The 132,350-nt window shown below is 45.5% G+C and overlaps 5 protein-coding genes, 1 long non-coding RNA gene and 1 pseudogene across 12 annotated transcripts; 3 read left to right on the top strand and 4 right to left on the bottom strand.

The window, feature by feature from the left end:
- Nucleotides 1–11,486: 11,486 nt before the first annotated feature.
- LOC109877646 (venom factor) lies at nucleotides 11,487–53,312 on the bottom strand. 4 transcript variants are annotated; one of them, XM_031799085.1, is made up of 45 exons: nucleotides 53,202–53,312; nucleotides 52,932–52,961; nucleotides 52,696–52,737; nucleotides 52,565–52,600; nucleotides 52,136–52,328; nucleotides 51,300–51,474; nucleotides 51,107–51,177; nucleotides 50,889–50,980; nucleotides 50,516–50,598; nucleotides 50,298–50,385; nucleotides 49,447–49,549; nucleotides 49,185–49,299; nucleotides 48,794–48,909; nucleotides 48,355–48,498; nucleotides 47,711–47,926; nucleotides 44,788–44,988; nucleotides 44,380–44,538; nucleotides 43,845–43,974; nucleotides 38,424–38,492; nucleotides 38,145–38,274; nucleotides 37,808–37,968; nucleotides 35,394–35,589; nucleotides 34,294–34,379; nucleotides 33,754–33,893; nucleotides 33,376–33,431; nucleotides 33,098–33,251; nucleotides 32,889–32,955; nucleotides 32,696–32,782; nucleotides 31,831–32,110; nucleotides 31,152–31,311; nucleotides 30,744–30,860; nucleotides 28,086–28,239; nucleotides 27,750–27,913; nucleotides 27,418–27,570; nucleotides 27,197–27,256; nucleotides 26,969–27,059; nucleotides 26,826–26,877; nucleotides 26,565–26,652; nucleotides 25,812–25,901; nucleotides 20,885–20,990; nucleotides 17,987–18,076; nucleotides 17,800–17,883; nucleotides 12,912–12,992; nucleotides 12,515–12,662; nucleotides 11,487–12,376 (listed from the first exon to the last, which is right to left on the bottom strand). In XM_031799085.1, the coding sequence occupies exons 1-45, from the start codon at nucleotides 53,288–53,290 to the stop codon at nucleotides 12,229–12,231; spliced, it is 5,295 nt and encodes a 1,764-aa protein (XP_031654945.1). In that variant the 5' UTR covers nucleotides 53,291–53,312; the 3' UTR covers nucleotides 11,487–12,228. The 4 variants fall into 4 exon arrangements, with proteins under 4 accessions (XP_031654945.1, XP_031654943.1, XP_031654946.1 ...); XM_031799083.1 differs by having other exon boundaries at nucleotides 52,565–52,603; nucleotides 53,202–53,311; XM_031799086.1 differs by lacking the exon at nucleotides 33,376–33,431 and having other exon boundaries at nucleotides 33,098–33,307.
- LOC116355403 (uncharacterized) lies at nucleotides 19,224–20,834 on the bottom strand. Its single transcript, XR_004204425.1, has 3 exons — nucleotides 20,635–20,834; nucleotides 19,692–19,722; nucleotides 19,224–19,587 (listed from the first exon to the last, which is right to left on the bottom strand). It is a non-coding gene; the product is annotated as an uncharacterized LOC116355403 (long non-coding RNA).
- A 380-nt stretch (nucleotides 53,313–53,692) lies between the features above and the next one.
- LOC109876034 (coiled-coil domain-containing protein 130 homolog) lies at nucleotides 53,693–59,147 on the bottom strand. The gene is given in 14 exon segments (XM_031799130.1): nucleotides 53,693–54,905; nucleotides 55,273–55,465; nucleotides 55,623–55,761; nucleotides 56,460–56,626; nucleotides 57,015–57,157; nucleotides 57,258–57,288; nucleotides 57,291–57,317; nucleotides 57,427–57,482; nucleotides 57,560–57,642; nucleotides 57,798–57,852; nucleotides 58,250–58,404; nucleotides 58,466–58,581; nucleotides 58,705–58,731; nucleotides 59,063–59,147. Coding segments are annotated over 14 exon segments (1,656 nt in total). The 3' UTR covers nucleotides 53,693–54,526.
- An 840-nt stretch (nucleotides 59,148–59,987) lies between these two features.
- Nucleotides 59,988–65,925, top strand: LOC116355426 (glutamate receptor ionotropic, kainate 2-like; annotated as a pseudogene).
- Nucleotides 65,926–73,399: 7,474 nt separating this feature from the next.
- Nucleotides 73,400–74,306, top strand: LOC109876036 (persephin-like). The gene is made up of 2 exons (XM_020468516.1): nucleotides 73,400–73,478; nucleotides 73,828–74,306. The coding sequence occupies exons 1-2, from the start codon at nucleotides 73,400–73,402 to the stop codon at nucleotides 74,304–74,306; spliced, it is 558 nt and encodes a 185-aa protein (XP_020324105.1).
- A 554-nt stretch (nucleotides 74,307–74,860) lies between these two features.
- Nucleotides 74,861–79,576, bottom strand: LOC116355491 (WD repeat domain-containing protein 83). 4 transcript variants are annotated; one of them, XM_031799650.1, is made up of 9 exons: nucleotides 78,800–79,576; nucleotides 78,554–78,669; nucleotides 78,279–78,399; nucleotides 76,657–76,762; nucleotides 76,365–76,413; nucleotides 76,037–76,163; nucleotides 75,876–75,943; nucleotides 75,543–75,766; nucleotides 74,861–75,323 (listed from the first exon to the last, which is right to left on the bottom strand). In XM_031799650.1, exons 2-9 carry the CDS (start codon nucleotides 78,654–78,656, stop codon nucleotides 75,153–75,155), a joined length of 969 nt encoding a protein of 322 aa, XP_031655510.1. In that variant the 5' UTR covers nucleotides 78,657–78,669; nucleotides 78,800–79,576; the 3' UTR covers nucleotides 74,861–75,152. The 4 variants fall into 4 exon arrangements, with proteins under 4 accessions (XP_031655510.1, XP_031655511.1, XP_031655509.1 ...); XM_031799651.1 differs by having other exon boundaries at nucleotides 78,809–78,972; XM_031799649.1 differs by having other exon boundaries at nucleotides 76,037–76,413; nucleotides 78,809–78,979.
- On the top strand, nucleotides 79,119–82,161 carry LOC116355492 (protein Asterix). The gene is made up of 4 exons (XM_031799652.1): nucleotides 79,119–79,249; nucleotides 79,486–79,591; nucleotides 80,569–80,666; nucleotides 81,752–82,161. The coding sequence occupies exons 1-4, from the start codon at nucleotides 79,200–79,202 to the stop codon at nucleotides 81,816–81,818; spliced, it is 321 nt and encodes a 106-aa protein (XP_031655512.1). The 5' UTR covers nucleotides 79,119–79,199; the 3' UTR covers nucleotides 81,819–82,161.
- Nucleotides 82,162–132,350: the final 50,189 nt, after the last annotated feature.

The raw sequence follows: 132,350 nt of genomic DNA, 5'->3' as shown, positions 1-132,350 counted from the left end.
ATACCTGTTGATAAGAATCAGGGGGTTGAGTCAGCAGGTAACTTTTGAACTGATCTCACCCTGTTGAAAGAATGCAGGTAGGGTGGTATTACAGAAGGGGGAGTTGGTGTCATTTGCTGTTTAATCTACTGAGTTGTGATGTACGATAAGTTGTAAAGCATTGTAACTAGGAAACACAGACAGACTTGCCACAACTGAAAGGGCTCTTAGTATAGGGGATCATCTACTAGTATTGCAGCCATGGGAACCACTGTTCCTGGATCGGAATGTTTAATTACAAATCATTTGTAGAGTGCAAAATTGACGCGGGCAGAGGCCACAAAAAGATATAATATTTGACTAAACAATCATTTCAAACCTTGCGTTCATTCGTTTGATTATCACATATCTATCTATTATGCGTGGGAATACTTTGGAACAGATTTACAAAATTAAAATCACTTGGAGCTGATTTGCAGTTTTTTTCATGTCCAAAAGTCTTTTGGTCCGAAAAATAGGGATGGGGGGGGGGGAAATAAAATCACCCCCAGGCCGCTAGTTGGGGAACCCTGCTGCAGTAGTATAGTAATGTCTAAACAGTAGCAGGATGAAAGGCANGTGTGTGTGTGGTGTGTGTGTGTGTGTGTGTGTGTGTGTGTGTGTGTGTGTGTGTTGTGTGTGTTCAAGACAACAGGGTTACAAACAGAGGAGCTGGCTTTCACAGATTGTCATGACAATACAATGACCTTTCAACCAACTTTGCCCACTGTTTACCATACTGCTCAACACTCGTGTAGTGGAGTTACACAGCTGGTACTGTCCAATGGAAAGGTGAGGGATACCTATGGAACATGTGATGATTGGTCCATAAAGGAGAGGGGACTGTCTGTCATAACCACACACAGACAGACACACACACACACACACACACACACACACACACACACACACACACACACACACACACCTTTAATATAGGATCAAACAAGGCACTCAGGGTAGCGAACTCTGTCTTGGCAGATGTTTAAGGATGTGATTGTGTACATGCTTGTGTGTGTGTTGTGTGTCTGTGTTAATGAGACAGTTATTATTGCTGTACACAGGCCAACTGTCTAGCAGGTGATGGTGGAAAACAGGGAACCAGAAACAGTCATGTGTTGGGACTTGAAACCTGGCAGCATCATATATTTCCAATGCCGCATTTATGCATAGTATCTCTTCTGAGAACTCATGAACAGTTATGAATAAAGACACACACACACACACACACACACACACACACACACACACACACACACACACACACACACACACACACACACACACACACACACACACACACACACACACACACACACACACACAACTGAGACTATACAGACTGTACAAGTCTCAGCGAGACAGAAAGTGAACTTGAATGAGAGTGGATGATAATGATGAAAGAAGAGAGAAGCATGAGATGCCAATAGAGTTCTCCTTCACTATGATGCTATATTGAATCTGTCCATCTGCCTGGCACAGCTTGACCATCAGGTGTGTTTGTTTGGCATGATGTTACTTTATCAAAGAAAAGGATAAATCAAGTGTGTTTAGCAGAAGTGCACACTAAGACGGTACAGTATGAGTGAAGTCAATTCATTTAAAATAACTTTATTTATACATTTAGGGCAATTCCAAAATGATGTTGGCATGTGTTTTTCTATACCTTGGATGCGTGGGAGTTAGTTAGTCCGTTATGTGCAATATTAAAACATCTTATGTCACTAACTTATGATTAAAGGTTTACCTTGAGATGTTGACTATAATTGATGAACTGCAGATAGGTTGTGTGTGTGGAATTAGTCATACAGAGGAGGCTGGTGGTATGAGCTTTAGGAGGATGGGCTCATTGTAATGGTTGGAATGGAATTAATGGAATGGAGTCAAACGTTGTGTTTGATGTGTTTTGTACCATTCCAGTTGATTTTATTCCAGCCACTACAATGAGCCCGCCCTCCTATAGTTCCTCCCACCAGCCTCCTCTAAGTCAGAGCACTCATACACTAAGATAAAACTCAAGACAAGTGTGTTATGGCCTTGACATTGGCAAAGTCAAGCTTATCTCGAGTCGAACACAAACAGCCACCTACCCAAATTGCACACACTGTATATAGACATTTTTTTATTTTATTGTGTTGACTGTACAGTTGTTTATTCTATGTAACTCTGTGTGGTTGTTTGTGTAACTCTGTTTTGCTTTATCTTGGCCAGGTCGCAGTTGTAAAGGAGAACTTGTTCTCAACTATCTTACCTGGTTAAATAAAGGTGAAATAAAAAGAAAATAAAAATGATTCAAATGGTACTGCATTAGTTAGGTATGGTTTGAACTGATCTCACACCTGTTGATAAGAATGCAGGGGGTTGGGTCAGCAGGTAGGTTTGAACTGATCTCACACCTGTTGATAAGAATGCAGGGGGTTGGGTCAGCAGGTAGGTTTGAACTGATCTCACACCTGTTGATAAGAATGCAGGGGGTTGGGTCAGCAGGTAGGTTTGAACTGATCTCACACCTGTTGATAAGAATGCAGGGGGTTGGGTCAGCAGGTAGGTTTGAACTGATCTCATACCTGTTGATAAGAATGCAGGGGGTTGAGTCAGCAGGTAGGTTTGAACTGATCTCACACCTGTTGATAAGAATGCAGGTAGGTGGGTATTACAGAAGGGGGAGTTGGTGTCATTTGCTGTTTAATCTACTGAGTTGTGATGTACGATAAGTTGTAAAGCATTGTAACTAGGAAACAACAGACAGACTTGCCACAACTGAAAGGCTCTAGTATAGGGATCATCTACTAGATTCAGCCATGGGACAACTGTTTCCTGATCGGATGTTTAATTACAAATCATTTGTAGAGTGCAAATTGACCGCAAGAGGCCCAAAAAGATATAATATTTGACTAAAACAATCATTTCAAACCTTGCTTTCATTCGTTTATGATCACATATATATCTATTATGCGTGGGAATACTTTGGAACAGATTTACAAAATTAAAATCACTTGGAGCTGATTTGCAGTTTTTTTTTTACAGTCTTTCATGTCCAAAAGTCTTTAGGTCCGAAAACTTAGGGATGGGGGGGGGGAAATAAAATCACCCCCAGGCCGCTAGTTGGGGAACCCTGCTGCAGTAGTATAGTAATGTCTAAACAGTAGCAGGATGAAAGGCAGTATTAGTAGAGTAATGTCTAAACAGTAGCAGGATGAAAGGCAGTATTAGTAGAGTAATGTCTAAACAGTAGCAGGATGAAAGGCAGTAGTAGTATAGTATAGTCTAACCGGGAGCAGACTGAAAGGCAGTAGTAGTATAGTATAGTCTAAACAGTAGCAGGATGAAAGGCAGTAGTAGTATAGTTTAGTCTAAACAGTAGCAGGATGAAAGGCAGTAGTGGTATAGTATAGTCTAAACAGTAGCAGGATGAAAGGCAGTAGTAGTATAGTTTAGTCTAAACAGTAGCAGGATGAAAGGCAGTAGTAGTATAGTATAGTCTAAATAGTAGCAGGATGAAAGGCAGTAGTGGTAGTGTAATGTCTAAACAGTAGCAGGATGAAAGGCAGTAGTGGTATAGTATAGTCTAAACAGTAGCAGGATGAAAGGCAGTAGTAGTGTAGTATAGTATAGTCTAAACAGTGGCAGACTGAAAGGCTGTAGTAGTATAGTCTAAACAGTAGCAGGCTGAAAGGCACTAGTAGTAGCGTAATGTCTAAACAGTAGCAGGATGAAAGGCAGTAGTAGTATAGTCTAAACAGTAGCAGACTGAAAGGCAGTAGTGGTATAGTATAGTCTAAACAGTAGCAGGATGATAGGCAGTAGTGGTATAGTATAGTCTAAACAGTAGCAGACTGAAAGGCAGTAGTGGTATAGTATAGTCTAAACAGTAGCAGGATGATAGGCAGTAGTGGTATAGTATAGTCTAAACAGTAGCAGGATGAAAGACAGTAGTGGTAGTGTAATGTCTAAACAATAGCAGGATGAAAGGCATTAGTTGTATAGTATAGTCTAAACAGTAGCAGACTGAAAGGCAGTAGTGGTATAGTAATGTCTAAACAATAGCAGGATGAAAGGCAGTAGTGGTATAGTTAGTCTAAACAGTAGCAGGATGAAAGGCAGTAGTGGTAGCGTAATGTCTAAACAGTAGCAGGCTTAGCACAATAAAACATATACCATTCCAGCTGATATAGCACTAATCTTCTTAAAAGCTCCAGTTCTATGCTTCCCATCCCTCTCTCTCACACACATACTGTGGCCTTGGTTCTCTCTGTGTGAGCTTTGCATTACTGTTTCCTCACTGTGTTATTATGACTGGGCCTCAGGCTCCCAGGGTTCTTTTCCCACAGTCCCCCTCCCTCAGTGTCAGCCCCGGTCGGTCCCAGGGCTCTTTTCCCACAGTCCCCCTCCCTCAGTGTCAGCCCCGGTCGGTTCCAGGGTTCTTTTCCCACAGTCCCCCTCCCTCAGTGTCAGCCCCGGTCGGTCCCAGGGTTCTTTTCCCACAGTCCCCCTCCCTCAGTGTCAGCCCCGGTCGGTTCCAGGGTTCTTTTCCCACAGTTCCCCTCCCTCAGTGTCAGCCCCGGTCGGTTCCTGGGTTCTTTTCCCACAGTCCCCCTCCCTCAGTGTCAGCCCTGGTCAGTCCCAGGGCTCTTTTCCCACTGTCCCCCTCCCTCAGTGTCAGCCCCGGTCGGTTCCTGGGTTCTTTTCCCACAGTCCCCCTCCTTCAGTGTCAGCCCTGGTCGGTCCCAGGGCTCTTTTCCCACAGTCCCCCTCCCTCAGTGTCAGCCCCGGTCGGTTCCTGGGTTCTTTTCCCACAGTCCCCCTCCCTCAGTGTCAGCCCTGGTCGGTTCCAGGGTTCTTTTCCCACAGTCCCCCTCCCTCAGTGTCAGCCCCGGTCGGTACCATGGCTCTTTTCCCACAGTCCCCCTCCCTCAGTGTCAGCCCCGGTCGGTTCCTGGGTTCTTTTCCCACAGTCCCCCTCCCTCAGTGTCAGCCCCGGTCGGTCCCAGGGTTCTTTTCCCACAGTCCCCCTCCCTCAGTGTCAGCCCCGGTCGGTTCCAGGGTTCTTTTCCCACAGTCCCCCTCCCTCAGTGTCAGCCCCGGTCGGTCCCAGGGTTCTTTTCCCACAGTCCCCCTCCCTCAGTGTCAGCCCCGGTCGGTTCCAGGGTTCTTTTCCCACAGTCCCCCTCCCTCAGTGTCAGCCCCGGTCGGTTCCAGGGTTCTTTTCCCACAGTCCCCCTCCCTCAGTGTCAGCCCCGGTCGGTCCCAGGGTTCTTTTCCCACAGTCCCCCTCCCTCAGTGTCAGCCCCGGTCGGTTCCAGGGTTCTTTTCCCATAGTCCCCCTCCCACAGTGTCAGCCCCGGTCGGTTCCAGGCAACCAACCCTCTCTCTCATACACACACACTCTGCACCTGCCATGGGCGTCAGCGTTCATCTCACATCTTCTCTTTCCACATTAATCAACAGTCAGAAATGAAAACAAGAGGATCAAGTGGACTATACGGTTGCTCCCCAAATGGCACTCTGCTCCCTATAGTGAACTACTTTTGCCCAGGGTCCACAGGGCTCTGGTCAAAAGTAGTGCACTATTTAGGAAATAGGTATGCCATTTAATACACAGCCTAGCTCTGACTGAAGCACTTCCCTTGTCTTAATGTACAGTTGAAGTCGGAAGTTTACATACACTCAGGTTGGAGTCATTAAAACTCATTTTTCAACCACTCCACAAATTTCTTGTTAACAAACTATAGTTTTCGGGCAGGACATCTACTTTGTGCATGACACAAGTCATTTTTCATACAATTGTTTACAGACAGATTATTTCACATATAATTCACTGTTATAATTCACTATATCACAATTCCAGAGGGTCAGAAGTTTACATACACTAAGTTCAAATCAAATCAAATGTATTTATATAGCCCTTCGTACATCAGCTGATATCTCAAAGTGCTGTACAGAAACCCAGCCTAAAACCCCAAACAGCAAGCAATGCAGGTGGTGTAGAAGCACGGTGGCTAGGAAAAACTCCCTAGAAAGGCCAAAACCTAGGAAGAAACCTAGAGAGGAACCAGGCTATGTGGGGTGGCCAGTCCTCTTCTGGCTGTGCCGGGTGGAGATTATAACAGAACATGGCCAAGATGTTCAAATGTTCATAAATGACCAGCATGGTCAAATAATAATAATCACAGGCAGAACAGTTGAAACTGGAGCAGCAGCACAGCCAGGTGGACTGGGGACAGCAGGAGTCATCATGTCAGGTAGTGTAAGGGTTTTCTAGGTGTGAAGGAGAGTCGGACCAAAATGCAGCATGTAGATTGCGATCCATGTTTAATGAACAAATGTAACACGAATCTAAACACAAAACCTACAAAACAATAAACGTAACGAAAACCGAAACAGCCTAATACTGGTGCACATACACACAGAACAAGGAACAAAGACACTAAGGACAATCACCCACAAAACCCAACACAAAACAGGCTACCTAAATATGGTTCCCAATCAGAGACAATGACTAACACCTGCCTCTGATTGAGAACCATATCAGGCCAAACATAGAAATAGACAAACCAGACACACAACATAGAATGCCCGCCCAGCTCACGTCCTGACCAACACTAAAACAAAGAAAACACATATGAATGATGGTCAGAACGTGACAGGTAGTCCTGATGCATGGTCCTAAGGCTCAGGTCCTCCGAGAGAGAGAAAGAAAGAGAGAAAGAGAATTAGAGAGAGCATACTTAAATTCACAGGGGACCGGATAGGACAGGAGAAGTACTCCAGATATAACAAACTGACCCTAGCCCCCCGACACATAAACTACTGCAGCATAAATACTGGAGGCTGAGACAGGAGGGGTCAGAAGACACTGTGACTCCATCTGAGGACCGTTGACTGCCTTTAAGCAGGTTGGAAAATACCAGAAAATTATGTCATGGCTTTAGAAGCTTCTGATAGGCTAATTTACATCATTTGAGTAAATTGGAGGTGTACAATTGGATGTATTTCAAGGCCTACCTTCAAACTCAGTGCCTCTTTGCTTGACATCATGGGAAAATCCCAAGAAATCAGCCAAGACCTCAGAAAACAATTGTAGACGTCCACAAGTCTGGTTCATCCTTGGGAGCAATTTCCAAACGCCTGAAGGTACCACGTTCATCTGTACAAACACGCAAGTATAAACACTATGGGACCACACAGCCGTCATACCGCTCAGGAAAGAGACGCATTCTGTCTCCTAGAGATGAATGTACTTTGGAGTTAAAAGTGCAAATCAATCCCAGAACAACAGCAAAGGACCTTGAAGATTCTGGAGGAAACAGGTACAAAAGTATCAATATCCACAATACAACGAGTCCAAAATCAACATAACCTGAAAGGCCCCTCAGCAAGGAAGAAGCAACTGATACAAAACCGCCATAAAAAGCCAGACTACAGTTTGCAACTGCACATTGGGACAAAGATCGTACTTTTTGGAGAAATGTCCTCTGGTCTGATGAAACAAAAATAGAACTGTTTGGCCATAATGAACATTGTTATGTTTGGAGGAAAAGGGAGAGGCTTCAAGCCAAAGAACACCATCCCAATCGTGAAGCATGGGGGTGGCAGCATCATGTTGTGGGGTTGCTTTGCTGCAGGAGGGACTGGTGCACTTCACAAAATAGATCGCCTCATGAGAAAGGAAAATTATGTGGATATATTGGAGCAACATCTCAAGACATCAGTCAGGAAGTTAAAGCTTGGTCGCAAATGGGTCTTCCAAATGGACAATGACTCCAAGCATACTTGTTGTGGCAACAACGTCAAGGTATGGGAGTGGCCGTCACAAAGACCTGACCTCAATCTTATAGAACATTTGTGGGCAGAACTGAAAAAGCGTGTGCAAGCAAGGAGGCTTACAAACCGGATTCCGTTACACCAGCTCTGTCAGGAGGAATGGGCCAAAATTCACCCAACTTATTGTGGGAAGCTTGCGGAAGGCTCCCCGAAATGTTTGACCCAAGTTAAACAATTTAAAGGCAATGCTACCAAATACTAATTGAGTGTATGCAAACTTCTGACCCACTGGGAATGTGATGAAAGAAATAAAAGCTGAAATAAATAATTATCTCTACTATTATTCTGACATTTCACAGTGTTAAAATAAAGTGGTGATCCTAACTGACCTCAGACAGGGAATTTTTACTAGGATTAAATGTCAGGAATAGTGAAAAACTGGATTTGGCTGAGGTGTATGTAAACTTCTGACTTCAACTGTAGTTTCCCACTGGAGACTGCAGACAGTGTTATCCAGATAACAGATCCTGTTTCTGGGCTCCGTCATGCCTTCAACACACATACTGCGCCCCCTATAAATGATGATATAGAAGCACGGACAGTATAGAGATTAGGAAAAAAGGAGAGACTGTCTCAAGATTGTCATCTTGTGTATTTCATGTCACAACACAGGAAATTAAGTCAGGATGTTGTGTGTGACGTCTTGTGTGTGTGCGTCTTCAAGATTTACTAGAGAGAGTGGAGGTTTGTGTGTGAATACCCATGATGCCGATCCTCTTCATTTCCTGGGCCACATCTGTTCCCCTGGGTGTTGTCTCAAGGAGAATGGAGCACTGATTGGCTGGCTTATGTTCTAAAACCTACATGGTCAGAATTCAGGCAGTGTTCCATGCTTTTTACTTTGGGCTAAAAGGAGCAGCACACACACACACACACACAGACAGAGGCCAAAGCATAGGTGAACTAGTCTGGCTCCAAAACAACTTGTTCCCATAACAATCCCTCTCAGGATTCTGCTTCGTAAGGCTTTTGATTTGGAGGGTTTTGTCCTTCTCCGTTATCATACACTTGAAGATCTCACCGACAGAATTTGAAATGTTATCAACACTGACATTTCAAACTCTTATCGAACATAAATGTTTCACTATTAAATCATGTTGATTTACAAATATGTCTGTTTCACCACATGTATAATACTAAGATGAGGGTAATAGCTCAAGACAAAGGAGAGAGTGTGACTTCCTCTTGTGTGTGAGAGAGATACGAAACAACTGCTGTGTCAGTAAGTCTCAAATTCCTCATGTTCCTCTCTCCTCACTTCAGTAGGAACAATCAAGGATTGGAGAAGAAGGAACCTAGGGTCTTGTCCTCCAACACTCTCCACGCTTTCCTGTGCCGTTTTGAGAAGGAGAAGAGAGGACACGAGGAATCTGCCGTTGCACCCAGAAGCTGAGTTCTGATTCTTTACCCTTCACCCAGAGTTGTGCTTTCGATCACTCCCCCTTATGCATTTAAAAGCATTGGAAAGGTGCAAGCATGGCTAGTGTGAGTTCCCTTACACCAGTCCATTCTTTTTAAAATCATGACAGGGAGTATAAGCGCACACACTTCAGGAGAAGAAACTGTCCCACAGTAGCTGCTGTTCTGTGATCTCCAGTATCAGTGCAGAGCAGGAAGTTAGCGTGCTAATGTAGCCTACAGTAACTAAGCAGTAACTAAACTCTGTTTGGCCCGAGGATTAAGAGACAAATTTGCTTATCTTTATCTCATTGTATTTATCTCTCTCCATCTCATTTTATTTCCCTATCTCTCCCTTTGTATTTCTCTCATTGTATTTCTCTCCATCTCTCTCATTGTATTTCTCTCCATCTCTCTCATTGTATTTCTCTCCATCTCTCTCATTGTATTTCTCTCCATCTCTCTCATTGTATTTCTCTCCATCTCTCTCATTGTATTTCTCTCTCCCTTTGTATTTCTCTCTCATTGTATTTCTCTCCATCTCTCTCATTGTATTTCTCTCCATCTCTCTCATTGTATTTCTCTCCATCTCTCTCATTGTATTTCTCTCCATCTCTCTCATTGTATTTCTCTCTCCCTTTGTATTTCTCTCTCATTGTATTTCTCTCCATCTCTCTCATTGTATTTCTCTCCATCTCTCTCATTGTATTTCTCTCTCCCTTTGTATTTCTCTCCATCTCTCTCATTGTATTTCTCTCCATCTCTCTCATTGTATTTCTCTCCATCTCTCTTATTGTATTTCTCTCCATCTCTCTCATTGTATTTCTCTCCTATTGTATTTCTCTCCATCTCTCTCATTGTATTTCTCTCCATCTCTCTTATTGTATTTCTCTCTCCCTTTGTATTTCTCTCTCATTGTATTTCTCTCTTATTGTATTTCTCTCCATCTCTCTCATTGTATTTCTCTCATTATATTTCTCTCCATCTCTCTCATTGTATTTCTCTCCATCTCTCTTATTGTATTTCTCTCCATCTCTCTCATTGTATTTCTCTCATTGTATTTCTCTCCATCTCTCTCATTGTATTTCTCTCCATCTCTCTCATTGTATTTCTCTCCATCTCTCTCATTGTATTTCTCTCAATCTCTCTCATTGTATTTCTCTCCATCTCTCTCATTGTATTTCTCTCCATCTCTCTCATTGTATTTATCACTCTCCATCTCCCTTATTGTATTTCTCTCCATCTCTCTTTGTATTTCTCTCCATCTCTCTTTGTATTTCTCTCCATCTCTCTCATTGTATTTCTCTCCATCTCTCTCATTGTATTTCTCTCCATCTCTCTCATTGTATTTCTCTCCATCTCTCTCATTGTATTTCTCTCCATCTCTCTCATTGTATTTCTCTCCATCTCTCTCATTGTATTTCTCTCCATCTCTCTCATTGTATTTCTCTCCATCTCTCTCATTGTATTTCTCTCCATCTCTCTCATTGTATTTATCACTCTCCATCTCCCTTATTGTATTTCTCTCCATCTCTCTCATTGTATTTCTCTCCATCTCTCTCATTGTATTTCTCTCCATCTCTCTCATTGTATTTCTCTCCATCTCTCTCATTGTATTTCTCTCAATCTCTCTCATTGTATTTCTCTCAATCTCTCTCATTGTATTTCTCTCAATCTCTCTCATTGTATTTCTCTCCATCTCTCTCATTGTATTTCTCACAATCTCTCTCATTGTATTTATCACTCTCCATCTCTCTCTCTCCAATTGTAGGCCTTTTTCTCTCCCTTTCTCAATGCAGGACTACATCCCATTATCTATTACAGAAGCAGTGAAATATCCCCCTGAGCAAATGCTACTGTGTGTAAGTCACTCTGTGTGTACCCACTACGCATGCAATGCCAGTGTGTGTGCGTGTGTGTACACTACCAACGCTATACCAACATTTGTGACCAGCTGTGTGACCAGCTGCCCATTACCAGACCTTCCTCTTTAGATTATGTAGGGCACACACACATTTTAGAGGCAGCAGAAAATCCCATGGAAATCATGAGTCATTGCTATGGCGATAACATTTCAAAAGTAGACTGATATTCTGTTATTTGAAGTTAGTTTACATACTGTTGGCCTACCTATATGTCATTGATATTAGTACTTGACCTGCATGTGTTCCTGTGTGTGAGAGAGAGTGAGTGTGTGAGAGTGCAAGAACTATAGCAGCATTATTTACAATATAATACCCCAAGAATACTTCAATCAACCCAACCACAACACATCCATTTATTTTCTTAGAGCAGAATATGGGTTGATCATTATGTTTGCAAATCTGTGGCAACGATGGGAATAAAGTACTGCAATCTACAACATGGGCAAGTAATCAAACTGAATGAGAAAGAGACGGCTGTGAATAATCACAACTCAATACAGGGTTTGTACTGAGAATCTCCCTGGTGTTCTGTATTCTGTTATTGTACTGAGAATCTCCCTGGTGTTCTGTATTCTGTTATTGTACTGAGAATCTCCCTGGTGTTCTGTATTCTGTTATTCTCTCTATGTGGAACACTAATGCATTCTACACAGTAGTGAGACAATATTCCACTGCACCAAGTGCCACCTGAGTGAGTTCCCATCGTGTGAGTGTGTGTGTTGTGATTGTATGCCATATCAAGTAGCCCTGGCTGTGACGAATCGCTGAGCTCCCAGTAACACAATCCTAGACCCACCCAGGCTTAACACCAGTCTGTCATGTTTTTACGCTTTCTAATTCTAATGTCCATTTTCCTCTAATGGTTACCATGGTGATTATACAACAGAGTAGTATATGTCGACTGCATGGCTCAAATGGTGACAGTTTCTGCTGAACCAGTGCATCCAGGTATAAAGCTACATGGCAGCTCATAGGCAAAGTGTGAGTGAGTGAGTGAGTGAGTGACTGAGTGAGTGAGTGAGTGAGTGAGTGAGTGAGTGAGTGAATGAGTGAGTGAGTGAGTCTATTTAAACCGACATCCCTTCTCTGAGAGGTCCTTGCTGAAGTTGTCCAGCTCTGTGCACCTGGCCTTGAGTTTGGCATCACTAGCACACTCTGTTGAGGTGGGCCAACGCTCTACCCAGGCATCCTTGCCCAGCATGTATGTGGCACTGAGAGAGAGAAAGAAGAGGGAAAGAAGAGAGAAAATAACCCCTTTAGGCAGATATTAACATGAACTTTATTGCTCTGACTTGCTTTGTCTTGTCAGTACTATAAGTGCATTATAACATGTCACTGCCTCTCCCCACCTGTTGGTGGAGCTGTCCTTGTACCAGAGGTCAGTTTTTGGCCCCGTGATGAGGTAGTCTGTACCCTCCTTCAGGTCCAGATCTCCTCTACAGCCAGCATGGGACAGGAAGACCTTAGTGTCACCCACACTGACCCCCTCCTCCACTCCTAGAGAGGGAGGGAGGGAGGGAGGGAGGGAGGGAGGGAGGGAGGGAGGGAGGGAGGGAGGGAGGGAGGGAGGGAGGGAGGGAGGGAGGGAGGGAGGGAGGGAGGGAGGGAGGGAGGGAGGGAGGGAGGGAGGGAGGGAGAAACAGAGTTAACCATGTTTGAACTAACTCAGCATCACATTCTGAAACAAAGAGGGTAAGGAGAGATGGGTAGAGGACAGAGAAGGACTAGATGACATAAGATGCTTACCTATTTTTATAACCTGTGTGATCTTCATCTCATATCTGTCGTACTGACTCTGGCTGACACTCAGGACCTTGGCCTTGTACACTGGAGGACAGACGCGTGAGAAGCATCAGAAAACAGCAAAATACACTCGACTCAATCAATGATATGATACACTTGACTGTCCCCAAGGAACAATTTGACAGACAATTAAAGAAGCGTTAGATGATAGTTTTACCTCTGACGGACAACATTCATTTATAGCTGTACCATATACTGTACATGGTATAGTATTGTCTCAGTGTGACAGATTTACACATCTATAATGCCTATAACATTTATAGCTGTACCATATACTGTACATGGTATAGTATTGTCTCAGTGTGACAGATTTACACATCTATAATGCCTATAACATTTATAGCTGTACCATATACTGTACATGGTATAGCATTGTCTCAGTGTGACAGATTTACATGTCTATAATGCCTATATGTCTATAATGCCTATATGTCTATAATCTCTATAGCATGCCTATGTGTCTATAATGCCTATAACATGTCTATAATCTCTATAACATGCCTATATCTCTATAATGCCTATAACACGCCTATGTCTATAATGCCTATAACATGTCTATAATCTCTATAGCATGCCTATATGTCTATAATGCCTATAACATGTCTATAATCTCTATAGCATGCCTATGTCTATAACACGCCTATATGTCTATAATGCCTATATGTCTATAATGCCTATATTTCTATAATGCCTATATGTCTATAATCTCTATAGCATGCCTATATGTCTATAATGCCTATAACATGTCTATAATCTCTATAGCATGCCTAAATGTCTATAATGCCTATAACATGTCTATTGCCTATAACATGTCTATTGTCTATAACATGTCTAATGCCTATAACATGTCTAATGCCTATAACATGTCTATGCCTATAACATGTCTATTATCTCTATAACATGTCTAATGCCTATAACATGTATATTATCTCTATAACATGCCAATATGTCTATAATGCCTATAACATGTCTCTAACGTGCCTATAACATGTCTATAATCTCTATAGCATGCCTATGTGTCTATAATGCCTATAACATGTCTATAATCTCTATAACATGCCTATATGTCTATAATGCCTATAACACGCCTATATGTCTATAATGCCTATAACATGCCTATATGTCTATAATGCCTATAACATGTATATAATCTCTATAACATGCCTATATGTCCATAATGCCTATAGCATGCCTATATGTCTATAATGCCTATATGTCTATAATCTCTATAGCATGCCTATATGTCTATAATGCCTATAACATGTCTATAATCTCTATAACATGCCTATATGTCTATAATGCCTATATGTCTATAATGCCTATATGTCTATAATGGCTATAACATGTCTATAATCTCTATAACATGCCTATATGTCTATAATGCCTATAACATGTCTATAATCTCTATAACATGCCTATATGTCTATAATGCCTATAACATGTCTATAATCTCTATAACATGCCTGTGTCTATAATGCCTATAATGTCTATAACATGCATATTACATGTCTATAATGCCTATGTCTATAACATGCCTATTACATGTCTATAATGCCTATGTCTATAACATGCCTATTACATGTCTATAATGCTTATAACATGTCTATAAGATGTATATAGTGCCTATAACATGTCTATAAATGCTTATAACATGTCTGTCTATAAGATGTATACAGTGCCTATAACATGTCTATAATTTATATAGCCTGTCTATAACATTCAGAACATAGCTATAACGTCTATAACATGTCTATAACATGCATACAATGCATATAACACGTCTATAACATGTCTATAATCTTCAGAACATATCTATAACATGTCTATAATGCCTATAACACGTCTAAAATGTTTATAATGCCTATAACATATCTATAATGCCTATAACATGTCTATGTCTATAACATGTCTATAATGCCTATAACATGTCTATAATGCCTATAACATGTCTATAATGCCTATAACATGTCTATAATCTCTATAGCATGCCTAAATGTCTATAATGCCTATAACATGTCTATGTCTATAACATGTCTAATGCCTATAACATGTCTATGCCTATAACATGTCTATTATCTCTATAACATGTCTATTATCTCTATAACATGTCTAATGCCTATAACATGTATATTATCTCTATAACATGCCAATATGTCTATAATGCCTATAACATGTCTCTAACGTGCCTATAACATGTCTATAATCTCTATAGCATGCCTGTGTCTATAATGCCTATAACATGTCTATAATCTCTATAACATGCCTATATGTCTATAATGCCTATAACACGCCTATATGTCTATAATGCCTATAACATGCCTATATGTCTATAATGCCTATAACATGTATATAATCTCTATAACATGCCTATATGTCCATAATGCCTATAGCATGCCTATATGTCTATAATGCCTATATGTCTATAATCTCTATAGCATGCCTATATGTCTATAATGCCTATAACATGTCTATAATCTCTATAACATGCCTATATGTCTATAATGCCTATATGTCTATAATGCCTATATGTCTATAATGGCTATAACATGTCTATAATCTCTATAACATGCCTATATGTCTATAATGCCTATAACATGTATATTATCTCTATAACATGCCAATATGTCTATAATGCCTATAACATGTCTCTAACGTGCCTATAACATGTCTATAATCTCTATAGCATGCCTATGTGTCTATAATGCCTATAACATGTCTATAATCTCTATAACATGCCTATATGTCTATAATGCCTATAACACGCCTATATGTCTATAATGCCTATAACATGCCTATATGTCTATAATGCCTATAACATGTATATAATCTCTATAACATGCCTATATGTCCATAATGCCTATAGCATGCCTATATGTCTATAATGCCTATAACATGTCTATAATCTCTATAACATGCCTATATGTCTATAATGCCTATATGTCTATAATGCCTATATGTCTATAATGGCTATAACATGTCTATAATTTCTATAACATGCCTATATGTCTATAATGCCTATAACATGTCTATAATCTCTATAACATGCCTATATGTCTATAATGCCTATAACATGTCTATAATCTCTATAACATGCCTGTGTCTATAATGCCTATAATGTCTATAACATGCATATTACATGTCTATAATGCCTATGTCTATAACATGCCTATTACATGTCTATAATGCCTATAACATGCCTATTACATGTCTATAATGCTTATAACATGTCTATAAGATGTATATAGTGCCTATAACATGTCTATAAATGCTTATAACATGTCTGTCTATAAGATGTATACAGTGCCTATAACATGTCTATAATTTATATAGCCTGTCTATAACATTCAGAACATAGCTATAACGTCTATAACATGTCTATAACATGCATACAATGCATATAACACGTCTATAACATGTCTATAATCTTCAGAACATATCTATAACATGTCTATAATGCCTATAACACGTCTAAAATGTTTATAATGCCTATAACATATCTATAATGCCTATAACATGTCTATGTCTATAACATGTCTATAATGCCTATAACATGTCTATAATGCCTATAACATGTCTATAATGCCTATAACATATCTATAATGCCTATAACATGTCTATAATGCCTATAACATGTCTATAATGCCTATAACATGTCTATAATGCCTATAACATGTCTATAATGCCTATAACATGTCTATAATGCCTATGACATGTCTATAATGCCTATAACATATCTATAATGCCCATAACATGTCTATAATGCCTATGACATGTCTATAATGTATATAACATGTCTATGTCTATAACACATCTATAACATGTCTATAATGCTTATAACATGTCTAAAGTTTCTAGCATGTCTATAAAGCCTATAACATGTCTATAATCTCTTACATGCATATAACATGTCTATGCCTATAACGTGTCTACAATGACTATAACATGTCTATAAGGTCTATACCATGCATACAATGCCTATAACACATCTATAACATGTCTATAATGCCTATGACATGTCTATAATGTATATAACATGTCTATAACATGTCTAATGCCTATAACATGTCTATAACGTATATAACATGTCTATGTATATAACACATCTATAACATGTCTATAATGCCTATAACATGTCTATAACGTATATAACATGTCTATGTCTATAACATGTCTATAACGTATATAACATGTCTATGTATATAACACATCTATAACATGTCTATAATGCCTATAATATTCCTATAAGATGTCTATAAATGTCTATAACAGGTCTATAATGCCTATAACATGTCTATAATGTATATAACATGTCTATGTATATAACACATCTATAACATGTCTATAATGCCTATAACATGTCTGTAATGCCTATGACATGTCTATAACGTATATAACATGTCTATGTATATAACACATCTATAACATGTCTATAATGCCTATAACATGTCTATAATGCCTATAACATGCCAATAACATGTCTATAATGCCTCTAACATGCCTATAACATGTCTATAATGCCTATAACATGCCTATAACATGTCTATAATGCCTATAATATCCCTATAACATGTCTATAACATGTCTATAATCTCTATAACATGTCTATAATGCCTATAACATGCCTATAATGCCTATAACATGTCTATAATCTTTATAACATGTCTATAATGCCTATAACATGTCTATAATGCCTATAACATTCATATAACATGTTTATAACATGCCTATAACATGTACATAATGCATATAACATGCCTATAATATCTACAACATGTATATAATGTCAATAACATGTGTGTTATATTCTATAGTGAAAACAGATATAGCATACCGTGGTATAATCCTTTGCATGCGTGGTCCTCTCGTGCTCCATAGGGGACTGGATCGGTTAGGGACTTAGACACACAGCAATCACCTAATAGGAGAGAGACACACATCATCACACACACTCATGTATGGCACACACATAAACACACACACACACAACCACACACAGATACACACAAACACACACTCACCCTGTGTACAGCGACATATATTGTTCCTGCAGATCTGTGAGAGTTCGTCCTTGTCCTCTTTGGGGCTGTAGAAGCGACTGCAGCGGTGGTCTGATAGAGAGACACGCTATGTTAACATTTCTCCACCAGACAGAGAGAAATGATCAACTGCAATGTTTACAATAGCTTCTCTTGTTCGAGGGCATATGAAATATGGTCAAAACAAACCATAGTCCTACCTGGGTTGTAGTACTCATAGACAGTGACAGTATCTACCTGGGTTGTATTACTCATAGACAGTGACAGTAGCTACCTGGGTTGTAGTACTCATAGACAGTGACAGTATCTACCTGGGTTGTAGTACTCATAGACAGTGACAGTATCTACCTGGGTTGTAGTACTCATAGACAGTAGCAGTACCTACCTGGGTTGTAGTACTCATAGACAGTAGCATTATCTACCTGGGTTGTATTACTCATAGACAGTGACAGTATCTACCTGGGTTGTAGTACTCATAGACAGTAGCAGTATCTACCTGGGTTGTAGTACTCATAGACAGTGACAGTATCTACCTGGGTTGTAGTACTCATAGACAGTGACAGTATCTACCTGGGTTGTAGTACTCATAGACAGTAGCAGTATCTACCTGGGTTGTAGTACTCATAGACAGTAGCAGTACCTACCTGGGTTGTAGTACTCATAGACAGTAGCATTATCTACCTGGGTTGTATTACTCATAGACAGTGACAGTATCTACCTGGGTTGTAGTACTCATAGACAGTAGCAGTATCTACCTGGGTTGTAGTACTCATAGACAGTGACAGTATCTACCTGGGTTGTAGTACTCATAGACAGTAGCAGTATCTACCTGGGTTGTAGTACTCATAGACAGTAGCAGTATCTACCTGGGTTGCAGTACTCATAGACAGTAGCAGTATCTACCTGGGTTGCAGTACTCATAGACAGTAGCAGTATCTACCTGGGTTGTAGTACTCGTTGACAGTATCTACCTGGGTTGTAGTCCTCGTAGACAGTATCTACCTGGGTTGTAGTATTCGTAGACAGTGACAGTATCTACCTGGGTTGTAGTACTCGTAGACAGTATCTACCTGGGTTGTAGTATTCGTAGACAGTATCTACCTGGTTGTAGTACTCGTAGACAGTGACAGTATCTACCTGGGTTGTAGTACTTGTAGACAGTATCTACCTGGTTGTAGTACTCGTAGACAGTGACAGTATCTACCTGGTTGTAGTACTCGTAGACAGTGACAGTATCTACCTGGGTTGTAGTATTCGTAGACAGTAACAGTATCTACCTGGTTGTAGTACTCATAGACAGTATCTACCTGGGTTGTAGTACTTGTAGACAGTATCTACCTGGCTTGTAGTACTCGTACACAGTGACAGTATCTACCTGGTTGTAGTACTCGTAGACAGTGACAGTATCTGCCTGGGTTGTAGTACTTGTAGACAGTATCTACCTGGGTTGTAGTACTCGTACACAGTGACAGTATCTACCTGGGTTGTAGTACTCATAGACAGTATCTACCTGGGTTGTAGTATTCGTAGACAGTAACAGTATCTACCTGGTTGTAGTACTCGTAGACAGTGACAGTATCTACCTGGGTTGCAGTATTCGTAGACAGTAACAGTATCTACCTGGTTGTAGTACTCATAGACAGTATCTAACTGGGTTGTAGTACTCGTAGACAGTGACAGTATCTACCTGGGTTGTAGTACTCGTAGACAGTATCTACCTGGGTTGTAGTATTCGTAGACAGTATCTACCTGGTTGTAGTACTCGTAGACAGTGACAGTATCTACCTGGGTTGTAGTACTTGTAGACAGTATCTACCTGGGTTGTAGTACTCGTACACAGTGACAGTATCTACCTGGGTTGTAGTACTCATAGACAGTATCTACTTGGGTTGTAGTATTCGTAGACAGTAACAGTATCTACCTGGTTGTAGTACTCGTAGACAGTAACAGTATCTACCTGGTTGTAGTATTCGTAGACAGTAACAGTATCTACCTGGTTTTAGTACTCATAGACAGTGACAGTATCTACCTGGGTTGTAGTACTCATAGACATAGCAGAATCTACCTGGGTTGTAGTACTCATAGACAGTAGCAGTATCTACCTGGGTTGTAGTACTCATAGACAGTAGCAGTATCTACCTGGGTTGTAGTACTCGTTGACAGTGAGAGTATCTACCTGGGTTGTAGTACTTCGTAGACAGTGACAGTATCTACCTGGGTTGTAGTACTCGTAGACAGTATCTACCTGGGTTGTAGTACTCGTAGACAATGATAGTATCTACCTGGGTTGTAGTATTCGTAGACAGTAACCGTATCTACCTGGTTGTAGTACTCGTAGACAGTGACAGTATCTACCTGGGTTGTAGTACTCGTAGACAGTATCTACCTGGGTTATAGTACTCGTAGACAGTAACAGTATTTACCTGGTTGTAGTACTCGTAGACAGTGACAGTATCTACCTGGGTTGTAGTACTCGTAGACAGTATCTACCTGGGTTGTAGTATTCGTAGACAGTAACAGTATCTACCTGGTTGTAGTACTCGTAGACAGTAACAGTATCTACCTGGTTGTAGTACTCGTAGACAGTGACAGTATCTACCTGGGTTGTAGTACTCGTAGACAGTATCTACCTGGGTTGTAGTATTCGTAGACAGTAACAGTATCTACCTGGTTGTAGTACTCGTAGACAGTAACACTATCTACCTGGTTGTAGTACTCGTAGACAGTGACAGTATCTACCTGGGTTGTAGTACTCGTAGACAGTATCTACCTGGGTTGTAGTACTCGTAGACAGTAACAGTATCTACCTGGTTGTAGTACTCGTAGACAGTGACAGTATCTATCTGGGTTGTAGTACTCATAGACAGTAACAGTATCTACCTGGGTTGTAGTACTCATAGACAGTGACAGATGAAGGTTGGAGGAGTCCCACTTTGAACGTCTGCTGCAGTCGGAAGATGATGGTCTCAGTCTCCTTGTTGGACACCTGGTAGCACAGGTAGACCACAGAAGAGCACAATGAAGCTACTTCCGGACACTGATCTAAGGCCAGTTTTGAGTTAATAGTTTGCCTTTTACCTTTAAGATTTGGGGAGGGAAAGCTGATCCAAGATCTGTGCCTACAGGCCACAGGCAACCTCAACCCAGACAGAGCGAAAAAAAAAGTATGACCAATCAACTTCTAGGGTTGACATGGTAACGCTGGTCTCTCTACGTTCAGGTCATAGAATTATATTTTTTATTTTTTTATATTTTTTTATTTTTTTTTCACCTTTATTTAACCAGGTAGGCTAGTTGAGAACAAGTTCTCATTTGCAACTGCGACCTGGCCAAGATAAAGCATAGCAGTGTGAGCATACAACAAAGAGTTACACATGGAGTAAACAATTAACAAGTCAATAACACAGTAGAAAACAAAGGGGGGGTCTATATACAATGTGTGCAAAAGGCATGAGGAGGTAGGCAAATAATTACAATTTTGCAGATTAACACTGGAGTGATAAATGATCAGATGGTCATGTACAGGTAGACATATTGGTGTGCAGAAGAGCAGAAAAGTAAATAAATAAAAACAGTATGGGGATGAGGTAGGTGAAAAGGGTGGGCTATTTACCAATAGACTATGTACAGCTGCAGCGATCGGTTAGCTGCTCAGATAGCTGATGTTTGAAGTTGGTGAGGGAGATAAAAGTCTCCAACTTCAGCGATTTTTGCAATTCGTTCCAGTCACAGGCAGCAGAGTACTGGAACGAAAGGCGGCCAAATGAGGTGTTGGCTTTAGGGATGATCAGTGAGATACACCTGCTGGAGCGCGTGCTACGGATGGGTGTTGCCATCGTGACCAGTGAGCTGAGATAAGGCGGAGCTTTACCTAGCATAGACTTGTAGATGACCTGGAGCCAGTGGGTCTGGCGACGAATATGTAGCGAGGGCCAGCCGACTAGAGCATACAAGTCGCAGTGGTGGGTGGTATAAGGTGCTTTAGTGACAAAACGGATGGCACTGTGATAGACTGCATCCAGTTTGCTGAGTAGAGTGTTGGAAGCCATTTTGTAGATGACATCGCCGAAGTCGAGGATCGGTAGGATAGTCAGTTTTACTAGGGTAAGCTTGGCGGCGTGAGTGAAGGAGGCTTTGTTGCGGAATAGAAAGCCGACTCTTGATTTGATTTTCGATTGGAGATGTTTGATATGAGTCTGGAAGGAGAGTTTGCAGTCTAGCCAGACACCTAGGTACTTATAGACGTCCACATATTCTAGGTCGGAACCATCCAGGGTGGTGATGCTAGTCGGGCATGCAGGTGCAGGCAGCGACCGGTTGAAAAGCATGCATTTGGTTTTACTAGCGTTTAAGAGCAGTTGGAGGCCACGGAAGGAGTGTTGTATGGCATTGAAGCTTGTTTGGAGGTTAGATAGCACAGTGTCCAGAGACGGGCCGAAAGTATATAGAATGGTGTCGTCTGCGTAGAGGTGGATCAGGGAATCGCCCGCAGCAAGAGCAACATCATTGATATACACAGAGAAAAGAGTCGGCCCGAGAATTGAACCCTGTGGCACCCCCATAGAGACTGCCAGAGGACCGGACAGCATGCCCTCCGATTTGACACACTGAACTCTGTCTGCAAAGTAATTGGTGAACCAGGCAAGGCAGTCATCTGAAAAACCGAGGCTACTGAGTCTGCCGATAAGAATATGGTGATTGACAGAGTCGAAAGCCTTGGCAAGGTCGATGAAGACGGCTGCACAGTACTGTCTTTTATCGATGGCGGTTATGATATCGTTTAGTACCTTGAGTGTGGCTGAGGTGCACCCATGACCGGCTCGGAAACCAGATTGCACAGCGGAGAAGGTACGGTGGGATTCGAGATGGTCAGTGACCTGTTTGTTGACTTGGCTTTCGAAGACCTTAGATAGGCAGGGCAGGATGGATATAGGTCTGTAACAGTTTGGGTCCAGGGTGTCTCCCCCTTTGAAGAGGGGGATGACTGCGGCAGCTTTCCAATCCTTGGGGATCTCAGACGAGATGAAAGAGAGGTTGAACAGGCTGGTAATAGGGGTTGCGACAATGGTGGCAGATAGTTTCAGAAATAGAGGGTCCAGATTGTCAAGCCCAGCTGATTTGTACGGGTCCAGGTTTTGCAGCTCTTTCAGAACATCTGCTATCTGGATTTGGGTAAAGGAGAACCTGGAGAGGCTTGGGCGAGGAGCTGCGGGGGGGGCGGAGCTGTTGGCCGAGGTTGAAGTAGCCAGGCGGAAGGCATGGCCAGCCGTTGAGAAATGCTTATTGAAGTTTTCGATAATCATGGATTTATCAGTGGTGACCGTGTTACCTAGCCTCAGTGCAGTGGGCAGCTGGGAGGAGGTGCTCTTGTTCTCCATGGACTTCACAGTGTCCCAGAACTTTTTGGAGTTGGAGCTACAGGATGCAAACTTCTGCCTGAAGAAGCTGGCCTTAGCTTTCCTGACTGACTGCGTGTATTGGTTCCGGACTTCCCTGAACAGTTGCATATCACGGGGACTATTCGATGCTATTGCAGTCCGCCACAGGATGTTTTTGTGCTGGTCGAGGGCAGTCAGGTCTGGGGTGAACCAAGGGCTGTATCTGTTCTTAGTTCTGCATTTTTTGAACGGAGCATGCTTATCTAAAATGGTGGGGAAGTTACTTTTAAAGAATGACCAGGCATCCTCAACTGACGGGATGAGGTCAATGTCCTTCCAGGATACCCGGGCCAGGTCGATTAGAAAGGCCTGCTCACAGAAGTGTTTTAGGGAGCGTTTGACAGTGATGAGGGGTGGTCGTTTGACTGCGGCTCCGTAGCGGATACAGGCAATGAGGCAGTGATCGCTGAGATCCTGGTTGAAGACAGCGGAGGTGTATTTGGAGGGCCAGTTGGTCAGGATGACGTCTATGAGGGTGCCCTTGTTTACAGAGTTAGGGTTGTACCTGGTGGGTTCCTTGATGATTTGTGTGAGATTGAGGGCATCTAGCTTAGATTGTAGGACTGGCGGGGTGTTAAGCATATCCCAGTTTAGGTCACCTAACAGAACAAACTCTGAAGCTAGATGGGGGGCGATCAATTCACAAATGGTGTCCAGGGCACAGCTGGGAGCTGAGGGGGGTCGGTAGCAGGCGGCAACCGTGAGAGACTTATTTCTGGAGAGAGTAATTTTCAAAATTAGTAGTTCGAACTGTTTGGGTATGGACCTGGAAAGTATGACATTACTTTGCAGGCTATCTCTGCAGTAAACTGCAACTCCTCCCCCTTTGGCAGTTCTATCTTGACGGAAGATGTTATAGTTGGGTATGGAAATCTCTGAATTTTTGGTGGCCTTCCTGAGCCAGGATTCAGACACAGCAAGGACATCAGGGTTAGCAGAGTGTGCTAAAGCAGTGAGTAAGACAAACTTAGGGAGGATGCTTCTGATGTTGACATGCATGAAACCAAGGCTTTTTCGATCACAGAAGTCAACAAATGAGGGTGCCTGGGGACATGCAGGGCCTGGGTTTACCTCCACATCACCCGCGGAACAGAGAAGGAGTAGTATGAGGGTGCGGCTAAAGGCTATCAAAACTGGTCGCCTAGAGCGTTGGGGACAGAGAATAAGAGGAGCAGGTTTCTGGGCATGGTAGAATATATTCAGGGCATAATGCGCAGACAGGGGTATGGTGGGGTGCGGGTACAGCGGAGGTAAGCCCAGGCACTGGGTGATGATGAGAGAGGTTGTATCTCTGGACATGCTGGTAGTAATGGGTGAGGTCACCGCATGTGTGGGAGGTGGGACAAAGGAGTTATCAGGGGTATGAAGAGTGGAACTAGGGGCTCCATTGTGAACTAAAACAATGATAACTAACCTGAACAACAGTATACAAGGCATATTGACATTTGAGAGAGACATACAGCGAGGCATACAGTAATCACAGGTGTTGAATTGGGAAAGCTAGCTAAAACAGTAGGTGAGACAACAGCTAATCAGCTAGCACAACAACAGCAGGTAAAATGGCGTAGACTAGGCAACGGGGCCAACAGATAAAACAAACAAGCAGAATGGAGTACCGTGATTAATGGACAGTCCAGCGTGCATCAGCTATGTAGCCAAGAGATCAGTGTCCAGGGGGCAGCGGTGGATGGGGCAGGGAAGCTGGACTGGCGAGTGTTATCCAGGTTTTAAAAAACTAACAATGACTAAATAGCTTGTAGCTAGTTAGCTGGTTAGCTTCTGGAGGTTCTTGAGTGTGTTCTAAAAATAAATAAAAAATAATAGCGATTCCGTATCACATTGGGTGAGGCAGGTTTCCGGAAGGTATAAACAAATTAAAAGTCAAAAGAGATAGAAAGTAAATATGGGTCCGGTGGGCGTTTGGGACGCGGCGATTCAGGCAGTTAGCAGGCCTGTGCTAACAAGCTAACAGTTTGTAGGCCCGGGCTAGACAAGGTAGCAGTTAGCGGACCGGAGCTGGACAAGCTAGCAGTTAGCAGGCCGAATTAGCAAGCAGGGAGATAGCGAGGGCTAGAGAGTTAGCCTTTGGGGGACGTCGCGATGGGGTGAGTCTGTTTATTCCTCTTCATGCGGTGACATCGATAGACCGGTCGTGGGCCCGGGTATTGTAGCTCAGGAGTATGCTACGGTGGTAGCGCAGGCCGGGCTAGCTTCAAGCTAAGATTCTATTGAGATTATATTTCTATGGTTCCAGTATCTTGAACAGGTGAATGATGAAAAGCAAGTTACCCCTTGACACTGATCTAAGATCCCACCTAAAAAGTTAGGATTTCTGGGAGGATAAGCTGATCCTGGATCTGTTCTGGTACCTTGAAGAGGTGGATGATGAGGGAGCCTCTGTCACTCAGGTTGTCCACTATCTGGAAGTTGTTGATGTAACGGTCCACTGAGTTGGTCAGCTGGAGGCAAACAAACACAAAAACAAACAAACATTTTCAATATGCAACACGGTCACAATAAGCTACACTTAAACACACGCAGTCGAAATCAAGTTGGACATGGAGTCAAAGACCAGACATGTAGTTAGACAGCCATCTAGTGGAGACAGATGAACATTACAAGTTGATTAAAGGGATAATTCTCCTTAGTTACATATCTGTTTCCTTACCCTGTAAGCAGTCTATGGACAAGGTATGACAGCAATCCATGCTTTGATTTAGTTTCCCTGACATTGTTTCCAAATGCATATGTGGCACAAATCCCATTTAACGTTTAGCATTTGTGGCGCAAATCTCATTAAAGTAATGGGTCCGATATTAGCAATTTTGGGCATCTTGTTCAAATCATCTGTAAGTGACTTTGTTGAGCTTCACAATAAGTGTTAGATACTTTCCGATGATTTGGATACGATGTGCAAAACAAATAAAACATATCGGTCCCATGACTTGAATTGGACTTGTGCTACACCTGCTAAAACGTTAGCATCTGGAAACAGTGCCAGGGAAATAAAACCAAAGCATGATTGCTGTCATAACTTGTCCATAGACGGCTGACAGGGTAAGGAAACCAAGGTGTAACTTAGTAATTGGGGTGAACTGTCCCTTTAACGCGGGTTCCAGTACCATCTCCAGGTCTTCATTCTCTGGCACGAACCCAGTAGGAAGACTGATGTCCAGAACAACCATCCTGACCTCCCTTAGTCCCAGTGCCCTGGAGGAAGGAAAGAGAAAGAGAGAATAGTAGAATGAAGAAGAAGATGGAATGAAAAAGTAGAGTGTTATCCAATAGCAGTAAGTCCCCTAGTGTATTTCAGAGAGGGGACCAAAGGAGAGTATGAAAAGACAGGTAGCCTAGACATTCAACATAGTACTGTATAATCTCACCTGACATTAATAGTGATCCTGTAGGACTTCTCTGCATCTGGTGGAGGCTTTTCTGTCAACGGGGTTAAAAAAGACTGGGATTGAGACTAAGATTGAGATTAAGATTAAGATACAAATGGAGATTGAGAGCTGGATTAACCTACCACTAGATTCTGCGATGGTCACGTCCAAATCAAAGTTCTTGCAGCTGCTCTTCTCATGCACCTCAGGGAGCTCGTTGTAGTAGGTCACCACCTAGGTCAGAGGTCATTAGACCAGGAAGTGACAACACAAACAAATATGACGTCATACATCAATGTGACAAGATGATCATAGACAAGCTCTACTATCATGCATCGACTAATGGCCATAGACATGTGTTGTGGTCATACCTCTAGTATACCTTGCCCCTTCCCTTTGGCCTCCACTCTGAATCCCTGGTCTATAGGAGCCTGAGTGAAAACCCCACAGAAGAGGGGAGATGGTGAAAGAGGAACATGATACATCATGGTTCCTAAACCTAGGCCACATATTTGACATAAGATACAGGTAGGTTGGGAGAGAAGAAATGGTGAAAGAGAGAGAGAGGAAGAGAGAACAGCATCCCTCCTACCCTGGAGGAGCGTGCCACGTAGGAGGTCCTGGGGTCGAAGTGGTAGCGCTGGTCGCTGCGGCCCTGGATGCTCAGGTCCACCTGGAGACTCAGGTCATTGGGAGGTTTCTTCATCAGGTACCCAGACAGACCCTGCAGAACAACCATGGTGGGCTGGGGGAGAGAGAGGAAGCAGAGAGATTATTATAAAATATGTACTGGATTGTGTGGAGATCCAAATGACGGAGGGCAACAAACTGGACTGGTTAGTGACAACCTGCAATAACACTGTTGACATAAACTCAGCTCACTGACATCATGCAATACTCGTTTCCAATGATGTCACTCAGTACCTGGGTGGATCCGTAGCCCCCGCCCCTGCGGCGCTGCTCATTGAGCCACTCGAAAGGTGCGGCGGCTTCAGTCATGTGATGACTCTTCACCAGGGCTAGCAGGGCGTAGCCCGTCGCTTCCAGAGTGAACAGGCGGTTCTCACTGTCTGGCCAATGGGTACCGTCTGGAGGAGGGGAGAGAGGGAGGAAGGAGGGAGGGAGGAGAGGGAGAGAGGGAGGAAGGGAGAGAGGGAGGAAGGAGAGAGGGAGGAGAGGGGGAGAGAATAACAGTGAAGCACAGCAGAGAATAGAGAGGGGGAGAGAGAGAGAAACAGAGATAGACAGACATTTCCCTACCTGGAGAGGCAGCTTTGAGTAGCAGGGTTTTTAAGAACAGTGAAGGTGTCTCATCAACCAGAGACAGAGCGTAGGCAGAGATGGCCAGAGAGTAGGGCCTCTTCAGACTACCATACGTGCTCCTCAGATAGTTGGCAGCATTCTGGATCCCATTCTAATACAATACAGTAGAATACATCTTCACTGTCTATCCATTAGTTTGGTGGCTTATTAATTCCATTCTTATATGAGCAGAGGGATAAAGAATAAACCTGAATTTGAACACAAAAGAGTCGGCAGAAAAGCCCCATTTCCCAACACCGCCATTTACACCGGTTGGATTAATGGTCAGCCATGGCGCATGCAAACGCAGCGTGATAACAGGTCGGACAACAAAATCCAAGATTCACCAGGGGAGGCAGGTAAAAAGGCATCCTACTCACAGATGACTAACTTACTTCTAACTGGGGCATCAGGTAGCCTAGTGGTTAGAGTGTTGGGCCAGTAACCCAAAGGTTGCTAGATCGAATCCCCCAGCTGACAAGGTCATTTTGCCCCTGAACAACAATTTGGTCTTAGGGCCTCCCGGGTGGCCCAGTGGTTAAGGGCGCTGTACTGCAGCGCCAGCTGTGCCACCAGAGACTCTGGGTTCGCGCACAATTGGCCTAGCGTCGTCCAAGTTAGGGAGGGTTTGGCCGGTAGGGATATCCTTGTCACGCACCAGCGACTCCTGTGGCGGGACTGGTGCAGTGCACGCTAACCAAGGTTGCCAAGTGCACTGTGTTTCCTCCGACACATTGGTGCGGGTGGCTTCCGGGTTGGATGCACGCTGTGTTAAGAAGCAGTGCGGCTTGGTTGGGTTGTGTATCGGAGGACGCATGACTCTCTCCCAAGCCCGTATGGGAGTTGTAGCGATGAGACAAGATAGTAGCTACTAAACAATTGGATACCACGAAATTGGGGAGAAAAAGGGGTAAAAAGTCAACAACAAAAAACAAAACAAATATCGGTCGTTTTGCCCCTGAACAACCCACATTGTAAATAAGAATTTGTTCTTATTTGACTTGCCTAGTTAAATAAAGGTTAAATAAATAAAAATAAATAACTGACTTATCTCCCGTCCCAATATAAGAGTTTCTGCTGGTTCTGTGACCGGCTTACCTTGATGGTGTGGCCGGCTTACCTTGATGGTGTGGCCGGCTTACCTTGATGGTGTGGCCGGCTTACCTTGATGGTGTGGCCGGCTTACCTTGATGGTGTGGCCGGCTTACCTTGATGGTGTGGCCTGCTTACCTTGATGGTGTGGCCGGCTTACCTTGATGGTGTGACCGGCTTACCTTGATGGTGTGACCGGCTTACCTTGATGGTGTGGCCGGCTTACCTTGATGGTGTGACCGGGTTACCTTGATGGTGTGGCCAGCTTACCTTGATGGTGTGGCCAGCTTACCTTGATGGTGTGGCCAGCTTACCTTGATGGTGTGGCCAGCTTACCTTGATGGTGTGGCCAGCTTACCTTGATGGTGTGACCGGCTTACCTTGATGGTGTGGCCGGCTTACCTTGATGGTGTGGCCAGCTTACCTTGATGGTGTGACCGGCTTACCTTGATGGTGTGGCCTGCTTACCTTGATGGTGTGACCGGCTTACCTTGATGGTGTGACCGGCTTACCTTGATGGTGTGGCCGGCTTACCTTGATGGTGTGACCGGGTTACCTTGATGGTGTGGCCAGCTTACCTTGATGGTGTGGCCAGCTTACCTTGATGGTGTGGCCAGCTTACCTTGATGGTGTGGCCAGCTTACCTTGATGGTGTGGCCGGCTTACCTTGATGGTGTGGCCGGCTTACCTTGATGGTGTGACCGGCTTACCTTGATGGTGTGGCCGGCTTACCTTGATGGTGTGGCCGGCTTACCTTGATGGTGTGACCGGCTTACCTTGATGGTGTGGCCTGCTTACCTTGATGGTGTGACCGGCTTACCTTGATGGTGTGACCGGCTTACCTTGATGGTGTGGCCGGCTTACCTTGATGGTGTGGCCGGCTTACCTTGATGGTGTGACCGGGTTACCTTGATGGTGTGGCCAGCTTACCTTGATGGTGTGGCCAGCTTACCTTGATGGTGTGGCCAGCTTACCTTGATGGTGTGGCCAGCTTACCTTGATGGTGTGGCCAGCTTACCTTGATGGTGTGGCCGGCTTACCTTGATGGTGTGACCGGCTTACCTTGATGGTGTGGCCTGCTTACCTTGATGGTGTGACCGGCTTACCTTGATGGTGTGACCGGCTTACCTTGATGGTGTGGCCGGCTTACCTTGATGGTGTGGCCGGCTTACCTTGATGGTGTGACCGGGTTACCTTGATGGTGTGGCCAGCTTACCTTGATGGTGTGGCCAGCTTACCTTGATGGTGTGGCCAGCTTACCTTGATGGTGTGGCCAGCTTACCTTGATGGTGTGGCCAGCTTACCTTGATGGTGTGACCGGCTTACCTTGATGGTGTGGCCGGCTTACCTTGATGGTGTGGCCAGCTTACCTTGATGGTGTGGCCAGCTTACCTTGATGGTGTGGCCAGCTTACCTTGATGGTGTGGCCAGCTTACCTTGATGGTGTGGCCAGCTTACCTTGATGGTGTGGCCAGCTTACCTTGATGGTGTGGCCGGCTTACCTTGATGGTGTGGCCAGCTTACCTTGATGGTGTGGCCAGCTCCATTGCAGTTGAGTTCTGTACCCTTGGTGGCTTCAGTCATGGCTATCAGGACAAAGGCTGTGAGAGTGGACTGAGACTCTGCACCTTGTACTCCACCCTGGAGAAGAGAGAAGCTGTTATAAGTCCCTGTCTGTCAGAGTGGACTGAGACTCTGCACCTTGTACTCCACCCTGGAGAAGAGAGAAGCTGTTATAAGTCCCTGTCTGTCAGAGTGGACTGAGACTGCACCTTGTACTCCACCCTGGAGAAGAGAGAAGCTGTTATAAGACTCCAGTCCCAGATCTCTCCCTGTCTGTTAGAGTGTGAATGTGTGCACACATCAGTCCATGTGTGTATTTGTGCGCACGTGCTTCTGCATCCACCCGTGTGTGTGTGTGTCTCTTCTTACTGTCATAGTAGTAGTGTAGACAGGGTTGTCCTCTCTGAAAGATCCAGTGGTCTGCTGTTTGTTGTTGAGCAGGTAGAGGAGAGGACCACACACGTCCTGTTCACTCACTCCTACCAGCTGACGAGCCATAGAGAACACCTTCACTACATACGCTGTGATCCTATAATGGATAGGGGAGAGAGGGGGAGAAAGAGATGGTGGGCAGGGAGAGGGAGAGAATGAGGGTGGTGGGGAAGGGGGAGGGGGAGAAAGAGAGGGTGGGGGGAAGGGAGAGGGGTGGAGGGAGAGGGTAGAAAGAGAGGGTGGGGGGAAGGGAGAGAGGTGGAGGGAGAGGGGGAGAAAGAGAGGGTGGGGGAAGGGAGAGAGGTGGAGAGAGAGGGGGAGAAAGAGAGGGCGGGCAGGGAGAGAATGAGGGTTGGGGGAAGGGAGAGAGGTGGAGGGAGAGGTAGGAGAGGGTGGAGGAAGGGGGCGAGGGAGAGGTCGAGGCGGGGAAATAGAAGGTAGAGGGGAAGGGAGGGAGGTGCAGGGGGAGGGAGAGGAGAGGGAGACAGAAAGAGAGAGAGAAAAGGGGAGAGGTAGAGAGAGAGGCTGTGAGGGTTACAAATACAATCCATTGTATTATTTAGATTACTCTGTGATTGATACATTCTTCTTCTTCTTCTATGTATTTGAACAATACCATGTGCTTGTGCCTTCATTCCTGTAGGGGGGGTAAGAGTCATCTTTCTTCTTATACACCAGCTGCTTCTGGTAGCCTTTCTGTATGTAGTTCATGGCCTCCACCCTGCGTTGCACCCCTACAGCCTCCCAGTCGTTGGAATGGTCCAGGTAGACAGTGGCTATAAGAGGCAGGGTGATGCTGGCTAGGTTCTGTTCCACACAGCCACCAGGCATACGGATCAAAGAGGCCAGAGAGTCACCGCTGATACTGTTGTCTATGGTATCAGCCAACAGGTTACCTGGTGGGAGGAGCAGAGCAGAGTAGAGCAGAGCAGAGTAGAGCAGAGTAGAGTAGAGCAGAGCAGAGCAGAGTAGAGCAGAGCAGAGCAGAGTAGAGTAGAGTAGAGTAGAGTAGAGTAGAGTAGAGTAGAGTAGAGTAGAGTAGAGTAGAGAGTGGAGAGAGCAGAATAGAGTAGAGTAGAGCAGAGTAGAGAGTGGAGAGAGCAGAATAGAGTAGAGCAGAGTAGAGCAGAGTAGAGTAGAGCAGAGTAGAGCAGAGCAGAGCAGAGTAGAGTAGAGAGTGGAGAGAGCAGAGTAGAGTAGAGTAGAGTAGAGCAGAGCAGAGTAGAGTAGAGAGTGGAGAGAGCAGAGTAGAGTAGAGTAGAGCAGAGCAGAGTAGAGTAGAGAGTGGAGAGAGCAGAATAGAGTAGAGAGTGGAGAGAGCAGAATAGAGAATAGAATGGAAGGAATGGAATAGAATAGGTTATATGTCCACACAGCTGCTTAGGCTTCACAATGCCCATAACCAACCCAAAGGCTTAGAGGCACCCGCCAGCCACCATTTCTGTCTAATAACGTAAACCTCGTTTCTCAGTTAGGCCTACCCCTGATGTTGATGAATGTCTCTGGTTGAGAGTTTGGAACCAGGGAGCCCAGCTCCACTTTGTTCACCTCCACTACCTGCCTCCCATCTGGGGGGAAACATAGTAAGAAGCCTTAGTAAAGGTTGTTTCTAAAGGGGACATGGTAATGGTAAGCATTAGGGTTAGAGATGATGAGTGTCTTAGTTCTGCTCACCGTTCCCTCCCTTGGCAGAAGGATTCAATACAAAACTCTGCACTTTAGTCTTCTGCACTCCTTCCACCTGTTACAGGGTTTTGAAAACAGCTTTGAGTTACCGGTCCTCTTATCTTAGGTAAGGACACTGATTCACAGTCGCTATATATATATTATTTTATTATTATTATTATTTTTTTTTTCAACTAACATCTGAAATAGTCACCCACCACAACGCGTAGCTTCTTCTTGACCCCGTCGCTACCCATAAACCCTTTGGCCATGGCAAGGACCTCCAGTAGCATCTCTCCGGCCTTGAGCGGTATGATGGTGTAGGGAACCACCAGGGACGAGCTGGCCTTCAACCTCACCTCCTGGGTGTGTTTCCCATTGAACGCCACACTGCACATGTCCTCTGTCTTCAGTAGCACCACCTTAACCTGGGTTAAGTAGAGGTGGAAACGGAGACACAAAATGGCTGAGAGGAAGTGAGCAGAACTGGGTGCATTTCTCATTGAACGCCACACTGCACATGTCCTCTGTCTTCAGTAGCACCACCTTAACCTGGGTTAAGTAGAGGAGGAAACAGAGACACAAAATGGCTGAGAGGAAGTGAGCAGAACTGGGTGGATTTCTCATTGAACGCCACACAGCACGTCCTCCGTCTTCAGTAGCACCATTGATTCTAGGTAAGCTGAAATGAGGAGGAAACTGGGACGGTCAAGACACAAAATGGCTGACAGTAATGGGAGGGTTAGGAGGGGGGAGCTAGCAGGTGGGAGTAGAGGGAGTAGTAGGTAGATAGAGGTTTCCTCAGATATTAATTCATCAGCCTGATGGTTAAGGTAAGGCTTGAGAATTAGATAGAGGCCAGAGGTGAGCTTGCCTCCATGTCCTCGTCGCCATAGTTATGGAGCACAGCTTTGATCTCCACGTGTTCGTTCCTCGCCACTGAGTACGGCAGCTTCAGGTCCACGAAGAAACGCTTCCACGCACGCACGTTCCATGGCTCGGCTACGCAGAAACCTGGAATAAAAACAAAATGATTCAAATAAACAAACAACAGCAGGTGGTTGAGGACTTCATGCTTTAGTTAGAATGCTAGAATTGTACAGCAATATGTTGTATTCCTCATATGGCACCAGTATCCCCACTAGCATACTACCTGGACTCCTCCTGGGAAATGACTGAATATGGGTACAGTGAGAGGAAGCCAATTTAGACCACTGAGAATTAGGCCCAATCCCAAATAGACCCCTTAAATCCTAAACCCTATGCACATGTGGTGATCTGATTGGACATGACAGGTGTTAGTGATATGGTAACAGTTCCACCTTGCCCTCTGATTGGGGTTTCACCTTGCCAACAAGGGCGTGGCACTTAGGGACTGGGACCATGGCTACCCCAGGGGAAGGGAAGGGTCTACCTGTTACAGGTGAGGAGCTGATGGCTAGTACCCCCCACTGGGTGATAGTGTCTGGGAAGATGGATTCCACATGCAGCGTTGCCAACCTGTAAGGAACAGACCCAAACTAATGAATCCCATTGAGTTGACCTCTTGTAAACTCAGCTTGTGGCATGAGCACAGTAAAACATTATCTTGAAGATAAATAGAGAGAGAGACTGGTGGATTGTGATCGATTGATGACGTTGCCTAATGCAATGCTAACAGTGACACGCACGTGCACAAATACACACACACACACACACACACATAAATATCCCTGGGACAGTACATGATGGTGCAACAGTGTTTATTTTTTGGGGGGAATGAAAAAAGGCCAGGCTGTTTCTGATCAGCCAGTCTCAATGTGACCTCCAGTCCACTGTGGTGCAACTCTGGGGATTTACAGAGTAGGTTGTTTCATTTCAAAGGGATACTGCGAGATTCTGTCAATTTGCCCTTTTCTACTTCTCCAGAGTCTAATGAACTCGTGGATACCATTTCTGTGTCTCTATGTGCAGTATGAAGGAAGTTATAGGTGGCTACCAGAGCGGCAGGTAGCCTAGTGGTTAGAGCGTTGGACTAGTAACCGAAAGCTAGATCAAATCCCCGAGCTGACACAAGGCAGTTAACCCACTGTTCCCACTGTGGCCGTCATTGAAAATAAGAATTTGTTCTTAACTGACTTGCCTAGTTAAATAAAGGTCAAATAAAAAAAATAATAGATACAAATAAATAGGTTTATACAAATAAATAGGTATTTTAGCAAGCCAATGATGACTGTAAGTCTACAGGTACACTAGCTTAATTGCCAGAACCTTGCAGTATCCCTTTAAGGGTGAGAGGGGTGTGGCTTGGCCTATTCCCCTTTCGACTGGGATCACAAAACTGATCAACCCCTCATAGAAAGAGTTTTCCCTGGACAGGTCATGTGGTTAGGAAAAACCCCTGGCCCTACTCATAGGAAGTAGCCTGTAGTACGCACAGTTCAGCACAGTTTCAAACCAAGTCTTAGCCTATGAGCAGGGCAACTGCTGTCCCTTTCTATAAGGGGGTGAGAGGACAGACACACATTCACTCACCCGTCTCTGCTGTCCTCAGGCACACTGGGCAGCGGCAGGTCTTTCCACAGCCATGACTCATAGAACTTAGACCTTACTATCACCTCACTCTCCTCCATAAAGTCATCCTCCTCTTCCTCCTCCTCCTCTTCCTCAGCAAAAGACCCTCTCTGTCCTTCCAGAACAGGCATCACTGGAAGTCTCAAACTTTCTTCACCTAATGCCAAAAAATAAACATGTTTCAACTCTGTTTGATGGATGGGTGGATGAATCGATTAATTGAGCAATCAACCATTTTGAGCTCAGTTCTCTGCTGTAACATACAGGGGCCACTTGGACGGAAGTTAGATCTGGTTAGAATGAAATTAGACTCAACAGACTCAACTCAACTTAATTAACAAGACCTACAGTGTTGTTTTCAAGACCACCTAAAGCGAGACCGATTCGAGACCAAGACCGGGAGGGGGGCGAGGGGTTCAAGACTAAGACCGGGAGGGAGGTGAGGGGTCCAAGACTAAGACCCGGAAAATGCAAATCCACCATAATAGTTGAAAATGAGTTGAAAATGTCCAGTATTTATGTGTTCAGATTTCAGAAGGACATTCTTTAGACATTCAGAATGGTGATAAATGCTGAGGACAAAAGTTATCACTAATCCAAACAGGTCCATAAGAAGACAAGTTTACCCTAGTCTCCCCTTACTAATCGTTAGCATACAACTGTCAAGCAATTTCCCACACTAGTTCCTACCAGCAAATCAAGGAAATCCTGCTGAGCACTGAAAAATATCCTCAAACCTTGTTGTGAAAGTAATGGACAGTCATTTTACAAGTAAAGTAGGAACCCCAGGTTTCAATAGGGGATCAGATATTCATGTGTCATGAAAGGAGTGTGGATATTTGGCCTGGCGAAGCTGTTTTACGTGCTGACTGGTGATGTGCAGTTTGCGAACAATTCATTATTTTTGAACGACTCTTTTGACTGACTCGAGAGTCATGATTCGTTCATTTTAGTCGTTTGTTTGACCTGCTAATGTTGGCCGCAATGAACCCTACAGCAGGGTTAAGACACACTCTTCAGGCTCGGTGGCTCCAGAGAAGTGCTTTGACCTCCAACTGTCTGTCATATGGTGCAGAAAAATAGATCATGAGCATAGAGAACAAAAATACATGATTAGAACTGATAATGAATCACATGGTGATGATAATGAATCACATGGTGATGATAATGAATCACACGGTGATGATAATGAATCACATGGTGTAAGAATAAGTGCAATTCATTGATTATTGAATGTTATGGATGCAGCTTTGTAGAATCAAAACACACAGACTCTGCTCAACAAACTCAAACTCGAGAACGAATCTTTTGGGTGCTGCAGTTTGCAAACGACTGCGCTTATCACCCCCATGGTAGTCACGCAATGCATTCCGCCAAGAGTCGTTCACAATCTAGTCCAGGACGGTCACAACTAGATCTCAAATGTACCAATAAAATCATCTGATTTGTATGCCTAGCAATCAACAAATGTACATTGCTTAAAGCACACGTTTACAAGTCTTTCACAAATGTCAGCTCCAATAAGCCCCCTTTGGTGAATGAAATGGGGCAGCAGATAGCCTAGCAGTTAAGAACATTGGGCCAGGAACAAAGGTCACCTGTTTGAATCCCCAAGCCGACTAGGTGAAACTAACGTGGCTATCATAAGGAACTACACATGCCATGATGATCTGGACAAGACTGACGAAACGAGGCAAAGGTTAGAATCTCTGGATTAGCTAAATGTAGTAATTAATAAATTGATAATGTTAGCAAAGGTGTCAGCTAGAGATGGCTTGCAGGGATTTGAAGTTTTGCTAATTTGATGCCAATTAGCTGTAAAGTAAATAGAGCCGAATACATTGATAAAAGTCACCTTGTCCGAGAGAGATCTACATGGTTATCAAAACATTAAATCAGGGTAAGACTACAGGAAACGCAGCCCTTATTTGAAGTGTTTCTGAAATCCCCTGTGGGGAAAATGAATGATGGAAAAACGATTGGAACCATTTCCATTTTTGTCAGCTAGGTTTTATGGGTATTATGACACCGCCACTGTGAGGCTCTAACAGTGACGCAAATGAACAAAATTAGTAGAAAGATTAATTATTTTTGACTGAATGAGTCGGAAAGATCAGAGTCAGTAAAAAGAGTCGAACGTCCCACCACGAGCGCTACCACTGCTGACAATTATTCCTTTTGTTACTCCGCTGGTTTCAGCTGGTCTCGGGAAGAAATGATGAGTCCTCATTGTTTCTGAGTAAAAATGTACCTGACACCGAGACAAGACTGATACACTCACTATGTATCTCGAGACCGGATTCGAGTACTACAACACTGCTGCCACAAACACCTAACAATTCATTAACCAGCTAGTCCATCATCATCAATGTTACCTCTTGAAATCCCATAATTGACAAATGATTCGCTATGCATCTCGGGGAAAATGTGTCTGTCCAGGGTCAGCCTGAGTAGATCTGTGGTGGTAGGTGGTATGGTGGTGGTAGGGGGTAGTCTGGTGTCAAACTCCTCTCCCCTGTACTTGGAGCAGCAGTATCTGAAAGTGCCAAACAATTCTGTTCAGTGCACTTCACTTCACTTCAATTCAGCTCAACAACTCAATTGAAGTCAACTCAGCTCAGCTCAATTGAAGTCAACTCAACAACTCAATTGAAGTCAGCTCAGCTCAATTGAAGTGAACTCAGCTCAGCTCAATTGAAGTGAAGTCAGTACCTGAAGGCCTTGATGCATTCCCATCCCTCAGTGATGTAGAGGGAGCGTCGGGTGCAGGAGTAAGGCATGGGGATCTCTCTCAGGCCATCCTTACAACACTGACGCAACAGCTTCTCTCTGTAGTGGTTCTCTGTGGGGAGAGAGAGCTCAGAACCATCAATGTATCTATCAATCAATCAATCCATCCACCTTTCCGTCAATAAATCAGTCCCCCACTCAATCAATGAATCATTCCATACATCAACCAAAAATGAACATAGCACTTTTTCTGTCACTGACCCAGTAGAGTTCTGCGTTGCAACATCTCAGCAGAGCGCCTCCTTCTGGACCTCCCTGGGCACTGCATGCCTGCAGAAGAGATGGAGGGGAGGGAACCACAGGAATGGCAAACAATGAAATGAAACTGTTCTACAAACCAAGAAACACAGATGTCTATACAAGCCCACTGGTCTGTCTTACTCAAACTCATGATTGGGCGACTCTGGAATGTTTTGCTTTAACTAATCTTCTCTGCAAGCTCACAGTAAACAAACAGAACATTGCAAACATGGCCTTTGGATGCCTGCAAAGGCCATGTAACCTTAATTTAACTAGGCAAGTCAGTTAAGAACAAATTCTTATTTACAATGACGGCCTACCAAAAGGCAAAAGGCCTCCTGTGGGAGCGGGGATTAAAATTAAATGAATTAAATAAAAATATAGGACAAAACACACATCACGACAAGAGAGACAACACAACACTACATAAAGAGAGACAACATATCACTACATAAAGAGAGACAACACAACACTACATAAAGAGAGACAACATATCACTACATAAAGAGAGACAACACAACACTACATAAAGAGAGACAACACAACACTACATAAAGAGAGACAACATAACACTACATAAAGAGAGACAACACAACACTACATAAAGAGAGACAACATAACACTACATAAAGAGAGACAACACAACACTACATAAAGAGAGACAACACTACATAAAGAGAGACAACACTACATAAAGAGAGACAACACAACACTACATAAAGAGAGACAACATAACACTACATAAAGAGAGACAACACAACACTACATAAAGAGAGACAACATAACACTACATAAAGAGAGACAACACAACACTACATAAGAGACAACACTACATAAAGAGAGACAACATAACACTACATAAAGAGAGACAACACAACACTACATAAAGAGAGACAACACTACATAAAGAGAGACAACACTACATAAAGAGAGACAACACAACACTACATAAAGAGAGACAACATAACACTACATAAAGAGAGACAACACAACACTACATAAAGAGAGACAACATAACACTACATAAAGAGAGACAACACAACACTACATAAAGAGAGACAACACAACACTACATAAAGAGAGACAACACTACATAAAGAGAGACAACACAACACTACATAAAGAGAGACCTAAGGCAGCAACACATGACAACACAACACTACATAAAGAGAGACAACATAACACTACATAAAGAGAGACAACATAACACTACATAAAGAGAGACAACATAACACTACATAAAGAGAGACAACATAACACTACATAAAGAGAGACAACACAACACTACATAAAGAGAGACAACACAACACTACATAAAGAGAGACAACATAACACTACATAAAGAGAGACAACATAACACTGCATAAGAGACAACACTACATAAAGAGAGACAACATAACACTACATAAAGAGAGACAACACAACACTACATAAAGAGAGACAACACTACATAAAGAGAGACAACACTACATAAAGAGAGACAACACAACACTACATAAAGAGAGACAACATAACACTACATAAAGAGAGACAACACAACACTACATAAAGAGAGACAACATAACACTACATAAAGAGAGACAACACAACACTACATAAAGAGAGACAACACAACACTACATAAAGAGAGACAACACTACATAAAGAGAGACAACACAACACTACATAAAGAGAGACCTAAGGCAGCAACACATGACAACACAACACTACATAAAGAGAGACAACATAACACTACATAAGAGACAACATAACACTACATAAAGAGAGACAACATAACACTACATAAAGAGAGACAACATAACACTACATAAAGAGAGACAACACAACACTACATAAAGAGAGACAACATAACACTACATAAAGAGAGACAACACAACACTACATAAAGAGAGACAACACAACACTACATAAAGAGAGACAACACTACATAAAGAGAGACAACACTACATAAAGAGAGACAACACAACACTACATAAAGAGAGACAACATAACACTACATAAAGAGAGACAACACAACACTACATAAAGAGAGACAACATAACACTACATAAAGAGAGACAACACAACACTACATAAAGAGAGACAACACAACACTACATAAAGAGAGACAACACTACATAAAGAGAGACAACACAACACTACATAAAGAGAGACCTAAGGCAGCAACACATGACAACACAACACTACATAAAGAGAGACAACATAACACTACATAAAGAGAGACAACATAACACTACATAAAGAGAGACAACACTACATAAAGAGAGACAACATAACACTACATAAAGAGAGACAACATAACACTACATAAAGAGAGACACCACAACACTACATAAAGAGAGACAACACTACATAAAGAGAGACAACACAACACTACATAAAGAGAGACAACACAACACTACATAAAGAGAGACAACATAACACTACATAAAGAGAGACAACACTACATAAAGAGAGACAACATAACACTACATAAAGAGAGACAACACAACACTACATAAAGAGAGACAACACTACATAAAGAGAGACAACATAACACTACATAAAGAGAGACAACATAACACTACATAAAGAGAGACAACACAACACTACATAAAGAGAGACAACACTACATAAAGAGAGACAACACTACATAAAGAGAGACAACACAACACTACATAAAGAGAGACAACACAACACTACATAAAGAGACAACACAACACTACATAAAGAGAGACAACACAACACTACATAAAGAGAGACAACACAACACTACATAAAGAGAGACAACATAACACTACATAAAGAGAGACAACACTACATAAAGAGAGACAACACAACACTACATAAAGAGAGACAACACAACACTACATAAAGAGAGACAACACAACACTACATAAAGAGAGACAACACAACACTACATAAAGAGAGACAACATAACACTACATAAAGAGAGACCTAAGACAACAACCATTAGAGGACTGATGTTACCCTCTTTCCTCATATTAACCATCAGAGGACTGATGTTACCCTCTTTCCTCATATTAACCATCAGAGGACTGATGTTACCCTCTTTCATCGTATTAACCATCAGAGGACTGATGTTACCCTCTTTCATCGTATTAACCATCAGAGGACTGATGTTACCCTCTTTCATCGTATTAATCAAAAGAAGGTGGCTCTTCGCCTGCCTGCCTGCCTGCCTGCCTGCCTGCCTGCCTGCCTGCCTGCCTGCCTGATGTCTGTCTGTCTGTCTGCTACCTTGTCTAGAAGAGTTGGCTCTGTCTGTCTGTCTGTCTGTTACCTTGTCTAGAAGAGGTGGCTCTGTCTGTCTGTCTGTTACCTTGTCTAGAAGAGGTGGCTCTGTCTGTCTGTCTGTCTGTCTGTCTGTCTGTCTGTCTGCTACCTTGTCTAGAAGAGTTGGCTCTGTCTGTCTGTCTGTCTGTTACCTTGTCTAGAAGAGGTGGCTCTGTCTGTCTGTCTGTTACCTTGTCTAGAAGAGGTGGCTCTGTCTGTCTGTCTGTCTGTCTGTTACCTTGTCTAGAAGAGGTGGCTCTGTCTGTCTGTCTGTCTGTGTGTCTAAGCAAACAGCTGGAGGCAGGGCTTTCTCCTATAGAGCTCCATTTTTATGGAACGGTCTGCCTACCCATGTCAGAGACGCAAACTCGGTCTCAACCTTTAAGTCTTTACTGAAGACTCATCTCTTCAGTGGGTCATATGATTGAGTGTAGTCTGGCCCAGGAGTGGGAAGGTGAACGGAAAGGCTCTGGAGCAACGAACCGCCCTTGCTGTCTCTGCCTGGCCGGTTCCCCTCTTTCCACTGGGATTCTCTGCCTCTAACCCTATTACAGGGGCTGAGTCACTGGCTTGCTGGGGCTCTCTCATGCCGTCCCTGGAGGGGCTGCGTCACCTGAGTGGGTTGATTCACTGTTGTGGTCATCCTGTCTGGGTTGGCGCCCCCCCCCTTGGGTTGTGCCGTGGCGGAGATCTTTGTGGGCTATACTCAGCCTTGTCTCAGGATGGTAAGTTGGTGGTTGAAGATATCCCTCTAGTGGTGTGGGGGCTGTGCTTTGGCAAAGTGGGTGGGGTTATATCCTTCCTGTTTGGCCCTGTCCGGGGGTGTCCTCTGATGGGGCCACAGTGTCTCCTGACCCCTCCTGTCTCAGCCTCCAGTATTTATGCTGCAGTAGTTTATGTGTCGGGGGGCTGGGGTCAGTTTGTTATATCTGGAGTACTTCTCCTGTCCTATTCGGTGTCCTGTGTGAATCTAAGTGTGCGTTCTCTAATTCTCTCCTTCTCTCTTTCTTTCTCTCTCTCTCTGAGGACCTGAGCCCTAGGACCATGCCCCAGGACTACCTGACATGATGACTCCTTGCTGTCCCCAGTCCACCTGGCCATGCTGCTGTTCCAGTTTCAACTGACCTGAGCCCTAGGACCATGCCCCAGGACTACCTGACATGATGACTCCTTGCTGTCCCCAGTCCACCTGGCCATGCTGCTGCTCCAGTTTCAACTTCCACCTGACTGTGCTGCTGCTCCAGTTTCAACTGTTCTGCCTTATTATTATTCGACCATGCTGGTCATTTATGAACATTTGAACATCTTGGCCATGTTCTGTTATAATCTCCACCCGGCACAGCCAGAAGAGGACTGGACACCCCACATAGCCTGGTTCCTCTCTAGGTTTCTTCCTAGGTATTGGCCTTTCTAGGGAGTTTTTCCTAGCCACCGTGCTTCTACACCTGCATTGCTTGCTGTTTGGGGTTTTAGGCTGGGTTTCTGTACAGCACTTTGAGATATCAGCTGATGTACGAAGGGCTATATAAATAAATTTGATTTGATTTGTCTGTCTGTCTGTCTGTTACCTTGTCTAGAAGAGGTGGCTCTGTCTGTCTGTGTGCTAACTTGTCTAGAAGAGGTGGCTCTGTCTGTCTGTCTGTCTGTCTGTCTGTCTGTCTGCTACCTTGTCTAGAAGAGTTGGCTCTGTCTGTCTGTCTGTCTGTTACCTTGTCTAGAAGAGGTGGCTCTGTCTGTCTGTCTGTTACCTTGTCTAGAAGAGGTGGCTCTGTCTGTCTGTCTGTTACCTTGTCTAGAAGAGGTGGCTCTGTCTGTCTGTCTGTCTGTTACCTTGTCTAGAAGAGGTGGCTCTGTCTGTCTGTCTGTCTGTCTGTTACCTTGTCTAGAAGAGGTGGCTCTGTCTGTCTGTCTGTCTGTCTGTCTGTTACCTTGTCTAGAAGAGGTGGCTCTGTCTGTCTGTCTGTCTGTCTGTCTGTTACCTTGTCTAGAAGACGTGGCTCTGTCTGTCTGTCTGTCTGTTACCTTGTCTAGAAGAGGTGGCTCCACCAGTGTCTGTCTGTGTGTTACCTTGTCTAGAAGAGGTGGCTCTGTTCTTCTGTCTGTTACCTTGTCTAGAAGAGGTGGCTCCACCAGTGTTGGAGTAAAACAGTAGTCCAGCGTCAGTGAAGACACCCATGCTGTTGCTGCCCCCACCGTGGGTACAGCCTATGTCCCCCCCCTCCACCACCTGCCAGATCTGATGGGGGCACAGAGGAGTCAGAGGAGAAGAGTCAGAGGAGAGGGGTCAGAGGAGTCAGAGAAGAGGGGTCAGAGGAGTCAGAGAAGAGGGGTCAGAGGAGAAGAGTCAGAGGAGAGGGGTCAGAGGAGAGGGGTCAGGGGAGTCAGAGAAGAGGGGTCAGAAGAGTCAGAGAAGAGGGGTCAGAGGAGTCAGAGAAAGAGGGGTCAGAGGAGAGGGGTCAGAAGAGAGGAGTCAGAGGAGAGGAGTCAGAGGAGAGGAGTCAGAGGAGAGGAGTCAGAGGTGTGTTATCCAGATGGTGGCTTCAGATGATAGGCTGATCGACTGACCCCTCTACTGTCCCCATTACTCTCCTCTCTGTGTCTCTGTCTATTGATTTCCACAGACCCACACAGTCTCCCTCACCTTCCTCTGTGTGAGCCTCTGTCTGTTGAGCAGGAACACAGCGTTGTCCACCACCACCAGACTGACCATGGCTCCTGGGTCTCCTCTCACCTGGAAGTTGAACCCTCTCCCTGGGTGGTAGTACTCTAAGGGCCTGGAGCCAGCTGGACCAACACTCAACTGGGGGGGGGATGATATTTGAATTGTCTTTATTCATTTGGAACTTCTGTGAGTGTAATGTTTACTGTTAATTTGTATTGTTTATTTCACTTTTGTTTGTTATCTACATCACTTGCTTTGGCAATGTTGACATATGTTTCCCATGCCAATAAAGCCCTTACATTGAATTGAATTGAAATGAGAGGAAAGAGAGTGGAAGATGAGAAGCTGGTAGTTGAACCCTTTCCCTGGGTTGTCCAGTCCACTCACCGCCCCAACACAGGCATCCTCCACATCCACCCACACAGAATCAGCCACCACCTCCGAAGTCCCCGCCCACGGCAGCATGTAGAATGCCACAACGCGAAATGAGGGCATCATCTCCTTGGTAACGGTCAACAGAACGTTGGTCATGTCCTGACCTCCGACCTCTAGTCTCTTGGCAACGATGATTTTGCCCTTGTTCAACACCTGTAGGAGGAGTTTGAGACACACTTCATTTGTTCACTAAATATTTCCTTTGGGGACAGACAAAGGTACATTTTGAAGACAGAGCTACAACTACAGTGGGGAGAACAAGTATTTGATACACTGCCGATTTTGCAGGTTTTCCTACTTACAAAGCATGTAGAGGTCTGTAATTTTTATCCTAGGTAAACTTCAACTGTGAGAGACGGAATCTAAAACAACAATCCAGAAAATCACATTGTATGATTTTTAAGTAATTAATTAGCATTTTATTGCATGACATAAGTATTTGATACATCAGAAAAGCAGAACTTAATATTTGGTACAGAAACCTTTGTTTGCAATTACAGAGATCATACACGTCCTGTAGTTCTTGACCAGGTTTGCACACACTGCAGCAGGGATTTTGGCCCACTCCTCCATACAGACCTTCTCCAGATCCTTCAGGTTTCGGGGCTGTCGCTGGGCAATACGGACTTTCAGCTCCCTCCAAAGATGTTCTATTGGGTTCAGGTCTGGAGACTGGCTGTTCTATTGGGTTCAGGTCTGGAGACTGGCTGTGTGTTTCGGGTCGTTGTCATGCTGGAAGACCCAGCCACAACCCATCTTCAATGCTCTTACTGAGGGAAGGAGGTTGTTGGCCAAGATCTCGCGATACATGGCCCCATACATCCTCCCCTCAATACGGTGCAGTCGTCCTGTCCATTTTGCAGAAAAGCATCCCCAAAGAATGATGTTTCCACCTCCATGCTTAACGGTTGGGATGGTGTCCTTGGGGTTGTACTCATCCTTCTACTTCCTCCAAACACAGCGAGTGGAGTTTAGACCAAAAAGCTCTATTTTTGTCTCATCAGACCACATGACCTTCTCCCATTCCTCCTCTGGATCATCCAGATGGTCATTGGCAAACTTCAGACGGGCCTGGACATGCGCTGGCTTGAGGAGGGGGACCTTGCGTGCGCTGCAGGATTTTAATCCATGACGGCGTAGTGTGTTACTAATGGTTTTCTTTGAGACTGTGGTCCCAGCTCTCTTCAGGTCATTGACCAGGTCCTGCCGTGTGGTTCTGGGCTGATCCCTCACCTTCCTCATCATCATTGATGCCCCACGAGGTGAGATCTTGCATGGAGCCCCAGACCGAGGGTGATTGACCTTCATCTTGAAATGTTTCCATTTTCTAATAATTGCTCCAACAGTTGTTGCCTTCTCACCAAGCTGCTTGCCTATTGTCCTGTAGCCCATCCCAGCCTTGTGCAGGTCTACAATTTTATCCCTGATGTCCTTACACAGCTCCCTGGTCTTGGCCATTGTGGAGAGGTTGGAGTCTGTTTGATTGAGTGTGTGGACAGGTGTCTTTTATACAGGTAACGAGTTCAAACAGGTGCAGTTAATACAGGTAATGAGTGGAGAACAGGAGGGCTTCTTAAAGAAAAACGAACAGGTCTGTGAGAGCCGGAATTCTTACTGGTTGGTAGGTGATCAAATACTTATGTCATGCAATAAAATGCAAATGAATTACTTAAAAATCATACAATGTAATTTTCTGGATTGTTGAAGTGTACCTATGATAAGAAATGACAGACCTCTACATGCTTTGTAAGCAGGAAAACCTGCTAAATCGGCAGTGTATCAAATACTTGTTCTCCCCACTGTATGTAAATGTTTAAGATATATACGGTACCAACATATGGTTGAAAATATAAATATACAGGAGTAACTTGAAAAGACTTGATTTTGGATTGTAAAAAATCTGGTCCATTTCAGTTTGCACTCACCAGCTGTTCCATTCAATTATATGCTACTCCATTCCACTATATCCACTCACCAGCTGTTCCATTCAATTATATGCTACTCCATTCCACTATATCCACTCACCAGCTGTTCCATTCAATTATATGCTACTCCATTCCACTATATCCACTCACCAGCTGTTCCATTCAATTATATGCTACTCCATTCCACTATATCCACTCACCAGCTGTTCCATTCAATTATATGCTACTCCATTCCACTATATCCACTCACCAGCTGTTACATTCAATTATATGCTACTCCATTCCACTATATCCACTCACCAGCTGTTCCATTCAATTATATGCTACTCCATTCCACTATATCCACTCACCAGCTGTTCCATTCAATTATATGCTACTCCATTCCACTATATCCACTCACCAGCTGTTCCATTCAATTATATGCTACTCCATTCCACTATATCCACTCACCAGCTGTTCCATTCAATTATATGCTACTCCATTCCACTATATCCACTCACCAGCTGTTCCATTCAATTATATGCTACTCCATTCCACTATATCCACTCACCAGCTGTTCCATTCAATTATATGCTACTCCATTCCACTATATCCACTCACCAGCTGTTCCATTCAATTATATGCTACTCCATTCCACTATATCCACTCACCAGCTGTTCCATTCAATTGTATGCTACTCCATTCCACTATATCCACTCACCAGCTGTTCCATTCAATTATATGCTACTCCATTCCACTATATCCACTCACCAGCTGTTCCATTCAATTGTATGCTACTCCATTCCACTATATCCACTCACCAGCTGTTCCATTCAATTATATGCTACTCCATTCTACTATATCCACTCACCAGCTGTTCCATTCAATTATATGCTACTCCATTCGACTATATCCACTCACCAGCTGTTCCATTCAATTGTATGCTACTCCATTCCACTATATCCACTCACCAGGTATGTGAGGTGAGTGATGAGTTCCCTGTGGGCCTTGTCGGCAGTGTTGATGTGTAGACTGAGGCCAAGGCTCTGCCCCAGAGAGACTGTGGTGGTCCCAGTGGAGATATACAGGTAGTTCTGTCTCTGTCGGTCAAAGGGTGTGTAGGGGTGAAGGGTCATCTGCTGTCTGGCCTGCTGCTCTGGCTGTAGGCCCGTCTGTTTGGTCTCAGCCTGTGTGTTTAGGATTTACAGGACACACACATGAAAACCAAGACACACACACACACACACGCTCGCACAGCCATACACAGATACACACACGTACACAGAAACAGACAGGCAAAGTTTTGCTTATGAACACTAAGAACCAATAGTTGTTATAACTGCTTAGGGCATTACTGAGGGTGGATATAGCTGGTTATACTTGATTATAAGCACCATTCGCTCTATTGAGTTTGATTATAGAAGGTTATAGCAGGTTATAGCTGGTTATAAGCTCTGTTAGGGGTACTTACAGTGATGGTCTGCGGGTGTATCTCAGTAAGCATGTTATTATAACTGGTTATAAGCACTTATAGCTGGTTATAAGCACCATTAGCTCTATTGAGGGTGGTTATAGCAGGTTATAGCTGGTTATAAGCCCTGTTAGCGGTACTCACAGTGATGATCTGAGGGCCTAGCTCAGCAGGCATGTTGATGGCGGTCCTGATGGTGCCACGGTGGCTGGTGATTGGGTTGGCCAGGAGGCTCACCTGGACCGGGACGTTATGAGCCGGGGAACCATCCTGGAAACTCACCTGGATCTGAAGAACACCGTTAGAACCCGTTAGAAGGTAACCTGATCCACCATCCTGACCACTGCGCTCTGGTTTCTTTTAACAGAATGTAAGCTTGTGAGATGAGGATGGTAGAACGAGGCTAGTTAGAAGAACCTGTTAGAGATATAAAACACTTTATACCTGGATCTGAACCAGACTCTCTTATCTCAGAATGATATTATTATATTGCATCTCTATGGCTCTTATCTCCAACGACTTATAATTCATTCCCATAAGGTGGATCCTTTCTGTCTATCAGGCGTTGATGTTGTGAGTTTACCATGATGTCGAAGGGCAAGCCAGGCTTGTAGTACTTTGGTGTTTCTATGAAGGAGAGGACGTAAGGGGACTTCACTATCTTAATACCAGACTTCTCTGCCTCCACCAGATCACTGCCTATAGAGGAGTAGAAAGATACAACACTGTGTTAGCCCGCTGAGTCAAAGTTTAGGCATTAGCTTGGGGAGCTACCACAAGTCTTTAGGTCTCAAGCAAGGTTTCAAATCAATCCTACCATGGTTTGATCGACTGGGTTCTAACCTAGGCATTAGCTTGGGAAGCTAACGTAAGTCATCAGGTTTTGGATAGCATGCATCTGACCTTTTTCATTCGAAGGTCCATTGTAATTGAATTAAACTCAACTTAATTCTATAAAACTTGATTGACCTTACCTGATTTGGTCAGCACTGAGGCCTTGACGTAAATAGAGCTTCCAACCAGGGAGCTGAGGTCGGGGTAGGCCTTCCTGATCTCCGCCATGGTCAATGTAGCGGTGCCATGCTGCAGCTGAAATGAAGGAAGGAAAATGGCAGTTGTTGTTGTATGTTTACACTTCACGCTGAATTGATCTTCCTTTGATGTGTGAGGTGTGTATGACTTTAAGTTGTGGAAAGGGTCTAGCACTTCATAATGTAGTGTACTACCAGTACTCACATTGGTGACCTGCTTGATCGATGGTAACCTCCTCTTCTCCTTGTTCACCTCCACCCCAAACATCACGTAGGCCGTTCCCTGGACATCTTCACCATACAGGTATCTGTGATCATAGAAATACAATTACTAGAACAGCCTCACCATACAGGTAGCTGTGACCATAGAAATACAATTACTAGAACGGCCTCACCATACAGGTAGCTGTGACCATAGAAATACAATTACTAGAACGGACTCACCATACAGGTAGCTGTGACCATAGAAATACAATTACTATAACGGCCTCACCATACAGGTAGCTGTGACCATAGAAATACAATTACTAGAAGAGCCTCACCATACAGGTAGCTGTGACCATAGAAATACAATTACTAGAAGAGCCTCACCATACAGGTAGCTGTGACCATAGAAATACAATTACTAGAACGGCCTCACCAAACAGGCAGCTGTTACCATAGAGCTAGAATTACTGGAACAGACATTTCCATTCAAGTCAACAGTCGTTCTATGATGGGTGAGCTATTTTTGTGACAATTATCCATTATCACAACTATTATTACAGTGTTAATGTCGCTTTCACGTCCTGTCGGGAAACTGATATTTCCGACTTGCTTACTCATTGTAGAACGATGATATCAGAGTTTCCCACTTGGGAAGTATCAGAATCAACCAACAGGAAGCTCTCCGCAAATAACTTAGGTTAATTTGAACTCTTGAGGTGCTGAGTATCTGAAATGTCATGAACCCGGCATTAGTAACACTTTGTCTGAAGGGGACCTACATAAGGGTTTCATAACCCATACATAACACATTAATAAGCAATACAGTAGGACTACTTTAGTGTTACTAACCTGGCTGTGATCTCCACCACCAGCTCAGTATCATCCAGACGGAGGAAGGGTTTCTTGGGAGTCAGTGTGACATTGAAAGCAGGCAGCACTGCAACAGAGCATTGTGTTAGCTCCCCAAGCTTCTGCCCAGGCTTTAGCTCAACGAGTAATAATATGGAGAGGGAACCATGTTGACATACAGGCACGTGCACACATATTTACAAAGCTCTTCCACCTACCGTATTTCTTCACCTCAAACTCACTACTGAACTTGTTCTGTTGCCAGTTGTCAAATTTTGCAATGATCTTCCACGTTCCCTCACTATGACAGACACACACAAACACACACACACACGTATTAGCATTAGTAAATGGCAGTAGGATAGTGGTAACACTTTGTATGGACATCCTCTTCATACAGTATTCCAAGCACATTTATAACGGCATATGAGTTATAACTGCTCATAACGACTACATTCATAGAGCATTATGACCAGGCGGCATAATGATTTATAAAGCAAAGTGTTACATATTTGAAAACCAGGCTAGAATCCTCATATCAGGCTAGAATCCTCATACCAGTCTAGAAACGTCATGATGTTCCTGACTTACTTGACTATGTCAGGTAGAACGTGAGTATCAGCAAAGATTCCATTGTTAGCTCTGGTCCTGGAGGTCTGTTTCACTACGACGCCGTCTGAATTCTGACACACACACACACACACACCTTAAATCGTATGAAATATTTGTATTTCTAAAACATAATGAAGTGTTACTTTCTATAATTTAAGACATGTAGGCTAAAGGGCATGTGATGAACTTTTAGCCACCTGGAATTCAATGGTGATGGAGCTGTTGAAGGCCTGGAAGGTAGGTGTAGACACAAAGGCCCTGCATAGTACTGCAGAGAGAGAGAGAGAGGGAGAGAGAGAGATCAGACAGACAAAGAGAGAGACGCCATTCATCATTCACATGAACCTAACATGTCATTGAGAACATCCCTCTCTCCCTCATCCCCCTCACCAGTGTCTCCAGGTTTGTAGAGGGGCTTGTCTGTCTGGATGAAGATGTATCCAGAGTGGAAGGAGACCATAACAACCTGTTCAGCTTCGTGGTAGCCCCCAAACTCTGCTTTCACATACACATACTGGTTCCTGGAGGACTCCTCATTCCCCTTGTCCAGACGCTCTGAGGGGAGCTGGGAGGGGAAGAAGAAGTATTTTATAAGCAGATATTAGCATTTATAATGTCTTGGAGGTTCAGTCAAAATGGCAGTTATTTATTCTGGATCATAAAGACAGTATAATAAGGCATTATACGGGGGACATACATACTCATGACAAGTCTTAATCACCTGTATGGTCTAGTCTTGAGGGTGAGGTGAATTGAACTGAATCTAATGGAATCACCTGTATGATCTTGAGGGTGAGGTGAATTGAACTGAATCTAATGGAATCACCTGTATGGTCTTGAGGGTGTGGTGAATTGAACTGAATCTAATGGAATCACCTGTATGATCTTGAGGGTGAGGTGAATTGAACTGAATCTAATGGAATCACCTGTATGGTCTTGAGGGTGAGGTGAATTGAACTGAATCTAATGGAATCACCTGTATGGTCTTGAGGGTGTGGTGAATTGAACTGAATCTAATGGAATCACCTGTATGATCTTGAGGGTGAGGTGAATTGAACTGAATCTAATGGAATCACCTGTATGGTCTTGAGGGTGAGGTGAATTGAACTGAATCTAATGGAATCACCTGTATGGTCTTGAGGGTGTGGTGAATTGAACTGAATCTAATGGAATCACCTGTATGATCTTGAGGTTGTGGTGTATTGAACTGAATCTAATGGAATCACCTTTATGATCTTGAGGGTGTGGTAGCTGTTCGCCGGGCCGAGTGTGACGGTGTCCTGCAGGAGCTGGTACCTCCTCTCCGGGTAGTTATGGACTGTTATGGTGACGGTGACAGGGCTGTTAAGGCCATGGGATTCTAAATAGATTGACTCCTCACTGTCTGTTCTCAGAATGTTAGGGGCTAGGAGGATGAACCTGGGGTGAGGGGGACAAGAGAGGAGGCGAGGGTGGAGGTACAAGAGAGAGGAGAAGGGATGAGTGGGAGAACAGGGAGAGGATTAAGGAGGGAGAGGAAGAGAGAGTGAGAAGATCACTTTATTTTAGAATCTTACCCATTTGGCAAACTTTGACATGCATACAGTAGAGTAGTATTTTAGTAACCGAAAGGATTGCCTTTTGTGTTTATAAAGATACTTTTGGGAGCACTGTACCTTGGTTCCAGACTGGTGTGGTCTTTTGGATTTCTTCTACTGTAAATAAATGAAGCATTGTTTTTTCCTTTAATGCCAACATTTGGTAGTGCGACATGAGGGTTCAACAAGGTAGAAGATTCTGTACTCACTCATGAAGATCAAAATAAATGTCAAGGTCCATATGTTCAAATCTGAATGGGCACATTGAGTGTTGTATACATTTCAGAGAACTGCATTGTTCTTAGACTGATATTACTAATAATACATTATTGATCATTATGATTACATATTGCAGTTACGTGTTATTGGGAATTAGGAATATAGGGAATATTTAGATTTGGTCTGAATTAGAATAAATAGAAGAGATACTAATCATAGACCATACCGGCGGCGACTCCATGGACTCAGTCGCATCCTAAAAAGTTGAGAAATACATCTGTTAAAAATGTGACAGTCAGGGAGTACAGTTTAAAACAGCCCAGAAACAAGTAAAAAATAACTATTTTAGTATTTTGATTAGCCCACTGTGTAATATACAACCCCAAGAAATCGCACCTGTCAGCAGTCAAGTTTAAGAAATAGCGCTTTTAGTAGAGAGCCAAAACGTAGTACGTTCTACGGCAGCAAAATGAAAAGTTGAGAAAGGAAAACTTACCGTTCTCGGTCTGGGTTGTTGAATATTTGGGCGCAACAGCTACAGAAAACACAAAGCAACAAAATGTGGAGCAGTGTTCCCCCTGCCATTCTGACAGTGTATGGAACTAAACTCTCACGACACTGGGGACAGAACTCTTTCACACAGAGACAACACCCCCCCCCCCAGAGCCCAGCCCCCAAAGAGTGTGATATTTTGGCAGACTATATTCAAGCAATACCTATCCCTTTTTTAATTGGTGACCAAATGCAGCTTAGCTTCAAATATGCTAAGAGGTCAGTTGCTTTTGTAATCATGTAACATACCCCAAATAGTGTGCCTCCTCTGCGTGTGTGTGTGTGTGTGTGTGTGTGTGCGTGTGTGTAGCAAAGACAGAACATTTGATATTCCCAATATGAATCATACATCACTGGGATCCATGGCTGTGCATTATGTTCTAAATTATCTTGATCATGGCTTATAGTTTCTATAAATAAAATACAAAAACGACATTGATATACAGGGAGAGCCGCAAAGGCCCGGATATTTATCAGATTAAATGAAATGTACATGCATTACCAAGAGCAATGTGGACATACACTGCATATCAAAGGACAACTGTTTTCAATGACATTCGTATCATCACTCCACTGTATAATACACGACTTCTACACAAATCAATACAACTGGAAAACAACCTCTCATCCATGGTTATTTAGGGTGAAAAGATCCCGTTGTCAAACACATACTGTACCTTCAGTCCCAGTCTCTCACACACACACAAACATTTTGGCCATAGAGCAAACTGTCTCGTAGCCGGTTTACACCAGACTGAATGCAGCGCTCACCATTGTTTCAATACACATAGAAAGTGGATGCACATCACAATGATAAAATGTAAACCAAACAGGAGACAACTTAGTCATTTGAATACATTCTATTGACACAGAAGCGCTACTGTACCTAGCAAAATAGTGTCGCAGTGACTAAACCATTTTAGCAGGCTAGCTTATCATTTTGGCTAACTATGGGGCAAAACAATTCGCAAATGTACTGTTAATTAGCCACCGCAAAATCTCTTTTGCTAGCAAACACTGCGGCGGGTTCTATGACATCTCTAATTTCCAAGCATATTGAGCTCAGCATTCAGTCTGTTTTAACCAGGCTAAAGGTCTGGTTTGTCTAACACAAAGTCAACAGTCCATCCTCATACTCCTAGGTCTGGCTTCAGGGTGATGTTTACCATAGCTACAGATCTAGGATCAGATTCCCCTCCCCCAACCGTAACTATTTAGTGGAGGAAAGTCAAAACTGACTCAAGATCAGCATCTAGGGGAAACTTCACCCTACACCCCGGGGTCGGAGTCGGAGGAGTCACTGTAGTCTGCAACCAGTGACGTCCTCAACACCCCAGAGCAACCACTGTCATGGTCCTCCAGTACTGTCCCACAATCCTCTCCTTTCGATCGTCCTCTGTCCTCTTCTTCTGTGGTGGTGTTAAGAATCTGCATCTCCAGAGATCTCATGTGAGTTTCAACCATTTCCTGTCTCTGCTCAGGCTGTGCAACTCCCAAATCTGTCCCCCCAGTCCTTTGTGTTTGTGCAACCTGTAACTCCTTCCCCTCCGGCAGGAGACTGTTTCCCAGATCATTGGTTCCTGGGTCTGATTTCCTGCGTGTGACTGTAGCGTAGGCCTCTGGTTTGTTCCCAGAGCCCTCGGTCCTCCTGTGGATAACCACACACACACACACACTATCAATCAACTGTGTAGCAAATATGGTGAACCAACTGCAACAGGTTAGCACAACAAAAAGGTGGCTTAGGTTACATGAACATTACTGGGCCTGTTTTCACAAAGCGTTTCAGAGTAGAAGTACTGATCTAGGGTCAGCTCCCTCCTGTCCATGTAATCTTATTCATTATGATCTAGAAGGGAAAACTGATTCATACATAATAATGTTGATAGATCCACTAACATTCATGTAAATTGTAAAGTCTTTTGACTAGTTGTGTGTTGGGCCCAAGGAAGATTATCTGTCGTCATTGGCATCAGCAAATAGGGAAATTCTAATTCACCCATTCATTGACCTACCTCCTTATGAGACTGTGTGGGTTAGGGGAGGAGACTTGGGGACCCAGGGCTTTGGCCACAGCAGCACCTTTCCCCTGTAGGCCCAGCTTCTGAAGTAGGCTGCCTGCAGCGCTACCTGGTGGCAGAGTGGGGGAACTGAACCAGGAGCGGCTAGAGATCTCCTTCCGCTTGTAGTTCTGCCTGTCATCGTAGGCTAGAGGAAGGGGATGAGGAGAGGATGGTGTTCTTTTATGAAAAAGTAGTGTGTGCGCGCTTGCCTGTGATATAGTGTGTATGAACAGTGTGTGATTGAGAGAGTCTGGTTTAGAGTGCATTATTATTCTCTGTGTGTGTTGTACATGCCCACTTACAGTCAGGAGCTGTGTAGGTGAGCAGTGCTGCTAGTTTCTTGTCCTCCTCTTTCTCAGGCAGCAGAGGGATGGACAGATTTGTCCTCTTTCTCACGGCGTTGTCTCTCTCCTCCTCCTCCGCCATCACTTTCTTCTCAGTCTGCGTATTAGATCAGTGAAGATGAACAGTTAAGTCAGCAGACCTACACCTATCCACCCTTTTTACACAACGTCCCATTGAGATACATCTCCTTTACAAGGGGCTTCTCGCATCCTCGCCGCCTTTTGAACCATACTGTAGGAAAAACTCCCAAGGTCCCTCCACACTGACCTACTTCTCCACTGCGTTTTAAGGAGGCAAGGACATAGGATACGAGGAATCAAGGAAAAACTATTTGACAAAGAGTCCAAGTAATTCCATGGGCGAATCCCAATCCTCTCTCTTTCCTCCTGAAGTGTGCACTCGTTCACTACTCCCCACGAATGTAAAAGCATTGGATTGGTGTAGGCATGGCTAGACTAGAGGGAGGCGAACAAGTGTACACTTCAGGAGAAGGGTAGAGAATCTAAATGTGGCCTCGAGTGCATTGTAAATTGTAATTACTTCGCAACTATGGCCTATTTATTGCCCTACCACCTAATGCCATTTGCACACACTGTATATAGACTTCCTTTTTTTTCTATTGTGTTATTGACTGTGCGCTTGTTTATCCCATGTGTAACTCTGTGTTGTCTGTTCACACTGCTATGCTTTATCTTGGCCAGGTCGCAGTGGTAAATGAGAACTTGTACTCAACTAGCCTACCTGGTTAAATAAAGGTGAAATAAACAGTTATGATCTGAATCCAGTGCATTTACCCTGAACTTCCTGCGGAGCTTGCTGTTGAGTATGAAGTCGTCCTTCCATCCAGCCTGATGATCCTGTAGCTCAGATAGAGAGGGAAGAGCCTTCCTCAGTTTCTCCTTGTCCTTACCACCATGGTCCAGCTTATACATGGGGTCTGTCTCTAACTTCTCCTTCTCAACTACGCTCTGGGGAGACACACAGAGGGAGCAGGACAGGAAAGGAGGGGAGGGTATTGGCGGGTGGTAGAGAGAGGGAAATAAGTGGGGTAGGTGAGAAAAAGAAGAGAGCACATGAGAGATAAAGGGAAGACAAGGAGGCCTAAGAAATGAGCAGATAAGACACAGAAATTGAGGAATAAAGGAACTGATATCAATAGTGCCATTATTGGAAGAAAATCGGAGTCAATTCTGTTTTGGGGTTTGACGTATTAAAGAATAAGAGGTCGGGACTAAAAGGTGGCTGAGAGGCCAAATGTCAGGGATGAGGATGTTCGTTGTCGGCCATATCCCATCCTTCCTCTCACACACCTAACAGAATGTAAAGGTCAACGAGGAGAAATGAGTTACCTGTAGTGAGGATCTGTTCATTGTCAGCCATGTCCCATCTCTCCTCCTTCCGCTGCGCGCCGCACACGATGACGTAATCACAGGTGGCCGGGTCTGTCTGCATCTCAATGTAGTTCACACACAGGTGACACTTCATCCGGAACCTGAAGAGGAGCACACAGGTAAACCAACACAGATGTATGTATTGGCCTTCAGTGTGTGTGTGTGTGTGTGTGTGTGAGATTGAGATGTGTCTGGTCTCACCTGTAGATTGGCGTGGTGTAGTAGTTCCCACTTTCTTCTTCTCAGCGTTATAACGTACACCTGAGTGACACAAATGTATGATAAGAAATGGCCGTTATTGATTATGTTTCTGAAAAAGGAAAACGTATAGCAACTTGCTGGAAAACTGAGAATGGAAGAGAGAGCTTACCCATGCCGATGTGATTCTTGCAGCCATCACACCAGATATTATAGGGCATCTCAAACCTGTGAAAATACATAGACAAGAGTCAGTTTCCTGTAACCCTCCTGTAACCACTGAATTTGATGTTTGTGTTACTGACCGGATGATGAGGATACCCTGGGACAGTTTCCTGGCCCTCTCTCGTAGAGCATGGGTTCCATGGTAACCATTGAGGGAGCCATGCTAGAGAGAGGGAGGGGGAGAAATGGAAAGGGGGAAAAGAGAAAAGAGTCAGAGTGAGAACAGGTTAAAAGAGGCTCACGTGTAGACTGATTACTTAAACCCATTAACCTATCGCGCATCTATTATATGTGATGATGGTCAGTAGTCATATTTACCTTCTGTGGGTCGAAGTCCGGAGGGTAGTAATGGTTTTGTCCTATTCCTCTCACCCTGAGAAAGGAGACATGGAAAAGGGAGATGTGAAAGTGTGGAACACCTAGTCCAGGTTATTCATCACACTAGTAGTTAACAGTGTCTTCTTTGGTCCCAGCTGGTGGCACCAGATCCTCTCTACATGGATAAGGGGAAGGGGAATAACTAGTCAAGTTGGTACAACTCCCGCATTTAACCAACCTTTCTGAATCAGATAGGTACTGCCTTTAAATCAACATCCTCGTCACGGGACCCGGTGAGCAGTTGTTGTTGGGGGTTAGCTGCCTTTGCTCAAGGGCAGAACGGCAGATTTTTCCACCTTACCGGCTCGGCGATTCGAAACAGCGACCTTTCGGTTGCTGGGCCCAACGCTCTAACCGCAAGGCTACCTGCCGCTCCAGTGGGGCTTCCTCACCGAGGAAACCTGGTGCCCAACCAGTGGGGCTTCCTCACCGAGGAAACCTGGTGCCACCAGTGGGGCTTCCTCACCGAGGAAACCTGGTGCCACCAGTGGGGCTTCCTCACCGAGGAAACCTGGTGCCACCAGTGGGGCTTCCTCACCGAGGAAACCTGGTGCCACAGTGGGGCTTCCTCACCGAGGAAACCTGGTGCCACCAGTGGGCTTCCTCACCGAGGAAACCTGGTGCCACCAGTGGGGCTTCTTCGCCGAGGAAACCTGGTGCCACCAGAGGGCTTCCTCACCGAGGAAACCTGGTGCCACCAGTGGGGCTTCTTCGCCGAGGAAACCTGGTGCCACCAGCGGTGGACAAATACTAAAAGAGCTCATTTACAAGGACACTAATGTTCGCTACTAGTGTGTTGAACACATTTTGATGTGGCCTGGCAACTTACCATGTTGTTAGCTTGTACAGCGCACTAGAAGATAGCCGTTGTCACCTAGGGGAGAAAACACAGGGTCATAGCTTCGTTTTTGTGTTTACAAATGTTTGCACAGCTTCAAGTTAGCCATCTAACTTAGACGTTCGAAATAAGATTGCTTATTTACAAGCACAACCGCTAGCATAGCTAACTAGCTCACGCTACCATCTTGAATAATAAGCCAAACAACCGTTTTAGGAATGTAACAGGAGATGTGGGCCCATAATTAACACGAACAGTAACCAAAACATAACTGATTTCGAAGAAAAACAACTGAGATATCACAAAGTAGCGTGCTGAAAATGTCAGTGAAGACCCTTGCCAGTTGGTCCGCGCATGCTTTGAGTACACGTCCTGGGAGTCCGTCCGGCTCCACGGCTTTGTTGAATGTTGACCTGTTTAAAGGTCTTGCTCACATCGGCTACCGGGAGCATTGTCACACAGTCATCCAGACAGCTGGTGCTCCATACATGCTTCAGTGTTGCTTGCCTCGAAGCGAGTATAAAGCACATTTATTTAGCTTGTCTGGCAGGCTCGTGTCACTGGGCAACTCGCGTCACTGGGTTTCCCTTTGTAGTCTGTAATGTTTTTATGCCCTGTCACATCCGACGAGCATCAGAGCCGGTGTAGTAGGATTCCATCTTAATCCTGTATTGACTCTTTGCCTGTGATGGTTCATCTGAGGGCATAGCGTGATTTCTTATTAGCGTCCGGATTAGTCTCCCGCTCCTTGAATGCGGCAGCTCTAGACTTTAGCTCGATGCAGATGTTGCTTGTAAATCCATTTCTGGTTGGAATATGTTCGTACGGTCACTGTGGGGATGACGACGTCGATGCAAAAAAGAAAGACGCACCTCTCGTATTACTAGACGTAGTTTAGAGAAACCTCACAGAGAAACCTCACGCACACAATCGTTCCTTTCACACACAGTTTCACACTGTCACACAATGTCACACACCGCACTACAGGGGACATTGAGCAGCGCATGGTCTCTGGCGTTTAGAAGTAGACAGAGCTCATTGACATTCCGGACAATCAGGCGGCCCGATGGGGCCGAGGAAGTCCAGGGAAATGATTCCCATGTGGAGTGTATATGGAGAAGCAGTAAAGAAAAGGCTAAATTATCCACATCCCAAATATAGTGCACTACTTTTGAACATGAAGCTCTGGTCAAAAGTTGTGCACTATTTAGGGAACATGGTTCCATTTGGAATGCATCCACATACCAAACTGGTTTTTAAGTAAATAGCCCGCAATTCATCCTCTGTAACGGATGTCGTCTGGAGACCAAAGTGCAGCGTGGTAAGTGTTCATGATGATTTTAATAAAAGAAAGCACTGAACACTGAATCAAAACAATAAACGATGACGTGAAATACAAAACTGAAACAGTACCGTGTGGCCCAAACACTCACACGGGAAACAAACACCCACAAACCAAAAGTGAAACCCAGGCTACCTAAGTATGATTCTCAATCAGGGACAACAATTGACCGCTGCCTCTGAGAACCATACTAGGCCAAACTCAAAAACCAACATAGAAAAAAAACAGACTGCCCACCCCAACTCACGCCCTGACCATACTAAAACAAAGACAAAAACAAAGGAACTAAGGTCAGAACGTGACATCCTCTTTGTGTAATAAACTTTTTTTTTATACAGAGAACCATAAACACTTGGCAAAGTAATTCTGATTACAGTTTCAAATGTATGCTAATAAGGGATGTAGTGGTAAACACAAAGGTTGGTAAATGCTCAACAACATTAATCCAAACAACACTAACTTGGTGTAAAAGGTGCATAAACTATTTTTTACATGCATTTACCCTCCGTTACTTCCCTGATCCTATTCATGGAAGCAAACAGCATAGTCTAGTATATATCAATGTCAAACATCAGTTACTACTAGGAATTTATTCTGAAACAATGAGCAGAACATTAAACCTGGGCTGTGTTCCAATGTCTATACTGTCATACCACTTAGAGTACATTGATTCTAGAGGTAGTATGGAGATTGGAATAAAGCCCTGATGTTTTTTTCAAATCCCCAGCCCCATGGGTGTCTATAGCTCTCTGTATGTTTGATGTTGTGTAGGTGACGATTGCCACTATCACGTTTAAGGTAAGACCCAGGTGCAGACAGTGTCAAAATAACAAAAGTTTATTTTTCGAACAGGGGTGGCCAAAAGGACAGGTCAAGGGCAGGCAGAGGTCACTAATCCAGATAGGTGGGGCAAAGATACAGGACAGCAGGCAGGGTCAGGTCAGGCAGAGGTCAGTAATCCAGATAGGTGGGGCAAAGATACAGGACAGCAGGCAGGCTCAGGATCAGGCAGAGGTCAGTAATCCAGATAGATGGGGCAAAGATACAGGACGGCAGGCAGGCTCAGGATCAGGGCGGGCAGTCAGCAGGCAGGAATGGTCAAAACCGGGAAACAAGAAAACAGGAACTATAGCAAAGACAGGAGCAAGGGAAAAACCGCTGGTAGGCTTGACGAACAAAACAAACTGGCAATAGACAAACAGAGAAACACCGGTATAAATACACAGGGGTTATTGGGGAAGATGGGCGACACTGGAGGGGGTGGAGACAATCACAAAGACAGGTGAAACAGATCAGGGTGTGACAGTCACCCTATTCGCATCTGCCCCCAAAATTATACAAATATGAGCCGGGTGCTCTGCTCTTCCCTCCAATCCTCTAGCACAAACTCCATCAGGTTTGGTGATACAGCTACAAACCATCACACAGCAGACTGGTATATCAGGTTCTGATGCTTAATGCTAACCCAATTGCCCACTGCTAATGTGACTCCACTCTCACTTAAGATATTAAATGAGGAATATCCCTCATCACCCTTAGGGGGCACAGAAGCAAGAAGGGAGAGAGGGAGGGAGGCAGTGATGGGGAGGAAAAGGGGAGAGGTGTGAGTCAGGCAATGGAGGGGGAGGAGGATTAGACATGCACAAGGAAGTCTATGGATGGAAGAAGGCATATTGGCTGAATTGGGGAGGGGGGGTGATGGGGTCTCAAACCACCAGGGGGGAATCAGAATCAGAAAGGATCCTCCAGTCGATAAAACTCAATGTCCAAAGATGATCAGGGATGGGGACGTTCTCTCCAGTGACAATGTTATTCCACTCCATCGATTGGGCCTCTCACAACAAACTGAAAGCATTTGAATACGTCAATATGTTGTTGGGAAATGATTTGTGTTTGTTCTCGAGAGGAGCGAGGGACCCAGAGGGCATAGTAGAGGATCATAGGAGCTGTTTTGGTCGCCTTACAATAACACGATTTTCACGTTTTTTAAAGTTTTTTTAGGGAAGCTTGAACATTGTTCGTTTTTTAATGTAAAGGTATTGTGTGTGTGTTCTATTGGACAGATTGTTGAAGGAGATGGTGTGTGTCAAAAGCAGTCGGCCGGATTTGAACCCATGCCGACACCGACAGATGTGTAGGCACTAACCACTAGACCATCCTGGCCATTAATGTTATTTTGTTTGATTGATTTTAGTGTCTTGTTTGCTCTCTCCACCACAGGTTCAGCCCGTACGAGTGGTACAACCCCCATCCGTGCAACCCAGACTCGGACGTGGTGGAAAACAATTTTACGTTGCTCAATAGTTTCTGGTTCGGCGTCGGGGCTCTCATGCAGCAAGGTAGTTGCCTCAGCCTGCTGGTGCTGTGGCTATCTCCGTGTCCACTCTCTCTGGGGTCCAAGGTTTTAGGCCAGGCTCCGGGCGACACAGGGCCTCTGGGTGTGTGCTGCATGGTGGAAAAGTTATGAAGCATCTATATAAGGCTTAGAAAGGGTTTAGGAAGGCACCATTTAACCTTAAAAGTTGTAGTTGGGTTAGAGTGGGAACAAGAATAATGTTGCTACCTCGTTTTCCGATCGAAATGAATGTACAGAGGAAGCTGGAGAGGAAAATATACCGAACAAAAAAATAAATGCAACATGTCAAGTGTTGGTCCCATGTTTCATGCGCGGAAATAAAAGATCCCAGAAATGTTCCATACACAAAAAAGCTTAATTCTCTCAAATGTGCTCAAATTGGTTATATCCCTGTTGGTGAGCATTTCTCCTATCCCAAGATAGGCTAATTCACATTATTTGAGTCAATTGGAGGTGTACCTGTGGATTGAAGGCCTACCTTCAAACTCAATGCCTCTTTGCTTGACATCATGGGAAAATCTAAAGAAATCAGCCAAGACCTCAGAAAAACAATTGTAGACCTCCACAAGTCTGGTTCATCCTTGGGAGCAATTTCCATAATGCCTGAAGGTACCACGTTCATCTGTACAAACAATAATACGCAAGTATATACACCATGGGACCACACAGCCGTCATACTGCTCAGGAAGGAGACACGTTCTGTCTTCGAGAGATGAACGTACTTTGGTGCGAAAAGTGTAAATCAATCACAGAATAACAGCAAAGGACCTTGTGAAGATGCTGCAGGAAAGTACATAAGTATCTATATCCACAATAAAACAAGTCCTATAATGACATAACCTGAAAGGACGCTCAGCCAGGAAGAAGCCACTGCTCCAACCCGCCATAATAAAGTGGAAAAAAATAGTTCTGTTTGGCCATAATGACCATCGTTATCTTTGGAGAAAAATGGGGAGGTGTGCAAGCTGAAGAACACCATCCCAACCGTGAAACACGGGGGTGGCAGCATCATGTTGTGGGGGTGATTTGCTGCAGGAGGGACTGGTGCACTTCTCAAAATAGATGGCATCATGAGGCAGGAAAATTATGTGGATATATTGAAGCAACATCAAGACATTAGTCAGGAAGTTGGTCGCAAATGGGTCTACCAAATGGACAATGACCTCAAGCATACTTCCAAAGTTGTGGCAAAATGGCTTAAGGACAACAAAGTCAAGGTATTGGAGTGGCCATCACAAAGCCCTGACCTCAATCCTATAGAAAATTTGTGGGGAGAACTGAAAAGCGTGTGTGAGCAAGAAGGCCTCTAAACCTGACTCCGTTATACCAGCTCTTTCAGGTGTGCATGGAGGAATGGGCCAAAATTCACCCAACTTATTGTGGGATGCTTGTGGAAGGCTACCCAAAATGTTTGACCCGATTTAAACAATTTAAATGCAATGCTACCAACTTCCGACTTCAACTGTATATAGATTAAGTGGGGTTGCATTGCAACCCTCCCCCAGTAGTATAAAACAAAATTATAATAATTGATAAGGGTCTCAGTGTAACAGATACCCTTTTCATATGACTGAGCAGAGTCTGTGCTGGCCTGGTTACGCATCCAACAAATTTGCTGGAACCTGAAAAGGACAAAGTGATAGTTTCCTATCAAAACATGTTTGGGTGAGCATGAAAAGGACGAACCAGTGAACTATCCTTTAGGTATGACTTATCTCTTACCAACTAGCCATGCTGCACTTATTCAACAAGAACAGTTTGTGTCAGGTGCCACTACCCAGAGTCCTCTCCCCATTGCCCGCAACAAATCAGTGCCCATAGTGGGTAGTGGGACGTGGGGTCAGGATGTGAGGTTGCCTTGGGTACATGACAGTCAGACCCAACCAGGTTGTCAGTTTCCACTAAAGTTTTTATTTTGAAATGTAAACGTGTAACTTAAAGAAGTGACTGATCTGTGTTGACGGACGGTAAGTTAATTGAGTATACTTTTTAGGACCAGTTTCCTAGACCCAGATAAATCCTATTTTAAGGATGTGTAAAACGCTCTGTCAATGGATATTCACCATTCAACATGCTTTAGTTCAGGAGTAGTAGTTGAATCTGGGTCCGTGAAACCAACCCCCTACTGTCCAACTCCCAATACATAATGGTGCGGCTTAAGTACAACACATAGCAACCTTCTTACTAATCGACGGACAGTCCCAGTGGCCTGGATTCAAGTCCCAATCAGGCTACTCCGGATGATCCACAGAGCACAATATCACCCCTCACTAAGTCCTTTGTGGATGCTGCCTATGTAGACATCTTCTCCATACACCCTTGCTGTAACTTCTGGAATTCTATCTCTCCACCCCCTACACCCCTCCCCTCTGTACCCAGGCTCAGAGCTCATGCCTAAGGCCCTGTCCACCGGATCGTGGGGGGCATCTGGTGGTTCTTCACCCTCATTATCATCTCCTCCTACACGGCCAACCTGGCTGCCTTCCTCACCGTGGAGCGAATGGAGTCACCCATTGACTCGGCCGATGACCTGGCCAAACAGACCAAGATCCTGTACGGAGTGGTGGAGGATGGATCTACCATGACCTTTTTCAAGGTAGCTAGCAAACCATTGGGCTCACTGGGATAAGTGGTCATCTGCGGTGTTGTGGGTTTCACTCAAATAGCGACCTGCTGTAGGGAAAGACAGCAAGAAAATATAATAAACCCCTCTGTTCAAGGTACTTAAAAAGTATTGGCCATGTATAATCTCCACCGGGCACAGCCAAAAAAGGACTGGCTACCCCTCTGATTCTGGTTTCTTCCGAGGCTCCTGCCTTTCTAGGGAGTATTTCCTAGCCACCGTGCTTCTACATCTGCATTGCTTGCTCTTTTGGGTGTTAGGCTGACTTTCTGTATAAGCACTTTGTGACATCTGATGTAAAAATGGCTTTATAAATCAATTTTATTGATTGATTGACAGTGGAAAAGCCAATTCTTATTAGAAGAGGTGGATTTCATTCATCTTCCTTTTCTTCCTCCGGTGGTTTGACAGAAGACGAAGATCTCCACTTACGACAAGATGTGGGAGTTCATGAACAGCCGGCGAACATCTGTGATTGTGAAAAACATAGACACGGGCATCCAGCGCGTGCTCACCTCCGACTACGCTTTCCTCATGGAGTCCACAACCATTGAGTTTGTCACCCAGCGCAACTGCAACCTTACCCAGATAGGGGGCCTCATCGACTCCAAGGCCTACGGAGTGGGAACACCCATGGGTAACGCATATTGTCCTTATAGTCTGTATCGTCTATATCGCTATTATCACCTATATCGCTTATTGTCTACACCATTCATATCTCCTGAATCACCCATATCTCCTATATTGCCCATGTTGACCATATCGCCCATCACCCATTTCACGTTCTACCTGTCAATGACCATGTATATCAGGGCAAGCAGATAAAGGTTGGAGTTTGGAGGTTTGAGACAGATATGGATAATGTAATGTACTGTATGCATACTTGAAAGGGTAGAAAAATGAATTGTTATGACTGAGTTTTTAGAGCTAAGGTTCAAGTGAAGGGGAAATGGACAATAATATTTATAGGAATTCTACACAGAATCTAGTATTTCCCCACACTTTAAGACAATTGTACAGATTGACATTTGAAAATACCATGCCTGACATAGATAGCTGCAGGATCACAAATCAGTTTTTTCTCTGGCATTTCAGTTGGTATGTGTAAACACTGTTCCACTTGACACATACAGTGCATCATAATACACCAGACATACCCAGCCTTTTGTGTTGGGGCAACATTTTTGCCTGGCACATAAAGATTATGTACCACAGAGGAGGTTCTGGTTCCGTATTCCTGGAGCATCTCAGAGTATGATTGCTGATCTAAGATCAGTTTTAACTTTTGGAAAGTAATGAACAAGATCACATGGAAAGGGGGTACCAAATTCTAGATCAGCACCTACTCTGTCGCTTTATATGTACGGCCCATAATGTACAGTGCCTTTGGAAATTATTCAGACCCCTTGACTTTTTCCACATTTTGTTACGTTACCACCTTATTCTAAAAATGTATTAAATATAGATATTTTTCTCAGCAATCTTCACACAATACCCAATAATGACAAAGGGAAAACAGTTTTGCAGAAATGTTTGTGAATTTATTGCAAATAAAAAAACTGAAATACTTTATTCAGATGCTTCGCAATGAAACTCTAATTTGCTCAGGTGCATCCTGGTTCCATTGATCATCCTTGATGTTTCTACAACTTGATTGGTGTCCACCTATGGTAAATTCAATTGATTGGAAATTTTTTTGGAAAGGCACAGGGGTGGCAGGGTAGCCTAGTGGTTAGAGTGTTGGACTAGTAACCGGAAGGTTGCAAGTTCAAACCCCTGAGCTGACAAGGTAAAAATCTGTCGTTCTGCCCCTGGACAGGCAGTTAACCCACTGTTCCTAGGCCGTCATTGAAAATAAGAATTTGTTCTTAACAGACTTGCCTTGTTAAATGAAGGTAAAATAAACATACAGTTGAAGTTGGAAGTTTAAATACACTTAGGTTGGAGTCATTAAACTTGTTTCTCAACCACTCCAGAAATGTCTTGTTAACAACTATAGTTTTGGCAAGTCGGTTAGGACATCTTCTTTGTGCATGACACAAGTATTTTTTCCAAAAATGGTTTACAGACACATTATTTCATTTATAATTCACTGTATCACAATTCCAGTGGGTCAGAAGTTTACATACACTAAGTTGACTGTGCCTTTAAACAGTTTTGAAAATTCCCGAAATGATGTCATGCACAGCCAGAAGAGGACTGGCCACCCCTCATAGCCTGGTTCCTCTCTAGGTCTCTTCCTAGGTTCTGGCCAAAAAATCAAGGGGTTTGAATACTTTCCGAAGGCCCTTTATATGCTGTGTCAGATCTCATGGACTCCAGGGGGGACGGACGGGCGGGACAGCTGGTGTTTTCTAATCCCAGTGTCACTGGGGTTATTGTGTTCATGATGGGGCCGCAGAGACCACTGCTACCCTGGGGCTCGATCCCATAGGGTGATTCACAATTGGCCCAGCGCCGTCTGGATTAGGGGAGGGTTCGGACAGAGGGCTTTCCTTGGCTCATCACGTTCTATCGACTCCTTGTGGCGGGCCGGGGTGCTTGCAAGCTGTCATCAGTCAAAGATTTTTCTTTTGACACATTGGTGCGGCTATCTTCTGGTTAAGCAAGCAGTTTATTATGAAGCAGCATGGCTTGGTGGGACATGTTTTGGAGGACACGTATCTCGACCTTCGCCTCTCCCGGGCCCATTGCAGAGTTACAGCGATGAGAGAAATTGGGTAAAATGACAAAATAATCATTCAAAAAGGAATTCCATCGTACACATTGCTAAATTATCTCCTATTGCCTGATGTGACATGTTTCTTCTTCTATATATCTATTCATAAAGGTTATTAGTTTTTTAAGAGAAATATTAGCTTTTGTCTGAAGCCGAAAAAGACAAGAAATTCAAAAGCTCATTTGACCTAAGGCTTTCATCTTTAGCAGTTTGAACTAATGCTCGAGTACTGTAGCTTTACTGATCTACTGTACTTCAACAGATGTACTCACATTGGATGAGTTGATTAGGATTCAAACCTTCTCTCAAATGGCCGAATAAATGCTTTTAGAGTAGGTTTACCCCAATAATGTACTTGTAATGTAAACATATTTCAATCCCACTCACTCATGTCAAACGTTATGGGGAGGGTTTCCCAGACACAGATTAAGCCTAGTTCTGGACATTTGACCAAGCCTAATACATAAGCCTACTGAGACAAGGTAGTTGACAGCATTTGTACATACAGTATTTTTAGGATAAGACAGTGTAATGGGTGCGTGTTGGTGGCAGGGAAATCAGGAGCAGGAGAATGGAACTTGGTATAACTGGAGTGTTTTTAATAACTTAACAAAACTCCAAAACCAAAATTACACAATACTAAAAAGTGGGTACAAGAACCCGGTGCGCACCAACACATAATACATACAATCAAACAATCTCCGACAAGGACAAGAGTTGTAAACAGGTTTAAATACACAACGTGTCCACCAATCGAAAAATGGATCAGTGACGTCGACCCACCGAACACCGCCCGAACAAGGAGAGGGACCGACTTCGGCGGAAGTCGTGACAGGCAGTTGAGCTGTGCACTTGAGACATTTATAAGTTATAGTATTTAAAGGGTAAATTTGTAATTGCTTAATATATATTTTACTTTAAAATTATTTACACACACCCATTGATTCTTTAAGAATATAACTTGTATAATAAATGCCTCATGAGTCCCATCAGAACCCAAAAATATATGCTTGTTCTACTCATTGTTGTAAACAATGTACTAGAAACCAACACTGTTTAGCCTCAGTATGGTTTAAAATGTTCATTTTGTATCAATAGAGCTATCGATGAATTTTGAGTGTCCCTTCATCCCTCCATCAGTACATGTCTCTATCACTCTATCAGTCTGTCCAGTGGATCCCTCCGCGATCTAGGCCTAGATTACTCTATAATTCTATCAGTCTGATAGAAAGGATCCCTCCTACTCTAGGCCTAAATGGGCCTATCAGTCTATCAATGGGACATCTCAGAGAGTGATATGTCTATTGCCAGGAATTTACAGACAGCAACCTCAGGATCTCTTAAACCAGTAGATGCCCTTAGCGAATAGGATAAGTTCCCCCCTAGTCATGGTCAGTTTTGGCATCTTTCTCCCTTAATGGTTCAAGTTAGCAGGCCATGTTGGGGGGACGTTAGCTCAGTTGGTCCTAGAACTGTGCTTAGAGAAGCCTGTTACAACCATCAACACACTGGTAAGCCCATCAGACACAGACAGGCAGACTCTGACCCTTCCAAGAGAGTTTATCTTATTTACTGCTCTACACCAAACGTTAGGAGAAGAGATTTGAAACAAATGTGTTTCCCACTGATCCCTACAGGGCCTGATCCAGTTGTGTTTTGAACCTGGGCCAAGCAGTCTGGTAGTTGCAGGGAGAAAGACTGCTCTAAGATCAGTTGAAGTATGTTTCTCTGAGGTTAATGGTTATGGTTTGGCAGAGTGAGACTGATCCAGAGTGGCATTATCTGATATTGAAAGGTCTGTAGATCCCCTATAAACAAGTCACCTTCACAGTAGATCATCTGTGTAAGGTAGAGGCTGGACACAAGGTAGCCAATAAGCAATGCTCAACATTGTTATCATTACTACAGTGCACAATTAGTAACACCATCAACCATTGGCTCGGTGTAAGGAGTAAGGATTTGACACTGCAGTGACTGGCCGTCCAAGATGCTTTTGTGATGAAGGCATCATATCGAATCGGGATGACCGCCGTTTAACTCAGAGCTTCTCTCCAGGTGAGACATCAGCACTCCGGGTAAGAGACGGAATACAGAAAGAAGCTCTCAATACACATTCATCTTCCGGTTAATCCTCTCGGAAAACATGGAGCGTGAGAGGGCAAAGGGCCTGACACATTCCTTCCACCTCCGCGCCCGAGAAAGGATGAAGATGGAGAGAGAAAGAGGGAGGAGAAGGAGGAGGAGGGATACAGTGATAGAACAATCCCCTTGGTATTTCTCTTGAAGATATGGTCTGGAATTTAAGATGTCTCAGGTAGAGAGGAATGAGAAGAATCTGACAACAGTGTCATGTCAGGAAAAAATAACTCATTTAGGCCTATACAGACAATGGTGTATCATGCATATAGTATGAAACAAATGTATATTGCACTTCATGTTTCGCATAGGGTATTTGGAAATGATCACTTTTAGCCCAGCAAGGCCATAGAGTCAGCTAGGTTTGATTGACAAATGTCTTGGCTGCTTGTTTGAATACCAAAAGGCAGAAAGACACCAACCAGCGGACGACAATGTCTATGGGTGTTGTCTGTGTCTGTGCTCCTTCTCAGTATAGAACATTGGACACATGGTTTTCCGTAACCATGCTTACTCACATCATATTTCCCTCTGAGTTGTAGGCTAAGTCACTGTCTACACCATGTACCATTCTGTAGCTGTGGGCATTTACACATTCCTGCACGGTCAGCATGTTCAATCCCAAAGCCTCTCAAATCTTCCTAATTCTGTCGTCACTGATTCCAGACAGTAACATAAATACACCAGATTGTATCTGATCGTACTTCGGATTTTCTGCCTTACTTTAGCTGTTACTGAGGTATTCTCCCTCCCCTGGCCTAGTGCTACACTACATAGACCTACCATCACACCTTAGCTGTTACTGAGGTATTCTCCCCCCCCCTGACCTAGTGCTTCACTACATAGACCTACCATCACACCTTAGCTGTTACTGAGGTATTCTCCATCCCCTGACCTAGTGCTACACTACATAGACCTAGCCATCACACCTTAGCTGTTACTGAGGTATTCTCCCTCCCCTGGCCTAGTGCTTCACTACATAGACCTACCATCACACCTTAGCTGTTACTGAGGTATTCTCCCCCCCTGACCTAGTGCTTCACTACATAGACCTACCATCACACCTTAGCTGTTACTGAGGTATTCTCCCCCCCTGACCTAGTGCTTCACTACATAGACCTACCATCACACCTTAGCTGTTACTGAGGTATTCTCCCTCCCCTGACCTAGTGCTACACTACATAGACCTACCATCACACCTTAGCTGTTACTGAGGTATTCTCCCTCCCCTGGCCTAGTGCTACACTACATAGACCTACCATCACACCTTAGCTGTTACTGAGGTATTCTCCCCCCCTGACCTAGTGCTTCACTACATAGACCTACCATCACACGTTAGAAGCCCAATTCATTCAATTTCTTACATGGTGTTGTCCTAAAGTCAGTTTTCGGTAATTAGGGTTCTTACTAATTGCGTAGCGTGTATTTACCTTGCCTTAAATCACAGAAAGAACTTCTCCGGGTAGAGGAGGATGGAGAGACGTGGAGCGGAGATGACTGATGTAAAAAAACAGAATGTGTATAATGTGTAGGTTTTACAGGAGCTATGTTTAAACCTTAAACAGTCTGTCTCTCTCTTCAGAGGCAGGAGAGGGCTTAGAGCTGCATCAGGCCTGGAGTATGTACAGTATGTCATCATGGAGACAGTACATGAATGGTGCACAGAGATGCAGGGACAGGTATTCTGGGTAAAGTGATGGCTGATGATGGAAGGAGAGAAAAAGTGAAGAGCAAAAGTAGTAGAGAGTGGAATCGACTCAGTCGTCTTGTCACTGTTGATGATCAGGATGTTCACCTAGTGAGAAATGTCCAGTCATACGGTCCGTGAGGGCTTAAAGACGTCATTGAGAGTTTAGACAAGAGACTTGAACGCATATCCTCAAACATCATTAGCTTCACTTTCCCACCAGGAGGGTTAGTCACCAGTTAGATGTGGTTTGTGTCACAGTCATCACATGATGGTCAGCAGCATCAAAGCATTCATGAAAACTCTTAACAGTCTGGAAGATTATTGTCTGAATTGGTCACTGAATAAACCCTCTGAATCAATGCAGTCTGACACACACACACACACACACACACACACACACACACACACACACACACACACACACACACACACACACACACACACACACATACAAGCAGAGAGAGAGCTGTATTGGCAGGTGAGCTGTTTCTCAATATCCCTCGTGGACACACACATACACACACACACACACACACAAAAGAGAAGGAATGAAGGAATGATAGCTGATGTCATCTTGATACAGTGTCATATTAGGCCTAGACTACATGCTTTCTTCCGCCCATGGGCTTATTTGGTTGTGATTGTGAAAAGACGGTTTGGGCGCCCAGTGTTTTTCCATGTTACAGATACTGACTGACACACACTCACTCACACACCCACACACACACACACACTCACTCACTCACTCACTCACTCACTCACTCACTCACTCACTCACCCACCCACCCACCCACCCACACAAGCAGAGAGAGAGAGCTCTATGGGTAGGTGTGTGTGTGTGTGTGTGTGTGTGTGTGTGTGTGTGTGTGTGTGTGTGTGTGTGTGTGTGTGTGTGTGTGTGTGTGTGTGTGTGTGTTAGAGGGCCAGATGGGCAGGGTTATGGGGCTATTCCATTGGCAATCTCAATCAAGCCCAGTTAAATTATTTGGTCTGATAATGTGACCTGACAAGCCCACATTTCCAACCAAATCCCTGAATTTATGGAAGAAGTTACTGAAGATCTGGGAATGTCAGTCGCCAGTCTCGGAATGTCCATTAAAATATCTCCTGTCGTGTTTTTTTCCTTCTTCTCTTTTTTAATTACGACCATCCCTTCCCTCTTTTATTTCAACTCTTTCTTTACTGGCCCGAAAGAGACAGAAACGCATTCTTCGCTTTCTGTCTCATTTGAACATTGACCTGGTGGACTTTTGACTTTAACTGTCTCTATGTCCTCAAGTCAGTGTCAATCCCCCAGGTCTTTGTTTATATTACACCCCCCCCCTCTCGCTCCCTCTCTCTCTCTCTTTCTTCAACTGTTCAAGTGGTAGTTCTGCCTAGCATCAATTGCCAACCAGCTCAACCTCTGACCAGCCTGGCCCGCCATTCAACTTCAAAACAGCTTTAAGTTATTAGCCTCCAGATTTCATTTTTCCCATGAAGCAGCCTTTGCATCCATCGGAAAACACCTGGGCCCTCAGAATGCAATTTATACCTGTTAAATATAATCCCAATATGACACATTTCTTGGTCAAACACCCATCCAACAATCAAACCGCTAACCGTCAAAACTCAAGTGAGTCTACGGGCTTGGCGCTTTGGCAAGGAACGGGTTAGTGTACCCCCCCCCCTCCGTTTCACCGCCCCCCACATCCTGTCTCATCCCCCCTTCTTTTCGGAGGGATATATAATGGAGGTTGGGACTCTGTTGCATCTCAGCATCACTCGTAGACACTCATCCACTGTTCAATCGTTTACTTAGAGAGGAAGAGGGATCAACATAAGAGAAGAGGGGAGATATGAGGTCTCTACTGAAGCTGTTTGTTCTGCTGTTCTGTGTCCAGAGAGGAGAGGGACACTGGCTGCGCTCACTACTCGGTAAGGATGGATGGGGGTCACGACTCACGACCTTCGACATTGGAGATGGGACAGGATAGAATTTCTTCCTATTTTCTTCAGTTTTGTACTGGGTTATATGTGTCTAGATATTGTTGTGTACTTTGAGATTGGTTTACATCAGGATGATGTTTGACACTGGGACTTGAGTGACAAGGCATACACAGTCACTGGAGAATTTTGAGAGCATATTGTGTGATTTCTGTTCTGGAGTTTTTCTGTAGGGTAGCACTGACTATCAGTCTACTGCAGTCTAGAGTGTAATGCCATCTGGTCCAAGCTGGTGTGATGAGTTTTTTAATAACCCTCTCTCTTTATCACCATCTTTCAGAGCAGCGAGGGCAAGCATCATCCTCCCCATCAGAGGAGGAGAGGAGAGGTGGAGGAGGAGAATCCAACAAAGGGAACAACAACAATAAGAACACAGAAGGTTCCGGATATGCAGTAGAAGACCAAAGGGGTTCCGTCCCATCCCCAATCATCCCAATCCGGTCCCGCCGCTCTTCAACCCAATGTCGTCTCCGCTCCATCCTCCTCCAGGTACGAGAGCTGGGTCTGGGCTACGACGCGGACGAGACCGTCCTCTTCAAGTACTGCAGCGGAGACTGTCCCCGTGTCCGCTCCAACCATGATCTGACCCTGACCAACCTGCTCCTGAGGGGGGCCCTGCCCGAGCAGAATGGAGAGCCGTGGCAGAATGGACCATGCTGCAGGCCCACCCACCACGAAGATCTAGCCTTTTTGGATAACACCCATCGCTGGCACAAGGTGGAGAAGCTGTCGGCTGCAGGGTGTACCTGTGTGGGTTAATGGGGAGGAGCTGGACGTGAAGGGGGAGGGCCTGAACATTGACTTTTGGGCCGTGGCCATTGGCTGTTCAGAATGCAATGGGAGCGGCATAGAGGCTCAGGCTGTACAAAAGGAGAATCAGGAGGAAAGAGATTACAGATGTAGCTATAATTTGCTAGAAAGAAATGCATTCATTTTGCGTATGTATATATTTATATTTATTTAAAGTTGCTTTGGGGGAGTTTTTTTATTATACCAATGACGTTGAATGGATCTTATTTTGCTGCATAGATTAAATGAATAGTGGTTAACACTATGGTTGATTGTTGAGTAAAACTGTTACAATTCGAAAAAAGGTCCTCAGCAAACCAACAAGGTATTTATGTAAAATAAATTATTTATTTATTTGAGATGTTAACGGTATGATGCTACTTAATTTATTTTGTCCATGTGCCACATTCATATGTACAACTCGTAATAAAGACAACCATATCTACATGTTTTATGACCAATGTTGGTGAGTGAAATTACATTTTCCCTCATGGCTACTAAGAAATATATATTAGAGCCTATGGTTCATTTGGAAAATACAAAGGGTTTATTCAAAACTCATCATTTACAAAATATTTACAATGAATATTTTAAAAAACATTATTGATAATGCTGGGACATCAGCAGTACTTTCATTGATTTATTCCATATTTTAGCCATGGAAGCAACGGCACTTTTCAACCACACAACCATTTCCCTGAACCAAAATCCGATCCCTAACCCTTAGTGAAGAACAGGCAGTTCAGTACAGTAGTACTCATCAGTTCTGACGATATCATGACTCTTGTCCTTTCTGTCATGTCCACCTAATGATTACTATGCTTTTTCCTGTTGAACAACCACCACCTCCTCTTCAGTTTCCTCTGGCTCCGCCCCCCACACCTGGACACGCCCCTCCATGGCTGTGAGGAGGCGGGTCTCCGAGGGATGGAAAGACAGCGATTGGACGACAGCCTTCCCGACTGGCAGCTTCAGCATCAGAGAACCCTGAGAGAGAAACAAGAGATGTTCAAAGAGGGAAAGAATCTAACACCAATAGACACACATACCAAGTCCTTGAATCTGCAGCTGTTGACATTTACAGATACTGCTGTGCTATTCCGTTTCAAATACGCATCCAGTTAGCAAAATCAACCAATCAAATCAATTCATTTTGATAGGTAGTGGAACTATCTATTAGATGAACAAATCATCCATCCCTCGTACCTCTACCAGGTCCCAGCAGTACACGTGTCCGTCTTCAGAGCAGCTCAGGACGTGAGTATCCTTACTAGACAGACAGCAGTCCAGCTTGTAGCCCTTCATCTTGTGTCCTGTGTACTCTCCCAGCATCTCCCCTGTGCTCTTGTCCAGTAGACGCACGGTGGAGTCCAGGCTGGAGGTCAGAGTGCACTGGCCGTCCGCACTGAAACACACACACGTGATGGGGCCTGGAACACAGAGACAAACACATAACAAATCAATGCGACTCAGCGTGGTTTAGGTACAGAAGTTAGTGATATTTAGTACAACAACTAGTTGGTAAGACTAGATACTGACTGTTGATGAAGTCCACATGCAGCTGGCCCATCCGCAGGTCATACCGTCTCACTCTCCCGTCCACTGACCTGGAGAACGACATGAGATAGAAAAGATGCTTAGAGGACTCTTCTATAAGAATCAAACTGAAATGAACAGAAAGGTTCAGACTTGGTACTGACCCAGTGAGCAGCTCGTGTTCAGACACCTTCAGACTGCTGACACCATCCTGAGCCTCGTCCAGAATCTGGATGGGGTCAAATTTTCTGGACCTGGTGTCCCAGCAGCGCACTGTACCATCTATGGAGCCTAGAGACCGACACGAGTACACACACACACACACACACACACACACACACACACACACACACACACACACACACACACACACACACACTTGAGGTGGGTCCTGTTGTGGATGAGCAGGACAATGCTGAAGCCACAAACCTGGTTGTAGAGGTGACTGAGATGCACTTTGCTGAGGAAGGACGGAGGAACGAGAAAACTCACCAGATAAAATGACTGTAGCTTCTTCATTGAACTGGACACAGTTGACTTTCTGCAAACAGAGAGACAGACCAGAGGCAGAGCCATATCCATGTTAATAAATGGCTCCAGTTAGAGGTTTAGTTGTTGTATTCTTTCCTGTCTCTATTCCTTCAACATCTCAACTTCTCTTTCTATATTTTTTTCTGACCCACCTGACCTCTCCTACCCGCCTCTTTCCCCCTCCCCTCTTTCTCTAAAACTCCATCTCTCTCTCTGTGACACAGGAAAATATAGTTGTATTGTTTTCTCTCACCCCAGCGTGACCCCTGAGTTTCCGGGTGACCTGTCCCGTGGCGACGTCCCAGAGGATCACCGTCTTGTCCGAGCTGCAGGAACACAGCTGGCTGTTGTCATAGGAACTAGGGAAGGAATCGATGGTAAGACACACACCACTACCTCAGATCATATTCCCCCAGGGGCCCAGAGGCAGCAGGGAGACAGTGAAGGACAAAGCAGGCAGATGGAGAGAGGAAGACTACACAAGCAAGCAGATTGATCACATAGAGAATGACCAGCAGAGGCAAGACAGACAGAGAGTAATGGACACAGAAGGCAGATGGATGGATAGGGGAACTTAAACAAGAATACTGAATGAGTAAAAAATGTGCTGCTTCTTATCTATCAACTATACCGTATGTATCATTTCTAATGCATATCTCCTACTTCATATAGGGGAACATACAGGCTTTGGCGTCTGCATATAAGCTAGCTATCACACTGAAAGAGAACGCTTAGTGAAGTTAAGTGCTTCCCACTCAATCAGATCTAGGATCAGCTTTATTTAACCCAAATTTGGCCTTTACCAAACACATTCTTCAATAAAGTGTTCCTCAATCAGCTGTCTGTATTGCTCTAGAGCAAGGGTCTCCATCAGGCAGATCTACCAGTAGCTCTCAGCCCACCTGTGAGTAGCTCGCCAATCAGTTCTGAAAGTGCATTTTTTAAATGTGTTCCATCGCAAACGGTCCTAGACATAAAGCTCCCTGCTACTATCCAATCAAATCCACAGTGACAATATCCCTCTCCTGGTTAGCCACCACTTCCTTCAAAATCCAAACGTAGCACAATATCTGACAATTCATTTCCAGCAATATTGCTGTCTGTTTAGTGCACGTGTTTATCTATCACTCTGTTTGCAGGAAAGTTAGCAATGATGATAACCGTCTTGTGGGTAGACAGAAAGACTTTCCCCCAAAACCTTCTCAATTAAATGTTAAGTGCAAAGTAGGCTTACCTGACAGAACTATATTTTGATTATTTGTATCAATTGGGTGGCGATTGTTTTGCAAACCCTGCCATGACGTGCTGCAGCAGTTGTCTCAGCAGAAACATTGCTCAACTGACACATTCCCCTCTTCACTAAAACGTTTAAATTAATTGTTTTTTTTTCAGACCAATTCTTTTCTTCAGATGTGATTTAAGCACTGACATGGACTCAAAACATCAATTTACGATGTTTCTCTTTGAATAATTGTAATATTGAGAGTAGTTTTAAAAATGATTTTACGAGGTATATTGACATAAAACACATCTGTTGAACACCTAGGACCCCGGGAAGAGTTGCAGGTCTCGTGACAGAAAAGGTTGGAGACCCCTGCTGTAGACACCAAATCATCACGTTTTACACCCTTTTTGGTTAAATCAGATTCAAAAATGTACCTAACTCAGTGGAGATGAAAGGGATCTCCAGAGTAAGCCATCCCTGAGACTGGGTCTGGTAACTCGTACCTCTGCAGGTTAACAATTAAGTAACGTAGTTAAGTTTATGCAAGAGGGCTTTACAACCAAAAAGAGCGCAATGCATCGATCTACAAGACTTCAAAGAGGGCCAGCTTACTTTCTGATATAGGTTTGTGTAATAATACAGACACTGACCCATCAGCATCTAGAACCTCGTATCCATGGCCACTGTACGTCTTCAGCAGTGTCCCTCGACTTACACTCCACAACTTCAGAGACTTGTCACTGCCGCAAGACAGCAGGTAGTTACCATCAGCTGAGAAAGAGAGGGAGAGGGGTGGGGGAGAGAGGTGGGTCGAGAGAAAATGAGAGGATGAAAAACACCTGAAACGCGTTATGTAGATACACAAGCAGCTCCAAGTAGAGCAACAGTCATACCTCACGGTATGGGTGTTTGTTTGAGTTCTCACCATTGAATCGCACAGCTCTTACAGCCCCTTGTTGGCAGTCTATGGTCCTGAGAAGGTTTTGGGGGAGCTGAGGGACCTCAGGTTTGGGCTGGGGAAACGACATTTCACACTTCTGCCTGTAGAAAGAGAGGTTGAAACATTTGGCTATTATTTTTCTCCTGACTTGAGCATCAACTACGCTAACGTTAGTAGTGGAAAGAGCAAGTGCTATGGAAAGAGCATTATGGAACTTGGAATGATATCTACCTGAAATACCTTGCTTGTTCGCTTTAGTTTGATGAGAGAGCAATCATTAACTGACTCATATTGATTTCTGTTAGCTAACAGCAAACGAACGTACTTTTTTCCCCCTACAGTTTATGCTCCAGAATGTTAATATTTTTGCAAATGTGTGGTTTACTTCCTGTCTGTGATAATCGTTTCGTTCCGGGTAAAAGTATTTGTGTCAAAATAAAAGTCCGAACATTCTCCCTCCGCATTGATAGAGTCCTTCGCGTCCTTTAAAGCATTTATTTTGAAATACATCCATCGCACGGCGGAAATTATAGGCCCCGCCCCTTCATTCGCCGAGCTAGCTGACGGGTCCCGCTCAACACCGTTTTGCCACTAAATTAATCCTTAAAAATATCTCAACAAGAAGGACATTATGTCCGCAAACAACATGTCAGGCCCACAAAGGGTAAACAAAATTATCCGGTGAGTACAATTGAGTAAATGTGGTTGGGTTTGCGCGCTAACGAGATAGCTACTTAGCTAAATCACACGTCTTCAGCACTATTCTAACGCGATTATAGACTAGCTAACAAGCTAGCTAGAACGCCTGTCATTTTGTGAACTAACTAGATGTTGTTACACTGACGTATAGCTAAGTAAGGTAGCTAGTTGCGTTATTTGTGGTAGGGTCATTCATATCTTGGTTGTTGTTGTTACAGATACAAGCCCCCCAGCACGGAAGCAAACCCCACCCTGGAAGACCCGACTCCAGACTACATGAACCTACTCGGCATGATCTTCAGCATGTGTGGCCTGATGCTGAAGGTGACCCAGAGACATCTGTTTTTACCACACTGACACACACACACACACACACACACACAGACGACCTCGCCCCTCCCCCATTGTGTGTGTGTGTGTGTGTGTGTGTGTGTGTGTGTGTGTGTGTGTGTGTGTGTGTGTGTGTGTGTGTGTGTGTGTGTGTGTGTGTGTGTGTGTGTGTGTGTGTGTGTGTGTGTGTGTGTGTGTGTGTGTGAGAGAACCTCCCAAAGGAGAAGTTGCCCCACTGTGTTCCCATTTACGGGACTAAAGTCTACCACTTGGGGACCAACTCCAACCTTTCAACTGAGTGGTTTATCCTAGAAGGGTGTGTGCCCCCAAATCAACTGGAGCCAGTACTTTCTGTCACATATCCCTAATTGACTGTGTGTGGTGCTGGGTGATACACCGTTACACCCACCTAGGTAATGTGACGGTCTACTACTCTACGATTGGATGAATTGTCACTACGTCCGATAGTGGAGTTGATGAAAAGTCCAGCACACCGGTAACCTTGACGCTACCAACTATTTAATGGCTCTTTTAATCAACACCTTTCCCTCTGCTGCCCCTGAAATCAGTCCTAAAATGTTATGTAGGGCACCGGTGTCCCTGTGCTAGCATAGCAACGTATCTTCCTTCACTCTCCCTGTCGTCTTACTGAGCTCAAACTAGTGATCCTCTGCTTCTCAAACACACATGACCGCCCGCTTGACAACATACTAGCCAGTTGCGCCATCGAAAAAGGCACATATTCAGCAATGCTAATGGTGACATTTCAAGCAGTGGATTGAAATTGCAGTATGATCTTAACCTGTTACACGTAGGCACATTATCTTACACCCCATACATTAGTAACTGTCTGGCTATGCCACAGCACTTCTACAGCCTCATGCAGAAAAGCTGACACACACACAGCGCATTATAAAGTATAGTATGTGGGTCATTCTGTGGTCCTTAACCTTCTGTGTTGTGTGTTTCAGTTAAAGTGGTGTGCGTGGATAGCAGTGTACTGCTCCTTCATCAGCTTCGCTAACTCACGCAGCTCCGAAGACACCAAACAGATGATGAGCAGCTTTATGTGAGTAGAACAAATATGTGTGTGTGTCTCTCTCTCTCTGTGTCTCTCTGTCTGTGTGTGTATGTGTTCTGTCTCTTTTATCAAGTCTCATATTTCCAACCTACCCAGGTAACCTACCCAGGGTCTGTATGCGACTATGAGGGCGAGTGAAAGAAAAGTGTAAAAAGTGTCTGCTATTATGCCAAAATGCAGAGTTATCTATTATCTGTCTCATAATGGCTCACTGTTAATGTGTTAACTGTAATACCAGGACGCAGCAGGAAGTTAGTTTGGCAGCTCTTATTCTGCCTGGGGTGTAATTCCCTAGGAACCAAACGGAGGAGGGACTAACCGGAATGTGTCCAATAAAAAAACACTTTTCATTGCTAAATGTTTTGCTACGGGTTGCGCTAATGAATGCACTCCTGGCAATAAAACTAAAGACACCGGAAGTTAGTTTGGCAATGCTCGGCTCTACCTGGCATTGTGACATGCGATGGGCTCAGCTTTAATGGCCAAAAGCTTTTAACATTGACCTCCAGGTGTTGCATTTACCCATAACAATTAACTACAGCAGATAATACCACTTACTTTGTGGGAGCGTGTGTGTCTGTGTGGCATTTTTCCAGGAAAAGTAGTGTGTGTGGCTCTGCAGGTAAAGTAGAGTGTGTCAGGACATCAGTAGGAGATGCCTCTCAGTCCATCACCTAGATTAGTTTTTTATTAAAGATTGTCTCTATGCCGTCCTGGCTGGTAACACAAACTGTGTGGATCAGCAAAATGTTGAAGTGTTATATGCAGCAACTGCGATATAGGCCTAATCACAATGGATGTGGGCGAGTCCCTACTGTTTTTATTGTGTGTGTGTATGTATATATATATTACACACACACTGATCCAAGGTCGGTTTGGTTTTTCTTTTATAGTGAAGGTTAAGACCTAAGGGATGGTAAGCTGATCTTAGATCTGTGAAAAAGAGGACACAGTGTAACCACCGAACCTGAAGGCACTGATGCTTCTGCTGAGCAATCTCTTCAATATTTATTGCTAATTAATTTTTATTTTCTCTCATCCTTTTTTTTTCTTCAATCTCTTCTTTCGATCAGGCTGTCCATCTCAGCCGTGGTGATGTCATACCTCCAGAACCCCCAGCCCATGTCGCCACCGTGGTAACCAAGGACCAATGGCAGGGGGGCCTTGCAGGAGAGGGGCGGTTCCAGACTGAGAGTGGGAGACTGACTCCTGACTCGCCCACTGACCATCTGGGAGAGAGAGAGAGGGATGGATGGATGGATGGATGGATGGAGAAAGAGAGGGAGGAGGGATAAAGATGGATGTATTGAGAGGAAACACAATGGTGGACATGAGGCAAGAACAAGAAGACCAGGTGGTCCTGGTTATTCTCCAAAATCTCTCTCTTCCTGGAGATATTGCAGGTTTTCTATTGAATTGTCTGATTCACCCGCTGTAAGCTGAGGTCTGTTAGTTGGAAATAAAGATGGAAGGTTTTATGAAGGCACTGTGTTTTGTTTGTCCTGTTACATGTGACGGGGGTCACTGTGCTTAGCTGTACCGTGACCACCCTCATGAAACACCTTTAGCCAGCTGTGCCACCGAAAAGGTACAAGTTGGATTCGTATTCCAAGCTGAGGAGTTTAACCAATTCAGGTCTGTTACACATGCATGTTCTGATAACGTCTTGGATCTTTAGGCCCAAACACCACTGCCTTCCAATATCTGACCCAAGAGCTTACATTGAGCAACTGTTATGAAAGTGACTGTGTGCCTCTCTAGGCAGTCAGTAATGTGTAAAAATCTCACTCTGCAGTTTAGCTCTGGGAATAGCTACCTCAGTCCTAAAAGGTCCCCCCCCCCACCACACTCACACACAGAACATAAACCCTCACTCAAGCCCTCAGTCTGTCCCTGTCTAATCACTATCTAGGCACTGCTCTCCACCACACGCTCTCTGCCTCCAGACTGTGTGTGTGTGCCTGCTAATGACAGAGCAGAGGGAAAGGCAGAGTGGGGAGTCAGCCGGATCTGGAGCTGATTTAGTGGACTTATAACTCACGTCCGACCAGCCTAAGGCGGATCAGCCCCAGCAGAGTGGGCACTTCTGTGTTGTGGGCACTTCTGTGTTCGGGACACGCGCCAGAGACAACCGGTTTCAACAAACTCCACTGAATTTTTCTCCTGATTTTGCACTGACTTGGTGGGGGGATAGAAATGCCAACAGGCACCTTTTTGAAAGGGAGTAAATGAGTTTTTCTGCTTTGGTAGTTCATTGCTGTTATCGCCCCTTGTTGTTCCCATGTGGGCTTTCAAAACACAAATTGGACTGTTTTTGGAAGGTACTTTAACTAACTATTTCTCTGACTTTCCCAATCTTGTTTATTGTATCAAATTCAGTTGTCCAACTGCATTAACCCAACACCTCTGAATTAGAGAGGTGCTGCCTTACTCAACATCCACAGCTTACAGGGACCAGTGGGTTAACTGCCTCGCTCAGGTGCAGAACAACAGATTTTTACCTTGTCAGCTCAGGGATTCGATTCATCAACCTTCCGGTTGTTGGCCCAACGCTCTAACCACTAGGCTACCTGCTGCCCCGACAGAAGAAAGAGAAGATTTTGAATTTGTTGCATCTGCAGTTATCTCCTTGTTTGATCAGTGGGGTGGGTGTATTTTTTGGGTTATTAAAATCTTGAATAGAACAGAAAGGCCCGCACACTGAATATGCTCCAAATGACCACTTGTGCTACTGCTGTAGGCCTATCTCCTCTGCCTAATCTTGCCTGATTGGAGATGTGTTGGAAAACAATGATGGTTGATTACCATTGACCACTAGAGGGAGGAGTTGCTTTACAAATTAGTAAGCAATGTGCATCTCATGGTCTGGCTTCATCCCAAATTACATTCTATTCCCTATATAGTGCACCACTTTTGACCAGTCCAGTAGTGCACTATGTAAGGAATAGGGTGCTATTGGGGACAAATCCTTGATGAAGGAACTGGCTCACTTTAGTACTGATCTCAGACAGTATGGATTAAAACACGCAAAACTCCTAGCACATAACTCTTTCTCTTGCTGTCTCCACTCTTTTCTCTCTCTTCCTCTCTCTCTTTTCTCTTTCATTCTCTTGCTGTTTCTGCACTTTCTCTTTTTCTCTCTCATTGTCTCTGTTTCAGCTCTTTTCTTTCTCCCTCTGTCTCCTCTCTTTCTGTTTCTGCTTTTTCTTTCTATCTCTCTCCCTCTATCCCCTCTCTCTCTCATTCTCTCTCTTGCTGTCTCCCTCTATCCCCTCTCTGTCTCTCATTCTCTCCCTTGCTGTCTCCCTCTATCCCCTCTCTCTCTCATTCTCTCTCTTGCTGTCTCCCTCTATCCCCTCGCTGTCTCTCATTCTCTCTCTTGCTGTCTCCCTCTATCCCCTCTCTGTCTCTCATTCTCTCTCTTGCTGTCTCCCTCTATCCCCTCTCTGTCTCTCATTCTCTCTCTTGCTGTCTCCCTCTATCCCCTCTCTCTCTCATTCTCTCTCTTGCTGTCTCCCTCTATCCCCTCTCTGTCTCTCATTCTCTCCCTTGCTGTCTCCCTCTATCCCCTCTCTCTCTCATTCTCTCTCTTGCTGTCTCCCTCTATCCCCTCTCTGTCTCTCATTCTCTCCCTTGCTGTCTCCCTCTATCCCCTCTCTCTCTCTCTCTCATTCTCTCTCTTGCTGTCTCCCTCTATCCCCTCTCTCTCTCTCATTCTCTCTCTTGCTGTCTCCCTCTATCCCCTCTCTCTCCCATTCTCTCTCTTGCTGTCTTCCTCTATCCCCTCTCTGTCTCCCATTCTCTCTCTTGCTGTCTTCCTCTATCCCCTCTCTGTCTCTCATTCTCTCTCTTGCTGTCTCCCTCTATCCCCTCTCTGTCTCTCATTCTCTCTCTTGCTGTCTCCCTCTATCCCCTCTCTGTCTCTCATTCTCTCTCTTGCTATCTCCCTCTATCTCCTCTCTGTCTCTCATTCTCTCTCTTGCTGTCTCCCTCTATCCCCTCTCTGTCTCTCATTCTCTCTCTTGCTGTCTCCCTCTATCCCCTCTCTGTCTCTCATTCTCTCTCTTGCTGTCTCCCTCTCCCCTCTCTGTCTCTCATTCTCTCTCTTGCTGTCTCCCTCTATCCCCTCTCTCTCTCTCATTCTCTCTCTTGCTGTCTCCCTCTATCCCCTCTCTCTCCCATTCTCTCTCTTGCTGTCTTCCTCTATCCCCTCTCTGTCTCTCATTCTCTCTCTTGCTGTCTCCCTCTATCCCCTCTCTGTCTCTCATTCTCTCTCTTGCTGTCTCCCTCTATCCCCTCTCTGTCTCTCATTCTTTCTCTTGCTGTCTCCCTCTATCCCCTCTGTCTCTCATTCTCTCTCTTGCTGTCTCCCTCTATCCCCTGTCTGTCTCTCATTCTTTCTCTTGCTGTCTCCCTCTATCCCCTCTCTGTCTCTCATTCTCTCTCTTGCTGTCTCCCTCTATCCCCTCTCTCTCTCATTCTCTCTCTTGCTGTCTCCCTCTATCCCCTCTCTCTCTCATTCTCTCTCTTGCTGTCTCCCTCTATCCCCTCTCTCTCTCATTCTCTCCCTTGCTGTCTCCCTCTATCCCCTCTCTCTCTCATTCTCTCTCTTGCTGTCTCCCTCTATCCCCTCTCTGTCTCTCATTCTCTCTCTTGCTGTCTCCCTCTATCCCCTCTCTGTCTCTCATTCTCTCTCTTGCTGTCTCCCTCTATCCCCTCTCTGTCTCTCATTCTCTCTCTTGCTGTCTCCCTCTATCCCCTCTCTCTCTCATTCTCTCTCTTGCTGTCTCCCTCTATCCCCTCTCTCTCTCATTCTCTCTCTTGCTGTCTCCCTCTATCCCCTCTCTCTCTCATTCTCTCTCTTGCTGTCTCCCTCTATCCCCCCTCTCTCTCATTCTCTCCCTTGCTGTCTCCCTCTATCCCCTCTCTGTCTCTCATTCTCTCTCTTGCTGTCTCCCTCTATCCCCTCTCTGTCTCTCATTCTCTCTCTTGCTGTCTCCCTCTATCCCCTCTCTGTCTCTCATTCTCTCTCTTGCTGTCTCCCTCTATCCCCTCTCTGTCTCTCATTCTCTCTCTTGCTGTCTCCCTCTATCCCCTCTCTGTCTCTCATTCTCTCTCTTGCTGTCTCCCTCTATCCCCTCTCTGTCTCCCATTCTCTCTCTTGCTGTCTCCCTCTATCCCCTCTCTCTCTCATTCTCTCTCTTGCTGTCTCCCTCTATCCCCTCTCTCTCTCATTCTCTCTCTTGCTGTCTCCCTCTATCCCCTCTCTCTCTCATTCTCTCTCTTGCTGTCTCCCTCTATCCCCTCTCTCTCTCATTCTCTCTCTTGCTGTCTCCCTCTATCCCCTCTCTGTCTCTCATTCTCTCTCTTGCTGTCTCCCTCTATCCCCTCTCTCTCTCATTCTCTCTCTTGCTGTCTCCCTCTATCCCCTCTCTCTCTCATTCTCTCTCTTGCTGTCTCCCTCTATCCCCTCTCTCTCTCATTCTCTCTCTTGCTGTCTCCCTCTATCCCCCCTCTCTCTCATTCTCTCTCTTGCTTTCTCCCTCTATCCCCTCTCTCTCTCATTCTCTCTCTTGCTGTCTCCCTCTTGCTGTTTCTGCTCTTTCTCTCTTTGTCTCTGTTTCAGCTCTTTCTCTCTGTCTACACTCTCATTCTCTCTCTCTCTCTCTCTTTCTCTCTCTCTCTGTCTCTCCCTATCACTGTTTCTGCTCTCTCTCTCTCTCTCTCTCTCTCTCTCTCTCTCTCTCTCTCTCTCTCTCTCTCTCTCGCGTACATTATAGAGTCCTACTGAAGGTTACGGTGTAGTAACAGGTACATGCAATACCACCGTTCTGCTTCACCTTCTTTTATCAAACCATACAATACTCTCTTTATCTCTCATTCTCTTCTCATCTCTCTCTTTGCTCCAAAGAGAGACTGATGAGTCAGACTGACACAGGGTTTGTCCCAAATAGCATCCTATTCCCTACACAGTGCACCACTGTTGACCAGGGCCCGTAGGGGAATAGGGTGCCATTAGGGATGTGACCACAGAGGAAGAATGAATGAAGGTGAATCGTGATATTTGTCTTAAATTCGTGTTCTGGCACTCTTTTCTCTTGGTCCCCCTAATGGATCCTATTGTGGGACACGGCCCACTTACGTACATCATCTAAATAGGCCCGTAAACTACTGGTCGTGTGTGTCCGTGTGTCAGAGGGCCCTTACAGGGTGAGTGATTGGTGACAGGGCTGATGACGAGGAGAGCCTGACTCAGCGTCTTGCCGACACACACACACCCCCTCTGCCGCTCCGCTCACTGCCAGCAGGGCAGAGATGTAACCTCCACTCTGGAAATTAGCTATGTGGGCCATACACACACACTAGATGTAACGACACACACACTCACATAAAACACACACACTCTTTCCCTCTTCCCCTCTGTTTATCCAATTGATCTTATCTTGCTCTTGTCATATAGAGGGGTTCATATAGAATGATTCATGTAGAATGATTCATGTAGAGTGATTCATATAGAGTGGTTCATATAGAATGATTCATATAGAATAATTCATATAGCGTGATTCATGTAGAGTGGTTCATATGGAGTGATTCATATAGAGTGGTTCATATAGAATGATTCATGTAGAGTGATTCATATAGAGTGGTTCATATAGAGTGGTTCATATAGAGAGATTCATATGGAGTGATTCAAACAACACAGATCACAACACTTCAGAGAGCACACTGTGTCCCAAATGGCACACTATTCTACAGTGTACAAAACATTAGGAACACATTCCTAATATTGAGTTCCAATCCCCTCCCCCGTCAACTTGCTGGATGTCCTTTGGATGGTGAACCATTCTTGATAAACACAGGAAACTTCTGAGTGTGAAAAACCCAGCATTGCTGCAGTTCTTGACACACTCAAACCGGTGCGCCTGGCACCTACTACCATACCACGTTCAAAGGCACTTCAATATTTTGTCTTGTCCATTCACTCTCTGAATAACACACATACACAATCCATGTCTCCATTGTCTCAAGGCATAACAGTCCTTCTATAACCTGTATCCTCCCCTTCATCTACACTGATTAAAGTGAATTTAACAAGTGACATCATTAAGGGATCATACTGCAGCTTTCACCTGGATTCACCTGGTCAGTCTGTCATGGAAAGAGAAGGTGTTCCTAATGTTTTGTACACTGCTTCTATAGTGCACAACCCTATGGGCCCGGTCAAAAATAGTGCACTACATATGGAATAGGGTGCCATTTGGGATGTATACCACACTAAAGGGTTTCCGGGAGGTCTTTGATCGTGTGATATTCAACAGAGGGTGGATGTGGGCGAGTCCCTTCTGTGTGTCTATATGGAAACAACTGTGTGGATATGGAAACAACTGGCAATAAGGTGGACACATTTAGACTAGAACAACTGCAACATACACCATCATAGTTAAACATTACCCATAGGTATAGTAGCCTGTTATTGGTATAGTAGCCTGTTATTGGTATAGTAGCCTGTTATTGGTATATTAGCCTGTTATTGGTATAGTAGCCTGTTATTGGTATAGTAGCCTGTTATTGGTATATTAGCCTGTTATTGGTATATTAGCCTGTTATTGGTATAGTAGCCTGTTATTGGTATAGTAGCCTGTTATTGGTATAGTAGCCTGTTATTGGTATAGTAGCCTGTTATTGGTACAGTAGCCTGTTATTGGTATAGTAGCCTATTACTGGTATATTAGCCTGTTATTGGTATATTAGCCTGTTATTGGTATAGTAGCCTGTTATTGGTATAGTAGCCTGTTATTGGTATATTAGCCTGTTATTGGTATAGTAGCCTGTTATTGGTATAGTAGCCTGTTATTGGTATATTAGCCTGTTATTGGTATAGTAGCCTGTTACTGGTATATTAGCCTGTTATTGGTATAGTAGCCTGTTATTGGTACATTAGCCTGTTATTGGTATAGTAGCCTGTTATTGGTACATTAGCCTGTTATTGTTATATTAGCCTGGTTCGTATTCTCTGCATCTATCTTTCTCTTCAGGCTTGCTATTTGTATTATTTCTCTCTCATGTCTCTCATCCTCACACACACACCCCCACACACACACACACGCGCGCGCACGTACCCATGCACATACACACTTGTATAACACACAATTCAGTCCCATTCAACATCTCATTTTCCCTAACCTAAACCTAACCCTCACCCTAACCTTAAGACTAACCTTAACCCCAAAAAAACAAATTATTCTAACACCAACACTAATTCTAACCTTAACCCTAAACCCCCTAGAAATAGCATTTGACCTTGATCTCCCCAGTTGGTCCATTTTTGTTCGTTTACTATTCCTGTGGGGTTAAACACGTCCACACACACACACAATCCTTCATGTGCTCTCCCCAGGCTCAATCACTGAGGTATATGAACTATGCAACCTGTTCCTTGTGTGAATGTCTCTCCTACTCGGCGCGGGTACGCGCATCGAGAGGTAGCCGGAGCACGTACGTTGATTTCTCTCGAACAAGAGAGGAGTGAACGCACATCGCATTTTCCATCATACACCACACACATGCTGCAGGCTCTCTCAAGCTTACGATTCCAGCCAGAGATCGAGGCGAGAGAGTGACGGAACGAACAATTGTCTGACACTGAAGCACGGACCAGAAAGCGACTGAGAGGAGGACTATAGAGTAGAGAGAGAGAGGGGAACTGGAGATCATTTGACCAAATATGCCTTAAAAGCCATTTTCGGAGGTCCGCCTGCGTGCCCATTGATTACATGCTCGTCCTTTTATTTATTTATTTTTACCAACATTTTGATTACAATTTCTCGGTTGTTTGCTCTTTGAGTCAGTGACTGGCACGTTACGGGATGTGTTACGGAATTTGAAGATGGAGTTTTCCTCCCCTGTAGTGGATACGGTGCTGTTCCTCGTCTCGTCCTCCGGTTCATCTCAAGGTCCTACGGTCAGTTACAACTGCACCCCGCCACCCGCGCTACGAGCCGCATTTATTATCCCACAGGTGCGCTCTTCCTGCTGTAGACCCCTCCTCCACGCGGCGAGGTCAGGTCAGGACCCTTCCAAAACTCTCCATTCTGGTTCGACGATAACCACTAACTGTAAGGTAAGAAGGCATTACATTCAAATGTTCATTTCAGTAATTCTACGACACAACATTGAACCGAACCGTCCACTATTGTCAATTTGACACCATTCTATCGCCTGTCACACGGCATTTTGATGGATTCGACCACACAAGTATTCAATGTGAAAATTGTGATTTGGCTAGAAGACAGTAGCACGCGATATATTGGAACGTGTTTAAACGACGATAGGCTGGGAAAACTATTACAAGTTTCAGATGATAGGTTGGAACAAAATACACATTTGACTGTACTTCGACATCAATAGGCAAAACCAATATTGCGGTAAAAGAAGAAAAAGCTACACGTCGATTCAGAACCCCTTGTGATTGGTTTTAGGGCAAGGCCACCTCGGTGTGTTGGTAGTGCATAATGAACATGGCATGGAGTGAATTGAGGTACTGTAGACTGCTAACCTATTCAGTGAGACAGAGGTAGAGGTAGAGAGGGAGACGAGAGAGAGAGAGACGGGGAGAGAGGGGAAGAGGGAGATGGGGAGAGAGAGAGACCCTCTTGAGAATGAACTCAACAGCAGTTATCTGAAACTGCATCACACACACACACACACACACACACACACACACACACACACACACACACACACACACACACACACACACACACACACACACACACACACACACACACACACACACACACTGCTTATATATATTTATATCATGTCCCCTCAACCATCCATTTAAATGATTGCAACCCTTTACAACCCACACAATAATGATAGGATTGGTATCCTTTATGCATATGAAAAGGACATGAAGAACAATGTAGGCTAGTCTACTGCTCTTATTCCCACTAGATTTCTCTTCCACCCACTAGGGTCAAGTTTGGAGAGCCACTGGGCTGTCCTCTTCCTGTGGAGGTGTGTGTGTGTGTGTGTGTGTGTGTGTGTGTGTGTGTGTGTGTGTGTGTGTGTGTGTGTGTGTGTGTGTGTGTGTGTGTGTGAGTGAGAGAGAGAGAGAGAGAGAGAGAGACCAGTGCTTAATTTGAACCGCATCCTGGCAGAACAGGATCCGGCACCTCTCAGTTTTGGACTGTGTGGTTCAGGAACCCATTTTCCAGGATCCGGTTCATCTCGTTACCATGTGAACATGATCATAAAAGCAAGCAAAGTTGAATTCAAGTTGCCTCCTCTGTAATTGTCCTGGCCGGACCCCTAAACAACGTCATGTGAAAACTGATATTCTAAGAATTGATTTGTGTTTGGGTCGTGGTTTCTATATAGACCCACGTGTGGCCATTACTGTGGTGAGAAGGAGAAGAGAGTCTGTATCTGTCACAGAACTAGGATGACAATCATCTTCTATGACCTCTCTTTGCTCTGATACACACTTACAAAAAAGGGTTCCAAAAGGGTTCTTCGGCTGTCCCCACAGGAGAACCCTTTTTTGGTTCCAGGTAGAACTCATTTGGGTTCCATGTAGAGCCCTCTGTTGAAAGCAACCCAGCATTGAAAGGGTTCTACATGGAACTCATAAGGGTTCTACCTGAAAGCAAAAATAGTATTTCAAAGGGTTCTCCTATGGGGACAGCTGAGGAACCCTTTTAGGAGCCTGCAGCTCTCATCTCTCCAATTTGCACTTCATCATTTATTTATCGAATTGAATCCCAGCCGCGGGAAGGGCTCTGGAGGTGCCGTATCTCCCCTGATGATTTGAATTTTCCAAAGTTGTAGAATGTGTTGCGAAGTAAATGAAATCACTGTGAATGGTACACCAGGAGTAGGCTGATCATTCAGCTGGTGGAATGGGTGTTGTCCAATCACAAGGCATGTCTATGGTCAGAAACACGCAGCAAGTCTCAGGCCTTTCGCAGTGTTTCTAATGCAATCGTGGGTCAACACAGGATGGAAAGCAAATGGACCCTGCTGAAAAGTGAAGACTAATCTGTCTGTAGGTTATCAACTAACAAATAGACCTATTGAGCGAACACCATTCTTTTACAAAGTTAAGCGAGATAGAGAGAAGCTTTTGGCAAGGACGCATCGGCCATCGCGGGTGAGTGAACTGTGCATCATTGGGTGAAACTGGAAAGCATTTTCAGAACTATAATTTCCTCCTCATATTGTAGAATATGTGTCATCACATATAGACTACTGATGGAAGGTCCTTTTTATTGACCTCAGTTTGGCAGTTTGTCAGTGTTAAAGCACCCTGTCATTTCCATCATCTGTGACGTATTAAAAAATGATGTAGAATTGCATGAAATGCGATTTTAAAAGGCCACATTTGACCTTTCAGCTACACTAATGTTCCCCATGTGTGTGCATTGTGCAAGTGCCTCTATACTGCTCCATGTCAATATGTACAAGTACCTCTATACTGCTCCATGTCAATATGTACAAGTACCTCTATACTGCTCCATGTCAATATGTACAAGTACCTCTATACTGCTCCATGTCAATATGTACAAGTACCTCTATACTGCTCCATGTCAATATGTACAAGTACCTCTATACTGCTCCATGTCAATATGTACAAGTACCTCTATACTGCTCCATGTCAATATGTACAAGTACCTCTATACTGCTCCATGCCAATATGTACAAGTGGTGATCATGCAGTGCTTTATTGTAAAGGGGAATTCTTCTTCATACACTCCGATACCTCAGACCCCCCTCTCAGCTCACTTTTTGAAGCACAGTGTGTGACACACAGCTTTCCCCTGCCACATATAATTATGATACACAGTCTAAAGCGAGAGAGTGTTAATTAGCTATTGTATGACAGCTATGTAAAAACCCATGCGTCATCCTAGAAGAAGTACGGTCTTACTTTGTCAAGACAGCAAGCTCTGGTTTGTTCCTTTGTCTGTTCAACTCAGGCCCAAATGTTTGTCTCTGTGTGTCTTTATTTGTGTGTGTGTTTGTCTCTGTGTGTGTGTTTGCGTTTGCGTTTGTCTCTGTGTGTGTGTTTGTGTTTGTCTGTCTATGTGTCTTTGTGTGTGTGTGTTTGTCTGTGTGTTTGTTTGTCTATGTGTCTCTGTGTGTGTGTCTCTGTGTGTGTTTGTCTGTGTGTGTTTGTCTATGTGTCTGTGTGTGTATGTTTGTCTATGTGTCTGTGTGTGTGTGTTTGTCTCTCTGTGTGTGTGTGTGTGTGTGTGTGTCTCTGTGTGTTTGTCTCTGTGTGTGTGTGTGTGTTTGTCTATGTGTGTGTGTGTTTGTGTGTTTGTCTATGTGTCTGTGTGTGCGTGTGTGTTTGTCTGTGTTTGTTTGTCTATGTGTCTCTGTGCGTGTGTCTCTGTGTGTGTTTGTCTGTGTGTGTTTGTCTGTCTGTGTGTGTGTGTCTGTGTGTTTGTCTCTGTGTGTGTGTGTTTGTCTCTGTGTCTGTGTGTGTTTGCCTCTGTGTGTGTGTGTGTGTTTTTCTCTGTGTGTGTGGGTGTGTGTTCATCTCTGTGTCTGTGTGTGTTTGTCTCTGTGTGTGTCTGTGTTTGTGTCTGTGTGTGTGTGTCTCTGTGTCTGTGTGTGTTTGTCTCTGTGTCTGTGTGTGTTTGTCTATGTGTGTTTGTCTGTGTGTGTGTGTTTGTCTCTGCATGTGTATGTGTTTGTCTCTGTGTGTTTGTCTATGTGTGTTTGTCTATGTGTGTGTTTGTCTCTCTCTGTGTCTTTATATCTCTGTGTGTCTCTGTATCTCTGTGTGTGCCTCTGTGTGTGTCTGTCATATTGTATGTTCAAATTGTGTGCGTATGCAGTATGTGTACACAAGTGTGTCATATAGTACATGTTCAATTGTGTGTGTATGCCTATGTTTCTCCCCCTCAAAGGTGTGAGATTGAACTCACACACATTAAAGTGCCTTTTATATAGACTAGCCTCTGGACACCTCTTAGGGGCCATTTCTCTTGACTCCATCATCCCTCTCTCCTCCACCATCACTCCATCCAGCCTTAGAGAACTCTGTCTCAATCTAGGCTCAATCCCAGTACACTTTAGAAAAGGAGATAGCTAGAACCTAAAAAGGTTATTTGGCTGTCCCCATAGGAGAACCCTTTGAATAACCCTTTTTGGTTCCAGGTATAACCCTTTTTGGTTCCAGGTATAACCCTTTTTGGTTCCAGGTATAACCCTTTTTGGTTCCAGGTATAACCCTTTTTGGTTCCAGGTATAACCCTTTCTGGTTCCAGGTATAACCCTTTTTGGTTCCAGGTATAACCCTTTCTGGTTCCAGGTATAACCCTTTCCACAGAGGGTTTCGACATGGAACCCAGAAGGGTTCTCCCTGGAACCAAAAAGGGTTATACCTGGAACCAAAAAGGGTTATTCAAAGGGTTCTCCTATGGGGACAGCCGAAGAACGCTTTTGGAACACACTTTTCTAAGAGTGTACACCGCTTAGAGTGTACCTCACTTAGTGTACCCCGCTTAGAGTGTACCTCACTTAGTGTACCCCGCTTAGAGTGTACCTCACTTAGTGTACCCTGCTTATAGTGTAACTCACTTAGTGTACCCTGCTTAGAGTGTACCTCACTTAGTGTACACTGCTTATAGTGTACCTCACTTAGTGTACCCCGCTTAGAGTGTACCTCACTTAGTGTACCCCGCTTAGAGTGTACCTCACTTAGTGTACCCCGCTTAGAGTGTACCTCACTTAGTGTACCCTGCTTATAGTGTACCTCACTTAGTGTACCCCGCTTAGAGTGTACCTCACTTAGTGTACCCCGCTTAGAGTGTACCTCACTTAGTGTACCCCGCTTAGAGTGTACCTCACTTAGTGTACCCCGCTTATAGTGTACCTCACTTAGTGTACCCCGCTTATAGTGTACCTCACTTAGTGTACCCTGCTTATAGTGTACCTCACTTAGTGTACCCCGCTTATAGTGTACCTCACTTAGTGTACCCTGCTTATAGTGTACCTCACTTAGTGTACCCCGCTTATAGTGTACCTCACTTATTGTACCCCGCTTATAGTGTACCTCACTTAGTGTACCCCGCTTAGAGTGTACCTCACTTAGTGTACCCTGCTTATAGTGTACCTCACTTAGTGTACCCTGCTTATAGTGTACCTCACTTAGTGTACCCTGCTTATAGTGTACCTCACTTAGTGTACCCCGCTTAGTGTTTTTCACAATGCCTGTACTGGCATCAGTAATAGCTTTTCTTAGATTTCTCCTGCAACAAATACATGCTGACCATATGAGTAATATATGAGAACTGTAAAACAACAATGTGCCCGTAATGTACCTGTCCTCTGGCTGTAGTTCAGTGTGGAGTAGTAATGTACCTGTCCTCTGGTTGTAGTTCAGTGTGGAGTAGTAATGTACCTGTCCTCTGGTTGTAGTTCAGTGTGGAGTAGTAATGTACCTGTCCTCTGGTTGTAGTTCAGTGTGGAGTAGTAATGTACCTGTCCTCTGACTGTAGTTCAGTGTGGAGTAGTAATGTACCTATCCTCTGTCTGTAGTTCAGTGTGGAGTAGTAATGTACCTGTCCTCTGGCTGTAGTTCAGTGTGGAGTAGTAATGTACCTGTCCTCTGGCTGTAGTTCAGTGTGGAGTAGTAATGTACCTGTCCTCTGGCTGTAGTTCAGTGTGGAGTAGTAATGTACCTGTCCTCTGGTTGTAGTTCAGTGTGGAGTAGTAATGTACCTGTCCTCTGGCTGTAGTTCAGTGTGGAGTAGTAATGTACCTGTCCTCTGGCGGTAGTTCAGTGGGGAGTAGTAATGTACCTGTCCTCTGACTGTAGTTCAGTGTGGAGTAGTAATGTACCTGTCCTCTGGCTGTAGTTCAGTGTGGAGTAGTAATGTACTTGTCCTCTGGTTGTAGTTCAGTGTGGAGTAGTAATGTACCTGTCCTCTGGTTGTAGTTCAGTGTGGAGTAGTAATGTACCTGTCCTCTGGCTGTAGTTCAGTGTGGAGTAGTAATGTACCTGTCCTCTGGCTGTAGTTCAGTGTGGAGTAGTAATGTACCTGTCCTCTGGCTGTAGTTCAGCGTGGAGTAGTAATGTACCTGTCCTCTGGTTGTAGTTCAGCGTGGAGTAGTAATGTACCTGTCCTCTGGTTGTAGTTCAGTGTGGAGTAGTAATGTACCTGTCCTCTGGTTGTAGTTCAGTGTGGAGTAGTAATGTACCCGTCCTCTGGCTGTAGTTCAGTGTGGAGTAGTAATGTACCCATCCTCTGGCTGTAGTTCAGTGTGGAGTAGTAATGTACCCGTCCTCTGGCTGTAGTTCAGTGTGGAGTAGTAATGTACCTGTCCTCTGGCTGTAGTTCAGTGTGGAGTAGTAATGTACCTGTCCTCTGGCTGTAGTTCAGTGTGGAGTAGTAATGTACCTGTCCTCTGGCTGTAGTTCAGTGTGGAGTAGTAATGTACCTATCCTCTGGCTGTAGTTCAGTGTGGAGTAGTAATGTACCTGTCCTCTGGCTGTAGTTCAGTGTGGAGTAGTAATGTACCTGTCCTCTGGCTGTAGTTCAGTGTGGAGTAGTAATGTACCTGTCCTCTGGCTGTAGTTCAGTGCGGAGTAGTAATGTACCTGTCCTCTGGCTGTAGTTCAGTGTGGAGTAGTAATGTACCTGTCCTCTGGCTGTAGTTCAGTGTGGAGTAGTAATGTCCCTGTCCTCTGGCTGTAGTTCAGTGTGGAGTAGTAATGTACCTGTCCTCTGGTTGTAGTTCAGCGTGGAGTAGTAATGTACCTGTCCTCTGGTTGTGGTTCAGTGTGGAGTAGTAATGTACCTGTCCTCTGGCTGTAGTTCAGTGTGGAGTAGTAATGTACCTGTCCTCTGGCTGTAGTTCAGTGTGGAGTAGTAATGTACCCGTCCTCTGGCTGTAGTTCAGTGTGGAGTAGTAATGTGCCCATCCTCTGGCTGTAGTTCAGTGTGGAGTAGTAATGTACCTGTCCTCTGGCTGTAGTTCAGTGCGGAGTAGTAATGTACCTGTCCTCTGGCTGTAGTTCAGTGTGGAGTAGTAATGTACCTGTCCTCTGGCTGTAGTTCAGTGTGGAGTAGTAATGTCCCTGTCCTCTGGCTGTAGTTCAGTGTGGAGTAGTAATGTACCTGTCCTCTGGTTGTAGTTCAGCGTGGAGTAGTAATGTACCTGTCCTCTGGTTGTGGTTCAGTGTGGAGTAGTAATGTACCTGTCCTCTGGCTGTAGTTCAGTGTGGAGTAGTAATGTACCTGTCCTCTGGCTGTAGTTCAGTGTGGAGTAGTAATGTACCTGTCCTCTGGCTGTAGTTCAGTGTGGAGTAGTAATGTACCTGTCCTCTGGTTGTAGTTCAGTGTGGAGTAGTAATGTACCTGTCCTCTGGTTGTAGTTCAGTGTGGAGTAGTAATGTACCTGTCCTCTGGCTGTAGTTCAGTGTGGAGTAGTAATGTACCTGTCCTCTGGCTGTAGTTCAGTGTGGAGTAGTAATGTACCCATCCTCTGGCTGTAGTTCAGTGTGGAGTAGTAATGTACCTGTCCTCTGGCTGTAGTTCAGTGTGGAGTAGTAATGTACCTGTCCTCTGGCTGTAGTTCAGTGTGGAGTAGTAATGTACCCCTTCTCTGGCTGTAGTTCAGTGTGGAGTAGTAATGTACCTGTCCTCTGGCTGTAGTTCAGTGTGGAGTAGTAATGTACCTGTCCTCTGGCTGTAGTTCAGTGTGGAGTAGTAATGTACCTGTCCTCTGGTTGTAGTTCAGTGTGGAGTAGTAATATACCTGTCCTCTGGTTGTAGTTCAGTGTGGAGTAGTAATGTACCTGTCCTCTGGCTGTAGTTCAGTGTGGAGTAGTAATGTACCCGTCCTCTGGCTGTAGTTCAGTGTGGAGTAGTAATGTGCCCATCCTCTGGCTGTAGTTCAGTGTGGAGTAGTAATGTACCTGTCCTCTGGTTGTAGTTCAGTGTGGAGTAGTAATGTACCTGTCCTCTGGTTGTATTTCAGTGTGGAGTAGTAATGTACCTGTCCTCTGGCTGTAGTTCAATGTGGAGTAGTAATGTACCTGTCCTCTGGCTGTAGTTCAGTGTGGAGTAGTAATGTACCTGTCCTCTGGCTGTAGTTCAGTGTGGAGTAGTAATGTACCTGTCCTCTGGCTGTAGTTCAGTGTGGAGTAGTAATGTACCTGTCCTCTGGCTGTAGTTCAGTGTGGAGTAGTAATGTACCTGTCCTCTGGCTGTAGTTCAGTGTGGAGTAGGAATGTACCTGTCCACTGGTTGTAGTTCAGTGTGGAGTAGTAATGTACCTGTCCTCTGGTTGTAGTTCAGTGTGGAGTAGTAATGTACCCGTCCTCTGGCTGTAGTTCAGTGTGGAGTAGTAATGTACCCATCCTCTGGCTGTAGTTCAGTGTGGAGTAGTAATGTGCCCATCCTCTGGCTGTAGTTCAGTGTGGAGTAGTAATGTACCTGTCCTCTGGCTGTAGTTCAGTGTGGAGTAGTAATGTACCTGTCCTCTGGCTGTAGTTCAGTGTGGAGTAGTAATGTACCTGTCCTCTGGCTGTAGTTCAGTGTGGAGTAGTAATGTACCTGTCCTCTGGCTGTAGTTCAGTGTGGAGTAGTAATGTACCTGTCCTCTGGCTGTAGTTCAGTGTGGAGTAGTAATATACCTATCCTCTGGCTGTAGTTAAGTGTGGAGTAGTAATGTACCTGTCCTCTGGCTGTAGTTCAGTGTGGAGTAGTAATGTACCTGTCCTCTGGCTGTAGTTCAGTGTGGAGTAGTAATGTACCTGTCCTCTGGCTGTAGTTCAGTGTGGAGTAGTAATGTACCTATCCTCTGGCTGTAGTTCAGTGTGGAGTAGTAATGTACCTGTCCTCTGGTTGTAGTTCAGTGTGGAGTAGTAATGTACCTGTCCTCTGGCTGTAGTTCAGTGTGGAGTAGTAATGTACCTGTCCTCTGGCTGTAGTTCAGTGTGGAGTAGTAATGTACCTGTCCTCTGGTTGTAGTTCAGTGTGGAGTAGTAATGTACCTGTCCTCTGGCTGTAGTTCAGTGTGGAGTAGTAATGTACCCATCCTCTGGCTGTAGTTCAGTGTGGAGTAGTAATGTACCTGTCCTCTGGCTGTAGTTCATTGTGGAGTAGTAATGTACCTGTCCTCTGGCTGTAGTTCAATGTGGAGTAGTAATGTCCCTCTCCTCTGGCTGTAGTTCAGTGTGGAGTAGTAATGTACCTGTCCTCTGGCTGTAGTTCAGTGTGGAGTAGTAATATACCTATCCTCTGGCTGTAGTTAAGTGTGGAGTAGTAATGTACCTGTCCTCTGGCTGTAGTTCAGTGTGGAGTAGTAATGTACCTGTCCTCTGGCTGTAGTTCAGTGTGGAGTAGTAATGTACCTGTCCTCTGGCTGTAGTTCAGTGTGGAGTAGTAATGTACCTATCCTCTGGCTGTAGTTCAGTGTGGAGTAGTAATGTACCTGTCCTCTGGTTGTAGTTCAGTGTGGAGTAGTAATGTACCTGTCCTCTGGCTGTAGTTCAGTGTGGAGTAGTAATGTACCTGTCCTCTGGCTGTAGTTCAGTGTGGAGTAGTAATGTACCTGTCCTCTGGTTGTAGTTCAGTGTGGAGTAGTAATGTACCTGTCCTCTGGCTGTAGTTCAGTGTGGAGTAGTAATGTACCCATCCTCTGGCTGTAGTTCAGTGTGGAGTAGTAATGTACCTGTCCTCTGGCTGTAGTTCATTGTGGAGTAGTAATGTACCTGTCCTCTGGCTGTAGTTCAATGTGGAGTAGTAATGTCCCTCTCCTCTGGCTGTAGTTCAGTGTGGAGTAGTAATGTACCTGTCCTCTGGCTGTAGTTCAGTGTGGAGTAGTAATGTACCTGTCCTCTGGCTGTAGTTCAGTGTGGAGTAGTAATGTACCTATCCTCTGGCTGTAGTTCAGTGTGGAGTAGTAATGTACCTGTCCTCTGGTTGTAGTTCAGTGTGGAGTAGTAATGTACCTGTCCTCTGGCTGTAGTTCAGTGTGGAGTAGTAATGTACCTGTCCTCTTTCTGTAGTTCAGTGTGGAGTAGTAATGTACCTGTCCTCTGGCTGTAGTTCAATGTGGAGTAGTAATGTCCCTCTCCTCTGGCTGTAGTTCAGTGTGGAGTCGTACTGAAGCAGTTTGACATGTGTAACAGGACTGTTCTTGCTTTGTGTTGTGAACGATCCTCAACAAGGGCTCCAGCATGTAGCACCAGTCACAGATTTATTACAGCTGGTTAGGCGCTTGTGACCGTGGTAACCACAGTTACCCAACAATAATACATGTTTTCCACTGCAAGAATAGATGAAAATTACAATGCACAAAATATACTAATCATTTCACAAATGTACCTGATAGGGAAATAGTACGTATAGCACGTCATGCATTGTAGTACGAGTTCACTGTACAAAATACACCAAACGCCCCCAGACACAGTGAAGAACCAGCTAGCGTTAGTTGAAATGATATTCAACAAAGTACACCAAACACCCCCAGACACAGTGAAGAACCAGCTAGCGTTAGCTGAAATGATATTCAACAAAGTACACCAAACACCCCCAGACACAGTGAAGAACCAGCTAGCGTTAGCTGAAATGATATTCAACAAAGTACACCAAACACCCCCAGACACAGTGAAGAACCAGCTAGCGTTAGCTGAAATGATATTCAACAAAGTACACCAAACACCCCCAGACACAGTGAAGAACCAGCTAGCGTTAGCTGAAATGATATTCAACAAAGTACACCAGAAATATTCAAAAGAAACACCACTTCTCACGTATAATATTCCAGCTATGTTTACAAACACATTGATATCACTTGTACATTCCGCTCTGCACTTAGGAATATAAAAATCATTTTTGATGTATAGTGCTTTGCTACAGTTAACTTACGGCTGGTTTGGTGCTTGTTGGCTGGGACGACTCTAACTCAAACACGCCTCTCATAAGCAAGCCATGCAAACCAGCCAGTCAGATTCCATGTTTAGTAGGTAGAAGCAAGACAAAACAAAACCCCCAACAATCATTGGAGTAGCAACAAGGGCAATCACCAGTACTCTGTTACACAGGTCACATTTCCTTCACTCAGTCATTGGAGTAGCAACAAGGGCAATCACCAGTACTCTGTTACACAGGTCACATTTCCTTCACTCAGTCATTGGAGTAGCAACAAGGGCAATCACCAGTACTCTGTTACACAGGTCACATTTCCTTCACTCAGTCATTGGAGTAGCAACAAGGGCAATCACCAGTACTCTGTTACACAGGTCACATTTCCTTCACTCAGTCATTGGAGTAGCAACAAGGGCAATCACCAGTACTCTGTTACACAGGTCACATTTCCTTCACTCAGTCATTGGAGTAGCAACAAGGGCAATCACCAGTACTCTGTTACACAGGTCACATTTCCTTCACTCAGTCATTGGAGTAGCAACAAGGGCAATCACCAGTACTCTGTTACACAGGTCACATTTCCTTCACTCAGTCATTGGAGTAGCAACAAGGGCAATCACCAGTACTCTGTTACACAGGTCACATTTCCTTCACTCAGTCATTGGAGTAGCAACAAGGGCAATCACCAGTACTCTGTTACACAGGTCACATTTCCTTCACTCAGTCATTGGAGTAGCAACAAGGGCAATCACCAGTACTCTGTTACACAGGTCACATTTCCTTCACTCAGTCATTTTCTGCAATTTCTTGGGGATTAATCAAGTAGTGGTCAAAATGCATTGATGCAACGGTAGCTAAGACAGGGAGAGGTCTGTCTGTGATAAAGCACCGCTCTGATTTCTTGACATCATTATCAACAAAAGTCCTGCAGGTCCTAGTTTTGTCGCATATGACTACTGTCCAGTGCCACAAAAAGGGACATTTGCAAATGACAATTGGCCCAGAACAGAGCAGCATGATGTACACAGAAAGCCAGCACTGGTAATATGCATGTCAATCTCTCCTGATTCATGGTGGAGGAGAGGTTGACTTCATCACTGCTGGTCTTTGTGAGAGGTATTGACATGTTGAAATCGCCAAGCTGTCTGTTTTAAGCGAGTAGCGCACAGCTAAGACACCCAGACATACCCCACAAGACATGCCACCAGAGGGCGCGTCACTGTCCCCAAGTCCAGAACCGACTACGGGAAAGGCACTGTACGACATACACCCATGACTACATGAAACTGTATTCCACATCATGTGACTCAGTCAAGCAGTAAAATCAGATTTGAAAAACAGATAAAACTACACCTTATGGAACAGTGGGGACTGTGATGAGATACATAGCATTTGCAAACACATGCAGTGTTAGCATTAATGTGTTGTAGATGTGTTGTGGTAGAGTAGTGTGTAATAATGTATTGTAGATATGTTGTGGTAAAGTAGTGTGTAATAATGTATTGTAGATATGTTGTAGTAGAGTAGTGGGTAATAATGTATTGTAGATGTGTTGTGGTAGAGTAGTGGGTAATAATGTATTGTAGATGTGTTGTGGTAGAGTAGTGTGTAATACTGTGTTGTAGATATGTTGTGGTAGAGTAGTGTGTAATAATGTATTGTAGATGTGTTGTGGTAGAGTAGTGTGTAATACTGTGTTGTAGATGTGTTGTGGTAGAGTAGTGTGTAATAATGTGTTGTATTGTAGATATGTTGTGGTAGATTAGTCTAATAATGTAGATATGTTGTGGTAGAGTAGTCTGTAATAATGTAGATATGTTGTGGTAGAGAGTAATAATGTGTTGTATTGTAGATATGTTGTGGTAGAGTAGTGTGTTGTATTGCAGATATGTTGTGGTAGAATAGTGTGTTGTATTGTAGATATGTTGTGGTAGAATAGTGTGTTGTATTGTAGATATGTTGTGGTAGAATAGTGTGTTGTATTGTAGATATGTTGTGGTAGAATAATGTGTTGTATTGTAGATATGTTGTGGTTGAGTAGTGTGTTGTATTGTAGATATGTTGTGGTTGAGTAGTGTGTTAGAGAGTGGTGTGATAGTGTAACGTAGACGCAGGGAGTCAGGAAGCAGGTGCAGATTGTGAGTTTAGTAATAACACCATGGAGAGTTACAAAACAAGAGATGTGCCTGGACATGAAAACTGAATCAATAATGCCTGAAGAGTGATGCTAGGGAGTGCTATATAATGGGGAAGAAATCAGGGTAGTGATGGAGTCCAGGTGTGCCTCATGATGGGGTGCAGGTGTGCATAATGAGGGTTGCCAGGTGTGCGTTATGATGGGTTGCCAGGACCGATGGTTAGTAAATCGGTGCTGTCGAGCTCCGGAGTGGGAGTAGATGTGACAGTACCCCCTTCCTGACGTGCGGCTCCAGCCGTAGGACGATGCCGGCCAGGTGGACGGCCCTGAGAGCAAGGAGCGGGCCGGTCGGCGAAGGCAGAGATCTCGGATGATGTTGGGATCTAGAATGTCATCCACCGGAACCCAACACCGCTCCTCTGGCCTGTACCCCTCCCAGTCCACCAGGTACGGATGGAACACAGGAGCCTCACTGCAGTGGTGGTCCGCCTGATACTTCTGACGGTGGACGGTGCGCTGGAGCCTCAGGTGGGCACTGTTCCACACCTCCTTTGCATGCCTGAACCACTCGTTAACTGCAGGGGCCTCGGTCTGGCTCGGAGTCCACGGAGCCAGGGCCGGCTGATATCCCAGGACGCATTGGGAGTCAGCCCCGTGGAGGAACCGGGCCCACTCCCCCTGCCAGTCCTGGCATTGACTCCTTAGGAATCTCCCCAGTTCCTGTTTGGTCCTCTCCTCCTGCCCGTTAGACTGAGGCCGGTACCCGGATGTGAGGCTGACCGTGGCCACCAGCTTCTCCATAAAGGTTTTCCAAACCCGCACCATGAATTGGGGACTATATCCTCCGGAAGGCCATAGTGCCGGAAGACCTAATGGAATAATGCCTCAGTGACCTGTAGAGTGGTAGGCAGACCAGAGAGATGGATACAGCGGTACAATTTAGAGAATCTGTCAACAACAGCCAGAACAGTGGTAAAACCATCAGAAAGGGGGAGATCCGTTACAAAGTCTATGGACAGATGTGACCAAGGCTGCTGAGGTACGGGAAGTGGAAGTAGTTTACCTGAAAGGAGCCTGCTGGGGAGATTTGGATTGAGTACATAACGAACATGTTGACATAGTAGGCGAAGTCCTGCCCATGGTGGGCCACCAGTATTTATCGGAGCGGGATTGGATGGTGCAGGTGATACCCTGGTGTCCAGCAGCGAGGGATGTGTGTGCCCAGTTAAACAGACGATCTCTCACCCTGTGGGGACGTAGATGCACCCTGGAGGGCAAGTGGAAGGAGTGGGTTCCCTCTCCAGAGCCTGGTGGATTACCACATCTACGTCCCAAAATACAGGGCCAACAATATGGGAGGACCGCTTGATGGGCTGGAGGACACTCACAGGACCCTCCAACAACATGGAACCACAGTGTGTGGGAAAGCAGGTCCTCCGGCATCTTGGTCCCCAGGCGCTGATTCTCATCTTTGACCAGGAGATGGTGGGGTTATGGAGTTGGAGCCACGGGAGGCCGAGGATGACTTTGTGGACATGTGCAGTGATGATGAGGAAGGGAAGGCTTTCCTGGTGCTTGGGTCCCACGGTGAGGGTGAGTGGGCCTGTGACGTGAGTAATTGTGCCAGATCCCAATGGTCGCATTTACAGAACTTGGACAGGAAAAGGAGAGGAGAGCAGGTATTAAGTTATGTTCAGGGAGGAAGACCTGGTAGATGAAGTTCCCAGTGGCATTTGATGGACAGCCAGCCAGTGAAATTGACTCCAGAAAGGGTTTGGTGGAAAGTGATGATGGAGTACTCAGGCCTACCCTGGGAGACGGAAGGTCACGGGACCTTCCGTCAAGAAAAGAGTTAGCTAGCTACGTTACTTCAGGAGCATTGCATGACGAAATATCGTTGCTTGAGTAAATAAAGCAGCGCGACTCTTCCTTGTCGTATTATTGTTTTGGTGAATTTTCTTTGAGGAAGGCGGCTGTTTCATCCTCACTGGCGTCGTTCATCTTCTCTGGCTGCCCATGACTGGCTCAGGGTGATGTCACTCACAACACCGCAGCACCTACTGGGACAGTCCTCTGAGGGCTAGGCAGCTTCTGCCCCCTTGTGTGCTGCCATGGAGTTGCAGTGGCCTTCCAAGAAGGCTCAAGGTCATTGTCCTCAGATAAGTCGACGTCTTTTCTCTGGTAACTTTGCCATGTCTTAGCCAGCTGAAAAGTTATCATGTTGACTATCTCCAAGTGATTTTCAAACTTAGCGTTGTGAAGGAAATGTCGAGTTGAACCATCTTGGGGCTCATCAGCCTCTAAACATTGAATAGGGTTACATGCACACGGTAATGCGATTATTGTGGATAGTCAGATGTATATAATAGTTTGATTAAAAGGTTTACATGCTTTGCAAGAAGAACAATTCCCCTAATAATCCTGTTTGACATCTGAAATCAGGTTACCTGATGGCACTGATAAATGCAGAAAATCGCTAACCAAAATAAACATTCTGCTATAGCGAACATGTTATTTTTTGGGAAGCATATTTGATTCTGAGTTTGGACATATAAAGTTTTATGTGAAAACTACTTCTAAGACGTATACATTGTTGTTCCGAACTCACTTCATTCGCTGTAATGAGGAAGGCTCTCGGCTGGTACTGGCACATGCGCCGATCAAATGCACCGCTGGAACGCCGATTTAGCTGTTCACGTCCTAATCATTCAAAAGATTGCTCAGAAAACCAGATGTTTTAATCAGTGTATGCTTACTTTGATTATCACCTTTACGCCGATTAAGATAAACAGAGTAAGGTGTTTACATGACTAATGACATACTCAGCCTACTGCCATAATCAGTTTAATATCAAATTATTAGTGTGCATGTAAACGTACTCATTGAAATAAGGCCATCCATTAACATAAAGTACGCTGGGGAAGAAGATACTCCTCCCTGGAGAACTCTGTCTCAATCTACTCCTCCCTGGAGAACTCTGTCTCAATCTACTCCTCCCTGGAGAACTCTGTCTCAGTCTACTCCTCCCTGGAGAACTCTGTCTCAGTCTACTCCTCCCTGGAGAACTCTGTCTCAGTCTACTCCTCCCTGGAGAACTCTGTCTCAGTCTACTCCTCCCTGGAGAACTCTGTCTCAGTCTACTCCTCCCTGGAGAACTCTGTCTCAGTCTACTCCTCCCTGGAGAACTCTGTCTCAGTCTACTCCTCCCTGGAGAACTCTGTCTCAGTCTACTCCTCCCTGGAGAACTCTGTCTCAGTCTACTCCTCCCTGGAGAACTCTGTCTCAGTCTACTCCTCCCTGGAGAACTCTGTCTCAGTCTACTCCTCCCTGGAGAACTCTGTCTCAGTCTACTCCTCCCTGGAGAACTCTGTCTCAGTCTACTCCTCCCTGGAGAACTCTGTCTCAGTCTACTCCTCCCTGGAGAACTCTGTCTCAGTCTACTCCTCCCTGGAGAACTCTGTCTCAATCTACTCCTCCCTGGAGAACTCTGTCTCAGTCTACTCCTCCCTGGAGAACTCTGTCTCAATCTACTCCTCCCTGGAGAACTCTGTCTCAGTCTACTCCTCCCTGGAGAACTCTGTCTCAGTCTACTCCTCCCTGGAGAACTCTGTCTCAGTCTACTCCTCCCTGGAGAACTCTGTCTCAGTCTACTCCTCCCTGGAGAACTCTGTCTCAGTCTACTCCTCCCTGGAGAACTCTGTCTCAATCTACTCCTCCCTGGAGAACTCTGTCTCATCTACTCCTCCCTGGAGAACTCTCTCAGTCTACTCCTCCCTGGAGAACTCTGTCTCAGTCTACTCCTCCCTGGAGAACTCTGTCTCAGTCTACTCCTCCCTGGAGAACTCTGTCTCAGTCTACTCCTCCCTGGAGAACTCTGTCTCAGTCTACTCCTCCCTGGAGAACTCTGTCTCAGTCTACTCCTCCCTGGAGAACTCTGTCTCAGTCTACTCCTCCCTGGAGAACTCTGTCTCAGTCTACTCCTCCCTGGAGAACTCTGTCTCAGTCTACTCCTCCCTGGAGAACTCTGTCTCAGTCTACTCCTCCCTGGAGAACTCTGTCTCAGTCTACTCCTCCCTGGAGAACTCTGTCTCAGTCTACTCCTCCCTGGAGAACTCTGTCTCAGTCTACTCCTCCCTGGAGAACTCTGTCTCAATCTACTCCTCCCTGGAGAACTCTGTCTCAGTCTACTCCTCCCTGGAGAACTCTGTCTCAGTCTACTCCTCCCTGGAGAACTCTGTCTCAGTCTACTCCTCCCTGGAGAACTCTGTCTCAGTCTACTCCTCCCTGGAGAACTCTGTCTCAGTCTACTCCTCCCTGGAGAACTCTGTCTCAATCTACTCCTCCCTGGAGAACTCTGTCTCAGTCTACTCCTCCCTGGAGAACTCTGTCTCAATCTACTCCTCCCTGGAGAACTCTGTCTCAGTCTACTCCTCCCTCCATCCACCCCTCCCTCCCTCCATCCATCCATCCACCCTTCCTTCCCTTCCTCCCTAATCTCTCCATCCCTTCCCTTTAGTCTGTCAATTCAATTTATGCTGCTTATTGCCTCTTATTGGCATGAGACAAAACAGTGGCGCCCGTCAACGTCCATACGCATCAGAGACAAACAACAAACAGTGTGTGTGTGTCCGAGCATGTGGGTGTGCATGTCCATCCCCATCAGAGACAAACGACAAACAGTGCGTGTGTGTCCGAGCATGTGGGTGTGCATGTCCATCCCCATCAGAGACAAACGACAAACAGTGCGTGTGTGTCCGAGCATGTGGGTGTGCATGTCCATCCCCATCAGAGACAAACGACAAACAGTGTGTGTGTGTCCGAGCATGTGGGTGTGCATGTCCATCCCCATCAGAGACAAACGACAAACAGTGTGTGTGTGTCCGAGCATGTGGGTGTGCATGTCCATCCCCATCAGAGACAAACGACAAACAGTGTGTGTGTGTCCGAGCATGTGGGTGTGCATGTCCATCCCCATCAGAGACAAACGACAAACAGTGTGTGTGTGTCCGAGCATGTGGGTGTGCATGTCCATCCCCATCAGAGACAAACGACAAACAGTGCGTGTGTGTCCGAGCATGTGGGTGTGCATGTCCATCCCCATCAGAGACAAACGACAAACAGTGTGTGTGTGTCCGAGCATGTGGGTGTGCATGTCCATCCCCATCAGAGACAAACGACAAACAGTGCGTGTGTGTCCGAGCATGTGGGTGTGCATGTCCATCCCCATCAGAGACAAACGACAAACAGTGCGTGTGTGTCCGAGCATGTGGGTGTGCATGTCCATCCCCATCAGAGACAAACGACAAACAGTGCGTGTGTGTCCGAGCATGTGGGTGTGCATGTCCATCCCCATCAGAGACAAACGACAAACAGTGCGTGTGTGTCCGAGCATGTGGGTGTGCATGTCCATCCCCATCAGAGACAAACAACAAACAGTGTGTGTGTGTCCGAGCATGTGGGTGTGCATGTCCATCCCCATCAGAGACAAACGACAAACAGTGCGTGTGTGTCCGAGCATGTGGGTGTGCATGTCCATCCCCATCAGAGACAAACGACAAACAGTGTGTGTGTGTCCGAGCATGTGGGTGTGCATGTCCATCCCCATCAGAGACAAACAACAAACAGTGTGTGTGTGTCCGAGCATGTGGGTGTGCATGTCCATCCCCATCAGAGACAAACGACAAACAGTGCGTGTGTGTCCGAGCATGTGGGTGTGCATGTCCATCCCCATCAGAGACAAACGACAAACAGTGTGTGTGTGTCCGAGCATGTGGGTGTGCATGTCCATCCCCATCAGAGACAAACGACAAACAGTGTGTGTGTGTCCGAGCATGTGGGTGTGCATGTCCATCCCCATCAGAGACAAACGACAAACAGTGTGTGTGTGTCCGAGCATGTGGGTGTGCATGTCCATCCCCATCAGAGACAAACGACAAACAGTGCGTGTGTGTCCGAGCATGTGGGTGTGCATGTCCATCCCCATCAGAGACAAACGACAAACAGTGTGTGTGTGTCCGAGCATGTGGGTGTGCATGTCCATCCCCATCAGAGACAAACGACAAACAGTGCGTGTGTGTCCGAGCATGTGGGTGTGCATGTCCATCCCCATCAGAGACAAACGACAAACAGTGCGTGTGTGTCCGAGCATGTGGGTGTGCATGTCCATCCCCATCAGAGACAAACAACAAACAGTGCGTGTGTGTCCGAGCATGTGGGTGTGCATGTCCATCCCCATCAGAGACAAACAACAAACAGTGCGTGTGTGTCCGAGCATGTGGGTGTGCATGTCCATCCCCATCAGAGACAAACGACAAACAGTGTGTGTGTGTCCGAGCATGTGGGTGTGCATGTCCATCCCCATCAGAGACAAACGACAAACAGTGCGTGTGTGTCCGAGCATGTGGGTGTGCATGTCCATCCCCATCAGAGACAAACGACAAACAGTGTGTGTGTGTCCGAGCATGTGGGTGTGCATGTCCATCCCCATCAGAGACAAACAACAAACAGTGTGTGTGTGTCCGAGCATGTGGGTGTGCATGTCCATCCCCATCAGAGACAAACGACAAACAGTGTGTGTGTGTCCGAGCATGTGGGTGTGCATGTCCATCCCCATCAGAGACAAACGACAAACAGTGCGTGTGTGTCCGAGCATGTGGGTGTGCATGTCCATCCCCATCAGAGACAAACGACAAACAGTGTGTGTGTGTCCGAGCATGTGGGTGTGCATGTCCATCCCCATCAGAGACAAACGACAAACAGTGCGTGTGTGTCCGAGCATGTGGGTGTGCATGTCCATCCCCATCAGAGACAAACGACAAACAGTGTGTGTGTGTCCGAGCATGTGGGTGTGCATGTCCATCCCCATCAGAGACAAACGACAAACAGTGTGTGTGTGTCCGAGCATGTGGGTGTGCATGTCCATCCCCATCAGAGACAAACGACAAACAGTGTGTGTGTGTCCGAGCATGTGGGTGTGCATGTCCATCCCCATCAGAGACAAACGACAATAAACAGAAATCAAAAAATGTGCGACTGGACCGGAGAGTCCTCAATTAATAAAAATAAAAACTGCAACGAGATGAAAAACACAAAAGACTAAACCCAATCACACACACACACACACACACACACACACACACACACACACACCACACACACACACCACACACACACACACACACACACACACACAACCAGGAAGCCTTAGGGGGTCATACGTTTAGAAAGATGGATCATATAGAAAGATAGACATCCTATTTATGACATCATTCATGTGGAACCTCATAACGTTGGGGTTGACGTACGGGCAGTTTACCTGAGTCAATGTCCCATAGCTGTTGGCCTGCTGCCAAGGAAGAGGGATGGAGGGAGAGGAATAGCTTCTCTCTTTTTCCCCAAGGTGTGAAGGCCATTGCCAGTCAGAGAGCTTGGCTAAGCAGGAGTTGTATTATTCAGAGACACACACACACACACACACACACACACACACACACACACACACACACACCACACACACACACACACACACACACACACACACACACACACACACACACACACACACACACACACCAGACAGGTTTGTATTATTCAGGGAGTGACTCAACTCTCCTCTCCTGCCCCCCATTTTAGATGAGAACTACATTTTACTGTAAGTCTGACTTAAAAAGAGAGGGATGGAGAGAGGGGAAAACCTGGAGGAAGAGTTTCAAAAAAGAAGAGAGAAGTGATTAAGTCAATCATCATTAGTGTGGTTGATGGACTGCAGATTTCTCTGGTCTCTTGTCTTCCTCTTCTCAATCGGCTGTTTTTTTCTTAAGCTGATAGATGGACGGGGTTGGAGAGAGAGGAAGAGGGAGAGAATGGAAGACAGAGGAACAGGGTTGGAGAGAGAGGAAGAGGGAGAGAATGGAAGACAGAGGAACGGGGTTGGAGAGAGAGGAAGAGGGAGAGAATGGAATAGTGACTGGGGAGAGAGATTATTTGTGTGGAGGCAGTGTGTAGATGGGGAAAGAGAAAGGGAGAGACTGAGCGGGTTTGAGAGTGTGAGAGGAACTGTGTGTGTGTGTGTAGCAGGCATAGTGTGTAGAGGGGAAGAGTGAGAGAGACGGAGTGGGTTTGAGAGTGAGAGAGGAACTGTGTGTGTGTGTGTGTGTGTAGCAGGCAGAGTGTGTAGAGGGGAAAGAGTGAGAGAGAGAGACGGAGTGGGTTTGAGAGTGAGAGAGTGTTTGGAGAGGATTTGAAAGAGAGAGAGGGCAGAGATAGAATGTAGGAGACATACAGAGAGATGCACAGACACACACAGAGACAGACACACAGAGACATGCAGATATACAGAGAGACAGACACAGAGAGATGCACAGACACACAGAGAGAAAGATGCAGAGAGATCCAGAGACACAGAGAACAAGAGAGACACACAGTGAGACAGGTATACAGAGAGACACAAGACACACAGACACACACAGATACAGTGACAGACACAGAGACCGACACAGATGCAGAGAACAAGATAGACAGACACACAGAGAAAGATGCAGAGAGACATACAGAGAGACATAGATCTACACAGAGAATGAGAAACTCAGAGAGAGACACACAGAGAGACACAGAGAGAGAGAGAGAGAGAGAGACAGAGAGACAGAGAGACAGATACAGAGAACAAGATAGAAATAGAGAGCGTGGGAGAGAGAATATATACAAAGAGCCAGGTAGAGTGAAGAGGATACAGAGAGCAAGATAGAAATGGACGGACAGAGCAAAATAGATAGGGGGTAGAGAGAGAGAAATAAATAGGGGGGAGGTAGAGAGAGAAATAGATAGGGGGAGGTAGAGAGAGAGAATAGATAGGGGGGAGGTAGAGAGAGAAATAGATAGGGGGGAGGTAGCGAGAGAGATAGATAGGGGGGAGGTAGAGAGAGAGAGAAATAGATAGGGGGGGTAGAGAGAGAAATAGAAAGGGGGAGGTAGAGAGAGAAATAGATGGGGGGGAGGTAGAGAGAGAAATAAATAGGGGGAGGTAGAGAGAGAAATAGATGGGGGGGTAGAGAGAGAAATAGTTAGGGGGGGAGGTAGAGAGAGAGAAATAGATGGAGGGTAGAGAGAGAAATAGATAGGGGGAGATAGAGAGAGAGAAATAGATAGGGGGGTAGAGAGAGAAATAGAAAAGGGGAGGTAGAGAGAGAAATAGATGGGGGAGGTAGAGAGAGAAGTAGTTAGGGGGGAGGTAGAGAGAGAAATAGATGGGGGGTAGAGAGAGAAATAGATGGGGGGTAGAGAGAAATAGATGGGGGGAGGTAGAGAGAGAAATAGATGGGGGGGAGGTAGAGAGAGAAATAGTTAGGGGGGAGGTAGAGAGAGACATAGATGGGGGTAGAGAGAGAAATAGATAGGGGGGAGTAGAGAGAAAGAATAGATAGGGGGGAGGTAGAGAGAGAGAAATAGATAGGGGGAGGTAGAGAGAGAAATAGATTCGGGGGACGTAGAGAGAGAAATAGATATTGGGAGGTAGAGAGAGAAATAGATAGGGGGGAGGTAGAGAGAGAAATAGATAGGGGGGAGGTAGAGAGAGAAATAGATAGGGGGGAGGTAGAGAGAGAATAGATAGGGGGGAGGTAGAGAGAGAAATAGATGGGGGGGTAGAGAGAGAAATAGTTAGGGGGAGGTAGAGAGAGAATAGATGGGGGGAGGTAGAGAGAAATAAATAGATGGGGGGGTAGAGAGAGAAAAGTTAGGGGGGAGGTAGAGAGAGGAGAAATAGATGGGGGGTAGAGAGAGAAATAGTTAGGGGGGAGGTAGAGAGAGAGAAATAGATGGGGGGGAGGTAGAGAGAAAGAAATAGATAGGGGGAGGTAGAGAGAGGAATAGATATTGGGATGTAGAGAGGAAATAGATAGGGGGGGTAGAGAGAGAAATAGATAGGGGGGGTAGAGAGAGAATAGATAGGGGGGGTAGAGAGAGAAATAGATAGGGGGGGTAGAGAGAGAAATAGATAGGGGGAGGTAGAGAGAGAAATAGATATTGGGAGGTAGAGAGAGAAATAGATAGGGGGGAGGTAGAGAGAGAAATAGATGGGGGGTAGAGAGAGAAATAGATGGGGGGAGGTAGAGAGAGAAATAGATGGGGGTAGAGAGAGAAATAGATAGGGTGAGGTAGAGAGAGAAAGATGGGGGTAGAGAGTAAATAGATGGGAGTTATAGAAGAAGAGAAATAGATAGGGGGAGGTAGAGGAGAGAGAAATAGATAAGGGGAGGTATAGAAGAGAGAAATAGATAGGGGGAGGTTAGAGAGAGAGAGAAATAGATAGGGGGGAGTTAGAGGGAGAGAGAAATAGATAGGGGGAGGTAGAGAGAGAAGAAAGTAGATAGGGGGAGGAGAGAGAGAGAGAGAGAAATAGATAAGGGGAGGTAGAGAGAGTGAAAATATAGCGGGGTAGAGGGGAAGAGAGAAATAGATAGGGAGGTAGATAGAGGAATAGATAGGGGGAGGTAAGAGAGCGAAAATAGATAGGGGGGGTGAGAGAGAGAGAAAATAGATAGGGAGGTAGAGAGAGAGAAATGGTAAGGGAGAGGTAGAGAGAGAGGAAATAGATAGGTGATGTATGAGAGAGAATAGATAGGGGGTAGTAGAGTAAGAAATGAATAGGGGGAGGTAGAGAGATGAAATAGATAGGGGGGAGGGTAGGAGGAGAGAAAATGGATAGGGGAGGGAGAGGAGAGGAAATAGATAGGGGGAGGTAGAGAAGGAGAAATGGATGGGGGAGGGTAGAGAGAGAAGTGGAATAGGGGGGGGGTATTAGAGAGAGAGAAAGGGATAGGGGGAGGTAGAGATGGAGGAAAATAGATAGGGGAGGTAGAGAGAGAGGAGAATAGAGGGGGAGGTAGATGCCTCAATTTGTATGGGGCTTTTCAAGATGTTGAAAGCGTTCCACAGGGATGCTGGCCCATGTTGACTCCAATGCTTCCCACAGTTGTGTTAAGTTGGCGGATGTTCTCTGGGTGTGGAACAATCGTGATACACACAGGAAAAATGTTGAGCGTGAAATACCCAGCAACGTTGCAGTTCTTGACACAAACCAGTGTGTCTGACACCTGCCAGCATACCCCATTCAAAGGCACTTCACCCTCTGAATGGGACACACACACAAACCAGGTCTCAAGGCTCTAACATCCTTCTTTAACCCGTCTCCTCTCCTTCATCTACACTGAAGTGGCTTTAACAAGTAACATAAATAAAGAATCATAACTTAGGCGCTCGCATATATATTGCTGACACACTCACACTGTGCTGTGCTCCATTGTGCAAGGAAAGCAGTCCTAGACCTAATATAGTGTACTACTTTTACCGGAGCTCTACGGGGAATAGGGTGCCATTTGGGTCGCACCCTGGGCATTGCAACCTACACTCCGAAAAAGTAAATGCACAAGGTTAGTCACACACACACACACACACACACACACACACACACACACACACACACACACACACACACACACACACACACACACACACACACACACACACACACACACACACACACACACACACACACACACTTACCAGACAGATTTGTATTATTTAGGGAGTGACTCTCCTCTCCTGACCCCCATTTTAGATGAGGCATACATTTTAATGTAAGTCTGACAAATAAAAGAGAGGGATGGAGAGAGGGGAAAACATGGAGGAGGAGTTAGGGAATGGGATGGAGAGAGGGGAAAACATGGAGGAGGAGTTAGGGAATGGGATGGAGAGAGGGGAAAACATGGAGGAGGAGTTAGGGAATAGGATGAGAGAGGGGAAAACATGGAGGAGGAGTTAGGGAATGGGATGGAGAGAGGGGAAAACATGGAGGAGGAGTTAGGGAATAGGATGAGAGAGGGGAAAACATGGAGGAGGAGTTAGGGAATGGGATGGAGAGAACGATTAAAAAAGGATAAACTATTGAGTTAATCATCATTAGTGTGGTTAATGGACTGCAGATTTCTCTGGTCTCTTGTCTTCCTCTTCTCTATCTTCTGTCTTTTTCTCAGGCTGATAGATGGACGGGGTTGGAGAGAGAGGAAGAGGGAGAGAATGGAAGACAGAGGAACAGGGTTGGAGAGATAGGAAGAGGGAGAGAATGGAAGACAGAGGAACAGGGTTGGAGAGAGAGGAAGAGGGAGAGAATGGAAGACAGAGGAACAGGGTTGGAGAGAGAGGAAGAGGGAGAGAATGGAAGACAGAGGAACAGGGTTGGAGAGATAGGAAGAGGGAGAGAATGGAAGACAGAGGAACAGGGTTGGAGAGAGAGGAAGAGGGAGAGAATGGAAGACAGAGGAACAGGGTTGGAGAGAGAGGAAGAGGGAGAGAATGGAAGACAGAGGAACAGGGTTGGAGAGAGAGGAAGAGGGAGAGAATGGAAGACAGAGGAACAGGGTTGGAGAGAGATGAAGAGGGAGAGAATGGAAGACAGAGGAACAGGGTTGGAGAGAGAGGAAGAGGGAGAGAATGGAAGACAGAGGAACAGGGTTGGAGAGAGAGGAAGAGGGAGAGAATGGAAGACAGAGGAACAGGGTTGGAGAGAGATGAAGAGGGAGAGAATGGAAGACAGAGGAACAGGGTTGGAGAGAGAGGAAGAGGGAGAGAATGGAAGACAGAGGAACAGGGTTGGAGAGAGAGGAAGAGGGAGAGAATGGAAGACAGAGGAACAGGGTTGGAGAGATAGGAAGAGGGAGAGAATGGAAGACAGAGGAACAGGGTTGGAGAGAGAGGAAGAGGGAGAGAATTCTACCAGCAGTGTGTTGAGTAGTGGATGGATGTGCAGTAATATGTGAGGAGTAGATAGCTGTCCTCTCAGACAGTGGCAGACTCACCTCACGGCCCACACACACACACAGGGCTAGATGGGTTGGCTGAACAACATACACTGACTGACTCACACGACTGAAATGTAAACTCGTCATAATGAAAATAAACTCAATAATAAACTCATCAAAACGAGTTGAAAAATGATCTCTGAATTAGTATGAAGTCTCTGGCCAATTGATCTAACTGATCGTTGTTGAGTCACACAGAGCCCTTTGAGAATCTCCTGATTCACATCCCTATAGTTCTACTGCAAAATAAATCAAACACTCAAATTAGTCAATACTGACCAAACCTAGTTAAAGCAGTGATGTTTAAAGATGACTCTCCTCAGTCACCAGCATCCTCCTTCAGTCCTGAGCTCTTGTTTTGATCAGCCTAAAACAGGGCTCCGACCCTGTTCCTGGAGAGATACCCTCCTGTAGGTTTCCACTCCAACCCTGTTCCTGGAGAGAGACCCTCCTGTAGGTTTCCACTCCAACCCTGTTCCTGGAGAGAGACCCTCCTGTAGGTTTCCACTCCAACCCTGTTCCTGGAGAGCTACCCTCCTGTAGGTTTTCACTCCAACCCTGTTCCTGGAGAGAGACCCTCCTGTAGGTTTCCACTCCAACCCTGTTCCTGGAGAGATACCCTCCTGTAGGTTTCCACTCCAACCCTGTTCCTGGAGAGATACCCTCCTGTAGGTTTCCACTCCAACCCTGTTCCTGGAGAGATACCCTCCTGTAGGTTTCCACTCCAACCCTGTTCCTGGAGAGATACCCTCCTGTAGGTTTCCACTCCAACCCTGTTCCTGGAGAGATACCCTCCTGTAGGTTTCCACTCCAACCCTGTTCCTGGAGAGATACCCTCCTGTAGGTTTCCACTCCAACCCTGTTCCTGGAGAGAGACCCTCCTGTAGGTTTCCACTCCAACCCTGTTCCTGGAGAGATACCCTCCTGTAGGTTTCCACTCCAACCCTGTTCCTGGAGAGATACCCTCCTGTAGGTTTCCATTCCAACCCTGTTCCTGGAGAGGTACCCTCCTGTAGGTTTCCACTCCAACCCTATTCCAGGCCCTGTTTTGACGAGGGACATCTTTCTTACCCGATAAGCTGCATCAGACACTCAAATCCTCATCAGATATCTATCAGACACTCATCAGACACCTACAGACACTTGTCAGACACCTGTCAGACACATGAATCAGGCAATAACACAAACTCCTTGTGTCAACACATCACAAACTTGATGGTATGAATCAGACTCTACTGGTATGAATCAGACTCTACTGGTATGAATCAGACTCTACTGGTATGAATCAGACTCTACTGGTATGAATCAGACTCTACTAGTATGAATCAGACTGCTGGTATGAATCAGACTCTACTGGTATGAATCAGACTCTACTGGTATGAATCAGACTCTACTGGTATGAATCAGACTCTACTGGTATGAGTCAGACTCTACTGGTATGAATCAGACTCTACTGGTATGAATCAGACTCTACTGGTATGAATCAGACTCTACTGGTATGAATCAGACTCTGTTGGTATGAATCAGACCCTACTGGTATGAATCAGACCCTACTGGTATGAATCAGAAAACTACTGGTATGAATCAGACTCTACTGGTATGAATCAGACTCTACTGGTATGAATCGGACTCTGCTGGTATGAATCAGACCCTACTGATATGAATCAGACGCTACTGGTATGAATCAGACACTACTGGTATGAACCAGACACTACTGGTATCGTCCTACTTAAAGATGCTCTTCTTCCTGGGCCCTGAGGCCACCTACCTGGTGTTTGGCCTGGGCCAGCCCGAATAATGAAGAGTATTGTTGTTGTAAATAAATGATGGCTGTTTTGGGGGCATTGTGCTATGAATACGTAATACACTGATGATGCTGTGAAAGACACACGTGCACACGCATGCGCACACACACACTAATGCGACAAGGAAGGAAGAGTTCCCGCATGCGCACTTGTATGTGCAGACAGACAGGCAGACAGACAGGCAGGCAGGCAGGCAGGCAGGCAGGCAGGCAGGCAGGCAGGCAGAAAGGCAGACAGGCAGGCAGACAGACAGACAGACCCTCTCTCTCTCCCTCGCTCTTTCTCTCAAATCCAAATGATCTGTCTCTCTCTTTAAATGAGTCAGTTCTATCGTTCATTGTCCTGATAGTGCTGAAGGCTCAACATATTTACCAGTCTGCATCTCAAATGGAAGCCTGTTCTCTGTAGTGCACTACTTTACAACAGGGCCCATGGGATCATGGTCAAAAACAGTGCACTACGTTACAACAGGGCCCATAGGACCATGGTCAAAAACAGTGCACTACTTTACAACAGGGCCCATAGGACCATGGTCAAAAACAGTGCACTACTTTACAACAGGGCCCATGGGACCATGGTCAAAAACAGTGCACTACTTTACAACAGGGCCCATAGGACCATGGTCAAAAACAGTGCACTACTTTACAACAGGGCCCATAGGACCATGGTCAAAAACAGTGCACTACTTTACAACAGGGCCCATGGGACCATGGTCAAAAACAGTGCACTACTTTACAACAGGGCACATAGGACCATGGTCAAAAACAGTGCACTACTTTACAACAGGGCACATAGGACCATGGTCAAAAACAGTGCGCTATACAGGGGACAGGGTTCCATTCAGTATGCTGCCTCAGTCTGGCCCACAGGCTGACTACAGGATGGAACATGTTGTTCTGGCTTTAACACATGCAGCGGTTACAGCTTCAAAGGTCTGTTTGTGTGAGAGGATGTTGTTTTGTCTTCAATTCATACAGGAGTCTACTTCACTAGTCAGAGAGCTGTTATACAAAGTGTCAGAAGTAAGTGTTGGAGTAGAAACAGGGAAAGCAAGTGTGTGTGTGTGTGTGTGTGTGTGTGTGTGTGTGTGTGTGTGTGTGTGTGTGTGTGTGTGTGTGTGTGTGTCAGCTTTAGAAGTGCTGCTGTAGTGCTGTTGCATGAGTCAGAAGTTCTCTATTTTTCCAGTTGAGCGCACTCTTCTTTAATTCACAGAGAGAGAGAGAGAGAGAGAGAGCCGTTCTGTCTCTACACAATCACTGTCTTGTCTCTTTCGCTGGCTCTCATCCTCTCTAGCTCCACATCCCTCTTTCTTTGGCATTATGCTCCACCGCTCTCTCTTCCATGCTGCTGGTATCATACCACCTGACTATCACTCTCCTCCTTTCTCACTTAACCTCTGTCTCTCTCTCTCTCCATCCCTCTCTCCCCTGTGTGACTCCTGGGTCTCCTTGTTAGGGCCCTAGATTGTCCTTGCCCTGAATCCCCCTCATCTTTTTAATACAACCAGACCTGTGCTATCAGGCCCTGCGGCACATGACGCACGCACACACACACACACACACACACACACACACACACACACACACACACACACACACACACACACACACACACACACACACACACACACACACACACACACACACACACACACACACACACACACACTAAGCCCACTAACTCCTTACTGTAGCACTCTGCCTCGTCTCTTTCTCTCTCTGTGTGTGTGTTCACTTGTCTGTATGAATTAGTTTACTCTAATACATGTCCGGAAGAAGTCATGTGTAACGCTCCCTCAGCAGATCATTGTGGGGGAAAATGCACTACCACACATTGTACACACACACACACACACACACACACACAAAGGCACAGGTACGAACACACACAGACATACGACCCGTGTTGATTTCAATTACTTGCTGCTGTGTTGCTGTGTTCTAATCTGTACTGGTTTAATGAAGTGTTTTTTCTCTCTCCCTCTTTCTCTCTTCCATTAATTCCATTGTTGTTTGTCCTCTACCTTTTCATCCCATTTTTCATCCTTCTTTTCCTTTGAACCCCTATTAATCTTCTATGACTCCATCCCTTCATCAACCCTCTTTTCTTCTTCATTTCCCCTCTGGCCTTGTTGCCCTTTCCCCCCCCCCCCCCCCCTCTCTCTCTCTCTCCCCCCCCTCTTGTCTCTCTGTCTGTCTCTCTCTCTGTCTCTCTGTCTCTCTCTCTCTCTCTCTCTCACACTCTCTATATCTTTCTCCTTTCTATCCCCTCTCACTATCTTTCACCTTCCCCACACCCTCGTTCATATCTCTCACCTTCATATTCCCCACTCACTCACTCACTCACTCACTCACTCACTCACTCACTCACTCACTCGCTTACTCACCCATCCCCTCTTCCTCCCTCTCCCCTTCACCCAATATATATTCTCTGTCCTTCTACTCCCCCTCTCACCCTGCACCTCCTATTTTTTAAACCCCCTCTTTTCTCTCCCCATCATCTCTCTCACCCTACACCTCTTTTCTCCCCCATCATCTCTCTCACCCTACACCTCTTTTCTCTCCCCATCATCTCTCTCACCCTACACCTCTTTTCTCTCCCCATCATCTCTCTCACCCTACACCTCTTTTCTCCCCCATCATCTCTCTCACCCTACACCTCTTTTCTCTCCCCATCATCTCTCTCACCCTACACCTCTTTTCTCCCCCATCATCTCTCTCACCCTACACCTCTTTTCTCTCCCCATCATCTCTCTCACTCTACACCTCTTTTCTCCCCCATCATCTCTCTCACCCTACACCTCTTTTCTCCCCCATCATCTCTCTCCCCTACACCTCTTTTATCCCCCATCATCTCTCTCCCCCTACACCTCTTTTCTCCCCCATCATCTCTCACCCTATACCTCTTTTCTCCCCCCATCATCTCTCTCCCCCTATACCTCTTTTCTCCCCCCATCATCTCTCTCACCCTGCACCTCTTTTCTCCCCCATCATCTCTCACCCTACACCTCTTTTCTCCCCCCATCATCTCTCTCCCCCATACCTCTTTTCTCCCCCCATCATCTCTCTCACCCTGCACCTCTTTTCTCCCCCATCATCTCTCTCACCCTGCACCTCCTATTTCCCCCATCATCTCTCACCCTACACCTCTTTTCTCCCCCCATCATCTCTCTCACCCTACACCTCTTTTCTCCCCCCATCATCTCTCTCACCCTGCACCTCTTTTCTCCCCCATCATCTCTCACCCTACACCTCTTTTCTCCCCCCATCATCTCTCTCCCCCATACCTCTTTTCTCCCCCCATCATCTCTCTCACCCTGCACCTCTTTTCTCCCCCATCATCTCTCTCACCCTGCACCTCCTATTTCCCCCATCATCTCTCACCCTACACCTCTTTTCTCCCCCCATCATCTCTCTCACCCTACATCTCTTTTCTCCACCCATCATCGCTCCCCCTACACCTCCCCCCCCCTCCCCCCCTCCAGCTCTATGCTGTCCCCGCTGTATGCAGATGGCTCCGTCATCGTGGAGAGAAGAGTACCAGCGCCGGCCTTGTGGCCAGCTGACGGTATGCCACCCACCTCCCAAAACCATCGCCCACTCCGATGCCACCCACCGCCCACCAGCGGGTCCAGCGTCTGTGCCAACCCCACCTACTACCACGCCGTCTATGACGTGCGGGTCGACAAATGCCGGGATGCCCCGTTTCTCAGTGGGCGCGGCAAGGCGGGGAGGGGTCCCGGGGGGTCACTGGCTCTGGTGGCGGCAGATGGCGACCCGTTAGCGCCCCCTGTGAGGCGGCGAGGGGGACTGGTGGATCACAGGGATGTGATTAAGGCTCACCAGTCACACAAGCTGCAGAGCACGCCACAGGCCAGACGCAAGGAGTGGGAGTGAGTATTATTACTGAGTATTACTGAGTATTACTGCATATTGCTAAGTATTACTGTGTATTACTAAGTATTAATGTAAGGAATGGGGGTGAGTATTATGATTATTATTATTACTATTACTGACTGAGTGTAGGGACTAGGGAGGGAGTGTTACTGACTGAGTGTAGGGACTAGGGAGGGAGTGTTACTGACTGAGTGTAGGGACTGACTGAGTGAGGGACTAGGGAGGGAGTGTTACTGACTGAGTGTAGGGACTAGGGAGGGAGTGTTACTGACTGAGTGTAGGGACTAGGGAGGGAGGTGTTACTGACTGAGTGTGGGGACTAGGGAGGGAGTGTTACTGACTGAGTGTAGGGACTAGGGAGGGAGTGTTACTGACTGAGTGTAGGGGACTAGGGAGGGAGTGTTACTGACTGAGTGTGGGGACTAGGGAGGAGTGTTACTGACTGAGTGTAGGGACTAGGGAGGGAGTGTTGCTGACTGAGTGTAGGGACTAGGGAGGGAGTGGTTACTGACTGAGTGTGGGGACTAGGGAGGGAGTGTTACTGACTGAGTGTGGGGACTAGGGAGGGAGTGTTACTGACTGAGTGTAGGGACTAGGGAGGGAGTGTTACTGACTGAGTGTGGGGACTAGGGAGGGAGTGTTACTGACTGAGTGTGGGGACTAGGGAGGGAGTGTTACTGACTGAGTGTAGGGACTAGGGAGGGAGTGTTACTGACTGAGTGTAGGGACTAGGGAGGGAGTGTTACTGACTGAGTGTAGGGACTAGGGAGGGAGTGTTACTGACTGAGTGTAGGGACTAGGGAGGGAGTGTTACTGACTGAGTGTGGGGACTAGGGAGGGAGTGTTACTGACTGAGTGTGGGGACTAGGGAGGGAGTGTTACTGACTGAGTGTGGGGACTAGGGAGGGAGTGTTACTGACTGAGTGTAGGGACTAGGGAGGGAGTGTTACTGACTGAGTGTGGGGACTAGGGAGGGAGTGTTACTGACTGAGTGTGGGGACTAGGGAGGGAGTGTTACTGACTGAGTGTGGGGACTAGGGAGGGAGTGTTACTGACTGAGTGTAGGGACTAGGGAGGGAGTGTTACTGACTGAGTGTAGGGACTAGGGAGGGAGTGTTACTGACTGAGTGTAGGGACTAGGGAGGGAGTGTTACTGACTGAGTGTGGGGACTAGGGAGGGAGTGTTACTGACTGAGTGTGGGGACTAGGGAGGGAGTGTTACTGACTGAGTGTAGGGACTAGGGAGGGAGTGTTACTGACTGAGTGTAGGGACTAGGGAGGGAGTGTTACTGACTGAGTGTGGGGACTAGGGAGGTAGTGTTACTGACTGAGTGTGGGGACTAGGGAGTGAGTGTTACTGACTGAGTGTAGGGACTAGGGAGGGAGTGTTACTGACTGAGTGTAGGGACTAGGGAGGGAGTGTTACTGACTGAGTGTGGGGACTAGGGAGGGAGTGTTACTGACTGAGTGTGGGGACTAGGGAGTGAGTGTTACTGACTGAGTGTAGGGACTAGGGAGGGAGTGTTACTGACTGAGTGTGGGGACTAGGGAGTGAGTGTTACTGACTGAGTGTAGGGACTAGGGAGGGAGTGTTACTGACTGAGTGTAGGGACTAGGGAGGGAGTGTTACTGACTGAGTGTGGGGACTAGGGAGGGAGTGTTACTGACTGAGTGTAGGGACTAGGGAGGGAGTGTTACTGACTGAGTGTAGGGACTAGGGAGGGAGTGTTACTGACTGATTGTGGGGACTAGGGGGGAGTGTTACTGACTGAGTGTAGGGACTAGGGAGGGAGTGTTACTGACTGAGTGTGGGGACTAGGGAGGGAGTGTTACTGACTGAGTGTAGGGACTAGGGAGGGAGTGTTACTGACTGAGTGTAGGGACTAGGGAGGGAGTGTTACTGACTGAGTGTAGGGACTAGGGAGGGAGTGTTACTGACTGAGTGTAGGGACTAGGGAGGGAGTGTTACTGACTGAGTGTGGGGACTAGGGAGGGAGTGTTACTGACTGAGTGTAGGGACTAGGGAGGGAGTGTTACTGACTGAGTGTAGGGACTAGGGAGGGAGTGTTACTGACTGAGTGTAGGGACTAGGGAGGGAGTGTTACTGACTGAGTGTAGGGACTAGGGAGGGAGTGTTACTGACTGAGTGTAGGGACTAGGGAGGGAGTGTTACTGACTGAGTGTAGGGACTAGGGAGGGAGTGTTACTGACTGAGTGTAGGGACTAGGGAGGGAGTGTTACTGACTGAGTGTAGGGACTAGGGAGGGAGTGTTACTGACTGAGTGTAGGGGACTAGGGAGGGAGTGTTACTGACTGAGTGTGGGGACTAGGGAGGGAGTGTTACTGACTGAGTGTAGGGACTAGGGAGGGAGTGTTACTGACTGAGTGTAGGGACTAGGGAGGGAGTGTTACTGACTGAGTGTAGGGACTAGGGAGGGAGTGTTACTGACTGAGTGTAGGGACTAGGGAGGGAGTGTTACTGACTGAGTGTAGGGACTAGGGAGGGAGTGTTACTGACTGAGTGTAGGGACTAGGGAGGGAGTGTTACTGACTGAGTGTAGGGACTAGGGAGGGAGTGTTACTGACTGAGTGTAGGGACTAGGGAGGGAGTGTTACTGACTGAGTGTGGGGACTAGGGAGGGAGTGTTACTGACTGAGTGTAGGGACTAGGGAGGGAGTGTTACTGACTGAGTGTAGGGACTAGGAGTGAGTGTTACTGACTGAGTGTGGGGACTAGGGAGTGAGTGTTACTGACTGAGTGTAGGGACTAGGGAGGGAGTGTTACTGACTGAGTGTACGGACTAGGGAGGGAGTGTTACTGACTGAGTGTAGGGACTAGGGAGGGAGTGTTACTGACTGAGTGTGGGGACTAGGGAGGGAGTGTTACTGACTGAGTGTAGGGACTAGGGAGGGAGTGTTACTGACTGAGTGTAGGGACTAGGGAGGGAGTGTTACTGACTGAGTGTAGGGACTAGGGAGGGAGTGTTACTGACTGAGTGTAGGGACTAGGGAGGGAGTGTTACTGACTGAGTGTGGGGACTAGGGAGGAGTGTTACTGACTGAGTGTGGGGACTAGGGAGGGAGTGTTACTGACTGAGTGTGGGGACTAGGGAGGGAGTGTTACTGACTGAGTGTAGGGACTAGGGAGGGAGTGTTACTGACTGAGTGTGGGGACTAGGGAGGGAGTGTTACTGACTGAGTGTGGGGACTAGGGAGGGAGTGTTACTGACTGAGTGTGGGGACTAGGGAGGGAGTGTTACTGACTGAGTGTAGGGACTAGGGAGGGAGTGTTACTGACTGAGTGTAGGGACTAGGGAGGGAGTGTTACTGACTGAGTGTAGGGACTAGGGAGGGAGTGGTTACTGACTGAGTGTGGGGACTAGGGAGGGAGTGTTACTGACTGAGTGTGGGGACTAGGGAGGGAGTGTTACTGACTGAGTGTAGGGACTAGGGAGGGAGTGTTACTGACTGAGTGTAGGGACTAGGGAGGGAGTGTTACTGACTGAGTGTGGGGACTAGGGAGGGAGTGTTACTGACTGAGTGTGGGGACTAGGGAGTGAGTGTTACTGACTGAGTGTAGGGACTAGGGAGGGAGTGTTACTGACTGAGTGTAGGGACTAGGGAGGGAGTGTTACTGACTGAGTGTGGGGACTAGGGAGGGAGTGTTACTGACTGAGTGTGGGGACTAGGGAGTGAGTGTTACTGACTGAGTGTAGGGACTAGGGAGGGAGTGTTACTGACTGAGTGTGGGGACTAGGGAGTGAGTGTTACTGACTGAGTGTAGGGACTAGGGAGGGAGTGTTACTGACTGAGTGTGGGGACTAGGGAGGGAGTGTTACTGACTGAGTGTGGGGGCTAGGGAGGGAGTGTTACTGACTGAGTGTAGGGACTAGGGAGGGAGTGTTACTGACTGAGTGTGGGGGCTAGGGAGGGAGTGTTACTGACTGAGTGTGGGGACTAGAGAGGGAGTGTTACTGACTGAGTGTAGGGACTAGGGAGGGAGTGTTACTTGATGAGAAACTTTGGAAAACACAACACACAAAGTAGACCTAAATTGGAGTCAGAATGATTATAGCTAAATCCCACTTCTGACACCAATTTAAGTTGTGTTTTATGAAAAGGATTTATTGACGCAAGGAGTAGGATTGAGTATTCATTATTATCACTGATTATTATCACTATTATCACTAAATGACCTGGTGGAGAGTTTTGTGTAGTGCGGTGGTTCATTTCTTTACTACCAAATGAGGAGAGACAAACATATCACACAAGTCAGAGTTATACTTAAACTAAATCTTTATTCACTTATTAATAAGGGAGCAGGTCAAACAACATACATATATAAAGTGAATCGATTGAGGGCTCTACAATAATACTGGCTGGTCAACGAAGCCCAGAGACAAAAGTACAGAGGTGTGTTATAGCTAAGATACACCCCTTTCAACCTACATGACAAACAACAGATGTATGGAATGGGTCACAAGGTTAAGATTAGTATGAAAGATGCTTCTAATTCGCAGCAGACAGTATGTCATTGTGTAGAGACCAGGGTCTGGCCCTGGAGTCATCTCTCCCTTATAGAACAGAAACAGTACCTCATCATCTGGAATGTGGTCTCTTTAGGTTTTATCACCCAAAAGACATGCTAAATCTCCCAGAGGCCCATCCTCAGTAGAACACACACAGAGGAGCCTTCTAACAACCCCTTATTCTGTTGCATAAAACAACCATTTGATGCAATAACAGCATTATAACAGACTCTTGTCATTTCTGTTCTGACAGTAGTTACATGTCTGAGTGATACGACTAGCTACTAGCTCCTTGGTTTAGTTATTAAAGAAAATGATCTGGGGTGGTTACTGTAGACCAGGGCTTTTCAGATCTGACCCTACGAGGTCCAGACTACTGCAGCTTTTCTGTTCTACCTGATCATTAATAGCACACACCTGTTGTCCCAGGTCTAAATCAGTCCCTGGTTGGAGAAGAGAAAAAAAACAACAGTGGATCTGGCTTCCAGGTCCATATTTAAATTTGAGGGCTGTAGACTGTACCCCATGCCAGACGCAGTGGGAGTATCATTTGGGTGGAAGTGTTGGAACGAGTGACACATTTAGCCTCCTGTTATTGATGCAGAGGGATGGACTGTTCTGGTAGAAGTGTTCTGGAATTATACATTATACATAATCATCAGTGCAATAGGCAGACACACCATCACCATCAGATACATTGCACTATAATGCACACACACCTTTCTGTTTCATTTTGTATGTATTCATTATGTTTTATTTAACCAGGTGGGCCAGTTGAGAACAAGTTCTCATTTACAACTGTGACCTGGACAAGATAATGCAAAGCAGTGCGACATAAACAACAACACAGAGTTACACATAAACAAACTTACAGTCAATAACACAATAGAAAAATCTATATACAGTGTGTGCAAATAGCGTGAGGAGGAAAGGCAATAAATAGGCCAATAGTAGCGAAGTAATTACAGTTTAGCAAATGAACACTGGAGTGATAAATAGCAGATGATGATGATGATGTGCAAGTAGAAATACGGGTGTGCAAAATATATTTTTTAAAGTTAATAAAACAATATGGGGATGAGGTAGGTAGTTGGATGGGCAGTTTACAGATGGGCTGTGTACAGCTGCAACGATCGGTCATTGGCAGCAGAGAACTGGAAGGAAAGGCGGCCACAGGACTGGCTGGTTACCTGCTGTAGCGTGTGCTATGGGTGGGTGTTGCTATGTTGACCAGTGAGCTGAGATAAGGTTGTGCTTTACTTAGCAAAGACTTATAGATGACCTGGAGCCAGTGGGTCTGGCAACGAATATGTAGGGAGGGCCAGCCGACGAGAGCATACAGGTCGCAGTGGTGGGTAGTATATGGGGCTTTGGTGACAAAACGGATGGCCCTGTGATAGACTGCAACCAGTTTGCTGAGTGGTGTTGGAGGCTATTTTGTCAATGACATTGTCGAAGTCGAGGATCGGTAGGATGATCAGTTTTACGAGGGTATGTTTGGCAGCGTGAGTGAAGGAGGCTTTGTTGTAAAATAGGAAGCCGATTCTAGATGTAATTTTGGATTGAAGATGTTTGATATGAGTCTGGAAGGAGAGTTTACAGTCTAGCCAGACACCTAGGTATTTGTAGTTGTCCACAAGTCCGAACTGTCCAGAGTAGTGATGCTAGTCGTTCCAACCAGTCAGTCAGTCATCCCAACCAGTCAGTCAGTCATCCCAACCAATCAGTCAGTCAGTCTATCCGTCTGTCTGTACGTCAGTAGCTGATATACAAGTGCAGCCAGACCCCTAATAACCCCATGGTCCTCATGTCTAAATATGAGCTGCCTCACGCATGGCTGTTCTTCCCCTTAGCCAAGTACATTAGCACCTCATCACACCTCGCTGCCTGCCACAATACACAGATGATGTTAGAACCGTGGAACAGTGCTTCCATGTTCTCCCTAAACAATGCCCCTGAGCCAGACACTTCCAACTGTACAATAGCTGACTGCTGTACTGTGCTGCTGTCTAGTCCATCAGACCAGTCTGCCACTCAGTCATTTGCTCTACTGTAGCCTTGCGGCTCTGGGCAAAATAAGTGCACTATATAGGGAATAGGGAGCCATTTGGGACTCACACAATGCCCTTGCGTCTGAGTTGTAACCGTCTGTACTGTCCTGCTGTCTAGTTCATCATCATCATCATCACCCTGGCCCAGGCCGTCAGTAGGTAGGTGTACTACTGTAGCGTACACCGGTGCAGACCCAGTGTACAGGTAGAAGAACTGTGGAACACTGCCTCTATGTTCTCAACAATGAGTTGTAACTCTAGAATCAATGTTTCTGTTCTCTCATCTGTGTGCTGCTGTCTAGTCCACGAGGACAACCAGACCCTAGACAGTCAGTCACTAGCTGCTAGCTATTAGGGGCCTTAGGGGTGGATTTATAGTGTTGTTTTGACAAACAGGCAGACAGATAGACAGGCAGCACAGGAGGACCCTGACCCATTTACCAGTCTGGGGCCCTGGGCCTGACACACACACACACACACACATACACACACACACACACACAGACACACACACAGACACACACACACACACACACACACACACACACACACACACACACACACACACACACACACACACACACACACACACACACACACACACACACACACACACACACACACACACTGGGCCTGACATATACAGCTCTGTTGCCTTTATGAGAGGTATTAGTTTTGACAGGTAGAGAGAGAGGAAGATGCCCTGCTCAGGCCCTCTCTCTCTCTCTCTCTCTCGCTCTTGCTTTCGCGCTCTCTGTCTCCCTCTGTCTCTCTCTCTCTCCTGCATCCACGCTGAATTTGTTCTCTCACTCACTGACTCACTGTCTGTCCGTCAGTCTGTCTGTCTCATTCTCTCACAGTCCATTATGGCTAAATAAGATCTAACGACTTCAAACGGTGTGAGTGTGTCCGGCCCTGTGTGTGTGTATGAATCATCAAGCCAGCTCAGGTTGTCCCTTTCTGACCCAACTGCATCTGTTCCCCACCCCTGGTCTCCTCCTCCCCCTTTTTCATATCTCTCCTTCTCTCTCTCTCTGAATGTATTCTCTCACTGATTGATCTCACTGACTGAGTCGTCCACCCCTCTCTCTCTCTCTCTCTCTCTCTCTCTCTCTCTCTCCCTCATCTGTCGTTCTCTATTCCCCCCCCCCCCCTCTCTCCCCCCTCATCTGTCGGTCTCTATTCCTCTCCTCTCTCCCTCCGCCTCTCTCTCACTAACAAATATGGCCAAATGGGATCAAAGTTGTTCCAGCAGAACACATGAATGATCATTGTTACCTACTGGGACAAGCTCAGTTTGTCCCTTTTCTCTTTTAGCTATGAATGTTGTACTTATTGGACCCATCTGAGCCCTCAGCCTCTTCTACTGCTCCTCTTCTTCATCTCTCTCCCCCTCTGTTCTCTGTCTCTCTCTCTTCCCATCTATCCCTCTCCCCCTCTTCTCTCTCTTCCCATCTCTCCCTCTCCCCCTCTTCTCTCTCTCTTCCCATCTCTCTCTCTCTCCCACCTCTGTTCTCTCTCTTCCCATCTCTCCCTCTCCCCCTCTTCGTCTCTCTCTTCCCATCTCTCTCTCTCTCCCCCCTCTGTTCTCTCTCTTCCCATCTCTCCCTCTCCCCCTCTTCTCTCTCTTTTCCAATCTGTCTCTCTCCCCCTCTTCTCTCTCTCTTCCCATCTCTCTCTCTCCCCCCTCTGTTCTCTCTCTTCCCATCTCTCCCTCTCCCCCTCTTCTCTCTCTCTCTTCCCATCTCTCTCTCTCCCCCTCTCTGTTCTCTCTCTCTTCCCATTTCTCTCTCTCTCCCTCTCCCCCTCTGTTCAATCTCTCTTCCCATCTCTCTCTCTCTCCCTCTCCCCCTCTGTTCTGTCTCTCTCTTCCTATCTCTCTCTCCCCCTCTGTTATGTCTCTCTCTTCCTATCTCTCTCTCTCCCCCTCTGTTCTCTGTCTCTTCCCATCTCTCTCTCTCCCCCTCTGTTCTGTCTCTCTCTTCCTATCTCTCTCTCTCCCCCTCTGTTCTCTGTCTCTTCCCATCTCTCTCCCTCCCTCCCTCTGTTCTGTCTCTCTCTTCCCATCTCTCTCTCCCCCTCTGTTCTCTCTCTCTCTTCCCATCTCTCTCTCTCCCTTTGTTCTCTCTCTCTCTCTTCCTATCTCTCTCCCCCTCTGTTCTCTCTCTCTCTCTCTCTCTCTCTGTGTACTCATTCACCTCTCTCTCGCTCTCCTCCCTTGTTCTCCTCTTCCTCTACTCTTCTCTCTCTCTCTCTCTCTCTCTCTCTCTCTCTCTCTCTCTCTCTCTCACTCTCTCTGTGTGTGTACTCATTCACCTCTCTCTCGCTCTCCTCCCTTGTTCTCCTCTTCCTCTACTCTTCTCTCTCTCTCTCTCTGTCTCTCTGTCTCTGAGTGTGTGTGCTCTGTCCATTGGCCAGGTTGGGTGATGCTAGGCTCCAGCTGCTACTGTGGGTCACTGGGGTGGCTTATTCACTCCAGCGACTGCACAGTCCCCTGGGCTCTGCACTGAGCCACATCGCTCCTAGGAGGACACATGGACATTTTGGATCCAAAAACACTACACTAGAGCCAGTTTCCTAGTCGTCAGGGTGCTCACCTAAACATTGTGATTTGACAGGGGAAATAGACACTGAGCGGTGTGCTTCACCCTGGTTGGTGGAGTCTGAAACATGTCAGTGTTTGGAAGAGCGGGACACTAATGGATATTGAGTGGTTCATTCAATCAAGGTGATCAAGTGATGGCAGTTAGTGACTGATGTTCCCTGATGAAATGTTGTTTCAAGATGCAGTTTTGCATTGGTCGTATATACGTTTCTTTCATGGGTGTCTGGAGAGATGTCATTTTGGCTGAAAAGCAGAACCGATTTTAATATCTGACTGCCTGGACATTGACAGTGGGACACTAATGGATTCTGAGTGGACTACAATGGTTGACTGAAAGCTCGGTACTGGTATTAGGTGCTCTATTTAATTAAACATGGGCCGTGTTCAATCAGCACCGAACGGAAATGAAACAGACTGAAACAGGGAGTGATTACCTGGACTTATCCAATAAGAAATACTGTCTTTTTCCGTTGCAAAACTTTTTAAAACGTGTCCTAATGAACACGAGTCACGACCCAAAATCAAATCAAATCAAATGTATTTATATAGCCCTTCGTACATCAGCTGATATCTCAAAGTGCTGTACAGAAACCCAGCCTAAAATCCCAAACAGCAAGCAATGCAGGTGGCTAGGAAAAACTCCCTAGAAAGGCCAAAACCTAGGAAGAAACCTAGAGAGGAACCAGGCTATGTGGGGTGGCCAGTCCTCTTCTGGCTGTGCCGGTTGGAGATTATAACAGAACATGGCCAAGATGTTCAAATGTTCATAAATGACCAGCATGGTCGAATAATAATAAGGCAGAACAGTTGAAACTGGAGCAGCAGCATGGCCAGGTGGACTGGGGACAGCAAGGAGTCATCATGTCAGGTAGTCCTGGGGCATGGTCCTAGGGCTCAGGTCCTCCGAGAGAGAGAAAGAAAGAGAGATGGAGAGAATTAGAGAATGCACACTTAGATTCACACAGGACACCGAATAGGACAGGAGAAGTACTCCAGATATAACAAACTGACCCTAGCCCCCCGACACATAAACTACTGCAGCATAAATACTGGAGGCTGAGACAGGAGGGGTCAGGAGACACTGTGGCCCCATCCGAGGACACCCCCGGACAGGGCCAAACAGGAAGGATATAACCCCACCCACTTTGCCAAAGCACAGCCCCCACACCACTAAAGGGATATCTTCAACCACCAACTTACCATCCTGAGACAAGGCTGAGTATAGCCCACAAAGATCTCCGCCACGGCACAACCCAAGGGGGGGGCGCCAACCCAGACAGGATGACCACAACAGTGAATCAACCCACTCAGGTGACGCACCCCTTCCAGGGACGGCATGAGAGAGCCCCAGTAAGCCAGTGACTCAGCCCCTGTAATAGGGTTAGAGGCAGAGAATCCCAGACCCAACACTGCAGTAGTTACTCAGCCAGTGTTATGTCAGGGTTCTCTCGCTTTCTCTACTGCAGCAGTTGCATTCGGATCTGTGATGGTCCTCACCTGCAAATCAGTTATGATTAAACATAGCCATTTTGGATCAACAGCCGAGCCAATTTCATATCTTTCGGGGTGTAGAGCAAAACATGGGGATTTTGCCAGGTGTAGTGTTGGAAGTGGAGAGTGGGAGACCAGTTTCAATGGCTGACTGTCCTACTGGACATTGACAGTGGGACACTAATGGATTCTGAGTGGACTACAATGGTTGACTGAAAGCTCTGTACTGGTATTAGGTGTCCAATTCAATTAAACATGGGCCGTGTTCAATCAGCACTGAACGGAAAGAAAACAGAAACAGGGAGTGATTACCTGGACTTATCCAACTCATTGTCTTTTTCTGTTGCAAAACAGTTTTAAACATTGTGCCCTAATGAACATGACACAAACTGCAGTACTTACCGAGTCA

This window comes from Oncorhynchus kisutch, linkage group LG20 (assembly GCF_002021735.2).
Source record: "Oncorhynchus kisutch isolate 150728-3 linkage group LG20, Okis_V2, whole genome shotgun sequence".
NCBI lineage: Eukaryota > Metazoa > Chordata > Actinopteri > Salmoniformes > Salmonidae > Oncorhynchus > Oncorhynchus kisutch.
The sequence above is the reverse complement of the archived record's forward strand: the minus strand, read 5'-3'. Positions and strand labels throughout refer to the sequence as shown.

Excerpts from the sequence above, each read along its gene's own strand:
- LOC109877646 (XM_031799083.1), bottom strand. The coding sequence starts at position 53,290 with ATGGCAGGGGGAACACTGCTCCACATTTTGTTGCTTTGTGTTTTCTGT. Across the intron at positions 38,493-43,844 it reads AGCCACCTCTTCTAGACAAG|GCATGCAGTGCCCAGGGAGG; the intron begins GTAACAGACAGA and ends TCTCTTCTGCAG. Across the intron at positions 33,252-33,375 it reads AGTGTGGCGTTCAATGAGAA|ACACACCCAGGAGGTGAGGT; the intron begins ATGCACCCAGTT and ends GTTCAATGGGAA.
- LOC109876036 (XM_020468516.1), top strand. The coding sequence starts at position 73,400 with ATGAGGTCTCTACTGAAGCTGTTTGTTCTGCTGTTCTGTGTCCAGAGA. Across the intron at positions 73,479-73,827 it reads CTGGCTGCGCTCACTACTCG|AGCAGCGAGGGCAAGCATCA; the intron begins GTAAGGATGGAT and ends ACCATCTTTCAG.
- LOC116355491 (XM_031799649.1), bottom strand. The coding sequence starts at position 78,656 with ATGTCGTTTCCCCAGCCCAAACCTGAGGTCCCTCAGCTCCCCCAAAAC. Across the intron at positions 78,400-78,553 it reads AAGAGCTGTGCGATTCAATG|CTGATGGTAACTACCTGCTG; the intron begins GTGAGAACTCAA and ends TCTCTTTCTCAG. Across the intron at positions 75,944-76,036 it reads GAACACGAGCTGCTCACTGG|GTCAGTGGACGGGAGAGTGA; the intron begins GTCAGTACCAAG and ends GTCGTTCTCCAG.
- LOC116355492 (XM_031799652.1), top strand. The coding sequence starts at position 79,200 with ATGTCCGCAAACAACATGTCAGGCCCACAAAGGGTAAACAAAATTATC. Across the intron at positions 79,250-79,485 it reads AGGGTAAACAAAATTATCCG|ATACAAGCCCCCCAGCACGG; the intron begins GTGAGTACAATT and ends TTGTTGTTACAG. Across the intron at positions 80,667-81,751 it reads CAGATGATGAGCAGCTTTAT|GCTGTCCATCTCAGCCGTGG; the intron begins GTGAGTAGAACA and ends TCTTTCGATCAG.